The sequence below is a fragment of the Hermetia illucens genome, chromosome 3 (assembly GCF_905115235.1).
Source record: "Hermetia illucens chromosome 3, iHerIll2.2.curated.20191125, whole genome shotgun sequence".
NCBI lineage: Eukaryota > Metazoa > Arthropoda > Insecta > Diptera > Stratiomyidae > Hermetia > Hermetia illucens.
The window spans coordinates 291,577-435,755 of NC_051851.1; positions in this window are offsets into that span (position 1 = coordinate 291,577).

Genomic DNA, 144,179 nt, shown 5'->3' on the forward strand with positions numbered 1-144,179 from the left:
TCTGTATCACTATTTCCATCCTTGGAATGGTTTCTTAATTACAAAGAAAAAATACTGGGGATTCAATGCCGCCGAGAACATTTTCTGATTTGGTGTATAATCAGCATCGAATTTATCTTTTGACTTAAGAAAATAATACTTTAAGAAACATAATATAATTTATTACTCTTCATGCTGCTTTTGTTTCTTAGTTGAAGAATAGAAGTCCATATTTCTTATGTTTACATACGTTTAAAGCTGACCTGAACCCCAATTATTAAAATATTTCTCGAACAGTAACGCCACCGTAATACCACAATGATAAGCTGCCATATATTGTACATTATTTTATATTATATATGCACGTACCCATTAAATATGCGCAAATGCCTCTAAACATTGTATTATGTAAATAAAGTTATTTTGTATTTTCTAGTGGAGTACCCGCAGCGTCGTTGCTCTTATAAGTAAAAAGAAAATCCCATACACATAAGAAGGAAAATTAAAAGGCCTTTATTCGCATAGTTGGTAGAGCAATTTCTTCTGATAATATCGTGCACAATTTAACCCTTAACTTTCAGCCACGGACGAGGTATTCGTGGTAATCCGCAAACGTTCTGAAAAATATCTGCTCTGAGTATTTTAATGAAATGCATGCTGTGAAAAACAACTATGTAGGTATCTGATATGGAGAGAGACATGAAGTATTAGGAGGCGGCAAATCTCATCAAGACTATTCTAAGGTATCATGTCGGAAAACTGTTGCTATGCTGGAAGTGATTTCCAGGTGATAAAAGTGGAACAAAGGCCATAGAAAGCCATGCGTTACGTTAAATAATCAAAGCCCAAAATGAATGTAAGCGAAACAACCCCTCGAAACTGTCTTAGAAAAACGACGGACGGTACTAGGTGAGAATAAAGGGAGCATTTAGGTTCTGAAATATATTATCTAAGTTATATCAAATTTTTCTTCAAAGCAAATGTGCAACAAGTGGATATAATTCAACTTTTCTGAGCCCATATAGCAATTTATTCTTCTTATTGCGAAAGCAATGAAATTAACTTCTCCCCTTTGGAAGCCGAGTCTCAAAAAATCATTGCTTTTCCGAAAAGTAGACATCGGAGTGAGAATCCACCAATACCTAAAATGATTGATTGAAGTAACTACTATGCACTTGCTGTAATAATGTCAAAGCCATGCATATGTACATATTTATATGTATGTAGATCATTGCGAAGGTGAATTTATGCTTTTATATGAATATTGATGATAACATAATATAATATGAGGGTCGTTCAGTAGTATAATCTCCTTTCAGCTTTATACACTTTTGCGAGCAATTTTTTTTAAGCCTTCTAAAAAAGTAAGATTTTGAAAGATTCTCAACATAGGCGGTTTTAGCGCTGATCTCCTCATTTATGTAAATCACCGTCCGCTGAAATATTTTATAAGTTCGGAAATAAAAAAATTCACTCGAAGCCAATTCTGGTTAATACGGGGCATGTTGCAACAATTGGGACTTCAACTCCATGATTTTGGCTAGTGAAACCGTACTATCCTGATAAAAGAGGATGCTTTTCGTTTTGATTATTATTGATACTATTCACTCTTTTTTTGCTCCTCCCTTTTCTTCAGCATTTGTCCCGTTTACAAACGGGGTCGGCTCGTCGTGATCGGTTTCGCCATTTGGCTCTATCAAATCACCGATGTGGATGCAGTCGCGAAGGTTTTAAATTCCCATCCAGCTTATCAAGCCACCGTTGTGTCGGCCGGCCTTTTGGTCATTTACCATCGACTTCAATGTTCAGATCAATCTTGTCAAGTGAATTCTCGATAGTGCGAATTACGTAACCATACCATAGATGACGCCTTTCTCGCAGTTTTTCCACGATCGATGCAATCCCATATCGATCGCGGATATCCTCATTTCGGATGTGATCAAAACATGTCACGCTACTAGTTCAACGCAACATCTTCGTCTCCATTACCGGAAGACGCTGCTTATTGCCTTTTATAGTCGGCCAGTATTCTGAACCATAGAGAGCGACAGGACGGACGACATTGCGGTAAATTTTAGAGTTGAGACGTTCGTTGATACGTCGATCACAAAGAACACCAGTTGTGGAACGCCACTTCATCCAGGTTTGCACTAATGCGTGAAGAAATTTCATAGCGAAGTTCACCATTGGCTGATAGCATTGACCCGAGATATTTAAATCGTTCAGTTCTGGGCAGGTCACTACTGCTGACAGTGATTGTGCTTGCCTCATGGGGATCGGCCGTCAAAAATTCAGATTTATTCAGATTCAATCTGAGACAGTGTTGCATGAGGCGATTATTCCATTTTTGGACAAGTTGCTTGAGATCATTTTCCTATTAGACGCTAGAAAAACAACATCTGCATAAAGCAGTGAATAGTTCCCTGGACGTTGGATGTCCCGTGTAACAGTGTCCAGAACAAGAACAAAGAGGAGTGTGCCTTGTTTGCCAGTAAGCATTGAATTGAAATTGTATATAACCCGTTCCTTGCTTTTTTGAGGCGATAATATTGCTTGTAATATTTTTCATCATCCTCATCAACGGCGCAACAGCCGGTATCTGGTCTAGGCCTGCCTTAATAAGGAACTCCAGACATCCCGGTTTTGCGCCAAGGTCCACCAATCCGGTATCCCTAAAAGCTGTCTGACGTCCTGACCTACGCCATCGCTCCATCCATCTCAGGCAGGGTCTGCCTCGTCTTCTTTTCCTACCATAGATATTGCCCTTATAGGCTTTCCGGGCTGGATCATCCTCATCCATACGGATTAAGTGACCCGCCCACCGTAACTTATTGAACCGGATTTTATCCACATTTATATAATATTCACACATAATTATAATATTTTTCACTTTACTTTTTAAGGTTTTATGTGAACTAACGTTATTAAAATCGATTTAATATCTGTCTGCCCAACTCTTTGTTGATCATACTCGATTTATTTCGAAGCCGCTGAACTTATTGACACAAAATTTGGAGAACATATGGTTTGTGAATGCTTTTACATTTAATGAGTGTTATTATGGTATGATTTGTGTTAAGTTTAAGGAGAGGCTCCCCATACATTTGAAACGGGTGTAATATTTTTTTTCTTAGAATATTGTCATTTGTGGTATCAAATTAAGTGGCTCAATGAGTGCTTTTCAAAATTGGCCTAGCTTTTCATGTTCGCCGGAAGATAAGGAACGGGTCCCTGTTCTCAGGACCAATCTAAATTTAATAAAAAATCCCTTAAATTCATCTTAGGAAAACCTGGTCTGAGTATAAATTATCAAATAAGGCATAATACTGGAACGTTTAAAGGAGATGCTTCTAATATTACAAAAGTTACAGTAGGTCAAAGTTGTGAATTTAATGCTTCCTAAGACATCATGCATAGGATATATATCATCATCATATCAGTCTATCAATTCCACAATAAAGCGAGCCGATCTAAACGAGTGGCCGGGAGAACTTCTTATTTTTACTTTTTCATCCGTTTTTAGTTTTTTCTATGTCATTTCGAATTTCTCAAGACATATTTATGCGTACGAAATTTGCGGGTAGATGAATATATATGTATTCTATATACGTTCTCAGTGTGAGCGATATTCGCTTTTGTAAATGAAGTAAGGTCGAAATGTTTGGATGCGTTTTTAAAAACGAATTTGAGACTTGAATCAAGAAGTTTTCATAAATATACCACATTATATTTTCAACTTTATTTCAAAAAGTTGAGTTTATTTTCCAACATTTACCAAAACAGAACCATTATAATCGATGAGCAAACCAATATCCCACTTCAAAATGATAAATACGTACGTATGAGTTTTTATATACTTTACATAAAAACTTGTTTACTGTTCATTATAATTTTATTAAAAATGAATGGTTCTGAATGAGTTCAAATTACTTACAGAGGAAATAATCAAGATTAAGCTCTTTATTATTTCTTATCAACTACTGTTCATTCCCTGTCTAATTAACATTTCGAACAAATATCAGTTTATAGTTTTGAAGACAAACTACCACCATTGCTGTCACACAAGCTGACTCATCTTAAAATGTAATGCTTTTAGTTTGCGGCTACATTATGGAAATGAAGTCAACCTTCTGATCTATTTCGATTTAGCTGAGAACCCTTTAAAGTCGCATCACTCTTCATGAATGAAGATTGAAAGTGAAAAAGAAAATGGAAGGAAAAGTGAGTCGGAGCGCCAGTAAAATACTGCAGTTTTGAGCTTCTGTTGCTAGGCTCATAAATCATGTATTGGAGCTTCTATCAGAATTTCCATATATACGACTAATACAACAAGTGAATATCATACAAGTTCCACAGCATAACCCCAATATTTTTTGCTAAATAAATAAAATATACGTGACTTTGGATACAAACGTCTCATCGCCATAGTGGAAAGATGGAAAAAGTAAGGACATAACGAACTGTATTTCGGGCAAATATAACCGAATAATATAGAGGAAAAGTGCCTAACTTGAGGTATATTATTTTACATGCCTGCTAGCAATGACCAATCTGTATCTGTATCAATCTGTATCACGGTATTGTTTGTGGTCACAATTGCTCTCAATCAGTTTCTATAAATTTTTGAAATAATAACACAGTTTTCTGTGACAATTTTTAATATAAACTATCTAAAACTTTCCTGGCAGAATTTCTGATAACATTTTTAACTCAAATTATCTTCTATCTTCAAAATGTGTTAAACATTTTCTGTGGATGCTAGAGAAAAACAACTTTATTAAGCAGATTTATTCCTTCATCAGATGACACTCCCCTACAGTGCAATGTTTTGCTACGAGTGATAGCAAGACCTTTATATTTTCGTTATGGTCCTCCAGTGTATCATTGGAAAAAAGAGTAAAGTATTTATATCACGGCGATCACGAATGCCAACTCCATTCCATGCCAATCCCCCAATATTCCTCTGCTGTTTCCTTCTGTCGATAGGTCTAAGGTATAAAGGAGGAAAAATTGATAGCATTTTCATCTTCCCATGCCCTTTCCTAGGATAAATCGGCCCCTTGTCTAAATGGAACCTGGGCAGCTTATTATATTTGTTGTATAGCAAGTTGTGGAAGTATATTAACATTACTCGTTTCCGTTATTCTTGCGAATTTACCTCCCCAGTTTTTCGTAGTAATTAGCAAATCGCCAATTGAAGACTGGGTAGATGATATACCTTAAAGATACATATATGAGATAAGAATTATTTGAAGTTGTAATATGTATACAAAAAGGAGGAAAACATCTATTGGAATTGAATACACATTAGCTACTCTGGCAAATATTCAGCGCATATGCGACCTAAGTGTCTACGTGAAACCTAACAAAATCTGAACTTTCGGGATAATATATATAAAGTTTACCACATGTTTGAATGTAATTTAGTCGGTATAGTAGGAAACAAGGTATTCAACAGATGTTAGCCAAAATTTAAATTTATTTAAAAAAAAAATTATCAAGGAAAGGAATAATGGGAAAGTACAGGTGGATTAAGTTGAACAGTTGAAAATTTGATATTATAGAAAATAGAAAAAAATATGCAAATATCTTACAAGTGTTTATTTTTAACAGACTTTTTATTGATAGATCCTTTTTCTTCCTCGTTTGCTTTTAGCCCATTCATTAGTGGGATTGGGACGTTTATATCGAATTCGCTACTTCTCACGGTCATAATCCGTCTAGCATATGAACCCATCGTTATTTTGGTTGGCCTTTTGGCCGCTTTTCATCGACTTTAGTATTAGGGACAATCTAGCTATTGAGATCTCATCGGCACGAATCACATGACCATATCTCTCTGAATTTTGCCACAACGGTTGCAACTCCATATCATATTATCATCAATTACGGATGTCCTTATTTTGAACGTCATCATGGTTTTTTGGTGTCCGGATGGCTTAGTGGTTAGGGTTCTTTGCTTTCACGGTTTGAATTTCACTGGTGGCAGAAGCAGCTGTATCGTGACTGAATAACTGATGCTGGTCGACTCAGCTGCAAATGAGTACCTGAGTCAAATCAGAGTTATAATACGAGCAAGCGCAATGCTGACCACATTACCTCCTACAGTGTACCGTAGTTCTGTAGTGTATTGTTATGGTTGTGGATGAAGTGCTCTAACGTGGCCAAGGCTCTGGTCCAATTGAATTATCGCACCAACATTTATGTGTTATGCCGCTGATCTAATGAAACATCTTCGTCTCCATAATTGCGAGGCGCCCTCATTAAATTTGGCTAGAACTCAGAGCCATAGAGAGTGTGATGGCGAATAACACGGTGGTAAATTTTGAATTTGAGTCTTATTCAGATAAATCACCTACATAGAGCACTTCGTTACCTGCCACACATCAAATTTCATTCTTCGGATCGCATGAAAACATTTTAATCCATCCCATGACTTTCTCTGGCACTTGGTGTTGCCACAATGCATATGAGGCGAACTTGTGTGAATCGCGATCATTCGCTTTTTTAGATTCAACAGTTGAACGGAAATCTTTCTCAAGTTTATCTAAGTGTAATTTGGCGGTGTTTCTGGCAATTAAATTATTTGTAATAATTAGGACTTGCTTTTTTCTATTCGCTAGTGATGTTCATTGGCCTTGCAAATACCGACATTTCGGGATCCACTTGTTCCCTTCATCAGTGCTAACAAGTCTAATGAAGGAAACAAGTTTCTCAAGTTGTTTTACCAATGCAATGTTTCGCAGTTCTTAATAAGCCCGGTTTGCCTCACGGTCATTTTCATCATATCGCAATTGCGGTGGTTTTCTCTACTCAATAATACAGTCGAAGAATTCACTGAACCACAGTGTTGGGCCCCAGGTCGGCACTTTTCGGACCTCAGCCACGATGTAACCAGATTCCGTTGCTTTTCGCGACTTAATTCGTTCTGTGGTGTTGACAGTCCATAATGCCCGTGGAAGTGAGAGATGGGGAATCTGCTTGAAGTATTTCCGTTTTCTACTGTGTGTGTGTGTGCCAGCTTTCAACAAGTCGATACGAATTCTCTTGTACTGAGTATCTAGTTGATCGTAAATATCTTTGTATTAGGATTCTCGGGTAACAGCGATCACTTTCTTTGCTTCGCGGTTGTCATTCTTATAAATTTACCAATTAACCAATGTTCTGACGAAAAACTTATCATCTCAGCGTTTCTACCCACAGACTTTTATTAAGACATCGTCATTCCAAAGCCAAGTACCTCGCTCCAACCTCACTTTGTCGGTGGTGTTATTAGCTTGATTTCAGCTTGACGCTTTTTGATGCTTCTAATCGTCGGCGGTTGCATGTGCGATTTAATATATCCTCTCTTCTCGCGAAATCGCCACCATTTAATTCAATGCAGGATAACAATCAATATTAAAATGTGATGGTATCGTAGGATACGAATTTACTGTCAATGACGGTGGGAAACTTACTGTTGCTATTATAAAATGTAGAAATGTAGGAATGATGTATTTAAGAGAGCAATGTAATGGGTATCGGCAAAGTTGACGATGCGTCAACTTCATTGCGTTTGCTAAAATCTTTATCCCGGTGGCACCAATTGCCAGGTTCTTGCAAATTTCTCTGTCTTATTATTGAGGATACCAATATTGCATGGATCTATTATATTTGCATACGTTCTAACGCCATCCATGTGTGTTCTCGATAGGTGGATGCCCTAGTATTCTTAAGTGGCATAATTATGTATGCAACGACATTGAATGCAATTTCTTTTGTGGCCTGCTGTGGGACACGTCACCAAAAGAGGCCAGGTAATATTTAACATATAGGGAAAACTCTAATTATATTTATCTCTTTCCCTTGTCTCGGCATTTTATTTTTATGTTACTGAGGATACTACTAAGTATATTGAGTCAAATTCTTCTCCTTTATTTAGGCTTGGGACAATGCCTGATGATGTATTGGTTCCGAGGAAATGGTATAGAAATTTGTTAATTGAATGTCGACACAACTGTTTTTTTTTTAATTTTCTTTTCACAGAATCCTTCCTTTTATTCTGAAGTTCATCTGATTGTATAGTTTCTCTTTTGACATTACTTTCAATAGTTTGTGACCTAATCCCCACTCCTCAGGTGATTAGCGATTGAAAGCTTATACCATACTAATGAGAACACTTGTGGCTCCAAATCCCATTGAGTAATATCAGGTAGCAAATGTACCAAAAGTCCATTACTTAACACTTGGAATCCCTGACGTAGATCAAGTAGTAAAACGTGCTTTGAATTTCAGTAAGCACTAAACTATAATTGATTCCATAAAAGCATTCATTGTATATCTGCTTCCATGTCATGCTGCCTTGGAATTGAGTGATTGGAAAGATGAAAATTACACAAAAAAAAATCAAATCGTATAATTTTTGGAGGCGACCAACATGCTGATAATCTTATATACCCCGTCATTAAGAACAATGACAGAAAACTATAATTCCCATGTTACCCACTTGAGAAAATTGTGCTGCTATAAAGAAACTGAAAGCCAACAGTTTCCTATAGGTTTAAGCCAAAAATCTCTGTGCTTACAAAAGTAAATACACATACACGTATATTCTTGTGTATGTCACGTACATATATATTCTGGGTGCCGATGAACATGATAAACGAACTAACATGTCTGGAAATTGTCTTAAAGTTCCTATTGGACTGTAATCACTTTGAATGCAGCACGGCTTGCACAGAGCCTTGACCTATGAAGAAGTGAATGTGAGAGCTTTACATTTCTTCATGGCACCACCATAAAAGTCAATCGATTTCCACAGGGTCATTTGGAATTTTTTTCAAATAATCTAAGGGAAGGAGAAGTGAAAATGCGACAACTAACAGAATATTGTACTCATCCATGTTTAGGAAGCGGAACCGATTCAATCGACATTTTTCCTCGAATGTTTGAAGTGCAATTAATTCATTATTCAGTAAACATTAACCACAACTCACTGTTCTAGTTTTTGTTGTATAGAGAGTTGTACTGAGACTGAAGACAATTGTGAACTGTGACTACTTGCTTGCAATTGAATGAATTTTCCGAATTCGAAAGAATATGTTTATAAACAATGTAACAGTAATTGTATCATAATATATGTAAGCTTTGAATTTATCTAATTAATTGATTCCGAGGTAAAGGATGGGATGTTGTAACCTGTAATCACAAAATGAGTGCAATAGAATGCATACTTCTCCTCGTTTACTGCATTTCTCTAGAATGATCACTTTATGAGTCCGAGAGTTTATCGCTTCGGAAGAACTACATACGGTTATTTCCGTTTCGGTAAACACCACGATCGAAATCTATATACTGTCGGGCTTTCATATGACGCTCAGCACCAACCCCTTTTCAACTCTTCCCTGAAAAATGACCTGTGTAAGGCAGGCACATTGAGAGAATTTCTATCTCGCTGCTAAATTGGATACCCTACGAACTAAAACCAATAGATTTTCACATAATATTTTCTTTATTATACTTACTCTTAACAACGCCTTTCTAATGAACAAACTTCACTTTTTGCCATTCTCAATCTTTGCTCGTTCTGGTTTCCCGATTTCTTTCAGTTCAATTTTTACTGAAAAAACCAACAGCTCTCCTACTACAGTGAATTTATTAATGCGCACATATCCCTACATATATGCATTTCGGGAGCGTATTACTAGAGCTACTATTTTTTTCAATACTCAAAGTTTTCTTTATGGTATTAAAGTTGCAACCTTTCTACAAATCATCGATTTTTCAATTGAAAAAATACGTTTTTTAAAACAATTTACTATATTAACCATTTTCGAGACACCTTGTATGTCCCCGCTTGCCGTAATGGAAGTTGCCACGGTATCAAGTGACACTTTAAATATTATTTATGGTTTGTATTGATTTCGTCTCTTAGTACATGCAAGACACACATAGTATGTATACTTTTGGCTTTAAGTGGGTTTCTAACTTAAAAGCATTGCGGGGATTATAATTTTAATTTACTTGAGGAGAAAAAAGAAAAACCAAATTCCTTTTAACAAACGACTCAAGAAATATCCGTTCTCTTAGTACTTGTAATACTCAAAACTCTGTTTGTGGCCTTGGTGATGATGTCAAACATTTACATATCCGAATAAACAACCAAACGCAAAACACATACATGCGGATGCATGATAAAGTGTAGTAGGTACCATGTATATATGTACGTGACTATTGAATGCGGAAGATTATTTAAATGATTAATGAAAACCAGATGCGATGTTTGTAGTGTTTAATTACAAGATCCAGAATAATTTTCCCGTGATCTAAATTTGTAATTGAAATCAATAGATGAACAAGCAATGTCGGATTCCAACATAAAATTCGGAAAATTGATAGTTGAGGGTTAGTCTAAAATTGTGAAAGATTTATGGATAGAGTGAGTTTTCCTTCGTGCATGTACTCATATACAGATCATAAGCCAAAATATAATATACAAGTCAATGATTAATAGGCTCTGGCCTATCTGAATTTGCCATTTGCGAAATGACCAGACCATCATGTATGGATATCTAGATTTGAAAGAACTGAGAATCCTGACAATATCTCACTGCAATGCACATCGTACCTTTTCTGACCCTTTGAAACTGGCTTTTCTCTATCTCATCGGCATTTCCATCCCGATAGCATAACTAACGGTGTATCGTGAATACCGAAAATGCCGTTTTCAGCCCTGTTGATGCTCTTCTCCAGCAGCGAGTGCCATAAATTTTCTTTTACTGTTAACTGACCTGTAAATACAAAAAAAGTGTGTACCACGTTTTGGCCTAAGATCCGTAGCTCCTTTGCCCACAGAATGGAAACCGTCCATGTTTTGACTTTCGCCATTTTTTGTGCTACATTTAAAGACACTATTTTATCAGGATGTTGTCAAGATGAAGGAAAATGGCGTTTGTCATACTGAGTGCTAAAGTAAAAGCCGAATGAATTGTATTTGTGTTTCTAAATGTAAGTACAACTAAAAATAGATATTGGCTAGGGAAATTCCAATATTATCGTGATATGCGCTCGGTAGATATTATACTTTTATTGCAGTTCTCTATTAAGGACTCTAATATGACCATTCGAATTGCAATTGATGTTAGTCGTGCATAGATTCTAAATATATACACATATGTACGAGTATGTGATAGTAATCTAGTGAAAAGAAAAACTGTACGCTAAGCGAAGGTGAATATATATATGTATCTTGGATGTAAACGCACACGGAGGAAAGCTGCATGATTTACTAAAATATGATAGTACTTCCTTTCCATTTCCGAGTTAAGGGTAGTAGTGAGATAATCATATTTTACTACAACTCACTACACAAAATTTGCTTAATTTTCTTGGGAACTTTTCAATACAAATATTTGATACTTGAATTGCATTTATTTCATGTTTCCTTTGCTTGTTTTTATGTTACTCTAGAATTGAGTTTACTGTGAATAAAGAATGTTAATTTGGCAAACTAATTTCGTTTAAGCTATTCTCCTCCATCAATGTAGCAGAACGAAATGCTTTGCCGTACTTCCTCTCAAAGGGATTGAAATATAAGGAACATTCACAAAAATTACCCTTTTAACTTGGAACAATGACGAAGCCTTTGCGAGCCAACTTCAATCTTGTCCATGAAGCGAGATGATGTGGTGGGTCCTTTTGCATATTTTCAAGTGTAATTTAATCAAAACCAATTAAGCTCTATTGCTGGATGGCACGATTGGAAGTTTGAGAAAGGCTACAATCTCACTTTTTCTTATTATAGGTGTATCTGTCCAGGTTGGCTGGAAATTGGAATGAATTCTGACCTTATGTTTCTGTTTGCTCCTTGTTACAATGAAAATGGCGATGCGTTCAAAGACTTATTTTGATGGGGCCAGGATCTTTACAAAGAATTTTACGTCTTTATGTTCAGAAGAAAAGAATTTGAATAATTTCGAATGCTAGTCTGGAATTTGATAAAGAAACCAATCGAGATTCTGATGAAATAGTGAGGCTATGACGCGGAAAAAAGGGTTTGCCGAAAAATTTCAAATCAAAGAGTAAAGACATAAATGTTGCTGTTGCTTGGGATATATGATTTTGTTGTTGAATTGTACAAGACAGGGAAAGGGTTGGAGGGCAGCAATGAAGCACACCCTGTTTGTTAGAAGGTAATATGAAAATATGTTCATCACTGTCCTTTGTTAAAGATAGCCGATTTCGGATGTTCGGATATTCTACTCAATGAGTTTTAATGGGTTTCTCTCTCGATTCCTTTGAAAAAGAGTTCGAGTTGATGCTACAATTATGCTATGTAAGAAAATATGTAAAAATTACGAGACTTCTAGCTCATATAACTCCTGGTTGCACCAGATGCGCCATCCATGACGGTCGCGAAATGCTCCAAAAATTAGCCGAAGGAGTTTCCTTTCGAATGTGTTTAGCGAATTTTCGGAGGCTTGGGTTCCCACCCATAGCATTGGTCGTATGATGGTTTTGTATACGCGGAGCTTCGTGTTTCTGTGCGATTTTATTATGGGAAGGATGAAGAAGAAGTCTTATTCGCTACCTATACCCGTCTCTTGACATCGTCAGACTCATTGGTGTCCTTTAATAAGATGTTACCCAGATCTATAAAACTGTCTACGAAATCGATGTTGAGGTCCCTTACGTTAATGCTCGAATGGCATGACGTCCTACTTTTACTTTGAATTATTATTTTCGTTTTGTCCTCATTGATGCGTTGTCTTTGGAAGGAGTGTGAAGAGTATGCAGAAGTTACTTTGCATCGATCAGTTTTCGAGAAATGATATTGATGTCATCTGTGTATGCAATTGTGTCAACTTAATTAGTAGCGTCCCGCAGGTGTTGGTATCCATTACTCGGATAGTGTATTCGAGTGCTAGGTTGAAGAGGATCGGCGCCAGTCTGTCTCCCTGCCTCAAACCTGTACGTGTTTCAAAAGGATCAGTCAATTTGTTCCGGATTCTAACCTGTGAGATAGAGTTGGTTATAGTCATCTTCGTCAATCGTACTTGTTTAGCTGGTATACCAAATGCAGCATTATCTTGTACAGTACTCCACGATCTATACTGTCGTATGCCTGCTTGAAATCGGCAAAGATTTGGAACGGGTGAACGTTATATTCCCAGCACTTTTGTAGGATTAGTTTAAGGGTGAAAGCGGGTCAGTTGTGGAGCGACCCGGCCTAATAACGCCAATGAGTCGTTGTCGACTAGTGAAAATGCCTCAGTAGATTTCACAACGCAATCTATCTCTCTTTTTGTGGATCGGACAGATGATGCGCCAGCCGTCTGGGATCTCTTCATCCTTGCAAATTCGCGGCAGTCGCTGGTGTATCACATTTAGTAGACCCATTCCACTGGATTTTAACAGGTCCGCTGGAATTTCGTCCGCATCCATTGCTTTCTTTGATTTCAGTGGTCACACTGCTAAATTAACTTCTTCTGTTGTAGGAGGAAATGTAGCGGCGCCCGGATCACCAGTACCGTCATCGGTTTCGGCTACTTGTATGGGAGTACCAGGTGTTGGATTCAGAAAATCTTCAAAATAGGACGCCTAACGTTGGTTAATGCTTTTGGCATCGCTGATGATGTTTCCACCTTTGTCCTTGCAGATGCTAGTCCTGAGTTGATAACCGCTCTTTATTGTATTGTCTATATGTTTGTCTGGTGTTTCTATTAGCTAGGTTTCCATTAATGTTCAATAACTGCTCGTCAAAATATTTCCATTTCTTACGCTTGCTCGTCATATTTTTCTTTTTTGGCTCTGGTTGCTCGTTGGATATATTGTCTGTAGGCTTCGTTCTTTGCGTCAAGTGATATTCTGCATTCATCGTCTAACCAGTCAACTTGCGCGCGCAGGGAATTGTATCCCACGACCTTCTCTACGACTCTCCCCAGAACCCGTGTACATCTGTATTGCTGATGTCTGATAGTTTTTCCTTCAGGGCGACTGTATATGTCTGCACCGTAGCATCGCTCAGGAATTTATTAGCCGCGAAGATTTTGGTAGGGCTAATTCCCGATTGGTGCACTGAATAGATTCTGCACCAATATGTTCCCTTGACCAAATGATGATCTGATTCGCAATTTGCTCCTCGATAGAATCATACATTCAATACATTGAACCCCAATCTTTTACCAATGAGGACGTAGTCAATTTGTTTGACAGTATGTACGTCTGGTGATTTCCAATTCTGTTTATGAATCCGCCGGTGCGGGAAGTATGTGGAGCTTACGACAAGATTTTTACTGCTGGTGAAGTCAATTAATCATTGACCGTTATGATTACATTTGTCATGGAGGCGGTGTTCTCCAGTGGTTGCCCGATGGCAGCTTTTGTTTCCGATTTTCACATTAAAATCCTCCAACAGTATTTTAACATCGTTTGTTGGGAGTGAGTTAAACAGTGTCTCCAGGCGTGCATAAAACTGGTCTTTCACTGCATTTTCCATGACTTCAGTCGGGGCATGATGGCCAGAGGTTAAAAAAACTCCTGATGCGAGTCGCACACACCCCTTCTTGGCGTGCGGTTTGAGCTGTTTGCTTACTGTAAATGCAACTCCAAACTCCTTGTGACACGTTGGTTTGCCACTTTTGAATATTGTATGCGAATTCATTATTATTATTATTTCGCTACCAACTCAATTTGCTTCCTAGACTGCAATCATACTCAATTTGTAAATTTCGGCCCATCGAAAAAGGATCTTGACGGCTGGTTTCTTTACATTCCAGAATATGATGGAATAGTCCGTTATACGTTTGCTTGGTCGTCGTCGTTTATGCGTCTAAGCTGAGGTAAATGTTTCAGGTTTCTTGACATGGAGTCGTTGTTTACATGGATGGGTTGTCGGCCCATCGCAAAATCCTATCCAGGAGTGGATAGTTGCTTCAGTGCTTCGAAACGTGCCAGAGTTCACATAACTATGTTATAGATCTGGCTACGTAATTCGTGGCACCTACTCTCCTGAGACGATGTAACTCAGCCTTCAAATCAAGAATTCACGTGATATATACTTTACTTGTACTTTGAATATTGTGCTCACCTACGTCCTTAGTACGAAAAGTTTTGATTCGAAAATTTTCAAACATCAGAGTTAAACTCAGCTTCTTTTTCTTCTTCTTTAGCCACTTCATCCAGGTTACACTGATGTATAAAACAATTTCTTGGCACAGTACATAATGGACCGAGAGCAATAATGAAGCAACTATAGCCGGCGGGGGAAAGCTTCTAATTATAGTGAGGTCTGGATTCCGAAATGTACCATAATTTGAATGCTTTCCCGAAGTCTAGCTGTTCCTGTAATTTTCTTAGCTTACTCCAAAAGTTTTGGGAATTTAAGCCACTCACCCTTTCACACTAGCTCGTGGGCCGTAACGTCTCGGACAGATCAGTTATTTGAATCAAGCAATCGAGTCTGGCAACCTGAAATGTAAAATTCTCTCGTCGTTCGTGTCCAATCAGCGCTCTTAGCTTGTTTCGTTATGCGAGTCCTTTTAGTGCTCGTTTCGGAACTTCACTGTACGAGGTTTGCCCTATATACCCAGAATATTTCAATTGGTGGAACGTAGCATATTTCCATGATCCTGGTTTGTCAAAACCCTTGAACAACTTATGATTGTATCTTTTTCATTCAGTTCAGCTTACAAAAACTGTTTCGCTGGAAACGTCTCACCATAAGGTCAAAGCTCTTACTGTACAAGACTGTGATCTTGCCAGTCCTTATGTATTCCTCGGAGATCTGGATTCTTAGCAAAGAAAACTGCGAACTCTTGGCCGCGTTCGAGAGAAGAACCCTCCGAAGAATTTTTGGCTCCTACATGAGGATGGACGATTCCGTATCCTACATAACGACGAAATCTATGAGTGATACCACGGCCGTCTGATTGTGGATGAAATCCAATCGGAAAGTCCATAAGGACAATATCTATGGTAGAAAAAGAAGACGAGGCAGTCCCTGTCTAAGATGGAGCGATAGCGTAGGTCAGGACGCCAGACAACTTTTAGGGATATCGAATTGGCGGACCTCGGCGCAAAACTAAGGTGCCTGGAGTTCTTTATTAAGGTAGGCCTTGATGATGATGATTTCCTTCTTACAGTGGCTCAAAAACTTTCGTGGGTTTTTTTGTAAAAATGTGCCAGTTAACGTTTTCCTGGCTGTAATAATATTTTGTATTCTTTGGGTAATAATATTTTGTATCCCTTAAAAGTAAAGCCCTTAGATAAGCAAATCGGTCTATTGTGATGTTTTGCATGTTAGGAGAAGTTATCTTTTGTATTTGGATCATACAGTTTATCTTCGACTTATGAGTGTTCAACCCGACACCATTCTGACGACTAACTCAATTTTTTGATTCACTTGCTACAAACTAAGTTTTGATCCAGCTGATGATGATGGGCAGATTTTGGTGGTTGAAGAGTTTGGTGGCGAAAACCATATTCCATATTCGAAAGGGGATTTTTCAGACAATTTTTTCTTTCAGTCGTGTTTTTCTGAAAACGAAGTATTTCACATTAGGTGAAATTCTGGCTCAAAAAATAATAAATCGAAAGTATGATTCTTTACAAAATTACCAAGAATATGAACCGACATTTAGAATGACATCATATTTTTAAGTGTGCCTTTTTTTGCCTACTTAGAGAAACAAAATTTTTTTTGAAAACTTTTTTGAAAACAAATTCTTAAAATTTGTTCAGAAAATGACTAATATAATGTCTTAATTTGATTGAACTCTTCCCACTAAAAAAATCCCAAATGGTACGTGAAAATAAGCCTCTTAATCTGGTTTCCCCCCTTAAATTCAATCATGTATGTAATCTTTTCCTCATTAACGAACTGATTTCCATTGTAATCAACATTGTGCATATGAAAGTCTTTCATTCCAAGCACGAAGTGGCCTCTCAGTCTAGCAGTCATATATCTATTCATTGAAGCACTTACGTATCTTAATACATCTAAGGGCAGTGCGAAGCAGATTCAGTGCTCTTATTGCTCTAACTATTTTGCTCAAGGAAATAGGTATAATTCTTAATGTCTCTCCAAGAAGCTAAGTATAACTGTTAGTATCTGCATCTAAATTGCTGTATATTTCCGCTATTTACTCGCCTAATCAAAAAAAATTTTACGAATTCCTTGCTAAACTACTTACCTAATGTCTTAATTCAAACACACGCTTTCCTTGCAATCACACCCGTTTCTCTCATCTGCTTGATCGACTCAAGAATGTTTCAAAGATGCTTGCTCGAAATTTGCATAAATTCTCTTTAATCCGTACTCATTTTAATTTCTTGTGTAAATTTGACTCCTGTAACTAAAGTTGAAGCATTTCCATTTTAATTGGTTGATCACTTCAATTTTCATGTTCAAACTGGTTGAGCTCTAGAAATGTTCGTAAGGAATTTTGTATTTTAAGTCATTTAAAAAAGGTAACCATATACTGCATTAGACTCTGGGTGGGTAAGAATGGGTTCTAACAAGTATATATATAATGTGTATATAGAGTTGAACACTTCTGATTTTAAGTATAGCAAAAATTCTACTTTACTTACCCAACTGGATAAATGGTTATCAGGGAAAGTATAGGCTAGACATCTTATCGTTAACACATTTTGCTGTCAATTTTGTTTAACCAAACCAGAACGATTGGGTTCGTTCCGGCTTGCCACAAACACTACTGACATCAACTCGTGATTGAATATCGTTTAATTGGAACAAACCAACAAATGTATACTAGGGTTAACTGTGACTGGACAGGACTTTTGCAATGTACATATAATAGTTGCAAAGATAACAGCCTTTTCTCAGCACCTTATGCAGATCTTTCAGTATTAATCAGTAGAAATGGGAAATGAAATCACATATTTGAATCTTCTAATTGTATTTGCTCTTCACTATATAGCATGTTTTCTTTTTTAGAATAGAAAGCTAGATACATATATATCTAGTCGATAATAATCAACTTTCTGCATGGTGTCGACCATTCCCTGCCAAATAAGGGTTTTAGTTGACAGAGATACAATACTTCAGCAGCATTTTCGGAAAGAATCTTCCACGTGAAGTTATAACTGCATACAGATATGATTTACGATTTCTTTACAACACAACAAAGAAATCTACACTTTAAGTTATCAATTAAGGCCTCATGCAAAATATGCCGATTATAATATTTGTTTCAAAGTAAAGAATCCAGCGAAGATGTGCCAACTTTTCCACGGCTTTATTGTTCAAATCATTATTTACGGAAACTACTTGGCCACTTTGTTCCTCTTTAACATGTCATTAGCATACAGAAGTATCGACTAACAAAAACGATGAATGTCGCAATTTATTTCTTTCCCAGTAAGTTCATTTTCCGAATCAGATCGGTACAGTATTTCAAATGCTCTTAATAACTTGTATTTATTGGTATTTGTACAGACCGTCGGGATTCTATTATTAATTGCAACGTCGCCTCGCCACTATTCTTAATTGTTAGTTTGTTTTCCTCATAGAATGGCTTTTTCAGGTTTGATGAAAAACAAAACTTGATTTTAAGATTTTGAGAAAAGCAGTTTCAGTAAAGTTATGCAACTACAAATAAAATATCCAAACCGTTTCCTTTACTATATACTTTTATTTTTTGCAAATATACATATTTCAGGATCTATTTGCCGGCTTCCCCAGTGCTCAGGTTTAAATTGAATTCAAATCGGTTCACGCTCTGTATATTTATCCGTCATCTAATTGTTGTGTTTATCCGGTTATGTCCATTGACACGAAATTCAGTGGAAAAGTTGGAATTATGAATCCACACACATGCAATGAATGATATCATTGTATGTTGACCTTAAGGGGGGTTTCCATACATACAAAAGGGAGGTGTACAATTGTTCCCACCGACTATAGTCATGTAGGCTGTTAAGTATTAGTTTTGGCATTGGTTCTGAGGGAGCGGGGGGAAGCAATGGGGTTAGAAGGAGATCACTTATTTTGAAGGACAATTCACAGAAACTGCACAAACGAAAAATCTGAAAGGGATCATGTTGGTGCTTCTGTTGTCATCTATCTCATCTCTATCATTAACAAAGTTACGGTAGACTCAAATTGTATTACATTGAAATGAATAGTCTGACATACTTACAAACTTAATAGAAATGGAATCACCAAGGACCCGAAAAATAGAAATATAGAAAATTCAAAAGCCTTTCGTATCTCAAGCACCGATCTTCCGGTTGAAGACTTGTTAATTGTAACATCAAATGCCATTCTGATCAGTATAGGTCACCATGGGGAAACAGTATCCAAAACGGTGAGCAACTGTAATCATAGTAGACTGGCTATTCTTGCTTATACGTTTTGGCAACAGTGTCATGTAGCAGAAGTTATGAAGTTTGAAGTCGTCTTATGGTTTGGAGGAGTCTACTCACTGCGTTAATTTTTTCACTTTGATTAAAGTTTTACAAATTTGGGAATAAATTTAACTGTGTATAAAGCAGGACCATATGATACGTATATTTTTTATTTCTTGAAAACTTCCAAAAATATTGTCATCATCATCAAATATCGTCAAGCATTCGTAAGGAACAGCACATACCAATTGGATAAAGAATGTAGAAAAAAATGTTGGCGTGACTAATTTTTTTGTAAAATCCGAATGTTGCAGATTTTTAATCAGCACAGTAATAATCGTTAGCGTGACAATCCAATTGATTCTGGTCCTCAAAGCGATGGTAGCGGAATATTAGGAGGCTCGGATGTATTTATTACCCTGGTTTGACTTAGGTATTCATTTATAGCTGAGTCGACTGGTATACGACATGCAGTCACGATATTCATATAAACCTCTTTGCCACCAGCGATTTTTGAACCGCGATCTTCCACTACGATAGCCTAGTGGTGTAACCAATAGGCCATCTGGGCCGGAATATTGCTATAATATATATGTATGATTGGTTGCTATAAACGCCTACGTAGAACGTAGTGCATTAACCACATCTACGTCGTTATCAATTTTTGGCAAATGTGGTTCAGCTCCCTCCAGGAGTTTCCGAGAAACTTGTACTCTTCCTACACTGTTCTGCTGCATGTAAATCTAGAGCGATCCAATTGTCGACTATCCTGCGTTGCATGACATATCCTGTAATGTAGATATCACCGTTTCTGAGTTGTGGGCTATTTACTGCCATTTCCGACTGCTAATTAATATGCAATCAGATACAAACTCCTCTACAACCAGCAAGTTTTGAACCGCGACATTCCGCTGCGGCAGCCTACCGGTCTAAACAATAAGAAATCCCGACCGGAATCGGTATACTATGTATATATGGTTGGTTGCTATAAACCCCTTTGTAGAACCCAGTACATCAACCACATCTACGTTGTTGTCAATCCCTGGCAAATGTGTTTTAACTCCCTTCAGGAGTTCCGGAGAAACTTGCACTCTTCCTCCACTGTTCTGCTCCATGTAGCTCTAGAGCGATTCGATCCTTCAGTCAGAGCAGCATGAAGGACGTTGCCGCTACCGAGAAAAGAAGTGACGAAAAACCATTGGAAGCAAAATGTAACCCAAACACTTCGATATAATACCTAACATTTTGCGCCGGCATATCTCATTCTGATGATGATTAGTTTACCCGGAATGAGAAGATCATGTAGGCATTCTATATACACACGCGATTGACGCTGTCGAAATTAATGTACAATTGTAGCGTTGTCTAAACTCCACACGCTGTTCCATAATGGTTTGTTATCTTATCGTTTTATGCAAAACCCATACTGAAAAAATCTTTCTTCTTCTCCACATAATTCCGGCGGAAGTTTAAGTTAACATATATTAATATACTTCATATTTTAACATTATTATTCTTAGTTAACATTAGCGTTTTTCTATAATTTTCTTTTTAAATGGTAGCTACTTAAATCACATGTGCTGTGAACAATCGCATATGTGATTGTAACTTAAGTATTCCGTTTGCAGCAAAACAATACCAGTTTTAATTAATTACAATACTCTTTATAAAATATTTCTAATTGTGAAGCATTTTAATCTTCAAATGAAAGTTAACGGCAGTTATTTCTCTCTCTACTTTTAGAATGAAGGTAAATGTGTTTAAATATTAATTAAACTAGTCTCTAGAAAAGACAAAGGGGTAACTTTCTTCCAAAAACACTTTGTTTCAAATGAACAACTAGTATTCCAATTTGTACTACTTCCACATAGAAATTGGCAATTTATGATTCTTCGCAATTAACTTTTGGAAAGCAAAGATGAACGTGCGACTCTATTCTGCCAGTTTTTCACGTTTATTAGCATCATCCTCCCTTAGAAGTTCTTATGTAAAGAATAGCCAACAAGGAATTCAATTTGCCTATCAGTTAAATCCACTCCTCAGCCTGAAATTAGCGGGAATTTCCTAGCAATTTCGCATCGTACAAAGTGGCCAAAAATCAACCATTCTCCTGGATTCCATTAAAATCCAGCCAAACAAGTTTGCTATCACCACTTAGACGATATTCCATATCAAGTCGCCGCCCTCTATTATCGATTATTCTATTTGGCAAACAAGAAAAAATAAGAAAAGGTGAATGGCGACGGCGAAGGTGAGAACTGACGATGGCAGCGACGGTGATGGTGCTCCATAGTTTAGGAGACGTTCCAGGAGTCGAAGAAAGTACTTTCTTGGTCATCCGATGCCCATCCAATCAAACTTGAATGCAATCTCAAGGATCAAAGGTTTAACCCGAACCCATTTTTGGCCTTTCAACCTAATAACATCAAAATTGGAAGTTTTTAGGAAAAAGCAAATTCTAAAGAGAAGTGGAAAGACTAATGACCTGTGGTACAGTGAGCTGAAACAAGTTCGAGGGTTACCAGTTCGTAGAAAATGGCAACTGCATGAATTTTCAATAACAATTGTATTCTGCAGCAATATTTATTAACTTTGGATAACGACTTGAAGTATTTTCTAAGCTATATGTATTTATTTTTGAAGCTGCATATAAATAAAGACATTTTATTCATCATCGATCTCTCATAAGCTCTATTTTTTTGTCAAACTAGTCTTTAACGTTAAGTGCCTTTTTAATTAGCTTCCTTTTAACTTCATATTTTTAATTCAACGAGAAAAATAAACGAGTTTTGTTTGGTTGAAAAACATTGATACCTTTGCTTCTATAGTTTGACTTTGATAAGATGTGAAGTGGAGGAGCAACTCTGAACATATTTTTTGCAATGGGTTCGAAATTGAGTTCAATTAAGGAGCTAAAAGATGTATTTCAGAAAAGATGCTTGTACATACAGATAGTTCAATATAAGAACATTCTGTGGTACGTGAGAGGTTTTAAGATAACTGTACAAAAAAAGAAGTAAACTGGAAAAGAAAACAAAAAGACGAAAAATGTAGAAATGTTATCCCTAGAATCGATCTACTTCCTTTTTCGGTGGTTTTGTTCAACTTTCAGTCATTTCATTTTATACACATCTATTCATCTATCCATCGAAAAGTCCATTTCCATTTTCTTAGTCCTTATCCTAGCAAGAGCATAATATTGACTAGGGTGCAAGGGGGCATTGGGCGTGATATGGCGAAGTTTATGCGCAGGACCGAAAACGTGCCAAGTCATCGAAACGTTTTCTCGAACTATTTTGGAAAGAAAGATAATACTGGAATGGAAATGGGACATCTTCCAAATATAACGCTTCCAGAAGGCGCTAGGAGGCAAAGTACGGAAAAAAGGAACAGAAACCGAATTCCACCTCCAATTTTATAATTCTACATAAATTAGTTTATATACAAACTTTTCTGCTGAGAAGAATAATTTTATCCTTATATTATTGAAAATTCATAATTCTCGAACCGAAGAAGCGAATCAAACTGATCACAACTTATGGTCCACACTCCAATTAGTCAGGTGCGTTTCCAACGTACACTTGCAGGAAATGCAAATTTGCATCTTATTAGAGTGTGTGCATGTTCACGAATCCATTCACGGAGTTTCGTCTCAATTCCGGTAGATGTCAGCGCCGTGCATACGCGTAGCCCAGAAAGTAAGTTTTGCAAGTAGCTGTGTGTGAGAGTTTGGTTGTGTGTTTTAGGCGGGTCTAGAGGAGGGTAGCGGATGAATTTCCCATACACATTGTGTGGTGGGGTTTGCACTGAGAAGCAGAAATGGTACTCGAAAATCAATGGCCAGGGGACAAGAGGCCATCTTTGTCGGCAGCAGCCGCCATTGGCGTGATTTGGATTGTCGGGAATGCTTTCTCCTTTGGAAGACCGCTTATCAGTCGGCCGGCTCTCACGCAAATGGGTTCCCACGTCTGAGAGCACGTTTGCTAGCATTTCTGCTCACTAGCGAACGAAAGTCTCACTAATTGTCTTGAAATATGGGTTTCCGTAGATTTTCTATTACTGCTCGCTAGTACGGACATAGGTTGATACCAACTGAATATATACTCATTTGGTGCTAAATTCGATGGCTTTTCAAAATTTGGCAGCGACTGAAGTTTTCAATTTTGTGGGGGTATTCATTTTGTTCGATTTTTCTTGGCTAGCCGTTGAAATTCCATTCATTTATTGTCTATAAATCAAAAACTTAACAAGGGGCATATGCTTAGTTTGCTAACGTATGCCACGACTGAAACTAAATTTAGTCACTTTTCATATGAGAAAAACAGATTGAAGTCTTGAGTTGAATCCTATTTTGGTCGTTACTTAAGGGTTGTGGTTGTTCGTCGTGAAAAAATCTTAGAAATTTCGGAAAGTATAGTTTAATATGGTGCGAATGGGAAAATTCAGGAGAATATTGACTAGATAACGAGGTGAACGGGTTGCACGGGATGAATAAATTAGAATATGATTATAGAATTAGTTAAGAGCTTGAAATTTTCTTGTTTGAACGCCGTCTTCTCAATGTAAGTAGAACTTGATTTGTACCCATAAACTAATATTGAATTGGATCAACAAGTACGGGAAGTTGAATGAACGTTGAACTGCCGATGCCGACGGGGATGTTGTTCAGTTAAAATGCGACTGGTTACAAGTTTCTCTGCTATTCTTTATCACAAATTCTTCTAATCAACAGACTGGAATTGTTTTGAAAACAAAAATTCCTCTCATTTTGTTTTAAATACAACTGTTAGTTTCTGTCTGTTAAGTGGAATTTTATGTTACTCTGAATCTTCGGAAGATAGTAGTGAGTAAATGATTCCGATTGATATTTGACAAGTACGAAATGCCAAAAAAGCGGATTTACCAGAACCTGGGAAAGGGATGATTTTATAAAAAAATAAGTAAGACAATTGAAATATGATACCAAATCGAGTAAGACATATGTTCCATTCCATGCAAGATAAATTCAAGGGAGCTTTGTGTCCAAAGTAATTTCAATTTTAAAACTAAATAGTACATGCAATTCGTAATGAAAAAATATGAGCTTATAGAGTTGAATAAGTTAAAATTCTGCCGCATATTGGTTTATCATGCTTTAAGTCCTCTAGATAATCCGTTTATATAGAATTAATGTGTGTTTCGGATCGTCTCGTCTTTATTCAGTAAACTCATTGATTATTATTATTATTGTCATGAAATTTTCAATTTTTTTTGTTTTTGAATCTATCATCTGCGCGGCTTCTTATCGATATTAAATTCATTACAATTCAACATTATTAATCGAACCACATATTTTCGATCTACTGGGCTAGGTAATTCTATTACTTAACACTATTAATTGGCTCCACTTCATTTGCAATTCTGATAATACTTACATATGTCTTAATTCAGTATTACTTGTTTTTTTCGATGGAAGGTATTTTGCTCATACCAGCGCGTTTAGACTTTGCGATTATATATGTATTCATGAGATCTTCTATCTCCCATGTTTGTGAACGATATTAAGATCATACTTTGAATATACAGTTATGTTTGTCGCACTTTGGTTCGCAGTAATTTCGGACTTTAAAAGAAAATAATCTTCTGATATAGGAGGACTATAGTCCCATTTTTTATTGATTTAATAACTGCTATTAAATGTTAGTGATGTTGCCTAACGGCTCTATTACACTTTTCATAACGATCAGTTTTGGACGCATTGCTGGCAATTAATAAGAGTATTATTGTTTAGTACAGATTATTTAGTACAAATCATTTCAACTATATATTGCCTTAAACTTCAAAATTGATAATCCCCGTTGGAAAGGCTTATCAATTTCGAAGTTTAAGGCAATATATAGTTGATTCTCTGTCAATATTCCAAGCAGAACATAATGTGTTTATTCAATTACTATATCAATGAGCTAAACTAAATGATCGCTCTTTTCACATACTTAAGATGTGAAACTATGTATGTCATCTCATACAGTTTCTAATATTTCATATGTGTGTTCAGGTCTATAAGCCAGGACAAATCGAGTCAGTTGTCAATGAAATTTTTATTATTTATTAATCTAATTTCAGAAATGCAAACTCTACTCAAAAATTATCCGGTAAACTGTCTAGTTTCCCATATCTAAAAATTTTGAAGAAATAGCACAATCCTGTTGAATTTTACATCGGGATTTGCTGTGTAGAATCTCCTCGAAGTGCTATTAATAGAACGCAATGACCTTTTAACTGAAAATGTTTTAGTAAAGAATATTTTGTATATGATATCGAATGGTCGTATTTGTAAACTAAAATCGAAGAAACTTTGCTAACCATTAAGGTAAACAGTCATGACTAAAATAAAAAACATGTTCTCAAAGATGTAATTGATTTGAAAAGTTCTCCGATTAAAGCCTAAGTGCCCGGATTATATCTGCCTTTTGCCTACATTGTTGAGTGGTTTGGCAGAGGGACGCTTGATTATGCATTCACTTTACGAAAATTTGTGAGCCTTGCTAATTACATGTATCGTTAATATGCTTCTTCTTTCAATACATGAATAAACCCTAAATGAAGATGAACATTTATTTAGCCTGCTCGAATTAATTTGATATTTCAATTTTCTCCTTATTATTATATTGATATGTTTGAATATTTGCGATAAACGATAAGCAAACGTGGATCACTTGAAGATTATGCCACAATGTTGTTGAAATTGATATTTAAGTAAACATTTATATCTTCTTCTTTCTTTTTTATTTTAGTAAAATTGGAAAATGTATTTTACAGAAAATCGCCTTCTGTATTCTGACTGGAATTCCACTTAATGGTGATTTATTTACCTGCTGTCATTTAAATCGCTTGAATTAACGCTCCGTCTACATATGCAGTATGGACTACGTATGCTTTCGAATGTGCGCTTGAGTTGGTTTTCCTTCTCTGGTGCATTTCGTTGCACATGAACATACGTTTATTTATCACAAGACGTAATAGCATGCACTGACCAAATCATTGAAATCGTTTCATCAAGTTCTCCAATACTTGAATTATCATGAATTGCCACTAAAGTCGAAAAATTATGATACAGCCGTTGGTTCTGGCAGCGAATAGTTTTAATCAATAAATACAGATTTACTTTGATTGAAGTTTATAAGAATTGCGTAAATTTGGATTGAGTGGTCTTATATTTGTGAGTTTAGAAGCGTTGCGCTCATGCCTGTCTCAGTGTTTCTGCCCAACTTGAAAACAGTTTGAACGAACAAGATATGATGAGTTTCCCGAAAAAGTTGAAAGTCATTGCGAATTTAATATTGATAATTTCATTTCTTTCAGATCGTGCAGGGTTTTTAAGGATTGGTGGTCGGTTGAGGGTTGATCCTTTAGAATTCCTTGAGCATATGCCTATGTATGGAATGGAATGTGCGTATGTATGGAATGTAGTGGAAATGTTAAAATAACATTGAAATGATTAGCACGTGTTCTAATTTATGTGAATGAAGTTTTTTCGCCCACGCCAAAATTTTCGTATTATCGCATATTTTATGCAAGTTATTGCTCCATTTCTTAAGTTCGTGGCAAACTATTCAGTTGGGAATTATTATTCCATGACTCAGAACAGAGAAGTAGATTCTCTACGAAGCTCAATTGGTTCAATCACTAAGTTTTTCAATTTACTTGGTTGAAATTTTGCTTCCAGTCATGCCACACCCTTCACAGTTTTTCGTATTTGAATTCAAGAACTTGCAATCTTCATATACAAGGATATACTTGGAAGCATGGGAACTTAGCGTCGAATATAGAGTAGTGCTGAAGTGAATGCTTCCATCGAGACGAATCATCTGTGTAGAGAATTCAACATTTGCTGGTCGTTCAAGCATATCTTGCAGGATACACACAATTGTACATTCATAGAACATGTCATTCTCTCTTTTGAAACTTGTTAGCTGTGCAGATATATCCTTGAAAGATATTCAAGTTATGCATCGAGATTTCTGGTTAGTTCCATGAATGTTTTGGAGTTTCGGAAGATAAGACTTGTAACTGAGCGTACAGACTACAAATGAGATTACATATACAGTTCAATGGTGGGTGGCAAAGGTGCAATTTATGTTGAGTTTTCATTAAAGAGGGAAAATATTCTGTTTGCATTGTATTGCTTGAAATTGAAATATTAATATTGGAGACTGAAACGGTAGCAAAAGTATTTATTTCTGGCCACTTAGTCGAATATTTGGACGGTTTTTATAATTAGTACTGGCACCGAAAGATTTCAAGATGGGAAGTAGTAAGTCCGCTTTCTTGAATTGATCAATTTAGTTATGTTTTTAAATGTGCATATGTGGCAGTAAAGTTCATATTTTATTGAATTGTTTTAAAGCTGCTACATTTGATTGCAACATTGATGCGATCATATAGAGATGGGTTGCGAATTTGTCATTCGTTGTGGAATTCGTAGGCAGTGGCAAGGCGTTGAAATTTTGAGGGTAACAACTATTAACTCAATGTATTGTCGTGCATTTCAATTTACATACGTTTGCTGTTTAATGTAATTTAGAGCGATGAATGCCACCTTTGAACAAACAAAAATGTGAATAATCAGGAAGCGTTTACGTATTCATGAGAAACAATGAGATAGCATTGCATGCGCTGGATGTATTTCACTTGTTAAGTACAATTAATATTCTAACCCTGAATATTTAATTTTTGCCTAAAACATTAATTATTTGATGTGGTGTGCGCTTTGTCCTGAGTTCCAAGATTGATTGTGGATTTTGTATATTGAAGTGATCATACTGAAATCTCTTGCGAAATCATACTTGCAATAAAGGTGGTGGTTCGCAAGTAAATCGAACTTTGACATGAACGCGAATGATATCAACAGACCAAATTCTCCTTAATAAATGTGTTCGTCTTTATATATGCCGATGCTCTCCGAGACTTTCGGCATAGAGCTAAGCTATTCGATTCATTCACTTTCAAGCTCAAAGGACATGCACTAGCGTAACAAATAATCTACTATTGCGATAGCGTGATCGAAACAGCTATAATTTCCAGCTACAATATTATCTACAATAATCTGCTCACCACTCCTCTTTGTTCTTGTTATGAACACTGTCAGCGCCCTAAATACTATCTTAGGCAGATGATGTTTTCCTAATTCAGTGTATCGACCAAATTGATAACACTGACTAGGTTGACACTGACCAAAAGCATCATCAACAACGGTCTAAGACATATGCCCCATCATGAATCCTTTTAAATCTTGGCCTGGGGAAAAGTGACCCGTGATGCTGCTGTAAATGCGAGAGGTACCATCCTCTTCAAGTCCATTTAACTGTTGGTCTAGGCTGAAAATATCGATATTATGGGAAGAACAACCCGAGATTTCGAAATTGGTTTCATCCCGATTGAGCAGGCGGCAATTGCGTAGTACTCGTCAAATGAGAACAATAAACATGGGAAAACACAACTTTGAAATTATTGATAACTTCTCCCATCACGATCGATAACAACTACGACGATGAAATCCGCGCACGGTTACTGGCAGCCAACAGGGCCTATTTTATCTTTCAACAAATGTTCCGATCGACACACCTGTTCATGTATTCTTCGGAGACTTGGGTTTTTAGAAAGAAAAATTGCGAACACTCAGCCGCATTCCAGAGAAGACTCCTTTGAAAAATGTTCGGCAGCCTACACGAGATTGGGTAATTCCGCGGCCTATATAACAATGCAATTAATGGGTGATACCATGGCCGTCTGATTGTGGATAAAGTCTGCGTCAATTGATTGCGGTAATCTATATGGATGAGGACGATCTAGCTCGGAAAGCTTATAACGGTAATACTTATGGAGAAAAAGAAGACATGACAGACCCAACCTGAGATGGAGTGATGGCGTTGGCCAGGACGTCAAACAACTTTTAAGGACATTGAGTTGGTGAACATCGTCGTAAAACTGGGATCACTGGAGCTCTTCACTAAGAAAGGCCTAGACCAAATACCAATCGTTGCGTCGTTGATGATAAAAATGAAGTCTCATTGAAAATGAAAAGTTAAAAAGATGAAAGTATTTTTGATATCTAGTGCTAAATGCAAATTCGGTGAAGGGTGTGTTTTGGCGTTATCTGGGGCCTGACTGGATTTAACGTAAATAAATTTCGACCAGAGCATCGTCCACGCCTACGCTTCAATATTGGCGGTCTCTCGATAACTGTTTTAACTCCCCTGGAACGTTCCGAAAAGCTTTCACTCGTTCACAATACTCAAAATACTAATATGTAAGATTTTGCATTGCTATATGTCACTTTGCTAAACTTCTATATCCCCTGGGGTGCCCTTTGCGCATTTCGAATACCACAGGTCGAGCTCTATATTCTTAGCAACGAGAAGGACCCGAACGTAATGGGCAACACGGCTCCATCTGTCAGCACTCCTTAGCATCTCTTCGACAATGTTGTCTGCAGAGAGATCCCCTGTATTTAAATAGAGCTGCTGACGAACCCCATCCCACTTTCCACAAGAACAAAAAAGTGTGGTAGACGTCGTCCACAACTCCATTGCAAAGCACACAATCCGGAGATCGCACCGTTCCAATCTTGTTCTGGTAAGACTGAAAACTTCCATGCCACTTAAAAATTAGGTAAGGAAAAATCAGTCTCAACATGCTTCCGATTCAGCCACGCACCTAAGTTGCCGATGAGCCACACAGTCCATCTACCTCTTGTTCCATTTTGCCACGAGAGCTGCCACTCGTCTAGAGTGCGTTGCCGTTCTTCACGAGCAACCACCTCTCTTGGCTCATCTTCTCTCTCCACACTGCCTTTACCGGATCACGAAAGGTACGTCATAGTATTGGGCTAGCCAATAATTTGGCTCAAACCGACAATGGATTCGTGTTAATTATTGCAAGGCTTATCAAAGTGCAAAAGTTCAATATCGCAAGAGGGAGAGTACTAACCAAGCGACGCAATATAGGTTCTTTAAACTGAGAATATAGAGCCAAAAATATTAAAATTCTCATTCAAGTATAATAGATTTCTGAGAGCCTGCGAGACGGTCGTTGAGATGTGTCCATATCTACGATCAGCAAGAGACGTTACCTATAATTTGATCCCTAGCCGAGGCATCAACTGGGGAACTAACATCCTCTTTTCTTACCTTTTATTACAAGCAGAGAATACTTTTATATCCAACGAACTATCGCAGTATCATATTTGCTGCCTCAGACATCTAGGAATTACATAGCTATTATATTTAAATTACCTGTTTACGTCTCTGTGTTTTAACGTGAGTACCTATCTCGTAGACTTAATATCCCCCCCCCCCTTTCCTTTAACACCCCCATGCAAGCCCTATCTAAATCTCTACTGAACTAATACGGCATCCGTGTTGAAACCTAAGACCACTTTTTAGACCCAAAGGTCTCTGTTCGGTTGAACGTAACCACAACTCTCATGCAACTCCTACTAGGGGGCCTACCGCCATAACCGAGCTGAACGCACATGAAATATTAATTTTCCTGAAACATGTGAATTCAGGGGCTATCCTGGTTCCCATAGTATCAGTATAGCCCTGGTAAGGTTTCGTGATCTACTGCCACTTCAGATGTGCCCCGTTCAGACTCGGGTTGGATCGCCCTAATAGACTTTTGGAGCATTCGCCTACTGCATTACGGCCAGCCAACCGAAGTGAATACAATGTTTCCCAGTGCCACGACTATGGAGGTTCTGCTCGGATACTTGGTTTTGGTTTGGCCGGCAGGGTTGCTGCCCCGTCTTTCTCACTGCCACCTATGAGCACCAGATTACCTATATAGTGACTTTATTCATTTCCATTTTCAAAGGTGCTTGGGGCAGTTTTTAGCGGAATGCTACGATGATATGCAAAAATAACAACAAAAATAACATAACATGATTAGCGAGCCTTGCAGATCCGAAGCTCCCGTGATACAGCCTCTAGCCTGTTAATTTTAACGATGCCTTTGCATGCTCTTGGCGGCAATCAGCTGAATTACGTTTCGTACGAAAAGTCAAACATGAAAACATTTCCACGTGAATTTCAATTTAACAATTAATTCGTGAATTTCAATTCAGCAATTAACTCAAGATTTTGCAATGACCATTTTTAATTATTCACTTATTAACTTCCATGCAAAATTCTAATTCCATTGATTCTGGGTGGTATGTGTACGTTTCAAGTAAATAACACTTTGTTAAAAGCGGGTCTCTGCAATCTAGAGATTCCACATTTTTCGATTCCTTCCGAGATTATATTGGCATCAATTCTCAGCCAACAAATTTAAATCGAGTTCATGGTTAATAAATTTCTGAATATGCTTAATCATTCAGTTTCCCTAGGTAAAGGTTTAATTAGAATAGCTTCATGTATATGATTTGCGTTTGTTTATTTAACGACGGTTTGTATCGTGTTTGCATTTTAACTCACTGCCAGTTCAACATCAAAAGATGTATGTAATAATGTGTAATACTTCTACTGGCAAACGTACCAACTCATTTGAGAAAGACGAAAGTAAGTACATACACGAAATGTAATCATTTTTTGCTATTAGGGAAAAACGCGACGAGAATACCACACAAGAGGTTGAGGCTTTATTACAGTCGAGGAGATTTATTCTGCTTTCTGGACATATGAGTATTAAGATGACATTACCACCCAGACAGGTGATGAGATGATGGGTAACTTACACCTGCACTTATTATTGAGGTATTCATTTAGGTCAATGGCTGAATCAATCCATTGAAGGCCTTTATTGGCAATCAAATATTCTCAACATTTTTTTGGCAAATACGGTGACGTTGGAGCTGACTGATTTTGGCAATATTTCGCAATTTTTACACGCAGCCTAGAATATTAAAAAAATATGTCAAACATAGTTGCCTTGTAGCCACGAATTAATTACCACATGGTCATGTTTACACCAGGTAAATGAAAATGCGTTTACATTAGAAATCATGTTGCGTAGCAATTTTTTTTAAATTCCGTCCTTGCAGTGGATAGGCATAAGGATAGGAAGACAGAATGGTTCGAATTGCACCGTCGTCGAGAAGATGTCATTATCGTTGACCAAGAATCATAAACGAATCGTAAAAGACCTTCATAACTCTCAAGGTTTTTCCTTTTACTTTCCTTCGTTCAACCCTTTTAAGAGAAGGGGTTAACTGAGTTGTATTCTTTTTGCTGTTGTTGTTAAATAATAGCCACCAATATACGATTTGAAAGATTTTTCCAAAACATTAAACCGCTTACTAACTTATTAAAAGAGTGCATGTGGCAATTCATGTATGTATTCCAAATACTGCATTGCTTGAGAAGAGAGTGTAATTAAATTCAAGGCTGAGGGTAGATTATGGAAACTAAAAGACTGAGTTTCTTGTCATACTTCCCGTCATGCAAAAAAACTAATGAGTTCTGCTGATCCAAACCCAGGTACTTTCTTTTCCACTTTTCTTGTCGTCGTCATCATTTTTAGAGGCGAAACTTTTTCACATTTAAAGAGATTGTAACGCTGAAACTATGAAAGCTTGTAGAGATATTTGTTTAGTTTCACTTTTTATCTGAGAAATTTCCAAATATTCAGTTCGTTGTTGTCGTTTTTTAAAATATTGAGGAGACGAGGATATGCTTAAACAGAAAACAAAGTTTGTGTTTTGAATATTAAATCTGTCGGTGTTTGAAACTTTACTTAATACAACATTATTTACCTAGGGAGCAACGTGTAATCTTATCATGTCATTCTGTTCTTAGAAAGTATAATAAGTAAGGGATGCCACAGCATAACAGAGCGCGTGAATTGCTTCTTTTGTTATTTGAAGTTTCAGAAACAGATGTTACTGCAGTCATCGTAAGCACAAACGTGATTGTGGTGACGCAATTAGAGCAAGCTTAAGGGGTTAAGTATGTGAATGAAATATATGTGAGTGCACCATATGTTAAATTAATGAATAAATGAAGGGCGAATAGCTTCTATAATCTTAATTTGAAGTTATATTCGCTTATAATTATTTGGTTAGAAATTCACAGTTCGGAAATAATTTGTTCTTCATACTGCTACAATTATTCCAATTTTTGATGATTTCACCAATCAAGGTCCGAGATAAAATTTCATCACTTAGTACCAAGTGATTATAAAGAACGACCGCATTACTATTTCAGTCCAGAAATACAACTAAATAAAATCATTTTTTTCACGAAGGATTACAACACTTCGTCTATATTTCAAAATCCTAACATAATCTGCAAAACAGATTGAAATCTAATCTAGAAGTTCTTTGGCCACCAAATTGATTCCTTATCGAACTACTTTTGGCCAGGCTTTCATGGTTTCTTATTCTTATTTTCAATATTTTATCCATCACATTGATGCAAACAGGAGAAATGCGTTTTTTCGCCACTCTGAAAAATTTGGTTTGTTGGTGTTAACCTTCAATCATATTCTTCTTGTTTCATTTTCTGATGTCAATAGCGTAGTTGAGGTGATCCACTAAATAATACGCACTCGAGACAAAGTAGTTCGAAGAATTTCTCCGGCTATGACATATATAAGTATGAATGGCTATCATATTATACCTAAATGAGCATATATCACACATAGCCTACAAAAAAGAGTAACAATAAAGAGAGGAAGCATACGAGGTTTTTGTCCAAATATAATGAAATTTCCCATTATTATATTAGATTACGATGGACATCACAGATTACATTCAATATCGCATCATCAGCAACATTGTTGCTGTTGGCAGAATTTGGAATAATTTTTGTTGTTGTCCCTATCCGTCCCTATCCATCGTCGTACCGATAGCGAACGTAAAGAGCTATCTTCCAAAATGCAACATAGTGTGTATACAAATACAACTTCTCCTTAAACTTTTGGTAAACCATGCTTTCACGATATGTTAGCCACAGTTTCCATATAATGCTTTGTTCTTACACCCTGTGAGTTGTGGCTAAAGAATACAATACGCAGACCTCCTTGCTTGCCGCATGAGACGATGAAAAGAGGTAAAAATTTGTGGGCCAGCAACCTGCAATTTTTCCGCTACCGAAACATCGACAACACCTCGCATATCGCAATTATACAGTGCTATGCACAAACCGAGGCTACCAATACAATGGGGAAGCATGATTTCTACGAACAATTACACGCAGTTCAGAAGGTTACATTGCGACCGTGATGGGTAATCTGAATGCCATCTGACGTGGGCTTGAACATGTGATGGGGAGCATGGTCTTGGCGACCATAAAGATTATAGTGGGAGGTTTGCGGATTTCTGTAGCTTCCACTGCCTCGTCATTGGTGGTACATTGTTCGAGCACAAAGCCTGCCATAAGGTCAGTGTGGTTTCAACTGATCAACACCGGACGAACAATCAGATTAATCACTTTGCGATCAGCAGCACATTTAAGAGTTTTCTACTGTATCTGTGTAACAAGAGAGGCACTGACACCAGCCTCGTAACGGATCACCATCTGATGGTCGCTTATGTTCTCTTGCCTGTTGCGTCCACCACTTCTGGCAGTTTTGGAGAAATGTAACCGCCCCAAGTTCAACATCGACTGCTTGTATGATCCAGTTATCGCACGATAGTAAAAAAAACCATCTTGCTGGTCGGCCAGCGGTAGCCCGTCTAAGAATATCGATGATCAGTGGGCCGGCATCAAAAATGCTTTTTTCTCGGGTGCTACGCAGGTTGTTGACAATGCAAAGGGGCTTCATAAAATCTCGTTGATGGCGGAAACGTAGAAGCGGATCTGCATCGCCAGTTACTACAGATTTGATACTTCCACTCGTACGGAAATCTAGACAATTTGACACTTTTCCCAGAGCGAGGAAGAAGGGTATGATCGTTAAGATTGCAAAGAAAGGCACTCGCTTTGAGTGTGACATTTGGAGCGGTATTTACATGCTCTCTGCTGTCTCAAAGATAATAGCTAAAATAATTCTGGAGCACATCAAGGAATATCTCGAAAGCTCTGCAGACAGAAGGCTGCATTCCTCAACTGATCCTCCTGCATTGACCTCATCAGCGTCCTACGGAGTGCGAGGGCAGTACGCAGAATTTCGATCTTCGCTTCACCAGGGAGTGTATCTGACATACTCTAAGTAGGAGGGGTATTCCAGAGAAACTAGTATCTATTATCAGAGCTACATATGATGGCGCAAGATGTCATATGCTGCACAGAAGTAAAATTTCAGAAGATTTTGAGGTTAAAAGGTCCACCAGAGTTGTATCTTGTCACCGATATTATTTCTTCTTGTTATCGGGTACGTTCTACATGCTGCCTTGTCGTTCACGAAGGAATTCAATTAACTAAGACATCTTTCCTCAAATAACTCGACTACGTTGATGACATTTGTTTGCTCTCTTAGCGGGTCATGTACCTTGGCCAAATGGCTTTGAATTTGAAGAGAGCAAAGTAGAATTGGACTGAAGATAAACGTCAACAAAGGTTCTCAGTCTGACGGGTCATCGGACTCTCCTTATCTTCACTAATGGGCAGATCATCAAAGGTGTCGATCAATTTGTATATCTAGGAAACCTGGTTTCTGCCGACGGTGGCACCGAACTAGATGTTCCGAGATCTGCTTTCGCTGCCTTGTCCAAAAGCTGGAAAATCTGTTATCTAAACACCAAGCTCAAGTTGAGATTGTTCTGTGCTAGTGTTCGTTCTGTGTTGGGAGGAGTGCATGGAAAGTGAACCCCGCTGTCACTTGAGGACTCTAAGCCTTCGTCAACACCTATCTGCGTGGTATCATCGGCGTACGCTGGCCTGATACTATTACAACCGAAACCGCTGGCCGTATGCAATGGGATCGGAAAGTGAAAGTGGCAGTGGATAGGTCACACATCAAAGAGGGTGGCAATTGTATTGCTAACTACATCATGCAGTAGAATCCTCTCGCAAGGTAACCGAGAAGTAGGCCACCCAAAAGCACTTGGCGTAGAACAGTAGAGGTGAAGTGTGAAGGTCTCAGGAAGTCCTGGTGGAGCCATTGCACAGTTCAAGTAACCGCGAACGATGGCGTGTATACATGATTAACACGCTATACCCCACCAAAGGGTGAATGGCAACCATATATTTCGTTCTCCTACTTTTGTGTTAAACAAAAGCTTATTAAGATCAGTTCACGGTGATACTACTGACATGAAGACAAAGAGAAGAAAGAGAAAAGGTTGTAACTATAAATACGCCTACATCAAATGTTCTGCGTTGAGCTTTAGGGAAGTCTCCCTACATTCAAGAGGGTTTGTAAATTTTCTTATTACCGAACATAGATATCAAATTAAACGTCTTGATTAGTACTTTCCGAAACTTACTTACGCGGCGCGACACAATCGATTTGCCTGGCGGAGAATATTTTGCAGCGTCATGTGTCATTTCCAGAGGGTGGGGTCAGGGAACTGCAGTAATTTTGTCAGTTTTGGTTTGTATTCATCTGTTAATACGTCAAAATATGCAGTAGTTTGCAGTGATTGCAGGGCTATATAGATATGCCAGCGGCGACAGTTCCGCTAACTGTAGTGTTGCGTCGCATAGCGTGGATGTGGTCAAACCTTAAGACACCATATGCACATACATACATAGAATGTCAGTAACCTTAAGACACCATATGTACATACATACATAGAATATCAGTATCACCATTCAAATGAATAGTATGACTGACTTGATACATAGAGCACCCAGATTTTCTTGGATAAAAAATCCACAAAACCTTTGATAGTTCAAGGGCCAAGCTTATGGTTACCAACTTCCAAAAGGACATAGATAGTTCCAAGCACTTTAATTAGAATAGCCTTGTTTCACCTAGCTTTGCCCGTTTCTCGCTCCAATACTTGAATTTACTCAATGGTTCAGAAACAACTACCTCGCCCGGAAACAATTTCATTCTCCGGCTATTTCGTCAGTGATTTATAATCGGAATTCCGAATGTGCGAAAGTCCTCGATGGTGGTATCGCTGGGTCCGAAATACTCACTTGCTTCAATATGGGCAGGAATCACAGCAGCATTGGCTGGACATTCCGGGGTTAACGGGGTTACGGACCCTCCGTACCGATATCTGCTCAAATAGATTTAGAGATTGGGTGGAAACCATCCTTAAGTTCATCCTAGAATCAGAAATAATATAGGCTATGATATAGACGTGATACTGCCAAGTTTGGCGGAAATCCAAAGTTATAGTAGCTCCAAGTTGTCTCTTTTATATAAATTTACTGCAAGCCAAAACCGAAACCGAAACCAAAACTAACATGCTGAATGTAGCAGCTCGATACTCAAATGTTCTTTAGAAGAAATACACAAAACTTTTCATACCAGCAAGGCTGGGGTTGTTTATAATTCATTTTTTCAAAAATGTGGTTTCCTGTGCTATGTATTTGCTTGGTTCTCAGAGATGTCTCGCTGCGAACAAAGGCTGGCCGCACAAGCGCAGCAAGATCCTAATTCTTATTTTATTCTTTCTTAATTCATATTTTCAGAAATTTTCCAATTGTAGATGAATGAGCAAAAATATTTCGTTCAAATTTTGAGGATATTATATTCCTTTTCGAAACTCTAAATTTGAAATATAATAACGAAATACGAGTAATATATTTTACCACTGTCAATCTGTTGCCGTTTTTCTTAACACGCTGCTTAGCACTGTTTTACTACACAATCTGTATGCTGGGTGTCGCGTCATACCACATAATTGGCAGATTTAAAAAGTACTATATTCGAAAACTTTAGCATACAGACCAATTTAATTAGATTTAGAAGGATTACAATCTTCATTTTGTATTCTGTTATAATAAAATTTGGTCAATCTCGCACGCTGCTGCAGTAGGTCTTAGAGGTGGATTTAGTTCTGTCGACTTTCATTCTTATAAGAAGTGTGGAAGCGACGAACGATGTATGAATAAAATAAATGTTGCCTCTGCAGAGCTGCACAAGGCGAATATTCAAGAAAAGATTGCTTACGTGACATTCACGTCGAATTTCTCTATTAGATACGTTTCGAATCAAAATCCGAAAAACGTTCAAAGTGGTACGACATTTCAATAGCATCAGGGGAGACGTAATGGGGACAAACGAGCATATCAAATTTTCCCTATTGTTTAGAATCGAGCCATACCTCCATGTATTTAAAGGTATTTATTTAGGCTTATACTTTCTTCGTACATTGCTCCACTGAATCAGATATATCATTCTTTCCAGTATATACGAAAAAATATATTATATTTGATGATAAACAAGAGGACGTACTGCCGGTCGACGATATTTTCGTTTTCTGTTTCGTCATATCTCTTGTAGTGGAAGAATAACAAACATTACTTCAGGTTTTCTTGTTATTGGGGACCGCATGTGTTTTTGGGTGTCCATAGATACTAATCAAAATACCCCATTCATATAAATTGATAAAATTTTATTAAATAACATTTGGTTTCCTGCTTTTGTCTCAAAATAGAGGAAAATACATATAAAACTGTAACTTGATTATTGCTGCTGGTATTACGGACTACCATTTTGTTTCTGGGAACGGATTCAGAGTAATAAATGAAAGAAAGACTTGTTGCTTCGTATGAATTGAAATGCACCATTATTACATGGTAGTTGGATAACATTGATATAAAAGGAAAAGTGTCTAGTTACATGAACCAGTGGGGTTAACAATATTACATGCCCACCTACACACAGCTATACTACATAATTAGAGGTTATGGTTTGGTATATCTATTTACATATGTCCAGAAGGATTCTTCTCCCTAATGCCCTACTCAAATAATTACCCCAAATAACAATACTAATCTGTGATGTTGCAAAATGTTTATAGATGAAAATGAATTATTTAAACTCTGCAATGTTAAATAATATTCAAATGAAAGGACAAATTTCAACAATTTGGAAACCGGAAGTTTAATCCTCCATGTGTAAAGGATGAGAGCAACTTTGGGTATATGAGTTTTAAATTTTTGCCTAGCTGAAAATGCGATTGTGCCCTATTTTTCATCTCCCAAATAGTCTATCTGGGTTAATAAGTGCCTTTGCAACTAGAATTAAGCACTATTTAAAAAACATGCAGAAGTTCACAATTAAAATAAAATTAAAAATTAAAAAGTCTTTTAGAGATAGGATGAGGATTGTTTTTTTTTCATTTAGTGGCTTTTCAACTCATTAGAGTCTAATAAAAGTGTTTCAGTAATTATTAATGTGATGTGGAGTAATCTTGTGTCAGGTGTATGTTATCGGTAACTTTGACATTACTGAATGAATCAAAGATCTGGCTAACCTGATATCACAGTCGGATACCTAGATTTTGCATATTTTTTTCAGATTTTTATGTTGGATAGTTTTTGAAACTCTGAATCACTTTGAGCTTTCTGATACCTTATTCCCTATTGATGCCAAATATGAGATTTGTTTTGCAAAATGCTAGTTGAGAAAATTTCATTTGAGACCATATACGGCTATATTCGGAGGAAATAACTACAGTCCCCTTCGTTTGTATAAGAACATTCGTACATTGCAGACAATTCCCTTCAGTGTAAGCTTGATAATCACATAGGCTCATCAAATTCTGTCTGTTTGTTCCTTGGCTGACATACAGTGATTTGTTTCCCATAAAATCTTACAAATCGAGAATACAGGATTAGCTTATGCATTTCTATGCAACTATTTTGAAATTTTAATACGATTATAATATTATCCGGGTTTTGGAAATACTTTTGAACCAAATAATTTGGTGTAAATCTATTTTAATGTTCGGCATTCTGGTAGCTCATGTAATATTTTCCAACAAATAATATATATATGCATATATATTATTTAGATCTGCCATTTTTATCATTATTCGAAAACGTTTCTCTACTTTACCCTAAACTTGAACATACAAACTACTACAAATCCTGAAATTGAATCATCACCTTGCATCCTCCCATAATAACGCAGAAATATGATGCCCTAGTAGTAGTCGCTTACATCTACAATTCAGTAGCAACTTTGAGTATTTACGATAATTACAACCACTTTCTAGTAAATTTCTGTAATTTAAAATTTCGACCGGAACGTAAATTTTCATTAAGCGGCACAGCAATGTAGCAATGTGACCGCTACATTCTGTTGAATGTTTTCATCCATTACAGCTTTAAGAAAATATAAGAAACGCACGCAACTACTTAACTAATTAAGATTTTAAACGAGCAATGTCTAATCTTTGCACAGATATGAATAAATCGTTCTAAGCAGAAATATTCAGACTAATTTGTGGGGTCTATGGGTATTTATAAACAGCTGAAAACACTGGGGAGGATGAAATATCTTTGACTAATCGTTCCGATCTGTTTTATAATTACAAGAAGATTCTGTTAATTTACGCAATGAGTTTGTTATGCAAGTATTTACTTTAATTTGATGAGATTTCCATATATCAAAGTCTTGTGCGGAATAAATGGATACAAAATATCATACTTAATATGCGTTGTTTATTTTCTATAATATTTTGGCGTCCCAATTTATCCGTCAACCTTTTCTTCGTTTGCCTGATTTTCATTTTTAATGTGGTTATGTATACGTACATATATTGCTGCTAATACTGGTGATCCTGACAACTAAAATATATTGGAATTAAATCCATTTTAGGCAGAAAGGCATACAGCAAAAGGATATATTAGATATGGGCATATATGTTGCAAATGTATATGTATGTGGTATTTGTACTTTACTAAAAATTCTGTATAATTTTGTGTATCGTTAAAGAATGTATCATTTACCCAAATGTGGGTTTTCTTGCTATTATTTCCATTGTTTTACTTTGTCCACCTCAAACCTCCATTTGATGTTCGCAAAAGATAACATCCGAGACTGTGTTCCTTCAACGTTAGTATGAGCTCTATCCGTTTTTCGTTGAAAGAGAACCATTGGAGTTGCATTTACCACACAAATGCTAGAAGCGGGATACTAATTCTATTTCCAGTTTGTTTTTCATATCAAGTCCTTGTAGAAATGAATCCCCTGGGTTGTTATGAATCCCCGCTGTCTGCGAAACTAGTATGCATATGTACGTATAATACTTAAGTATTTTCAAGCTGGAGCAGATGTTTGTTCCTGTCGTAGATAGATGTTTGCTTGTCAAATATATATCCAAACGTAAGGTAAACTGGGGGCATTACTCGTCATGCCCTTGCTTCTATTGTTCTCTCATTTCTAATAGACTGATGAGAAGTTGAAAACGTTGCCTTGAACGGCATTCAAACTAATTGTAAGTTATAGTAAGTTTCGAAGAGATTCTCCTTTGATGTCTCTCACTACAGGGATTGGTGCGATACAAAAACGGTGCTTTCCTTAGATATTCACTGCTCCAGTAATAAATAATATATCTGTAATAGTTGATTAAATTTAGAATATTAGGTGAATGTAAATCATGCCAAATCAAACCATTCTCTCCTATATATGTATATATATGCAAATCCACCCTTGATAAACACAACAAAGCAACGGTTTGTTTTGGATTACGTTCATTCCTTCTCTCTCAAACGTTTTCACTGCTGGATTAAAAGCAAACCAGGCGAAAAACTGTTGTTTTTAGACTTTAAAAGATTCCTTTCAGTATTTTTATATTTTTGCTTCCATTAGAGCAACAACAATGTTTACGTGGCAAACACAGTTTTGAATTTAAAAAAAAGAAGGGATGATGTCAAATTAGACGCCTTATTCCAGTGTGCCCTCTTTAGTTAAAATAAAATAATGTAAACCGCAAACCCCTTGCAATGTTGTGGACGAGAGAGGGAGTTTCTTGGCATTTTCCTTCAACAAATATCTTCCAAACGAGCTAATCTGAAGAGATTTCTTCTTTATTTGTTTGCTATACAACAACTACATTGAAAGTACCTATTAATGACAAAAAATAATGGCTTGAGGGGTGGTCATATGACTTATACAAATAAATTATGATTAACCGTATGCAATAGAAGTGTCGGTATAAATTTTCTTCAGAGTAGATAAAATGGTACGAAATTCATAGTTTGAATGGGAGTATTGATTGACATGTTGAATAAATACACAAGATTTCACTTTGTAAATTATGTTATTTTTAAATCAGCGTACGTATATAGGCCACTTATATCTGAGGATAGAAATTTATGCATACTTGAGTAGATGCAATGAAAGATTGATGAGTACACCCTCTTAAGCAAAAACTAAACCCTTAAAGGGTAGTTAATAAATCCACTTCAATGTTATCACAGGAAAGGGTCGATAGAAACTTTGATGAAAATGGCGTTTTTGTGAAGTTTTTTTTTCTTGAAATTCAATGCATTGTAGAAGCTTACGACTGTAAACAGAGGTGTTTTGGGTTCTGCTGCTTTTTCATTCCCTTAATCACTTCAAAAAATTCTAAAAAAAAATTATGTCCCTTTTCAAAACATTAATTTTAGAACATCGCCTATACGAATCTCCAAAAAGCAAAATGTTTTTCAGGTATTTTTTGTGAAATAAACTTCAACTGGTAGTAACCAATATCTATTTATTCAAAATAAATTTTACCATCAGGTATGGAAGGTTTTTCTTCAAAAAGTTATCTCCTTCCATTTCTTGTATCAACATGAGCAAAAAATGGCATTTCATCTGCTTGCCAAAGTATTCGTAGTAATATTTCCTAATAATACTGGGTATGAACATTTCAGTTAATTATATATAATTAGTTCCAAGAAATTCATTATTCATTCGATGCACCAATGCAGACGAAGGAAGGGCGAAGGAATCAACTTCCATTAGTATCTGCATTCACGCTAAGAGTTGAGTTGAGTAACAAGCAGAAGTTCACATTACACAGAAACGATAAATGTAGCAAAGTAGCAACTTCATCCATTATTCTATTCTGTTATCAAGTACCTGAAACGATTCCACATTTAGTTCCCAATCTAATAATTAAAATGAAATCAAATTTCTCCAAGTGGCTCCAAGTGCTAATAATTCTTAACAACGCTTAACTTCGTTTATCAGAGTTTCGATTTTTCAGCCATTTAATGGGGAATTATTCCAATTATTATTAATAATATGTATTTTTATGTGGATAGGCGTATGATTTGTAATTTTTAAACAGGACAGACTGATTGGAGAAAATCTTCTTTTCTTCCAAATTCATTTCGTTTATTGGGTTGAGTTAAGTTTGAGAGTGTGTACTTTATCCTTATTTTGTTAATAATAACCCTATATAGGGTTGCCGAATTTCGTACTTCTAGGGAGGGGATGGGGATTTCTAAGAAAATTTACATCATCGTAGCTGTTATCGGTTGTGATTTTCGACCCAAGATAGGAGGAATTATCAACGGTCTTAAAGTTGTAGTCTCCTATCTTTATTTTTCCCGTTTGATCAGTGCGGTTTGATGTTGTTGGTTGGTTGGTTTTTGGTGCTGACGCTGCCACCATATATTTTGTATTGCCTGCATTGATGTGCAGCCCCAGATCTCGCCTTAATCGCCGCCTGCTCGATCTGGATGAAGGCAGTTTGTACGTCTCCGGGGGTTTTTCCCATGATGTCGATATCGTCAGCATAGGCCAGTAGTTGGATAGACTTAAAGAGGATCGTAGCCCTTGCATTTACCTCAGTATTACGGATCACTTTCTCGAGGGCCAGGTTAAAGAGGATGCATGATAGGGCATCCTCTTGTCGTAGACCGTTGTTGATGTCGAATGGTCTTGAAAGTGATGCTGCTGCTTTTATCTGGCCTCGCACATTGGTCAGGGTCAGCCTATTCAGTCTTATCAATTTCATCGGGATACCGAATTCTCTCAAGGTCGTGTACAGTTTTAGCCTGGCTATGCTATCATAGGCGGCTTTAAAGTTGAAGAAAAGATAGTGCAACTGATGTCCATATTTCAACAGTTTCTCCATCGCTTGCCGCAGAGAGAAATTGTGATCTGTTGCTGATTTGCCTGGAGTGAAGCCTCTTTGGTATGGGCCAATGATGTTCTGGGCGTATGGGGCTATCCGTCCTAGTGAGGCAGCGGAGAATATCTTATGGATGGTACTCAGCAACGTGATACCTCTATAATTACTGCACTGTGTGATATCTCCCTTTTTATGTATGAGACAGATAATGCCTGTTTTTCGGTCATCAGGCATTGATTTGCTGTCCCATACCTTGAGCACAAATTGATGAACCACTTGGTGTAATTAGTCGCCTCCATATTTAACCAATTCGGCTGTAATTCCATCGGCTCCTAACGACTTATGATTTTTAAAGCGATGAATTGCACGGATTGTTTCTTCCTTACTTGGTGGTGGCAGTATTTGTCCGTCGTCTTCAGTTGGCAGGACCTCCAACTCGCCGATGTTCTGGTTGTCCAGTAGTTCATCAAAGTACTCAACCCATCGCTCCAATATGCCCATTCTGTCGGAAATCAGATTTCCCTCTTTGTCTCGGCAGGATGAACATCGAGGTGTGTAAGGCTTAATTCTGCTGACTTGTTGGTAAAACTTCCGCTTCTGGTGCGATTGCTCCTTGTACTTTTCTAGTTCACAGACCTGTTGGTTCTTCCAGCCTTCTCGCTTCTCCGGTCGCCGGAGTTCGCGATAAGTCTCCACGCGTACCCGCGACCTTTGAGAATGTAACATTACTGGGTATGCAGCACTCTTCTCTTCCGTTGCTAGCTTCATCGTCAAACCAGCCGTTCCGACTCTTTTTGCTGCTGGGGCCAAATATGTTTGTGATTGTATTTATAATAACGTTCTTCAGGTGGTTGTGAAAATCATTTGTTGATGCTTCATATCCAGGATCTCTGTTGACTGTGGTTATTGCGGCATCCATTTCCCTCTTATAGGTTTTGCGGAGGGCTGTGTTGTGGATGGCTTCAGTGTTAACTCTCACCTGATTGTCAGAGGGGATTCTGGGTGGTGTTGTTATTTAAGCTCGGAGTACCATGCCAACGAGATAGTGATCTGAGTCTATATTGACCCCCCTATATGTTCTGACATTCATCAAGGCTGAGAGGTGGCGGCGTTCGATCAACACATGGTCAATTTGGTTGAAAGTGGTCCCGTCTGGAGAGGCCCACGTATGCTTGTGGACCGCTTTCCGCGCAAACCAGGTACTTCCAACAACCGTTTCGTCTGACACTGTTAATTGGATACCGCAGTTCGTTATCATTTGTACTTTGATGTAAGCTATGGGAGCTAACGTATCGCCTGAATACGGGCTCCGTCCCTACTTGGCTGTTAAAATCCCCAAGTATGATTTTGATATCATATCTGGGACAGGTTTCGAGGGTTCGTTCTATTGCCTCGTAGAAGGTATCCTTCGCCGACTCTGCAGTCTTCTCTGTAGAGGCGTGAACGTTAATGAGGCTTATATTTCTAAATTTGCCTCGGAAGCGCAAAGTGCATAGCCGTCCGCTTATGTTTTTAAAGCCGATAAAAGCACGTTTAATTTTTTGGCTGTCTAAGAAACCTGCTCCGAGCACATGATTTACTGGATGGCCGCTATAATATATGGTGTAGCGAATCTTCTCCAGGAAACCGGTCCCTGTCCAACGCATCTCTTGTAACGCTGCTACATCAGCCCTATATTGGGACAGTGTATCGCCTCCATTTCTGTACAGGGAGCGCACGTTCCATGAGAAAATGCGCAAATCGCTATTCCTTTGGCGTTGCCGGGTTCGTCGTTGTGTTATCCATCCAGTCCGAGGCTCCTGTTGTAGCTTCGTAACTTCGGTTTTCCGTGTAGGGTTGTTAGCCCTACCCAACCCCCAACCTGGAGGACCAGTTGGTACAATTTGTCCCGTTTGTAGGGGCGGGAGACTCACCTTCATCCTTCTCCGTCTGCAGCTTTTCGTTAAGAAAAAGCCCCCAACGGTCACCACGTGGAGGTGGAAATAGGGTTTGGTAATAGAGCTGATGGTGTTGGTTCAGCAGCCGTTTCCCAGGTTTTATGCTCCATCGTGGATACCAACCCACGTTTCGCCCTGGGACCTATACTACCCTTTGACCACTTAGCTTAAGACTCCAACATATTTAAAACCACAACATTGGGTGAGTTCACTCGGCTCTGACAACCAATCTAAATGATACTGGGTCGAAGTAAGTAGAGAATTGATTCCTTATATTTCTATATTTAGATTTATCTACAGATTGTTGGAATGGTATATTAGAGTTACAAGACAGTAACGTTAGTTGAAATCATTGAATCATATATTGAACATTCTCAACGCAGGATATAAACTAATTTCAACGATCCTAGGCATAATGGACTCCACAATTGATCTATACAGATAGTGCTCAACTTGCCTAGATAGCCTAGATGTAGAATTAAAAACAATTATTTAACTGATTGGTTAATAAACACATTTTAGACTTAACAGTCACGAATGCAGAAAGGCTGATATACAGGCATACCCATCTATACAGGTACATACGATCTTCCCATATCAATATAAAGTGAATTTCTGGAAATGAAGCAGGTCCAGTTTCTGCCATAGTATTCTTTGCGGTTAAAATTTAGAAAGTTTATTTAATTTGAAACTACAGAGCTTTACTTGCGTTTTTCGAAATCATAATTGCGATAACCGGAAGAGTTACTTCAGTCTGCAAAAGACTTTGTTGATGTTCGTAACGCATGGGGTTTTCGTTTTCGGTACACTATAAATGTAAAGTAGTTGTTAATGCTGTTATATATGTATATTGTTCCTTCAAAAAAAGCAAAATAGAATCGCTTCTTACGTGATTATAACCAAAATTTTGCTGTTATCGTAATTTCCGAATTGCATCTCAATTTACTTGGGTAGTTGAACTCATAAGCAAGCAGTATGTATTGAAAAAAATCAATTAAAGTTCAATATATGATTTTAACTTTAAGTCATAAATGGAGCAAAACCTTTCTTTATATTTTGTAAATTTCGACACTATTCCTTTTATTATTAATCCAGTATTCAACTACATTTGAGCACTAAGTTACCTTCGTGAATACTCAAAAATAATTTATACTGATTATAGTCCTAATCACAAAAAAATATGTAATTTGATGATCATGGTGAACTGTAACATTTGTTTGCTGTTTGTTCAAATAATTTTATGTGGTAATGTATGTTTGGACACCTTCGTTCCTGACCTTGCCCTAATCACCCATTTTCCAGCTGAATGCGTTCAGTATAAATAAAGCTATCTGTCTATCGTCAACTTACATTCATAAAACCTCAGTTTTCTTTATGTGGAGAGCCAAATGACTTCCTTTAGCGGTCAATGTCCATAAAGAACATTAAAATCGTAGCTCCCCAATTTCACTTTCTGCTCAAAAATTCGGCAATAAATATTTTATTAGCTATTAAATTCGTCTAGGAGTAAACGATTCAACCCAGAGCCACAGCAGTGGTTACGTTATATTGGGCAAGGCCACTTTTTGCCTCGCACACACATACGTTGCCTATGTTTATGTTTTGCAGCAGAAAAATTACAAATGCCTGTCCCGCGTCCCATTCCCAGTTACGTAATACTTAGTATGTCATCAAAAAGCGTGCCATCATCGCTTTCAATTCTTCTATAAAACTATTACTCGTGTCATACATGTTAAGTTTTCAGGAATATGCGGTGCGGGCGGTTGGCGAAGAACTCCTCGCTTAGAAAGCCGCAAATAGATGTAATATAGAAGATATAGGAGTATACTCTGCTATATGCAACGCATACGGTACTTTACTATGGAGTGTCATATGAAGCTGCGACGACCTTGTCAAATAGACAATAAAACACCCAAGCAATAAAACCAACTCTTTTCATTCATAAACATTGACTTTATGGTCTTTTACAACTAAATGTTGTTTTCCTACCGCTACTGGTGGTGTGGCGCTGCTTAGGCTGGAACGGAGGAGGCTTCCGTGGTTTTCGCGGCTCCCACCAATGGGCCGGATGCTTTAGGATGCTTTTTCGTTGATGCTTTTATATTATTCTTCTACGAATATGAGAGTGTATATGCTTTGGAACTGTGGCTGAAGTGATTTACTTTATTTTTCGCCTCAACGTATTGTGTACATCACTTTAACAAACCTTAAAATAATAAACGCATTGTTATGCCGGAGGTATACTAGAATGTCGTTTAATAGTGGAGAATTTGCACACGGAGTTATTGATTTGATGGTCGATGTGAGGTACTGATCAGTCTAGTCAGCCTGAAGACAAATGACCGAAATTCGTGATATGCATTTGCAGAATCAAATGTATATAGACAATATGGTTGTAAGGAGAAATAAAATCAAATGAAATTTGACAATGCGGTGACGATTTATATGTTCCGCGTACCCCAGATTTAAGCCTTTGTTCAGAGCATGTGTTCTTTGTTTAGTTCTTTAGGCTTAGAATTTGATTAACTTTATTTATGATACATACACATTTTCAGTAGTAGTTGAATAGAATATGTAGAGAATTTTACAAAACTCTTTGACTTTGTACGCATACACATATATATGAAGTGTAACCAAAATGAAAATCAGTCAAATCACAGTTAAAAAAATTAACATTCATTAAATTTAATTCAATCATTCAGAGAATTCGGGATCACTATTGAATTAACAAAGCTGACCCTGGCCAATGTGTCTTTCTCACTTTCGAGATCTTTTGTCATGAACGCCGGTTTAAGACAAGGGATGCTCTATCATGCATCCTTTTTAACCTGGGCTTACAAAATTTCTTGATCCGAGATGCTGATATAAATATAAGAGGCACTATCCTCTTCAAGTTCACTAAACTGCTAACTTATGCTGACAATATCGACAAACGGAAAGGACAACTAAAGATGTGCAAACACAGTCTATTTCACCTTACAAAAACTGGTCCACTCAAAACGCCCAACCATAGGGGCAATGCTCTTACTGTACAAGGTAATGATCTTACAAGTCCTTGCTTGGTAGACTGAAGGATCCCTCACAGCAGAGGGAGCGGGTGCCGGTGTCATTGGTCCAAGGAAAAAGTACTTTGAGGCAATCGGCAGGTACACTAGCATATTCCAGGCGGAAATATACGCCATAAACAACGGCCATCCTTTAATCTGCAAAGGAACTACGGGGGGCAGAACATAGCTATTCTTACCGATAGCCAAGCAGCGATCAAGGCACTTAGGTCCAACCAGGTGAACTCTAAACTGGTGTGGGAATGCCTTGAGAGACTGAATACACTCGGCTCGTCCAACTTTGGGATACTTTGAGTTCCAGGCCATGTTGGGTTGGAAGGCAACGAGGCAGCGGACGAACTAGCCAAGAAGGGAGCAGGGACACCTTTACACAGGCCAGAACCCTTCTGTGGAATCGGAAACGGTTTCATGGCTATGAATATAAGAAATGAAGAGGAACGGTTGAGGGAACTATACTGGGCGGGCCTACCAGGGATGGAGCAGTCCAGGGTGCTTATTTGGGGACACGAACCCATGCGCACAAAGGATTGCTTAAACCTCAACAAAAAGAACCTGCGAATCATAGTGGGAATTCTCACTGGTCATTGTCGGCTGAACTATCACCTAGGGAAGCTAGGGATATCTACCGACACTGCCTGCAGGTTTTGTGAGGAGTATGTCGAAACCTCTATACACGTCCTGGGACAGTGTCCCGCACTTGTGCAAAGTAGGTCGAGGCATCTGGTAGAACATTTAATACCAGATGCAAAGCTGAAAGATCTGGAAGTAGGGAACATAAAGTTCCTGACAGTTATAGGCCTGCTTGAGATACTATGATCAATGGGTACACTATAACCAGTAAAAGGGGCACAATAGTTCTTTAAGGACGCGGTGCGACTTCCCTTAACAGAATAATACAAGTCCTCATATATTCTTTGGAGACTTGGTTTTTATCAAGGAAAATTGCGAACTATTGACCGTGTTCGATGATCCACGCCGAAAAGTCGATAAGGGCAAAATCTATGGTATAACAAACAAGTTCGGAAACCGGAGGCTGAACGCTTCAGGTATGAAAAGTCATGTGTATTTCTTTTATGAAAGTATTAGAGTGAACATTTGTTCCATTAGTAACTTACACGTAATGCATGTATATATTATGTGAGAATATTCACTTTCGCGTGATACTGACATTTAAAGTCTTGAATTTGCACCAAAGCGGCAACTTGGGCTTCTTATATCAATTCGTCTGTCGTCTATCGTCGTAATAGCGGGATTTTCACCAAACTTGGTAGAATCATGCTTTATGATACAGCCTATATTACTGCGAGTTCGTGGTGCTAGGATGAATCCGAGGTGGGTTTCGCAGTCAATTATTAAAAATTATGGCAATATATATTATTATATTAACTTTATTTGGATAGATATCGGTATGGAGGGTATTTTGGAGCTTAAGCACTATATAGTGGCATTCTCCAGATTTTTCGGCTGGATAGTTTTTGAGAATAGCTCCGCGAAAGAAATGATCACTTTTTTCCCCCCGTACTCCCCATTTTCCAATAAATATCAACTATATTTGGAGAAAAGAGAAGACTATATTTGGTGAAAAGGGAATTTACACGACCCTCTTGCATGTATGCATGCATTTGCATTTGTATCTACACTAATGATCAAAAAAAAGTGGCCACCCAAACTTTTTCCGAAAATCCAAACTTGAACCCTAGTTTCTCCCCAATTGATAACAATTTCAAATATCTGTTTTACAAATACTATGGTAGGAAGTGTAAAGGCTATTTATAAATAAAAAACAAATTTTTTATTATTAATAAGAGGTATGTCCTCCTTTATTTTTAATAACATTATCAATTCTGTTTGGCATAGAATTAATTAGTACTTCTAAATACTCCTCGGAGATTCTATTCCAGGCACCCAAAACAGCTTCCCATAGCTCGTTTAAGTTGTTAATTGTCTTGTCGTGAATCTCACGATCAATATGGTACCATATATTTTCGATGGGATTTAAATCAGGGCTTTGAGCAGGCCAATCAAGAGTCCTTATATGTTTTTGAGCCAACCAATCGGATATGAGCCTTGTCTTATGGCATGGTGCATTATCTTGTTGGAAAGTTAATAGGCGAGGTGTTCTGAACCTCGCTAGACTTGGTACCAGTGATGTTTCTAAAATATTTTTATATTCAGCTGAGTTGATTTTTGTATTCACTGGTACCCGGTGCAGTACACCTACTGTTTTTGAGGAAAAACAGCCCCATACCATTATTCCAGGGTTGTCTTTCTGCGTTTCCTGGATGCAATCCTCACTGTATTCCTCGCCTGACCTACGAAGACAGCGTTGCGGCCTGTCCGATCGAAGGCAAAATCTTGATTCGTCCGACCAAATGATTTTAGTCCAGTCGGTGTTTCGATGGTCTTTGGCCCAAGCCAATCTTGCAGCTTTGGGCCTCGGTTTAAGAGCCGGAACTTTTCGACAGCGCCGACTGCGAATGCCAACATCTTTCAAACGGCGTGAAATCGTGTGGCGACTTACTAAGTTTCCGCTGGCTGGCACAAAATTTTTAGATATTTGTGCGATCGACGATTTCCAATTCCTCAGCGCGTGTTGTTCCAACGCTCTCGTGTCTCTGCTATTCATTTTTCGTGGTCTTCCGGAGCCTTTCTTACGTGCTACACTGCCGCTTGCTTGTTTACGTCGCAAAACTTGCTGCACGCCGCTTCTCGAAACTTCGACATTCAATTTTTTTAAAATTCTCACGATTTCGCGTTGTGATTTGCCAGACTCGCTTAGTCCTACGATGCGTCCTTTTTCTTCCTCCGTTAATTGCCTGTAGAAAAAATGTATACACTTTTCTTGAGTTTCTTTTCAAACAAAATGATTTTTTGAAAATAATTCAAATATATGAATTTTTAATCTTCAAACTGATTTCTCCGCTTGCTTCCAGGACTCTACCAGGATTATCCTTGTGAAAATTCCTTGAGGCAAGCCTAATTTTTGATGAGTTTTTTCTTACTATCCTTTTCTACTAAGTTAATGATAATAATTACTTACCGCTGTTTTGGGGACATTTTAATTCGACAAATTATTAAAAATGTATTTCAAGCACTATTGTGTTTGAATGATTTTTCACTATTTCTAAATTTTGTATCCTTGCACTTCGTCTGTTTGTTAGGAACTGATGTCCTTTGATGTTCTGATGTCCCTTTTTATACCTGCTTCATTGCAAAATTACGAAAAACCCCGAAATATTACATGCGGCGGCAATATGTGACACTCTTTCTACACCAGGTAGGTGGCCACTTTTTTTTGATCATTAGTGTATAATTTTTGCACTAAAATCTCTCAGAGTAATTCATGCAATTTATATTTGAAGAATTTGGTGGCTGCTTTACCTCAGAATCCATGAAATAACACCTAAGCCAAAAGTTGAGCCGCCCTTGGCACCAATCGCACTGATTTTTACCTTTCCGTTGGCACAAATTTCCTCCTAAATCATCATATAGCTCGAACGACGACTACGTGAGATTTTTTTGCAGCCGCTGACTTATTCTGACCTTTTTTAAACGTCGATGATAGTTCTGGGGATTTCGAAGTAGTTCAACGATAAATGTTTTCTTATCAGTGATCATTTACTACCAAACGCTTCGTTCGAAATCACTTTTCTTTTTTTGTTATTTAAATGCGTTCCTGGTAAAGTGAATTCTGTCAATTTTGTACCAAAACTTCCAATTTCCCATCTGACCTTGTTATATGTTCTGGTGCTGCTACTGTTATTGGACGCCAATCCGAGGACGATCTTATGTGTTGCCTGTCGGATTTAAACGTTTCAAAATTTTGTTTGTGTTTATTTAGAACGTGCAGTTCAAATAATTTGAATTGTTTTCATTCCTTATTTATGCAAATCGATAATGACGACTTGTCCGTTAACGTTTTCATAACTATCACGTAACTTAAAATAAAATAGTATATATTCTTCTATAGTGAAATCAGCGAAAAGTACAAAAAACTTGTTTATTTTAACTGCCGGTTGACTTTAGAGTTGTTCATGTCACTTAATATGTAAAGGAATGCGTGCACTACTGGATTCATAACTGGAGTCAGACTCACGCATTTGATCATGTATCACTATAGTATTTAGTATACATTTACCTTTGATAATAACTGTCACACACATAACTGTGGACCAAATTCCAACTATTACGAGGTATATAAATCTAGGTCTAGTTTTATTTAAAATTGTCAAAGAAATTCCTTATTTCCAAAACAATTTAGTTGACATAATTATACGATTGATTGACTTGAAGCTCAATAAATTTTAATAAAGCCATACTTTAGTGCGACTCCATTTACGAAGAAGTCAGTTTAGAGGTTTTCCGGGCAGATGAGGTGTTTTCAGTCAGTTGGGCCGCTAAGAATTCACAATCACTTTTGCTGCTCACTCAAGTTTTCACAGTATTCAGAAATGTTTGTTCAGGGAAGATTAGGTCGATGAAGTCGACCGGATCTTCTTTTTCTAACTTCGATTGAAAGACATACCGTTAATCATAAAAAGTGATGGTCTCAAAGAATCACATTTTTCGAATGTAAAATTCTATCATTTGTCTACGGCTTAAACTTTTCCTAATTTCCCAATTTGGAAATGCAAAAATGACGAAAGTTGCGAATGTTAAGAGGGTATTCCCACGTTCCTGTAATCTTAGTAATTGTTGGTTGCAGAAAATCGATATTGAAGTAGAGGTTACAAAACTTTCTCTAATTTGCTTTCTACGTATATCTCCTTCGTTTATCTATACAAACTAATTGCTTCTGTGCAATGATGTAATTCTTGACGGCCAAGAAAATCAGGCATGTGCATCAAATTGATGCTTACGGAATTTTCAGTCGGGAGGACCGAATAAATACTCCTTTTTAAATAAACAGAAAACACGGATTTCTGAAAAGTTTGCGGAACAAGAAATCTTAACGTGATTTGAATTGATTTTAAGAATAACTTTGCCTTGACCCGAAGCTATACGAAAAATGGTAATTCACATTTGCGAGTGAGTGTACCTCCTGAAGCGAGCAGGCATGAAAATCTTGTCGATATTTTAAGGTCATTGTCACGCAGCGACAGTGTAGCCGACCAATTAATTTAAGAAACGCTTTAAATGTGCTGTCTTTGGAGTATATTTTTCCACTCAATGTGGCTAGGGCGCTTGCCAACGCTGCACAAATAAGTCTCGAGGCAGCAGAAAATCCCAGACAAGAAATCAGAAGAGTTGAGACGTCTTTGGTCTGCTCTGTCGCCATGGTAGCCGAATTCCTGCTGAAGTGAATCTTTCTAGTTTTTTGTTTCTACACTGAATTGATTTTCCATAAATCGTCTACAATATAGACTCAATTGTGTTATAGCAGCTTTTCCCCTGTAATGGATGAAACCAGTTTTGTATTTGGTATATTTCCTAAAGCGGTGGAAGAACCAGGTCGAAATCATGGCGCATGCTGAATGCTTTCCAGATTCATGTTTCCCTTCCACTAACACGCCCATTTTCGAATGGCGTCGCAGTGGTGAATGGCGCTCATGACTGTAGGCTGAGTTGGTTGCTAGAGCGGCGAATCGAAGCACCAAGCACAGCAGCCAATGAGTTGTGACTTGCTGTGAAGTTTAGTGTGTGTGCTGCAGTGGAATAGTGTGTGTGACTCGAGAAGAAGAAGAAGAGGAGATTTGCGGTCGGTGCGCGTGTGTTGGTGTAAGGGAAATTTCAAAGGGAGTAGGGTCGGTGCGATGGTGTATGTGAGGTTGCAATCGGCGCTATCTGTTGGTCGAAACTTGAACTGTGCGTTGTGAAGAAAGCGTATAGATGGCGCTAGGTGTATGAAATTGGAATTATTTAGGAAAGTTATCCGGGACACTATCGAAAAAAATCAGGTTTCTATTTCTAATCATATAAGATGTACCTTATAACTGGCTTCCTTGTTTCATAATTTTATTTATTGTTCTTGATATTGCTCCTAATTTCGATTGCATGGAACTCATGGAAGTCTCTTCATTTTCAGTTCATAGAAAATTTCGAAAGATAAAGACGAAAATATGGTTTAGGAATGTGGTATCTATTTATTAGTCCTAATCAACAATAATCGTAAAAATTTGAGTTAAGAATACAAAATATTATCTGCTATTTATTAGCTTCAACATTTGATACCTCTATATTGTGAAAGATAATGTGTAAAAAGAAGTTAGAAATAGTAATAATTACACATTATTTTACACTGAAGAACAACTACTTAATGGTAATTCAAGATTTGTTTTAACAATTAAACTTTTATTTCCAAAAGAAATCAGTTTCACTATTTTTGGAATTTTCGCTTTAGAGGTATTTCAAATCTTTGCAAATTGTTTATAAATGAACATTCCTTACGTTTCCAATTATTAAACATTAGTTGCACTTCCAAAATCTCAGTTCGATTTGTATTCTGAGCAAGCAAATTTTGATAACAGAGACAGAAACATAAATAAAACCTTCATGAAATCATTACTATTATGCTCCTTGAATGTACCCATTCTTCTTGAATGTCCTCAAATTTCTTTGGTATACAACTGTTAATTTTCTAATTCAATTATAATAAAAGGAGTGTGGTTCTTTTGCCTTTAATAGATGCATTCAGCGCTTCGAATTTATTTGCATAAGTAGGCCGGTGTATGTTATCTGTTTTAGTATATCCTGCATTAAAGCCCGTTTAGTGAGAAATCTCACTACATATCATTCGTTAGTCCTAAAGTCCGTGATTACCACCTTTCTCTGTTTTAGAATATTTTTTCATTGAAAATAGTCTGACAATTCGGAAGCGCTCCTTTTTTCGGTATATTTTCTCATATAGTTTTTTCCAACAATAAATCTTACCCTAATTCATATTGCGACAAAAAACCTAATTGTAACCATGCTCTCAATAATAAAAAGATATTTTTCCAGTTGACCCATTCAATTTGCATACGTATATTTATATAATTGCCAATTGATTTTTGTTTCTTGACGAAGAATAGTTATAATAGATTTTCGGCATTCATTACCATGTCTTCAAAAGTGCATGTTGATCTTGATAACTAGGAATCATCGCTTGTAATTCTTTAAACAACTAGCTGCTTACGCCGAGCAACGGTTTGTTTTCTGTTTCTTGTCATATCCTCACCAATTTTCAAAATGTCATTATAAATTTTCTTTTGGATTTTTAGTAACCGCTCGAAATATCGTCTACAAACCTGACTTCTATTTTGAACATATAACTGGTTGGAATCGAAGTGTTTTTTTTTAATCAAAGGACATTCTTTGGTTATTGCCAAAAAGCGTGTTTTTTGTTTTGTATCTTTCATGATCTACCTGAGAGCGTGAATATATTTTCACTTTAAAAGGCAGCGAAATGAGCAATTCCAGGAAGGAGTTTGTCAAAACACTACTATAACTGTATTCAATTATTTACATAACTAAAGTGATGACTTACCAATTCGCGTATGCATTGCCATGGATCTTCCACGGCTTAACTTAAGGGAGGGCTTCTTTAAACCGTCAAAATAATCGTTTCTTCTTCATGTCAATGGATTCCTAATAAATTGTAGAATATACACACAAAATTACAAAAATTACAAAATTTCCTGCTCAATATTTTTTCTCGATACAAAAACACTCGTCTGGTCAGGTAGTTACGGTGGGACCGAATGCATAGACTATAGCATGCTCACCTCCTTTTTCGTTTCGAGCCAGAATTCTTTACTTGAAAAGATAACGGACGTTTAGCGCAGTAGGCAAAGTCCGACTATTATATGGATTAGGTATATCTGATTAGCGGATAACTACTGAAGGTATTCGAAAAATGGTAGTTCTTTTACCTTAAATTTGAATCCCGTTTTTTAGACTTTTCACTTTTACGGTGACTCTAAATTGGCGGGCGTAGTCAAATAAACATTAATAAACCCTTTTGGAATGAACTTCCATACTAAATTATTTTCTATTTAAACTAAAAAAATGTAGATCAATCATTTATTTACAACTTTTTTTCTCAAGTTGAAATACATTTTCTTCTGAAAGAGCATATTTTCCTTTTCAAGCCTGTTAAAATTTTTGGGTTTCTTCCGGTTGTTTTTAGTTCATCCAGAAAAAAATGTAACAATGAAAGCCCTATTCGGCTTTTGCGTTTCACGAGAAAATTGGTGAGCTACATCTTTCACGACATTTGGAAACTCCAGTGAGGCGGCGTTCTAAAAATGTCCATGCCAACCAAAGGCTATGAGATATGTGGAAATAAATCTGTTTTATCTTTCATATATTTGAAATACAAAAGATTTTGCTGAGCTCAATTTATTTTTCGCCACGAAAACATCTGGAAAAAACGCCTTTTTAAGACCTCTTAAAAGCAGACTGACCCCTTAATTCGCTGATTTTAAGTAAATTTTACATTATGTCTTGATCGATTATTACGGTTTCCCCAATGTACTGTTATTATCATAAGTTGCCTCCATTGCATTTGACGGCCAGCGGAATTCATATTATAAAAATACTTTTATTATTATATTTTTGATTTCTCCGCACAGAAATTTTTCTTTAGAACTTTATAAATAAATAAATATGGTGCCACTTCCTATATTTATAGCATTCAGGTTGTATTTCATTATTATTATCTTTGGATAGTAAATATCGTAAAATAAAGTCCTATTCCCTTGCTTATATTATATTTGAAAAAGTTTCACGTATTTTTCAGTACGCCATAACATTTTTAGCTAAAAGGTAAATATGTGCTGAAAATGTTCATTCATTTGCACATCGGCCACGGAGACATTTTTAATCGATCGTTTTAACCGCATATACATTTTTATCAAGTTAGTAATTACTTTTGCTTGATGATTGAGGGAGCTCTAAGTCCGTATCCAGTTGATGTCGGCCCGAACCAATTGGGAAGAAACTTTCTTCAACATTTGTGGTCCATGGGCCACTATTTTTTCAGCTAAATACCCAAAAATTCAAAAAATTAAAACAGGGCCTATCTTTAAACAAAAATAATTGTCGCCTTGGTCTAGTTTGGATCTGAATATATAAGGCGGATTTCACTGTATAATTTGTAATATAATTCACCGTCATGTCATGTTTGCCACCTGTAGGGAAGGGAGGGAGTAAGTTGCTCCCGAAATATATATATACGTAATAAAATAAAATTGTAGTTTGGAGTAAGCTGCTGGTCTATCAATTTTAGACTTAACTACAAATAGAAGACTATATCTAACCTATTTGTTTTTCCTACGCAAGTGCTGGTATGCATTTCGACACCTAACTACACACATGCGTGTACAGTAGATTTCAATAAATGACAAATATAAAATGATATTTTTCGGAGAAAGTTAAGCAATGACTCAAATTTCATCCGCACTAAAGTAAAGAATTTAAATGACGCGTTTATGCATCACCTGTTGCCGTTTTTACGCAAATTTACTGCATGTCAAGCTATGGAAACAAGATGCAGTCATCATGGTTGATAATAATCGTTGGGGCGATAATCCAATTGGATCTGGGCCTTGGAGTGTGCTAGAGCATTTCATTTAAGGCCGTAACGGTATACTATATGTCTACGGTACACTGCAGGAAGCAGTAAGGTCAGCAATGCGCTCGCCTGTGATTATTACTCTGATTTGTTTCAGGTCCAGCAGGAAGTAATAGTGTCAGCATTAGGTTCGCCCATGATTATCACTCTAACTTGATTCAGATACAAAGCTGAGTCGACTGGTATCCGATATCCAGTCACAATACACCTACCGGGGAGATTCGAACAGCAACCTTCTACTATGACAGCCAGCGCTCTAACCACTGAGCCATCCGGACATCATAATAGTCAGCATGCGAGTAAAGTACTAAGGTAGCACATATGGAGAAGCTACTTTTCTCAATTCCTTTTTGGCCACCGGTTTATATGAACTTCTCCACACTTGCCAATAATATTGAACTCTTAATGTGAAACGTGTGGAAAGTGCAGTACTTTCCAGAGTAAATTAATTGCAGTGGAACCGTCAAGCACTCAAGGTTCCTCACAAAAATATACACAATACCTTTCATACCTTTAATGCCCAGCTTCCGGTTTCCCAACATGTTCATAGCTGAGCTTGGTTGTCTGACTTTGACCTTAGTTATAAACCTTGTATTATATCTTGGTCGTTAGACAAGGTTTTCTTGCGTATTCTACTAATAGTGTAATCTGCCTACACAAAGTTTGAATTTCGGCCAAATACATTTTATAACGTTTAGTCTTATTCTTATTAATAATATTGATATGTATATTATTAATTTCTCACATTCCTTAATATCACGGTTTTCCTACAATCAGATCTTTTTATTATGGCTGTAACCAAAAAGCACTTTCTAAGTAGGACAATCATAAAACATGCCTTTTGAGCAGAAGAAGCCGTACATCCATTTTAGTTAACTAAATTATTTATTTATTGCAATGAAAATTCATTAAAATCCAAATTTTCATTCATATAATAAAGGACAGTTCAGGTTATAGCTAAAATTGCTCTAAGTAAGAAACTGGTCTTGACAAAGGTAAATTTTGGAATTCTCTTTGTAACTACGAAGTAGATCATCTGATTATGAAGGGTATTTTTCTATAGAAGCAATACGAAAAGACCATGAACAAGATCAGTGTGAACTCAGGCAATGAAAATTTCACAAATATTCAATACCACATAATATCCGCATCAAATTATTGCGACTTCCCAGCTGAGGTATTAACATCACTAACAAATCCTTCTCAAGTTTTTATTTTTATCAATTTGTTGTCATAGCTCTTACGAATAAAAAGTGAAATTTATTTACTTAAAAACGGATATAATATGTCTAATTGATGAGGTTGAGAACCTGCCCCTTACCAACCTCCAAGCAATAAACGATATGGAAGAAACAAAATTTGTTGATGTTCATGACGTGTTGCAGAACGATTCTGATTACAACTGAACATTATACCATTTTTACTCAATCATGCACAATAGCTAGCAGTTTAATCCCCTATTTTCGAGACAGGAAAAACCAATCCAATTTTGGTGGATTAAATTTGCTTTTGTCATCCAACATGAAGAGTATAAGAGCGTTTGACTCTTATCTCCGCCTCTTATAAAATAGATATACCATCAAATGTGTCGATCTCTTTGTAAAAAAATTACGTAAAATTTTCACGTATTGTAGTCAAGTTTTAGACATTAATCTGCAGCCAAGTTTGAATAATGTATTGAACTGTTTTTGAATTTTTATATGGAATAGATTTGAATAAAAGCAAGTCTGGTAGAATGCTGAATCGTTGGGTGGTAGAAATAAATGTCGAAGAATATTGGGTATATTAGGAGAACTGAGATCGCAAATAAAATTCGAATATAAATCAGAAGAGAAACTATACGTTCTCTTCCTTTTTTCAAAGTAAAAACAGGTTCGTTTAAACAATGAGATATTGCTGGATTTATTTGTATCTTAACCCTGCTTGCGGGTGTAGAAATTCCACTCTATCACACTATGACAGTTTCTGTAGAACTACACTTTTACTTTAGTGGATGTTGTTTTTCTCCTTAGATTTGTTGACGTCTACTAGGTGCGTAATGACTATTTTTCATAGCAGCGAAGGATTAGGTAGAAGATAACTAACGATAAACAATATGCTCTTTGGACCTCGTTAAGACTTTGCTTCTGGTTCCCTGGAAATTATGTTGCTGCGTTCGCTTATATGTTATAAAATTTATAAAAATTCTGTTGATAATGGTAGGTAGGTAGGTATCAGTGGCCGCTCCGAGGAGCCCAATTAGCGCTTTGGTGCGCCGTTTTGATGCCACAAACTCCTAAGACCGTGACTGTTGTTATAGGAACAGGGAAGCGGAGTCCAGCTGGCTCGAATCTTCAGAGCCAGCCCGTAGCATTCACGAAGGAAAGCAGCTCTCCGACCCTGTAACTAGAAATCTCACTGAGGTCCCCAAAGAATGGTTTACCCAGTGTCCGCAGCCTGACTCGAGCTAGAGCCGGGCAATCGCAGAGAAAGTGCATGAGGGTTTCCCTTCCTTCTCCGCAGCTTCGGCAATGCGAGTTGTAGGGTAAGCCGAGCCTAGCGGCATGGTCCCCTATGGGCCAGTGCCCCGTGCAGACCGCCGTAATCTTGAATGCATTTGCACGCGTCTGGCACAGGAGCTCTCGTGATCGGGCTATGTTATAAGCGGGCCAAATTCTCCTTGATTTGGCACAGCTTGTAAGCCTTCGCCATCTCAGGCCCGCGGCTGCTAGGTAGTGCGAGTAGACTCGGACCCCGACAGCCGCCAGCGGAACACCGACTGTGTTCCCCGAGGGACTGCCAAGAGCAGAGCCTTGCCTGGCCAATCCGTCAGCCCGCTCATTCCCTTCTATGTTCCTATGCCCGGGAACCCAGAGGAGAGTGATCTTGAGCGTGCCGCCCAGATGGTTGAGCGTGTCTCTGCACTGCCCCACCAACCGGGAAGATGTCGTCGTTGAGTACAAGGCCTTGATGGCCGCTTGGCTGTCGGTCAGAATGGCTATGTTACGCTTGGGGCTCGAATCACGCTCCAGCCATCGACAGACTTCTAATATCGCCAGTACTTCCGCCTGGAATACACTGGCGAAACCTGGGAGACTATACGACTTGGATACACCGTGTGTATTCGAGATGTGATGATGTTGATAATAGTGACTTAAAATAGTGTATTTTATACGCAGCAAATACAGATCTACTTCATGGAGTATTGTATTTTTTCCACTTCTACAATGAGTTTTCTTTCAGTCTTCGATTACTTCAAGTAACCCCATTGAAATGTTTTTTTGCGAAGAATTTAATTTTCTGCAGTAACATTATCTTAACTTAATCTACTTAACTTATGTACAAGCATTCATAATGTATCGATTGCAAGTTAAATAGGTAGTTGTAATATCTAACTAGCATGTTTCCTATCTTTGTTGGTAGAGTTCCATTGGAAAATGTATGAAATGAAAAAAATTGTTTGAAATCTAATAACATAGAGCCTTATGAACAAGACGATTTTTATTCCGTATATCCCTATCTGCTATATCAACTAAACCGCTTCCCATCAGGGAGGTGGAGAGCAAATCAGACCAACCCTTTTAATGAGCACCAAAGAAAACAAAGCTCCAAACCACATGAACCCGGAAAAGTATCGAAGCTACGAATGCACTTGATAGAGGCACTAAGTAATTTTAGTTTCTCGACTGCAAGTTCAACGAGTAAGAAGTCATTTCCTTATGATAATAAAAGCTTGGCTTTAGAATGTTGACAACATAAAGCTGGTTAAAGCCTTCTGCAATCGCTCTCTTCATCTTGCCCATTTTCTTGCTGCTTCCTTTCTATTATAATTATCCAAGAAATATCAACTAACAAATTATTTCACCTCAGCCTTTTCTGGCGCGAAGAGGTCTCAGGTATTCGTTATCCAAAAATTATCGTGTTGTTGTGCTGAACATGAGACTGATTCATTCTCTTATTCATTCGAGGCTTTTCTCAAGCTAGAATTGATTTTACCCGAAAAATTTTCCTGCAGTCAGAAAACTAAGAAAATAAGAGCCTTATTAAAGTAAACTGAAATAAAGGGCAAAATATAATTTAATATTTATATAACTAAATAAATTTCAGAATTTCATGTGGTATTAAGGCCCATGAAATCTTTTATTTATAGCCCATGAAATCTTTTCTTTATTAACTATATAATATAATAAACGAGATTATATTATATAGTTAATAGTTCCCGTGAAATGTAACCATGATCGTTACAGGCATATTTTTATGTTTTTGAATATTTGTAATCCCATTTTATTATGCATTTTATGAAATCTAGTTATACAATAGCTAGACCGCACATTTTCCAGTTGTCTATGGGTAAAATGATGATCCTTTTATAGAGAAATTATAAAAATGTTCCCAAAAATAGTGTTTCAATGCATAATACGTTAATTAGAATACATAAGGATGCTTGTTCTCTTAAATCACAACAAGTATCAATCAATAATTCCTTTGACAAATTATTCTCATCCAATTCAATTCAAATAATCATAAAAGGCATTATATGTAAAGGTTAATGTAACATGTTGCTAGGGTGGAGTCAGATTAGTATCAAGGTGAATACATTTGAACCCACGATTCGAACTATGCCATTTGGGTGTAGGCTTGTTATTTTCTACTCAATAATTATATAGAATATATTTCAATGGGCTGAAAGGTTTCAATGCACTTTGATTCTCCTTTTATACATAATAAAGTTTCGGATATTGATCACTACACAAAAGTCACTAAGAAGAACACGACCTAAAAATGAAGCGGAAGTAGGTTATCATAAGGTAAATGTATGCGGTTTAATTATCATTAAATTGGACGAATTAAATATTGTGAAATATTTATCGCAGTTTATTCCCTCTTCTAAGTAAGGCTTCTGAAATACTAGATTTCTATTGCAAAACGTTGCTTTTTATCTAATGTCTCATTTATGAAGTTCATATTGAAGAGGGCACCTAACTATGTACGTGGTAGATCGTAACGCGTAATTCGTCAAAATAAAAATGAATTTTAGCAAAAAAGTGACCATTTATTTTCATATATTTTCCATACGCATACAAATATTACTTGCGTTACCATGGACTGACCACTCGTTCATTGCGTTCAATATTCTACCATTCATGTTTATATTGAATATTGCTAAAGGTAAATTGCATAGACGAGCGTACTTCATGACTATGAAATAAGTAGTCCTTCTCGATACAAGCAATCTATGTAAAAACTACTTTCCACGCAAAATTTAATAAAATCCAATATGCATAAACACGCACCTAGTCTGTATGTATAGGTCATTTCACCTGCATAGCGGACTGGTTTCAGACGGTATTCTCATTTCATCTACACGCTCACATATCAACCTGTATCTATATGTAAATTGAATGTAGATACGCCCAAAAAATATCATATTGGATGTGGCATCATATGCCAAAGCTTAATCCATTTCCTAGTTACGAAATGGCATATTGAAGCTTGCCTACAGGCGCAGGAAAATAGAGTCCATTTGAATTTCAGCATGTTGTTGTTTTTATTCAGCAGCGAGCGAGCATGTAAGACGTTTACTGAAACTATATATTTAATGATATTACACGTGAGGTTCAGATATGAAAGAGGACGTTACCTTATCATCCTGGAACGCAATTTATTTTCTATCATATGAGATTCTGGAATGTTGCTGCTTGATACAGCCTGCTTGCTGGACAAGTTTTGAGGTAAGCTCCATTGGAGCCACATACATTCTATGTTGGTAGAGGATCAGATAAGTGGGCCGGGGGGACGTAATACTGATACATGTTGGTGATGTGAAAGACCCAACGTTGCGTGTATATAAAAACGTTTTATTTGAAGACGAAAAAATTAAATCGATTCTCATGCCAAAACGTGCTTTGAATTCTTTTCCATGTAAGAAAATTTGAACTGTTGGCATTTGGATAGAGTGGCAACATGCGTTAATTTTTAAGACAGCCCTTTGGCTTAGCGAGAAGCATGTATACGACATGCTATAAGTATAAACTGCGGATATGTTACTTATTACTGGAAAATAAATTAATGCATCATAGAGTGCATTTAAGATTCGCAAGGTGGACTGGTTCATTCAATGATATCGAACAAATGAGCACTTGTTAAACAATTATCTAATCCAAATATCGTGTATTGCCTGGCAAAATTTTCGAAGAGATGATTTGACTTCAGTATACTGTGCAGCCAACCTCACTCCACTCGGGATGAAACTTTGCATTTCGGTTGGTATACTAGTCTAGAAATGGCTCTATGGCCAGTGGGGCGTGGGGTACTCTTAAATCTTATGAGCTTTTCAAGTGACTATAAAGAAAATATTTATTATAAACCTAAATATAATCATGGGAGTAAATACTTTATGTGATGCTACAGTGATCTGATTAAACTTTTGAAAAGCAACCGATTGAAGGATGACCATGATTTCAGTTCAAGCAAACTCTGCGCATATCTTATTATCACCTCTATAAGAATGCGAACGAAAGTTGTGTGAGTTGAAAATGGGATTTATTTCAAGGTTACGTGTGGGATTTCTTTATTGTAAGTTCTCTGTTGGACACTTTTATTTTCTTTAACATCCGTTCTGACGTGAAAAATAGCCGTCAATTCGATATTTCCAATCAGAAGGGTTCGACGGGCTGCAATACTTATGATACATTATGGGAAGTATAAAAAATTTTCAAAAAACTCGACCGTGTTCCTACAGTCATAAAATCAGAAACAATCCCACATTCATCTTAATATTACACATGCTTCATAAAAAAACTACAAAAACCATTAAGGGGGTAACTCTAACCAACTCTAGAGCTAAGATGTAATTTTCCTATCTAGGCAAAACTGTCTAGGCCTCCTTTCTAGGTTAGAGAATGCCTTTTTTTGTTTGTATATAGAGGTGGAATTTTTTTAGAGAGACGCATTCACTCCAGCTACGCTGCACAAACGAAAGAGTTAGAGAGTTAGGCTCACTAAAACTACCTCCGGTCTCTCCAGTCCCAGTCCCGCGGAACTGCCATTTAGGTATTGCTTCGCGAGGTGGATTTGCCAACTCACGATTTTCGTCCTTATTCCCTCATTTACCAACTCTTTCCGTATTTTTATTGCGGAGGAAACCGCAAGCCAGTTTTACTTTGACCTCAGCATCTACGCAACTAAATTCTCCGGGCTCACGTTCCTTCCCAGTACCTGGTTCAGGCTCCTTTCCTCCATCGTGAACGTTTGGCAGTGATACATGTTCTGCATTCTCCGGTGTGTCACTGCGGCGAATCATCTAGCCCAAAAACGGTGTAGATACTGCCTGTAGCAGCTATCGTGTCCCGTGAGAAACTCGGTAATATGGTAGTTAGTTTCTCAGCGACGCCCTAATATTAAGAATGCGCCCATGCGTCCACCGGTCCTTTGAAGACTTGTCCTATCTGCATTACCAGAGATCATGCGACTTTGACCTTGCAGCATTCCTGCGTTCTGTGTACCTCTCCATACATCTTGCATGGTATAACATACCCACTTTATTCGCCAGAATATCGGCTGTAATTGTGGCCGCTTCCATCAATACTGCCTCATCTGATGTGGTTCTAAAAGCAATACAAACCCTCAAATTCATCAGCCGGTAAACCAAATTCACTTGTTTTCGCCTTTGAAAGTTTGTGAGCGCCTCCGCCCATATAAGTGACGCGTAGAGCAGTATGAATCACACCACTTTGGCTGAAAACAGTCTCCTACAGTGTTTCGTTGCGCTAGCTGCCATTTGACATGAATACTCAAGCTGCTCCTTAAAGCTTCGGTTACTGTCAATTACACCCTCAGGTACTTTATAGCCGGCTTAGAGACGACCATATATTCATCTAATTTTACCTTCACGGTATTTTTTCTACGCTTGGTTATTAGAACCCTTCCGTTTGTTTCATCAGCCAGGGTTAATCTGGCTTTTTCTGGCCAGGTCGTCGTAGACCTCCACATCTCCTGGGTGTTTTTCCTACAACAACTACAGCAAAGTCATCGGCAAAGCCCGACAATCGTAGGCTGATCTGGATCGGAAAGCATGAGCACTCCATTATACATGATATTCCACAGCAAGGAATCCAGTATCGAGCCCTTTATCGCCGCAGTGACGATGTACTCCTTGGGACCCTCATCCGTTCTGTACCAGAGAATTCTCTCTGAGAGGGAACTCCCGACTAGACTCGCCAAATATCCAGGAACCCCTATGTCAGCCGATGCGCTTTCAATTTGGCTCCAGTTGGCCGTATTGAATGCAGTGTTGACATGCAGTGCCACCACGGCATAGTAACCACTAGAATTCAATGCGTCTTTTGCTAGGCTCATGTTTATTACATAATCCGTGCGCATCGAAGCCTGTAATGGCGCTATGACAGGTCATTGCGGCTTCCGAAGATGGGTCTGTTATATATGAATCTCTCTAGATTATCTTCCCATTGTATTCAACAGGCAGATCGGACGATACGATGCTGGATTTCCAGGTGATTTATTGAATTTGGGAGTAACACCAACTTTTGCTTTTTCCACTGAGTAGGCACGTTTCGAAGGTGTTGGCGAAAAAATGGGGTCTAGCCTTCACTTTCAGCTTCAAATTTCTGTCGGGGATGCCATCCAACCCTTGCACCTTATTGTTGCCGATCATACCATATACTCCCCGTAGCTCCCCCTTGGTAACTACAGGTATCACATACTGATTGGCTTGGACCACTGCTTGTCTTCTGTTATTTCCGTCGTGAGGAAACAGAGTGGTAACAATTTCTTTCTGTAAGCGCGGATAGGTTACCAGGGGTGATCTTTGCAGTCTCTTCATTACCACGCTGTAGGCCTCTCCCCAATAGCTTATATCGGCATGTTCGCACAACTGTTTTAAGCAGTTCCTTTTACTTTTGCGAATCGTTTCCTTTAAGCAGGTTTTTCTCTGAGCCTCTGGAAAAGATTTCGTGCCGGGAAATATGCGACTCACACTACCCCACCCACCAGTAGTTGAGCTGCCTACTGCAAAACAGTCGCCTTTTAGACATAGCCCGAGATTATTACCTTGATTTGACTCAGGTACTCATTCACAGCTGAGTCGGTCGGTATCCGAAGTCAAATCACGATACAAACCCCATTGCCACCAGTGAGATTTAAACCGCGACCTTCCGTACGACAGCCTTATGCTCTAACAACTCAGCTATCCGGACACTTCATGACTCTCTTATGGTCGTACCAATCAAGGATATATCAGGTTCAAGCGCCGCAGAGAACTAATTTGTCAAGTAAATCTTCTGACTAAATGCAATGCTTTTGAGGAGGTAAACCCATCCTGGGCTACGCTAGGACCACATTACTATTTGGGCTTTCTACGATAATATTCTAACTGAGATGAATTTTCATAGAGATCAAAGTCTGAGATTTTCCGTGACACCGCTAAAGAAGTCGAGCGATTTGTCAATCGGTTAATGAATATTATTACTTTTATAGACGATTAGATTAGATATATAGAGTGGTGAGGGTATCCTAGATTTTGAAGACACCGATCATCTTGTACTTGTCAACATATGGTTTATTAAACGGTTGCCTTATCTTCCTACATTTTATAATGCGGACAGTAAGACGCAAGTCGTCTATATTCTCATTAGATACCACCATTTTCTTACCGTCCTTGACAACAAAGTTATACCCTATGGGCCTGTTGCACATGGACATCGAGCAATGATTGCTGTCTTGGGCGTTAAACTCATAGGAGAAGATCATTAGACCACAGGAAATTAAATAGCGGCGATTTGTCAAGAAAGGAATAGAAATGATTTCATTCAACTGACATGGAATCGTGTCCATGATTCACAAAACGGTCTATGCAACTCTCGAACTCACCAAGCCCGGTAAATAACTCAACCAAATATTAAAGAAATTAGCTCAACCACCTCTGCCGCTAGCACTGCAGATGTTTGTAACAATTTCAGTTAATCCCAAAAGTTGAAGAAATCATAAAGGGAATGAAACCGGGGAGACCAATAAGACCTGACAACATTGCAGTTGAACTTTAGAAAGTGAAGAGCTGGAACCTAATACTTTGGCAGAGTGAGTTTTCAATTGATTTATTAAGTTGCAATATAGAAATGAAAGCTAGACCGACAGAATGTTCAAATTACCGTCCAATGTGATTTTCAGACCGTGAAGATTTCTGATCTCAAGCAACTCATCCAAAAGTGGAATGATCGCCGTATGCTGCATGAGGGAAATAGAAGTGAAATCATTTCTGCCCTTGATTCATTCAAATAGGGTAAAGCCGCTGGGCTGGGCCCTGGTTTCTGTTGTTACTTCCAAAAATCCTGGTACTGCGAAACCCTCCACAAAGATTCGAAGAGGAGGATGACCGTTAAGATTCCGTCTTGAGAGCGACAATTAGGGGGATATTTTTCTATTTGCTGCCATCGTAAAGATAACAGCTAAAACAATCCTAAAACGTACCAAAGAACACCTCCAAAGATTAATCGACCAAGACCTGACTGGTTTCTGTTCTAGATCTTCCTACACTTACCGTCTTACCCTTCGAATCATTTTAGGACAATATGTGGAGTTTCGATTCATGCTTCATCTGCTCTACATAGATTTCGGGGAGGCACAGAGCACTCAAGGAGCATTCCAGAAAAACTAATAGTTAAAATCAGAGAGACGTATGAAGGCGAATAATATCATGTGCTGCATCGAGATAAAATCTCTAAGGGATTTGAAGTTCAAAACGGAGTCCTCCAGGATTGCACCTTGCCACCGATACTATTTCTCCCTGTTATTGGTAACGTTCTCCACGCTGGAATTTTTGCTCTTGCCGACGGGCCTCCGAACTTTATGTCGCTCGACATTAAGAGCGCTGCATCCGTTTTGCGATTTCGTCCGAAAATTTGTAAATAAAATTATCTCGATGCCAACTTCAAGTTGAGACTGGGTCGTCCTAAGGTTATTTCTGCGCTGGTACATGGAAGCAGCATATTACCTGCGTCATGTGATCGGGGATATCTGACCCGATACTCATGGACGTGTTGATCAGAAGGCGGAAGGGTGGCTAATGAGTGGGTCGCTCCTGAAACTTATAGGCAGGGGAGGAGTACTGGAGGCTTGGTATGTAAGCGTCGTTGACGCTCTATGTCCTATTTAGGAGTCAGAAGCAACTACATATAGGAATCCATTACTAAATTAAAAACGCCATTTGTTTAACGTCTGGGGAAAGGTTCCACCTTCGTATCGTTCGTTTGGGGCCCAGCTAATCCTTTCCTAAGTTCGAGATTTACGTAATTTGTCTCTTTTTTATTCTTACGTGTATTTCTATGGTTGGGATAATATTTGTTTTAACTAAAAAACCTTTTACTATTTTGAAAGCAAAATATGCTGCTACTAAAATATTGCAAGTGGTACTCCCTACTCTTCACTAGCAGGAAATCTAAATATAATCTAAAACTCAGCGTTGGATTGAACGTTCGGTAATTAAGTTAAGGCAGAATTTCCATATAACGATGTAATCAACATTTTAGTCTTGTTGTTGTGTGGAAGGTAAAATTACAAACCCCTACAAGCACCCAAAAAATCATATCATAATTATCTCAGGCAAGTACATTTCTAAAGAGGGTAATTAAAAATAGCCAATCCTACAAGACTCCTCATCTGCAATATCTAATCACCCTACATAAAAAGTACCCAACGAAATCGCTTTCACCCGCTCTTTGTTTATCCAGAAAAAGTGAAATCGCTGTCAGCATTAAGTTCCGGGCAATAAGGATCACGTTTAAAGTGAAAGTTCTGTTGTAACAATTGCTCGCAACCCCTTTGGGTAAACAAAGGCGAGCAAAAGAAGAAAAAAACAGCTGTCACATAAAGTCGAAAAAATTTAACTCTTTACTTCAGGTGATTTGACCGTTTTTACCCTGAAATCATAAAACAAATTAGGACCCTAGCAAATAGGAAACAAAGGCAAAGGGTTGAAAGAAAGAATTCCCTTCGTTCGAGTGTATGGAGCGATTTGTCCCTTACTTTTGCACTTTCTTCGTCGTATTTACTCATTGATTAGAAAACGCATTTCTGTTTGCTTCTTGTGTATATAATTGAAACAAAATAGAGAAGTGGGAAAGTGAAAAGAGTTGCGACTATAAAAAGTTTCTAAGGGCAAATAATAAAATCTCTCAAACGTCACATCTACTATATGCAAGGTAAACGCGGTCATAACCTCTGGGCAGAATCCTATGTAGTTTGTTTTTTACCTGCAACGTTCTTCCCATAATTTTGGAATGTCCATGAAGAACTTATCTATTGCAAACCGCAAAAATATTCATTACTTGATGTTTGTCACAAATGTTTCCAGTATAAAAAAGTTCAAAGTAATTGTCAATATCTGCTTGTAAGGTGCTGTTGATTTGATGCTTTGCTGTATCGAGAGATGTGTTGACTTTTTATATATCGTTTGAGTTTCCGTCTCCCTGGGGATATCTTGGGATTGGAATGGAGTTAAGTATCTTATGATTTTTTTTTTTTGCCCTTGCATTACACCTTAGTCAGACCATCATGATGCGATATCAAATTCATTTTCTCCCTTTCCTCACTTTTTGCATTTCTCCATCTTTTCGCAATTGCAATGTTTTGCATTAGTGCCCTATCATAGCAGCCGTTCGAGCCTTCGGCTTTAGGGATTGTACCGAACACTTGGAAAGTGATAATGATAACTCTTTAACATTTTTCTCAAGTTATTGGAAATTGTAAATGTAGCTAAACAAAACGATTCTCCTATTGCTGCACAATCGTGAAACGCTCTTTTCAAGGTTTTGTGTAAAACAAATCCTTATTAAGTTCGGTTTATTGTGTGTCTGTCTTTTCTTTTTGAGGAGGTGAAAATTTTTAAAAGATACTGGCCTGGACACAACAGCGTGTGGGATTTATACCCACTAAAACCACCCCCGACTGCCTCCCTGCCTCGCAGGACCACCATAAGGTATTTCATCACGGGGTGGAGTCAGCTCACTCTAGCTTAGTCACCTTTCTTCCCTCCTCTGCCTTTCCTAATTTGTAGTGGATAGATGTGATCATGGAGTTGACTGCATCTCAATTCTCTTGGATGTGCTACCATTTCGGCATTAGATTTTCTGGTACCAGCACCTCTCCTAGAGTCTCCTTTAGATTCCTCCTTTCTTCCACAAATCTCGGACAGTGGAATAATACATGCTCTGGGTCCTCTGGGACTCCATCGTAATTTGGACAGTCGGGAGAGGTCTCCAATTTAAACTTGTGCAGGTATTAGCGATATCCTCCGTGCCCCGTGATAAACCGGGTGAGATTATAATTAATCTCACCGTGTCGTTTCTCCAATCACTCCTTGATGTCAGGAATGGGCCTGTGAGTCCACCGACCTTTTTCGAGGGATGACGAATGCTGCAGCATCTGAGACAGTGCTGAAGGCAGAGCATACCCTTAGGGCTGTCCTCCTGTAGACTGCACTCAGTTTGTTAGCGTTCGCTGACATCCGCAACGCCTCCCCCCAAACTGGGGAACATGATTGAGGTTACCACCCTGGCTATCAGCAACCTAAAGGTATACCGTGGCGTTCCCACGTTCGGCATCACCCTTGCCATGACCATATTTGCAGTGGATGATTTGTCGCAAACATACTGCACGTGTTGCCTATAACTGAGCTTCCTGCCTAGCACCACCCCCAAGTATTTGATGGTTGGCTTGGAAGTGATGATATGATTTCCGATTCTAATCTAAGCGTATTTCTCTTCGAGATGCTTTGCGACAACTACCAGCGCTATGTCGTCGGCGTAACCACCATCATGGCTTCCCTCGGAAGGGGAAGGTTAAGAAAATCGTTGTACATGGTGTTCCACAGTAGTAGGCCCAATATGGAACCCTGCAAGTCACCCCTCTGTCTGTTTGTCTGCTTGTCCGTCTGTCTGTTACATACATTTCTCCGAAATGGTTTTGGGGGGGGGGATGTGGGAACTGTTAACACTCACGCATACAGTGAGTTACATCATTTTGCGTTGAATTCTAAGAAGGTTCCCATACATACAAAAGGGGTGTCCATTTTTCAACCAAATATCATAACCATGTGGGGTTTCAAATTAAAGGTCTTGGTTAGTACTTTCCGAAGCCGGTCTTAAATCTGGAAAGGTGGAGAGGGGGGCGGGGGTTCGAGAGTGACCATTTCTTTCACGGACCCATTCTCAGAAATTACCCAACGAAAAAATCTGAAAAAATCAAGAAGCTGCCCCTATTTAGTGCTTAGGCTCCAGAACACCCTCCATGCCAATATGTGCTCATTACTCACTGGTCACTGCACTATTACTAATAAAATTATAATAGGTCAAAGTTGTCACTTTTGTGCAATTTCAAGACTTTCAATGTCAGTATCATGCGAAAGTAGACATTCGAACCTAATATATGCATTACGTGCTAGGTACTACTGGGACAAATGTCCACTCAAATGTTTTTATAAGGAAATACACAAAACCTTTCATACCTGAAGGGCCCGGCTTCTGGTTCCCCGACTTGTTTTGCTAACATAAATACAATTTAAAAATTATATTATAAATTAATTAGATTATATGTTTTCCGCTAATAATTTTAATCCTTACAACTCTTGGAGCCGATTCTCCTCGTGAGAAATGACTCATGGCTGATTAGATGGTAAAAATTTAGAAAACAAAATAACTTACCCTGTTGTCATTGCGGCATCAAACCTATGTTTCTCTATCATTTGAATGTTTGCGTTTAGTAATGTCAATCGCTACCAAAAGCACGCACATAAATAATGTGCAAAATGAGGTTTGAAACTGTTAAATGATTGTTATTTTCATGACCGTCATTTGACGATATAAGTTTTCCGCGGTCGATCAGGTTTTACCTCTATGTATGTAAGTTATAATATACGAGTGGATAGTGCTATTTGAACGAAATTTTTATATGGTAGTGTTTTACCTCAACGAAACTTCAACAATCATTCGAAGTTGGCTTTATTTCTTAATGCTATTCTAGATATTTTAGAAAATTAGTTCGAGCGCTTGAACTTGAACTGGTGGGTCAGCAGGAACAAAATACAAAATCGATAAGGTTATTGTGTTTAAACAATACTATACATAAAACATCTACACTTGGAACAACAACTTCCTTATTGGCGAACAGTAGATACATACTCTGTACACAAATGCATGTACAAAACTCTCTGAGGAATTTGAGTCAATTCAAGTTTACTCAATATAAAACCCCAACTTACTATTGTTGAGAATTCCTTCATGTTTCCTTCAATATAATTATCCTCCAGGGAATCCAACTAATTTTTGTAAGTTAGACTTGATCAAATAAATGGACTTCACTTTCGATTTGTAAAGACACAGACTAAATTTATGACATTATTAAATAAAAGCTGGCAGATGTTGTCTTCGTGAAATCATAATGTTCTCTCAATCTACAAAGGGAGTAAATCCAGTAGTTATTGATCCGAGGAGAAATCGTTTGCAAAAAAAGGTAACGAAATATATTACAGATACTTTTTTGTATAGTATATACATAGTGCATTTGCTGCAATGCCAGTAAATGGACGTAAGGGTTGTTATGTGTTTTCTCTATTTAATTACCTCTTGAAATATTGACCGAGCTATTTTATAGTTTCGACCAGCCGACATGCCTCATATTGTTGATATTTAGTTATATGATATATGATATACTCCCACGTTTGATATATTTTCCATTTTAATGGTTAAACATATATGTCATTTACCAGTTGCAAAAACAGAGCAGACAATACCATCATTTGTTACTCTTGGCTTTCCACCTGAATTCATAGGTTGTATTTGCAGCTTCCTAAAGTTAGAGAGTTCCCTTAATAGACCAAAGAAGACAGAAATTATTCTAACGATACATATTGTTTTTTAAAATAGAAGTTCCAAGCATATATAATAAAAAAGTTCAATCATTCGAAAATGTATATCAACGACAGTTTATTGTGCTGCTTATCACTTTCAATTTTTTGTATGCAAGCCGTAGCAGCGATAAAGCTAAAATTGTCTAGCTAACTGGCAGACTCTAAAAGATTTATAACCAAATCGAGGACGTGTGAACATTAATTCATCAATATCTTTCCATACAAAACTCAACTCTATTAACTCCATTGATATAAATTTCAAATGTTTTTTGTAGCTCAGCACAAAAAGTTAGTAACGTCTCTCATGATTAATGTGTCGGGGTAAAATACACTGAATGAATCTTTTATTCTAAAGATTTCTTGAGGGAAATAACTAAATAACTGAACCAAAAGGGCACTTGCTGAATGTAAATTCATTGCTCTTTTACTTTTTATCAGTTCTTGAGATATGGTTTAAACATTTAGGGACTTTGGTTAATACCTTTGCTGCATATAGCGAAGTAACCATGGTATGTATTTTAATATTTTATGTATAGTACAGAGGCATATGGTAATCTTATGTGGATAGGTATGTGGGACATCAAACCCTTATCTTTTCAGTAATCGGTTGTGTTTATACAAAAGAATGCTTGTGTGAAGAGTGATTTATAATAGAGGCCCTAGCAAATAACTGAATACTTCTATGTGTACATATATTCATGCGACAAACCAAAAGCTTTCAGTGAAATTATTCAATGTAATGCATTTGACCACCCCTAAGTCTCCGAAGTGGTTGATTGATGATGAGTTACTAGCACATTGAATACTTTGTGTTACGCGATTTTCGTTATATCATCCCAAATTATCCTCATGTTTCACCGAGCATTATAAAATATTATTTCACATCATTGACACCCCCATATTCGAATACGTACATACATAAGGCAATAAAACATCATAAAACGTGTATAAAAGCGTAATAAATCAATCAGCATTTATGTTCGATGCTATTTTAAAAGATCAACAAATAAAAGTATAAATAAATGACAAATCATTGTATTGTATTTTGATTGCTTTGGAAGATTTGTGAACTGTATGTTTACGATTTGCATTTAATACTTTCATAAGTCTATCTATTTCGTTTAATTTGTTATAAAATGCATTGAACCAATGACATAGAGCTTTAATTAGGTTACAAACATTTAAACTGCTTAACGCTATAAGATGAATTGAGCGTTAACATAATTATTTTGCAAGGGCTTTCTGGAAGTACAATAACTTTTTGTAATTCTATCTGCCTGCCGTGAAAAGTGTACAGTTGAACTTATCCGAACGGAATTCGGTAGGAGTATGGGAACTACGTAGTATTCTGACTTTCCAGTGAGCTTCCAAGACCAGGAAATATAAAATTGTCAAAAATTTTCTACGGAAAATCTGAATCTCAAAGTACAGAGTAGATAACAGAAGAGAAACATGTTTTACGAAGAAATTCTAAGCCTCGAATATGGCGTCGTATCTATTTGCTTGAATGACGCTGCTAACGTTTTAACTTCTGTTAATTCTTCAAGTCAATTCTATAGGAAACGTCAGCAGTTATGATAATGAAAATTATTGGGCCACATTTTTATAATGACAGTGCTGTAAAGTAATAAACCTACTTGGTAAACCTAGAGCGCAAAGTATTTAAAAAGACCTAGGCAACGTTATATTCTCAGTTTTTAAGATTTTGCTTGTAAAACAAAATATGTAGTTTCGAGAAAAACGCGGTTAAAGTTTTCATTTTCTGGGCATGTCAATATGATCCATGCTCTTCTTCTTGCTGAAACGTGCTAAATATTTTGAATTCCGGTATAAAATTGCTGCAGTATACTTGTTCTCTCGTTTTGCCTCTAAAATATATACAAAAGAAAAAATTGATTTCTGGAAACCGGTACATAAGAAAACCCCCTTAAAAAAGTAGTGGTTGAAGAGAAGATTCGCTGACTTTCTAAATTTCAAGAGATAAAAATTAAAGCAATGGCATTTATTGCAAACATAAAATAAAAAGTACGAACGAATGATTTATGAATATTTATAGCAAATCATTGGTGTTACTGGAAACTCAGCACAATTAATTCTTAATGAAAATAATGGAATTTAATTTTCTTTTAAATTCCTATTTAATTAATAGAAGAATGTGTTAGTTTTATGATCAGAAATATATAATTTTAACTGGTTCTTTTCTACAAAAAAATGTTTACGAAAGATCTAAGAACTAGCGACTTATAACAGGAACAAGGATGCTAGTTGGTTACTATAAATCATAGAACCTAAGGTAAATCTTGAAATTTTAATACGTATCATTGGCAAATCAGCCACGAAATTTGTTAATTTGAATCTAGGTATTTATTTTTCATTCAACTATGATGCTTGTGGTTGAATGCCTTATGAGCAAAAATTGATTTTTAATTGCTTATAATGTTGTAGTTAGTAAGAAATATAGAATTGTATGACTTTGCTCTAAGCTCTAGATTTGAGAAAAAGTAATCTCCCAAGTATTGGTTTGTCTTCTCATTGCGCCTGTCTATTATGGAACGCCGGATGTGGTTGCTTCTGGTGAGAGTTAAGGAAGCAAGTCCCCTGAGCTTCATTCATGGACTTTATTCTACATATGTAATGTCTTCATGGTCCATCGTCCTTTGGGAGTAATGTTTTCATCGAGGAAATTAGGATGAACCTTGTTTTGAGTATCATCATTATTTGAAGGCAGAAAAGTTTGTATCGTGACTGGATGTCGGAAACCAGTCAACTTAGATATAATGAGTACCTCAGTCAAATCAGGGCAATTATTACCGGCAAGGGCAATGCTGACCACATTGCCTCCTACAGTGTACTGTACTGTTACGGCCTTAAATGAAGTGCTCTAACGCGCCAACGATTATTATTTTTTAGGAATTTTAAGACTGCAGTCTCCTGTTACTATCTTTTTCCAGATTTTTCATATGTTATTAATTTTATATATAGTTTCCCAGATAAATATGATTACTTTTGATCTAGGATCCCCTCACTATCCCAACTGAGTAGATATCATGACTTGAGCCAAAAGTATATAACTATGTTGCTTCTCAAGAGTTTCCTTAATAATAAAAAATATAGTGCATAATATTTCATCAAGCAAGAAGTCAATGATCTTAGGCTAACCAACACATACTGAAGATTTAGGTACTTTCGATTCTAAGTGAATTTTTTGAATGTGAATGCCAGAACTACTTTGTTTCTAAATCTTCAACCAATTTATAAAAGTTTGAAATAAATCCCCAGGAGGTAGTCTCTACTTTAATTCAAAGTTTTCCTTCTAGAGGTCTTACGTGGAAAATGACCCCCAAATGCCAATTCTTAAATATTTTTACGCAAACCTTCGGTATACGTACATATTTTACAAATAATGAATTATTTTACCACTTCTTCGGAATTATTTGTTTTGCCTCGGGCGTATAATAGAATTTTTAAGTAAGCCACGAAAAATTCTGTCTTGGAAAAATTATATAAGCTTGCATATACATATAGTTCAAGACGTTTTCGTGGACGACTTCCACTTTAGCCTCACTTTCTCCGTGTCGTTTATAAATATTAAAGTGTTTGTTTCACCGTGTGCTCCGCAAAAAGAAAATTGCTCTCATTTTTTATTGAGGGATTACTGCTGTTATTTATGAGGTCACAAGAAGAAAATTTTGTTCGGCAACTTAAATGCGAAAGGAATAGGACGACCACCGTAGAGAGCACTTTTCGGTCTTTTGCTGTACGTATGTATGTATGTACTGTGTATTTTTTCGGCTTTCCGTTTTCTGTGAACGGATTCATTACTAAGTGATCTCACCCTATTGCGATGTCTGCCGACTGCACGGGGCGCTACGCTATTTTTACCCCCAATAAAGTACGTTGTATGAAGGTCGTGTTTTCTTCCGCATATGAAGGAATTCCGCAATACGACTGCAAGGAGTAAATGTGGCATTTGGTTCGATACAGTGTCCGAATCACTACCGGTTCGTCTCCTACCCCTTTCATGTCACCGACCGCACTTCCTTTCTAATTTCATTCCCAAACGAGAGCGAGTGCATGAATAAGAATATCGTAGGTAATACTCCATACTCATTTTGGCATCCGAATCCGTATGAAACCAGTCTTGAGATGAGATTCCAACATGGCCGAATCACAAGTTACCATGACAACAGACGTGTTTTATGCACTCGGTGCCCCTCCTTCCCGGTGAAAGAACACAAAACATGATATGGCTTCAATCTAACTATGAAAACGCGGGGGAAAATTGACTTGCGCTGCGCCGTTTCATTCTTCGGCGTGTTGTTCAGAAGCCCTCTTGAATGCCTTCGTTCGACATTTTCTCCTGTTTGAAAACACTCTCTTTTCTTTGCATGGTCCCTTTCACTTTTAGCTAAAATACCAGCCGGTTTCTGACTGTAGGACTTTCTGTTCTGCTTTCTTTCTCTAGAGAATAAATGTAATCTAACGAAGAAATTAAACAGTACCATCTTGACTTGCAACCATTCACATATAGAATTGATATCTATTTTGGATTCGGACCTTATTGATTTCCTGAAAAGCCCTAGTGCAAGAAACTTCGGATAATATAAATTTAATGATATGTATATATGTATTCATATGTATTTATAAAAGACTACCTGGCCTGAAAAGTAGTGAAAATTTGTTATTAGCTTAATCGGAATTGAATTAGAGATGAAAATTCAAAGGAATATTTTCAAACCCCCCATATTGCACTCCATAAAACCGATATTTCCAGTAGCAAGGAATCCATTTCCAATATATAATTTTTGCCATTCGTTGGTGCATTTTTATTTCTGAAATATTTTTCAGAAATATTTATGTGGGTGAATATTTTACTGCTAGATACGTACATATGTATACGGTGCTTTGTCATCAATAAACACAGAATTAAAATTGGTTGGATATAAAACTGTGATGTAAGTCATGTTTTGTAACGAAGTTTAATTGAAGAATGTACATCCATTCAACTCTCAGAAGAACAAGATTGAAGAAGATGGGAAGCCGTCTCTGTTCTTATCGATTTATAGATTTTCATGGATAGCACACAACAAAAAGACCGACTTTCTATCATCGAAAATTTTCCACCACACCCAAACCAGCTGTTTTTTGCAATCTCGACTTCATTTCGATGTAAATTTGGAAATTCAATTTAAATGAGTTTGAGCATTCTGCTTTGAGAACGGGGACTTGTAGCTACAATCAAAAGAAGTAATTGGCATTGAACGTAAGACGACTGTCTCCAACTGAAGGTTATCGTCACGAGAAGCACGTTGATTATGTTTGCGTCTGTGCAAAGACATGAAGACATTTATAGTTGGCAATTAAGGCATATTTTATTGAAATTTATGTAAATCGTCTCAGTCGCCTTGCGGTCAGATTTCCCTATAATTTCGAAATCTTTATTGCATCGACCAGTGACTACTATGATATTAGAGTAAGTGGAAGCAGAAAGAAAAAATATATTCTACGGTCTTACCAGTGATTATTGTAGCGTGCTGGGCATATGCTGCGGACACGTATTTTCCATGAAAATAGTGGCGTAGAATAAATGACTGAAAAGGCTTTAAACTTAAACTTCAAGCTAAAGAGGGAAATCTTCGTTTTCAGCCCTTCTAAGGATAAAGTCTCCAGATTTTCATATGCCCATAAACTTTTGATTCTTTGTCAATTGAGCATAACTCATTTTAGTTGACTAACTGGCAGTAATAACCACGATTTACTAATGTCGTTTTCAGATTTTCTTTCTACATGCGGAAGATATTCTCTGGACAGTTGAAAAGGAAAATGGAAGGGTCACTGTGAAAAACTGGAAGAAATTGTACGATCCAGTTATTTAGTTGAACAACTGGCCAAAGCATACACAGGAGCACTGAGTCCCATTTAACAATGTTTTTTACCCTAGTGCAAAGGAAATTGTCGGTCACTTCCTAAAAGGGAGTCAAAAAACCTGTCTAAGTTTGAAAACGTGGAGATATATCAATAAATATAGAAACCTGATGTCCTAGACAAAAATTGCTAAAGTTATGATAGTGTAACAACGCTCGTGAAGTACAGAATATTGTGCAACGTGACAGAGAATTTATAATTTTACTGATCCAAGCTTCGTTACTAAAGGAATTCTTGGAGATGTTGGATGCTGACCTCACAATATGTGTAATATTCAAATAATGATTTGCATAGGCAGAGGAAATGACATAGTTTTTAATCATTTTTTTAAAGATGAATTATACGTGAGAAATTTGAGAACCAAAATACCGACTTCTATTATCGTAGTTGAAAAGAACGACCTAATGTAGGCCTTATTTAGTCAAGAATTGCCAGTAAAAAAACTCCTTTAGTAATCGAGTTTTCCCTTATAAATTATTTCGACTGCTTAATAATTCACCTTTTGAAAAAAGAAACGAAAAATTACTATAGTCTCAATGGAATAGAATTCACGTGGTAGCTAGATTTAATGTCACTATTAATTACAATGGCATTGATCATTGATTCCGTAGCCTACATAACGACGAAATTTATGCTATCCGGCTCAATAGGTTATGGTGGGCAGGTCACTTAATCCGTATGGATGATCCCACCCGAGAAGTCTATAAGGGCTGGCTTTGGTTGAAAAAGAAGACGAAGCAGACCCTGCCTAAGATGGAGCGATGGGGTAGCCTAGGACGCCAGGCAGCTTTTAGGGATATCGAATTGGTGGACTTCGGCGCAAAACCGGGATCTTTGGAGTTAAGGAGAGGAGTAAGGCAGGTCTAGACCGGATACGCCGGATGTTGCGCCGTTGATGATGATGATTGATCATTGCACTGCTAATGTTCAAAATTATGCGCGGTATCCTCTTTTTGGCAAAAATTGTTAACTTGTAGTTTAGACAATAAAAATAGCTATTGTTAGTGAAATGTTATCGACGTTTGGGGTAAAGAAAATTTTTCTTCGTGCTTGGTTTCTCCTAGTGCGGAGATGATAAAAGGGTGCAGTAGACAACGATGTTTACAGTAAAAATCAATGGCGCGGCAGAATGTATCAGGTCTGAGTCTATTGCATTCGAAAATTCCGGATGCCCCGATCCTTGACATGAATCGTCCAGTTCGTTGATTTCGGTAAATTCTTGGCGCCTTCATATACGCCATCGCTCCACCGCAGGTAGGACTCACTTCGTTGCCTCTTATCATAAATATTGCCCTTCGCACTGTCCGGCCAGAGTCTTTTTTGTCCATTCAACAAAGCAATACCTTACACGCTCCCAACAGTCGAAATCAGAAAACGAATTTTGAATTAGGAATTGTGGAATGTGAAGCCTTGCAGACTAAATCGAGTGAAGAGTCTATCTCCCAACTTCGAATCCGTAAATTCCCTTCAAAAAATATCCCAACTAACGATCGCACCTGGCACCATTTGTATATTCTTGAGGTGCTACTGCTCTATGATATTACGCTGTCACTTTATTTCGCTTTCAAATTGCGAAATCGAAATTAAACACAGTGCTGGTAATGCAAAGATGGCAAGAAAGGCTGCTGTCAATGTAGAAAACATCGATGCGGCATGATCTCAGCCAGCTTGGTGGAGAAGAAGAAAATCCATAATTCGGGGAAAAATGATATTTAGTTGCTCTACCGCAACCGCTAGATTGATTGTTCACGTGGTCGACATGAGAGCTTTTTGAACCAGGGTTATAACAGAGAATACATAGATATTCTTTCCCTTTAATTGGCAGAGCGTTGAAGGAGGGTAGCGTTGGTTTTGCTGATGGTGGCATTCAACTCGATGTAATTCGATTGCTTACAGCCGCATTCACTGTTTTGCCTAAAATCTGGAAATACAGATATATCAGCAACAACATCTAGTTGAACATTGTCCTTGTGCTGCTACATGGAAGGACCACCTGAAAAATGACCGCCATTCTTACTCGAACAATCACAACGATCCAATTGGATCAGGTTCTCGAAGTGTGTTAGAACACTTCATTCAAGACCATAACGGTACACTATAGTGCACTGTAGGAGGCAATGTGGTCAGGATTACGCTCACCTGAGATTATTACCCCGCCTTGACTCAGGTACTCCTCCACAGCCGAGTCGACTGGTATCCGACATCCAGTCGCGACAATAAATCCGTCTGCCACCAGTGAGATTTGAATCGCGATCTTCCGCTACAACAGCCCAGCGCTTTGACCACTTGAGCCATCCGGACAAAACGGATAATGGCTTCCTTATATTTCGGGTTGTAAGATGTTCAGCCTTATGTGCGTTCGAGCCATTTATCTCTCGTTTCTGTTTTTCGTTTTTTCGATCTACCTGTTTCGGTTTTATTTTAAGTGGCACTACACACTATCACTGTCCTATCAACCCAGCGTCAGTCAAAAAGATGGCAGGTTGATTGTATAAACTTAATTACTAATAAAATGACGCGAATTTTCTAAATTTTCGAATAATATTTGCCGGTTTAGCGATTAACGTGGAGTTCATGACACTCTTCAGGAACTCCCAATACGAATATAATACAATCGTAAGAAATTCGAAGCGAAACTCCTTTTGAATATACTGTGAGGAACTGATAGGCAAAAGGGAGACCACAAAAGCCTGACTATTCAAACCCAAAGAACTTCTGACAAATTAGCTTGACATTAACGCGCTAAAATATCTGAATAGACTAGTTGAGCATCATATTCGCGAGAAGGTGCTAAAGTCACAATCGCTAAATGAAACCCAACATGCTTACCAACGTGGAAAGTGATGTGGGTCTGATCTTCATTTCTTGGTTTCCAAAGTAGAGGACACAACTCGGAAAAGCGAGTAGACAATGAGGATGTTCGTACAAATTTAAAGTACTTTTGGCTGGACGCCTTTCCAGAAACTTTGTCTTGACATCAGAGAGCACGGTGTCAATGATCATTTAGTTAAGTTAAGATTTATGCTATGCTAACGCAAAGGTTGTAGTGCTGAATTGGATGATGATCGCGATCTTGCGAGAAAAGTAACGAAAGGCCCCAAAGAGGTGTGCTATCGCCAAATCTGTGAAGTATGTTGTTCGATCACTGCTATTTGAACCAGAAAAACTGCCAATATCCATCTCTGTTTATGCGGATGATGTATCTGTGGTAGCTACTGGACCTTGATTGCCAGTTGGTGCCTCAGGCAGAGGTTTTTGGTAAATCCAAATAACCCAAAAATGGTATTGTTAGCAAAAAACAGGACTTAGGTCTCATGTGATAATGTTACTATCATTGTATCAATGTTCGTCTATGCATCTGTAGTGCGGTGGCTTAAGGTAAGGCAAAACATCAGTAACCGCAAAATTCTAAAGTCGTTATATATCTGTTTGGTAGAAGTAAACAAGTTATCGGCAAACGCACAGGAAGCTATAACGAACGAGAGAATGTTTGACGGGATATACTGAGGTCTTCCATATCGATGATCCAAAAACAAAACGGGTACATTCAAAATGGTAAAGCTGCTCTGGGAACCAGTCACTATGGCGTAGAGGGAAATGAAATCTCAGATGCCTTAGCAAAACAGGGCTTAATTTCTATCATTGAACTGATGAAAATTCGCACGTAAGATTCATTCGACAGTTTTGACACTTACCTTCTAGCCTACCTAGCTGTACCTCAGCTAGCCATTCGGCTAGCAAGGTTTGTTTTCTATGTTGTAATTCTTGTTTTTTTTTTACATTTCACTTTCAAAGGGGCTGTGCTTCAGTTTTATTATCGCTACACTTAAGTTTACAGCAATGTGATTACATAAAGGAGAACAAAACGTCCTTGGCAAACCGGGACTCAAAACCAGGGGAACGAAATCGTGAAGTTGACGTTCGACCAACTCACTCATCACATTGGCGCTAATTTTTTCATGGCTGTGTAAAATCTGTAAAACTGATAATCATATAAAAACAGTCTTTATATCAACTGCACCAGCGAGAAAATCTGGCTTTTTGAGGGTCAATTTTTGTTGCTTCATCTCCAGGGCATCCGAAAGCTTCTGTATGGATTTCCCCTTGAGAGGTGGGGCGTTCTATTAGCATGCGGTCAATTTGGAGAAGCGTGCCCGTCTGGGGAGACTCAGGTTTGTTTGTGTATATTTTTTCTCGCAAACCAGATGTAATTGGTACATTTATGCAATTTATAGGTACCGACATATTGTATTTGAAATTTCCAAGTATTACTTTTCTGCTACATATACAGGCGTTAAGAAATTGTCTCACTGCCACGTAGAAAATGTACTCCCGCAGTTCTGCAGTCTTCTCTGTAGGGCATGAACGTTTATGAGGCTGATGTTTTGAAATTTTCCTTGCTAGTGGGCATTGTATAACTTTCAAAGTCAGTAATAGCAGGTTTCACTTTTTGGGTGACTGGCGCGGAGAAAGGTACTTCTAGGGTCCGTCGTCGATATCATACCAAAGCCTCCTTCCTACTAAATAGCTATCGAGAACAAAAGCGAGGTAGGTGAGAACATTAATCGCCGCCAGGGTTTTTTCGTATTAAGTTCCAACTGACCGAATTGAATGAATTTCTCACTTCTAGGATTACCACCACGCATTATTTGCTGGAAATGCCCTTTCCGTGAAACTCGTTCTCGGCCAACGCAATAACCAATTTGGCATATATGGTTGGTCTGGCTTTACGGAACCTGCACTTTCAATTTGAAAGGCCTCCTTGGCTCTCATTAACAAGGAACAACCTACTGTATGCTACCCGAAGATTTTCCCATAGTGCCGATTAGACATATGGGCCTATAGGAGGATGACTCGCCTGGAGGGTTACCAACCTTAACCAGCAGTACCAGATTCTGCGCTTTCGTGCAGTAGGAAATATCCCCTTGAACATGCACGCTTCTAACAACTCAGCGAACATGTCCGGTCTGGATTTTATGGCTTTGTTCAGTATGCTGTCCGGGCCTGTAGCTTTGTTGTCGCCTATTCTGCTACAGATCTTCAACAGCTCGTCTGCCGCTACTTGTAGTCACATTCAGAGCGCCCTGAAATATTGGGGAATAACCCCTGGATGATTTTAAACAAGATAGTAGGACACATGCTCCGTGGGGATGACAGGCTTCTAAGCCGACCAATCACAATTTTATAGGCGCTCGCCCGTGGGTCCACATGCTTCTCAGCAGAGCTGCTTAAAAAATTCTCTCTTGTTCAGATTGATGGCAAGTTTGAGGAGTTTGCGGTATTCCTTGTAAAGACGGTCCTTTTGTCCCTGATCGAATCCACCTATCGCCGCTGTTCGTCTGGCTCGCTGGGCAATTTGATGATGAAGGTTGTCCAATTCACCATTCTAGCAATAGCTGGGTTTTCTTTCGGAGAATAAAATGTCACATGCCTTGGCAATGCATTGTGCCACATGGAGAGATTTCTCCGTGGGATCGCCTGCCTTAGTAGATTGGTCCAGCCATACTTGCAAGAAGTTTTTCTCATCCAGTGTTTTTGCAGATCAGCCTGATGCCCTTCTCGGTTTCAGTATGCTGTTTGTCTGGGTCGTAGTTCCCTGCTTAGTTCAAAGATGATTGCCTAGGGATCGCTGTATCAGCTTTTTTGGGCAAAACTATATCCAATTGGTCAAAAGCGTCTAATAGATGCGGTTTCTTGCGCTACTTTACTTGCTTTCCCACTCGAGGGCCCAGGTGTTGAAGCCACCGGTTACCTCGGTCACCTTTGGACTACGTCCCCTTGCGTTGAAAACATGTTGACATGCCTTCAAATTCAATGTGGGACTGGGTGGGGCGTAGAAGTTGTACACATACACACTGTACACACCCTATTGCACTCTTTGGCAATATGGCCTTTCTCTTATCGCTTTCTGCATCGATAGAATTGATCAATGCCACTGATGCGTCCCTAAGCGAAGTGCCCAAAAAAAGGCACTTGAAGCAATTCTTTAATGAAATTTGTTCTCGCAGACGGTAGACAACCGATCCGATTCGAACTTTTTCCAAATTATAATTTTTGCCACTGGTAGTCGCATTGTGTCCGTTGGAATATTACCATAGGCTCTCAACATCACGATGGATTCATCTGGCAGTTCTGCCTGTCCGATACCGATTGCCACCAAAATTTGTGGCAAGGTGGAAACTGCCCACACATGCAGTGTTACTTTTCGAAGCCAGTCTTAGTTTTGATATTTGTTGAAAGGCGGGGGGTGCGAGGCTGGAAAGTGATCATTTCTTTAACGAATCCATTCGTAGAAGCTACTGAAGCGTTATATCTGGAAAAAATTATGAAACTGTCTCTATACAGTGTCGAGGACTCAAATTCTCTCCATATCACTATCTGCCAAATTAAGTGAATATTAGTATATTACTACGTTTTTGGGAAATTGACTATAGTACGAAGCATGATATCCTCAAATTCCATCAAAGCCGTACAATTACTAATAAAGTTGGAGTAGCTCAAAATTCCCTTTTCCGATTTTCGACTTGTTTTATTTCCAGATCCTCCTTTTTCAATCGGGGAGTAATTTAGCGTTATTGCAAAATAATTCGATTTATTTATTTTAAAATTTATTCCACCCGCCTTCTATTTAACATAATAGCGTATATCATGCGCGAATAGTTGAGGCTTCCATCGTTACAACTTTAAAAACAAGCCAAGCAATCCTGACCAGGTCATTGTCATTCTTATAGACACTGGATTTCTAATAAGCGATATTGCTTTCTTGAAAATTGATACCACAGTTATAAGTACATATATATATATATAATCATTAAGTGCAAAATTTTTAAAGTGGCGTTGGTGAAGATTTCGCTGAAAATCAAAATGTGTTCATTGAGGATTGTGAAGAAGAGTGCCTTGTGAAATAACAAGCAGGGAAATATACCCTCTTGGCCGAATTTTTAATTGTTGCCCATTAGAAAATATCCGTGTGTTATCACATCATACCACATAAAGAATTAACGTCAGTTTCAATTCTCCAGCTTTATTGAGGTTATAGTGATTACAATTCGTGTTCTATTATGTTAATTGTTTTTACATTCTTTGGTTCCGCTAGAACGAAAAAGGTATCTTTCTTCGGTTGTCCTATCTACAATTCTACTGACTAAGCTGCTGTTGAACTTAATTAAATGTAAATGATGTGCCTTCCCGTGTAGAGCCAAATAGTAGTATTAATAGTATTTTGAGCAAACCATTTCTCGCTCAAGATTAACCAAATCATCGAAATTTGAACGACTTTTTAATGATTGAAAAGAAATAAAAAATCTATTTCCTATAGCTCAAGCGCGAAAGTGATTTACAATCTATTTTAATATTATTTCTCATTTTTTATTTGCAGGCTAATTTGGATATTCCACGTTGAAGGTAAATATAAAGACAGTTATTTAACTGTTTCACATTTTTATATTTAGCTAGTAAGGTCGCTGACTGTGCGAGAAAAAATTTACATTTCCATAGAGAAGTGACAGATACATATTCCGTATAGTTAGATATATCACTTTCATAACTAGACACTATTTCGATTAATGATGATGTAATTGAGATCTAATCGTACACTCCAATAAGATTTCCGGTTATTTATTCTTATACGACTTCAGAATCGTGACCAGGGTCATATATGTATATTGGAGTGCGACATACTATGATCAAAGATAGATGGCGTGCATCTAATCTATTTTTGGGCAATTATATTTTAAGGAGAGTGCAGTTGTTTTATATTAAAAACATTTTTTTTTTTAATTTCTTTGAATATTGTTTTAAGTAATATCTGCTTTTCTTTGGATCTAATGTCATTGATCCCATTTTCGAAAATTACGGAACAATGTTGAATGATCATAATGGAGAGGGATCCGCAGAAAAAAGAGTTGTACACTTCGCATTAGAAAGCAGAAAGGGTTTACATTTTGCACCTTCAGAGGGAATACTTTCAATTCGTGCTTACATTTATTTAAATTATACTGCTATAATCGATTGATACTTTCTGAAAAAAGGGGGAAGAAAACATATTTTTTTTACTTTCGGTTAATTTTTCGTAGAGTGATAATACAACTTGTAATTTCTTAAATTGTCAATATGTAAATGTATGAAATTCATACAATTCAGAATAATGGCTTTTAAAGTGCTCCTGTAGTATCGTGTCAATGATGGTGGAACGTGTTTTTCAAATTGGACCGTGTAGCTAATTCCAATATGGATTCAATTCATTTTCTAACTAACTTCAGACTAAAACCTACCAACGCAGTTATCTCAACGTCAAAGTAAAGTTGAGGCTTCTTCATGCTAATGTTCTTTCTGCATTATGGGAGGAGAACATGGAAGTGACCAAAAGGTCCAAGCCTTCGTGAATTGTCTGCGATTGTCCATTAGAGTGCACTGGCATGATACTATTCCGAACAAGGAACTTGGTATGGACGAGTTGACCGGAAGGCGGAAGTGGTAATGGAGATGTCACACATTAGGAAGTGCAATTGCATTGCTGACTATGCCATGCTGTGGAGCCCACTCGCCCAAGATGCTCGACGGGTGCGTTGCCCCAAGAGCATTTGACCGTAGAGGAGGCTCTCGAGAAGTCTTATGGAGAATTTCTGTATACTTACTGTCTTGATCAAAGCCTGCTTTCCCAATGCTATATTCCACATGCAGCCTGAGATCTTTTCATTCTACACTTGTTTTAACCAAATTTCATCCACACATCACGTTTAAACATTCGCTGACGCACAACATACCTGTAATAGTAGTATTCACCTTGTCATCTGTGTACATCAGATGTGCTGGCTCGTACTTAGCACGAAAGTCATATTTAATTGCAAAGATATGCAGGGAACCCAATGAATGAAAAATGCTGATCCGTATGGAGGTGAGTTTCGAAGTGTTGTTAATCTCAGATCAGCACCGCGACAAGGTGGTTTGCCACCTTTGTAAGAATTGTCCCCAACAACTTTTTCCGGGTCTCATTTATATGGTAGAGATGGATGATATCGGCTATTTACTACTGAACCGACTATTAGGTTTTCTGGACACCGACACCTTTCTATGGCTGTTGCCAAAAGTTGTATAAGTTTTGGATTTATACGATGCAAATTTAAGACTTGATTAACACGTCATGGGGGAGGTTGGTAAAGGTCTTGGCATAATCGATATAGGAACTAAACAAATATCTTTAGTTTCCAATTGCCCGACTTCCAACTATCGCAAAGATAGTTAGTTGTTCTTTGCAAACATTCGATCCAACTTGGCAGCTCTTCTACTCCTTGGGCAAAATCTAATTAGTCTTGAGGTTGGGATTGATCCTTCCAATAACACCGGTCGTTATGAATTTGTAGAGTTTAAATAGGCGAGTTATCAGCCTTGTCTGCGTGAGGCTCCGTATCGTACTCTATTTAGGAAGATTTAATCTGTGCCGTAATGTGGGTGAACATTCTTCCCAGCTACCATCGCAAATGTGGTAAAGTGATCGCTGTAGCCATGGTGCTGATTAGACATCGAACGGCCTTATTATGAAGAACCCGCGCCAATTAATAAATCACACTCCTGCTTATTATCCCTATTGGATCTTCGGTTTCTTCCTTTCTTCATTTTATTGTGGGGTATTTTATATCTGTGCACCAGGTATTACGACAATTTCCTCATGGAGTAACATGTAAACTATCGGCTCTCCTTCACAACATAATTTTTTTTTTAAATATAATTTTGTGTTATTTTTTCTTTTTAAATTTTTTTTTTTTTGTTACTTTTTCTGTCGGTCGAATAATTTGTATTTATATAGAACAATTTAACAATAAAAATTACAAGGAAGATATTAATAAAAATTATAAAATTTATTTAAATTAATAACATTTAAAATTTGAATTTTATATATATTTTACCGGCTCAGATCAGAACATTGAAAAGCCTCGATAACAAATGTCGGAATCGATAACTATGGCGATTCTTAGTATGACAGCAACCCCATGCATACATCACCTCATTATGTCAGTTTCTTCAACTTGACACAACTGCCTTTTAAAAAAGGACTTATACTTAGATAAAAATGAATTGACCAACCATAGGTGAGTATTTTCCTAATTGAACCAGGTAGAAATTAATCCTGCTAAGATGCCAAGAAAGAGAAGGCTTCTGCTGTGATATACCTGGTGTGCGTTTTCCGGGGCAATATTAATAGGGGTGTTAAATTTTAAGTGCTCTCCAAGATGTAAACTCAGTTATCTGATACATTTGATGTAGTAAATTCCATAATGGGTTCAATGTAAAAATATCCCCATATCCTTCTGAAGTCCCTATCAACACACTTGTACACCAAGGACTGGAATTGTTTCGTTCCTTTACACGTTGATTTTTGTTTGCTAGTTGTTCATGATGCACATTATTGGACATATTTCGAAGTTCAGTTTGTAACTCAAATGCTTTTTTAATCTAGGACGAGAGCAACCAGTAGGTCATTACTCAAACAAAACGAGTTTTCTGGCACACTCAGTGTCAGTGTAGTTGCATTCCGGCTAAAATATGGAATTTCCTATGCGTGAAAATTAGTGAAAATTTCCATCTGTGATGATTGAAGATTTTCCATACAACATAACATACTACATATCACCGTCAGAAGGTGGTGAAAATCAGAGCATTCAGCACTCTCCGTGTATACGAAGCATGCATCCATGAATTTCTGACTGTTGCTTGCCAGTATATGTACATATATCTAACATGACTTTGGTGAACTTAAAGGGGTCATCCCGTATAAAAGCAATAAGTCGTGAAAATTTCACCGAATTTTCTTTGAACAGATTTTGAGTTATGATGGTGCCTGATTTTCAACATGCAATTCCGAGAAAAACCGATTTGGAAAATAAAATGTGATTATTAACATTATGACCATTAACCTACTATACCTGGTCCACAAATCTTCAGTTTCTTCAAAGAAGTTATGTAAAACCGATTATTGCTCCTTGGCTTCAATTATCGCTCTATTAATGAAGTCATCCGGGCGTAGTTTGTGGTCGTGAATTCGCGCTTCATTATGGCGATCGACCTGAATCTGACATATGACACCTACCCATTTAACACTGTAATTTCCGAAAGACGCAGCACTGAAAAAGGGAGTAAGTAGCTAATCATGACCTTGGTGATTCACATGTGTTGCCGAAGTTTAGAATCGGAAACCAAACTGACCACTTGGCAATAATTTATTCTTACTAATGTGATCGTGCATCTATTGGCATCTATATCTGGGTTAATGAGGTGTTGTATTTCACTATTATTGACTTTAATTTTCATGACACATTAATCATTCCTTCTAGAATAACTTGCCTTTTTCCCAAAATTAATTTTATTTAATTAGTTCTACGGAAGTATCAATTTTGACACTGTTAAATAAATAAAGTGAAAAGTTTAACAAGTAACAACCGGAAGCTGGACAGTTCAGGTACGGAAGATTTCATGTTTTTGATATGTGAGAAATTTCAATATACGTTTACGAATTGGTCTATATGTCAAAACTCCAAACATTCCTTCATATATTTCCTAACCCCATAATATACAGATGCTATATACATGCTGACTCTATAATCATCCTAAATAAATATACATGTATGTACACATCTAAATTGATAGTACGGATCTGAATATTTCCGATTAACTTCATACACAAAAGCCAATATCATGTGCATATGAAACCATACATATTATTCGAATTGTTCACTATGCGTCAGCTTCCCATACATATACATATGTCTGGAGAAACTGACCAATATACGAATAACTATGGTAAGAAAACCTGAAAAAAGTGAAAATGAGTTGCTCCTATAGGACTTCCATATATATATATATGGGCTTTCCTATCTCAGCCCGTTCACTTTATTGTCGCGTTAATATGTATCGCAATAATATAGAACATCCTACGAATGATATATAATATTTCGGATAGTCACATAAATTGGAAGCTTTGGGCTATTATAGTTTTGTTGATAATCGTATAATTTCCTTGAAACTTTCGATATATATCCTTCACGCTCGCACCATATTTCGTTCTTTCAGCATAAATTTAAGAGGTTTTTTTGATAAATTTCTCTACTTCGCATGATCATATTCTGAAAAAAAAATTACATATTCTGGAAAAAAATTACACTCTCCTGTCACATAAAAAAATCATGCCACTCACATGGTCGAATCACACACTACATGTTCTCACAAGATTTCGTACATAAATCTCAAGTGGCTTCCCATCCAAGTCTCATTCATTTTCAAAGACGTTCGACTTTAATGATTGGGCGGATCCTGTCTTTTATAGATTCTAGAGGGGTCTTACAACAGTTTATAGCTAACAAGTATACTACCTGCACTTGGCGCAACTATCCAATTGGCCTTGAAATGTATTGGAACACTTCTTTCAAGATCGTAATCGATACTATAGGATTACAGCGCCCTATAGGAGGCAATGTGGTCAGCATTGCGCTCGCCCGAGATTATTACCCTGATTTGACTCAGGTACTTATGCACAGCTGAGTCGACTGGTATCCGCCGTCAAATCACGATAAAAATCCCACTGCCACTAGTGAGATTTGAACCGCAACCTTCTGTATGACAGCCTTGTGCTGTAACCACCCAGCTATGTGATACTAATATTCCATATTGTTTAGGGTCCTGGAAATCTACGCAGAAACATAAACAATATATCTTCATTAATGATGGTATGATCTGCGCCAAACTTTCCAATATAATGTACTATATCATTTGTATTGCCGGGATAAATTTAAAGGGAGTTTTCCAGTGAATTCTTCTAATGTTTTTAGCATACAATTTGTTTTTGTCAATGCAGATAATAATGAATAGAGCAATATTATGTTGAATTTGACTTTGGACCAGTCTTGGATTTCATGCAAAAAGTGGGATAATTTTTTCACTGCATCTCTTACGAGTTTTCGGAAGAAACCGATAGCTTTGTTCTTTAACTTTCCTCCATTGTTTTAAAGAGCGATCGTATTACATCAATTGTGAATAGTCTTTCGTATCTTTTAGAAAGTTTTACTCTTTAGGCTGTCTATCACGATATTCTCGAAATCCAATAAACCTTTAAAAATGAACGAAACAAGTCGGCAAATGAAAGCTAAGCGCTTCAGGTATGAAAGGTTTTGTGTATTTCTTATACAAGAATTTTTAAGTAGGCTTTTGTCCCATTTGTACCTAGTTCGTAATGTTTATGCATTTCGTTTGTTAAACCACTAACTTTAGTATGATACTAACATTCAAAGTCGTAGGATGAACGGAAATGGCACAAAAGTGACAATTTTGACCTATTATAATTCTGTTTTCAGAAAACTTGGTGGTATCGTGCCCTCTATTATGTCTGCAAAATTGTATTATTCTAGTATAAAGTTGAGGTGGGTTCCCAGTCAATTTTTAGAAAATGATAAATATAGTAATATACTATTATTAATTTTACTTAGACAAGCATCGGTATGGGGAGTATTTTGAGGAGTAGATACCATGTGCACAAACCATCATATTTCTCTTCAGATATTTTGATTGGGTAGTTTCTAAGAACGAGTCCTTGAAGTAAATGATCCTTTTTGGACCCCCGCACGCCTTCCGTTTGCAACCAATGTCGAAACTAGTATCGGTCTCGGAAAGTTCTAATCGTTACCTTTCATTTAATACCCCATGTGACTACATTCTATGAAAAAAAATGTATCCCCTTAAACTCAACGTGTAACTATGTTACTCATTGCCTGTGAGATTCACAGGTCCCACCTTTCTACCAAATTTCGAATCAACAGGAGTAACTGTTTCCGAGATATAAGGTGTGACAAACAGACAGATAGTAAACCGATTTTAATAAAGTTTTGTTTTAAACAGAGCCTTAAAAAAGCAGCACATCTTCGCTGAAAACTATTTTTATATCTATGGACTTCAATATAATACATGCATATATTATGTGAAAATATCCACTTTCATGTGATATTGACATTCAAAGTCTTGAATTTGCACAGAAGCGACCACTTTGACCTATTTTAACTTTGTTAGTAATAGTGCGTTTTTCGCCAAATTTGGCAGGATCATGTTCTATTCTGTAGCCTATATTGCTATTGACTCTAGGGTGAACTTAAGGAGGGTTTTCCTATCAATTACTAAGGATTATAGTAATGTACCATTATTAACCTTTTTGGAACTGGTATCGTTACGGAGAGTATTTCGGAACCTAGGCACTATATAATGGCAGCCTTCTGTTTTTTCAGATTTCTCAGTTGGGTCGGTTCTGAGAATGGGTTCGTTAAAGAAATGATCACTTTCAACTCCTCGCACTCCCCACCTTTCTAACAAATGTCAAAACTAAGACCGGTTTCAAAAAATACTAACCTAGACCTTTAATTTGATGGACAAAAATTTTACACCCTCCTTTTGCATGTATGGGGACCCCCCTTAAATTCAACGTAAAAGGATGTAACTCACTATATGCGTGGGCGTTCACAGTTCCCAACTTTCTACCAAATTTGGTGTTCAATCGCTACAACCGTCTCTGAGAAAAATGCGCGTGACGGACAGACAGGCAGTGAACCAATTTTAATAAGCTTTTGTGTTTACGCAAAACCTTAAAAATGATGTCACTTCTAAAAAATACTATTCAGAGGCTTTCATTTGGTCATGTAGCGTGCATTTTCCGGAAAGCAAAATTGTACATTCTGCTACATACCCTGTTTACATATATACATGGGGATCGCCCCCCCCCCCCCTTCTTCCATTTTCACCTAATCGATAATTATGCCACTCACTCACTTGTGAGTAAATAGGGTATGCTAGATGGACATTCAACCGAATTTAATGATTTAATGAGGTTTTGTGTTGACAAAAAAGTGAAGTTGGTAACCACCAGCTGAGTGTCCTAATTGTCAATATTTATAATCAGCCCGAATCCATTAATGAGATATTGATATTTTAGGATGCCTTAGGTGGCCGTGAATTTGTATGAGAGAGGCCCATTGGATCTACTATAACATTGTTAATAGTGGTAGGATTTCCACCAAACTGTCTACTATCGTTGTTGCGATTCTAGGATGAAATTAAGCGAGGTTCTCACTGAATTTACGGAATGGAAAATTCTACTAATATTAACCTCATTTGGGCAGATATCGGTACCTAATTTTAACCTTGATTTTTTCAGATTTTTCAGTTGAGAAGTCTCTCAGAATATGGTGTTGACCTAAATGTGCACTATTGAACCAGCCGTTACCCTCCCATACCCTAAAATTACGATCGAAGCCATAACTTGCGCCAATAATAGACATCTCTAATTTGATATCTTGCATGGTTATATTTGGAGGAAAAAACTTACATACCCCGTTGCATATACCGGCGCCCCCATAAACTCAAAGTCAAACGACTCCATTCGCTATATGTAGGGGGATCACTGTATTTAATCCCAATAGGTATAACCACTTCCACTTAAAATGTGTGTGTGTGACAGGCAAACGGTAAATGCTTTTAACAAGGATCCTCGAATACAAAGCAACTATCCATAATGCTCGATAACATATTGTTTTTTTGATGTTGCATGATTTAATGTTCTTACCTTTGATGTCATTTCAATAAACTGGAAGCATCACCCATCTAAATATTTTCCAAAGTTTTGTTAGAGTATGTAGTGTACTAGCTTCTTAAATGACCCATCTCTGTATTTACACAATTCATTGAGATCCTTGCTATTGAAAATTTAACATAATAGAGCCCTTATTCATATGCATCCCTTCTGTGATTATTCGGCCAAATCTAATTACATTTTCATTAATGTTTTTTATTTGCATCCAATGCTGCCGTTCAGCGTCCCAATTTTATTTCCAAAGTTTCGTAAACAAAATCGAAGCTATAGTATTGAGCATTGATAGAAGATTGTAAAATAAGATGCGACATGGCTATGAGTGAGCGATCCTAAGACCTTTCCCGAGCAAATCATCAATGGCTTTATCTGGAATTCATTCGCTGCTTATGATTTGTTAATTTGCCCCAAAATTAATCGTTAGCTTATGATGTTTTCTGGTTACATTAATGGCAAATATTTCCAGAAATTGAATATTTTCTTGAAGAATGTATGAGTTACTAATCAAAACTCATTTGTTTACTGCTCAATCACGCCATTCAACTTGTGGTTTGCCTAACTTATTTGCGGTAAAATGAATGGCATAGCAACGCACTTTATTCAGGTTCATTTTGTGTGCTTCCTTTGTTCTCATTTTCATTTGTCGTTATATCGAACAAATTATTTCATTACTCTCCAACTTCATGAAAACGAAGTCGACATATTGGTATGTGTAGGTAATCATCACAAGCTGGCGCTAAAATTATTGCAACATGTGTTTAAAATTACGATATCTTTCAATATGTACATGCAAACGTCCTCCCCAAAAGCTTTCAAGAAACACCCTCACAGGAATTTCTGATTCCCTCACAGACACCATTTCAACCTTGTTGAATATGGAACTATGCATAGTAATAAAAAAAACTTTTAAATTGGTAATATAATGGACCTATTCTAAAAGTATAATATTGACAAAACTTAGATGAGCTTGTCTCTGTTTGGGGTTTCATTTAAAATTTAAGAAGAAGACGTTCATGTAAAGAGCTCTTGGAAAGTTGGTCGTCGCCGCCTTCTTATCGAATTTCGAAGTTAATGAAGCCCTTTATTAATGGAAAATCCCGAAAACTTACTTTAGTCTGAGTGACTGAATGGTAAACAACGAAGTATGTATACATAGGTACATAGGAAAGAAAGAGTCATTGTTCGGAATTCTTCGTCCAATTTCCCAAATGTACGATTAGAGCTTTCTTAAAATTGCACCTCGTGGAACGGTAGGTAAGGAAACCAACAAGAATAAGAAATGAGATTTGTTTTGTTTTGCGGAATTCATAGCTCTCATATTTACAGGTCTCCTTTGTTTTGTACAGCTTTTCAAAATTTGATTTTAGGCCGTTTCAAAAATAAACATTTTGGGCTTGATACTATGTACATATATATATGAATTTAAAAGTAATGAAGTCGAACCACTCGCAACTTTAAAATCACCTTGCACGAAGCTTTAAGTTTCTGTGGGTGGTTTGAAAGTGCGAGCTAGGATATTTTGCTTTAGAAGAATAAACAGAAAAAGTGAATATTAAATGTGAAAAAAAAACGAAGGTAAGTATAGATAATAGGTCTCCCACGACGAGCGTACCGCCTCGTGTTACGTATACTGAAGGTATACCGGATAGATAACACTCAGGATACATTCAGTATACGTACACGAAGTCGTACAATGGCAGCGTTAAAATGACGGTGTATTGTTGTTAATAGAAAGAACATGCCTTGCATCTGGAATATTAAGCATTAGACTCTGCTATCATCCGCAGCACTGTGCATGAAATGTTGTGGTCTTGCTCCCAGTTCGATAGCGAGCTACTACATTTACGACATTCCCCATGCCCCCGTTCTTATGAAAGCATGTTACAGAAGCGTACGGAACCACTGGGGCAGGGTCGCAGTCAGGTAAGTAGCAATGATATTCTGTCGATAGTATCTGCAAAAGATATTATATATACTAAATAGATATTAGGTTTTTTTCAGTAAAGTTGAGCACAGTGTATACAAACCCATGCTCCATAGCAAAGCAATGAGAAACAGGGTAGGAGGAAGGTTACAGGTAGCGACCGTATAATATTCTACGTGTTCATATAAAATCTCTTGAGGAATAGGAGAGATTGTTATCAAGCGGTCACATGTGACCGATATTGGGGAAAGGATATTTCTTGCATTCACAGCATACAGGGATATAATGTAATTACAGTAATTATTGAGAAAGATGCTATGTTCTAAATGGAGATAACTCAGTGATGATATTAGCTTGCATATCGACTGAACCTTGCAATTTGACGCTGGACTCTCAATGAAAAGAATATCGCCACGAAACATCATGTGTTTTATACCCTATGAAGCTATAAAATTCTCATCGAATCACTATTCGGTATACAGTTTATATACGTATGTTTTTTCCCAAAATACTTTATCGATTTTCAATTTAGCCATGAATTTATACACATTTTTGTAGGCATTCCTCTATGAATATCTCGACTTGGCTGGTGCTGATTCGAGCGTCTTGTGCCTGTTGGCAGCCCTTGGCTATATCGTAGTGAGCACCATCGACTAGTTTACCAACTACGTCACTTATGCGCCCTAAGGCAATAAAATAGACTCGAAAGATGAGAGCCACACAGAAAGATAAAGAAAGTGCATGGGGGACAATCATACGTGAAATTCATAAAGAATGAAATTTTTCTTGTTCGGCGTTGTAATAACCGAATTTCTTCCCTCAATAGCTATTATATGAAATTGTTGAGTTCAATTGTCCCATAGGTACGCTGTTAGTGAAGAATACATAAATATAACAATATGGAAGGGTGTGTGCTGCCCTCACCGCCTGCCCAAACGTTATACGAATTAAAGAGCGTATGCATGTAATATGCAGGAAAATTGGCAGATCCGATGTACAAATCATCACAGCTGGTAAGGGGCTATAAACACCGAGTATCAAATTACAAAGGGACCCGAACCTAACAGGGAAAATTTCTGTATATAACTATGAAGTTGCTAAACCAAAGCATCAAATGTGGAAAATGATTTAGTTATTTTAAACATTTTTCTCATCTTGCTTCTTCACCAAAAATTGATAAACATAGATTTGTGACACCTTCACTTCTCGTAATCTTCATCCGAATCAACATCTCTCAATATTTCACTGTGCATGCTTATAATTTATACCGAAAAACACAACTTCATAAATACACATAGCGCCATCAGCACCCAACGATTGGCGATTGTAGACAGAGCAGTGAGTTATGCGGAGCAGCCTTCTGCTGTACTTGACCATGACATCTCGCCTTGAATTTAAAGCACCCATCACTCAAAGAGAACCACCATGCTGCGAAAGAAATGGGAAATCGAGAGAAATGAAATCATCTTAGTGGTCGTGGTTACGCACCTGGCATACAGCAACGTTATGAACGAAGTCTCGTTTTGTTTATAGTCTGGTATTACTTACACTTGCTAGATTGATTTGAGTGAATGACTCCTGAATGGACCGTTACGTTTTGCGAGATTTATTTGCATTTTCGTTTTTTGTAAAAGAAAACAACTTGTATTAAACTTTATTTCGGAACTTTTTGAAATGTACTGTGAGAAATATGAGCCCGAGATATAAAGTAACTACTTTGATGCTTATCGAGAAAGTAAGAGATGTTTTCCTACCAACGTTTAGCGACGCTTTGATACCATTCGGAGGCACTGTGACGCTTGTTGTATATTCCAATTCCAGTCCCGAACCCTGTGATACCGCTAGCGGGTAAATTTTTCTATGGAAGACGAGCGCATGTACGGCAAGGAAAAGCGCACGCACAAACACAAATATTCCCATCAACAATAGAGAATAGAAACATGTATAACACCCCTGTGGCAGTTTTACGTTGAGCATTTTGCCTCGTTGCCCATAAAATATTTGGGGTTCCCACCGTGTTCATATTCCATGCATTGTGTTGACACTACATTTTATATAGAAAAGCAGATGGCTTCTATATGACATCTGAATGAAAACGATGGGCGCTATGGTTGTAGTTGTGCGAGCATAATACGGCCTGTGGATTTCCTTTCCAAAAAGGAGAAAACTCAATCCAAATACTTTGGGAATTTCGGCCGATTCATAAGGATATTTGTGGACAGAGTAAAAAGGACTTCTGGGGTAAAAATTGTTTGAAGGCGACAAGGAGTTCATTTCCACTATACTTGCTCAAGTAGCTCCCACTGGCAGTGCTCAACCCGTGTGGCTGTGCTTGTATTCAAACTGGGGAAGGCACGTGTTGGCTTTTTGTAATACAGGATACACGAATTCAAGTTTGTGTGCTCCACCGAAACGACACCCGGTAAAATTTAGGGAAATTTTCGGGAATTCCGCATAAAGCTACCAGAGGGCTTTAAGGACAATCAACTAAATATGGAAGTTAGACACTATATCTATCCACACCCAAGTCCTTGTTTAGATTATGCCAACCAGCTTGAAGAAACTGGTGACAATTCACTTCTGAAAATTGCAACTGAATTTCTATCCATTGCAAACAACACGTGTTAAACGCTTTTCAGCCAATGCCTCCCATGTTCCCCATAATGTCACCGAGCTACTTGTTTTTTTCATGGAGCACACACTCCACATCCCGCACAAAACCCTACGAATAATTGTCTTTAATGTTAACACTTCATAAGTACCATTAAAGTTTTAGTGGCAATCAAATTTGAGTATTAATTTACATGTCATTGAGATTTACGGAACAATGGTAACACCAAAACCACAGAAAAAAGGAAAAATCACGAACAACTTTCGTTGGAAGCTTTCGATTTACACTTTTGCAAACACGTCAAACTAGTTTCCACAAATAATTTACTTCTTATCGAAAATATTGATTCAGCGAGAAAAATTAAAAAGGCTGGGATGCACAGTATTGCAACGGAGTGGTCCGGACCTGTGTCACCCGAAAAGCAACGGATAATCGCCTCCCAACGTCATTGCAACGCGAGACGACTAAGCAACCAACCTGAAATTTCACTACCTCCTCCTTCCTCGCCTCATAAAGATTTTCTTCACAAAAACTTGTTAAACTATTCTCATCATAAATGCAAAAAGTTCTGGGCGTTGAGTGTCCCTGGCCAGACTCAATAGGCGTGGCTAATTAACCGGACCGGCAGCAGTGAAAATTCAATGGGAGAGAGACAGACAACACTGAGCTTCTCATTCAAACATGGCATCGCATCAGCATTGAGCGCGGGAGCCATTTTGAGAGAATGGAATGAATAGAGTGTTCGTGTTCATAATGGCAGTCAGTGCCCATCCCACTGATAAGTTTCCCTCTACCAATTAAGCCGGCACTTGCTGAGCGTCGCATCCAACTTGTAATTACTCTTCTGTTCATGGAACCTGTTCTGCAAATGCACTTCGATGCAATAGTTCTGTTCCATACAACTTCGATAGGAACTGTTTTCGTCCTTCAGCAAGGGAAGAGCTTCACTCTGACGATTCAACTCCGACACCTGGATCCATCCTTTATTCGTGGATTTTCGGTTTCCAATTTATAATTCCAAACATGTTCAACTCATAATTTGGTATTTTGCAAATTGTTCCATGATTTCGTTTTTATTCTATTGCGGAAAGTTATGAACCATGTGCGCCGTTGAATGGCTTATTTGAATCTTTGTTTCGTTTCAAAATGTAAAGTTGGATAATTTTGAATGTGGGCAGCTGACGACAATTCCTACGGCAATTCCTTAGAAGTAAATATATTCGCTTCTTTGAAAATGTGGTTACTTGCATCCATTGGGGAAACTTTTTCCGGAAACGGAACTGGAAAATTCGTTTCTTCCCGGGTTCAGATTGGAATTTGTGCGTTCTTTTGTGAAACCTTCAATATTGTGTAAACTATCAAATTAGAGCAATTATATGATGTTGAGTGATTTGGAGTTGAAACCGAATTGAAACTGGAACTCACTAGGGAGAGAAATCAGATTGAAACACAATAGACTGCCCTTTTCGCTGGCAGTTTATCAGCATTAATTCATTAAAATGCACGTTTCAATGCTAGGAAATAGTTTTATGATATTATGCAAAATCAACAAGCGTGCCCAAGGTACCACCATTAAAGCGCCACTTGCAACTGATGTTTGGAAGGTCAGAAACAATTATAGATCTCATGTTAGTCATTCCAGTTTCATCAAGTTGACCTTGAGTTACTGAGGCCTTTCTTTAAAAAAGGGGATTCGGGAGGTAAATATTTGATCCCAAAAATAAGGAATGGAGTTTTTTTCCAGAAAAGTTATGGTTAATAATAATATAATTTATTGCCTATAATTCAAATAATACATGTCAACTTAAAAGTATTTAAGACTTCAGTTACTTCTAACTATACAACTTACAATTTTAATTTAGCATATTCGCATGATTTTGATTTTGCTTCTATATATACATATCGATTAACTCGAGGAGAAAGGCAGATAAAAGCCTCTTAAACTTATAACTAAAATTAAAACTTATTCTGCCTTAACCTACTTAAGAATTAGTAACTAATCCTAAAGGAAATTGATTAATTTAAAGATTTTATTAGGGGGTTCATAACAAGAGATAGACAATTCGTCATAACATTTTTTCTTTAATTTATCCAACTTTATATGCAATAAATCAGCCTTGACTAAAGAGTGCAATGCTTTTGTGCTATAGAATTTGGAATGATTTAATATCATTTTTAGGACTTTATTTTGAACAATTTGTAGTTTAGATATGTGCAACTTTGCATAAGATGAAAGAATTAGAGCTCCATGCAATAATACTGGCGGGAACATCATTTTAAATATTAGCAGCTTATTTTCTTTGCTTAAATAAGAACTATAGAGCTTTAATTAAATTGTCAATTTTGTTTCCAGTTTGGGTGATGTGAGTTTGTTGATTTTTAGTTTCCACTTCTTATAATATTCTGATATGATCATCATTGAATTTTCTATTGATCTTTTAATTCTGGATACGTAGAACTAGTTGCATAAATCGCAGTATCATCAGCAAATATTGTAAAATTGACATTTTCGGGCCAGGAAAAGTCGTGAGTATATATGAAGTATAGAAGAGGATTTAACACTGATCTTTGTGGGACACCTGCCTCAATAATCTGGGTCTCGGAAAGATGATGATTAATTCACACCCTAAATGATCTTACAGTAAAAAACTTTTTATAATGTCAATAATATACGAAGGACAATTAATCTTTATAAGTTTATAGATCAGACCCCGTCGAAAGCCTTTTCTATGTCTAGAGATATTAACGCCAGAGATTGTTTAGCATCGAATGAAGATTTTACACAGTTTTAACCCTCACCAATTGGTAAATTGTCGAATATTTTTGTCGAAATCCGAACTGCTCATTTGGTATCATTTTTTTACTCTCCACGTATCCCGAAAGACGCTGTTCAATGATCTTTTCGAATAATCTGGATAAATAGCTGACGTCTATAGCTGTTTGTCAAATTTGAAGGTTTTTACGGCTTTAAAATTGGAATGACTTTCGCAGACTTCCGTGCGATTGAGAAATATCTAAATCTAATACATGCATTGGAGATATGCTCTAGGAAGACAATCGCTTTTTTCGGTAGTATTCTAAGGTTTATGTTGGTGATGTTATCAAAGCCCGCGGAAAGTTTTAGTTTTGGCGTTTTGGGGGCACTGCGCTGAACAGCTCTAAACAGAAAATGCTCGATATTGGTAATTGTCAATTACATCACTTGGCCGAATGCTCAACTGAGAAATGCCTTGAAGATCAATATCAGTGTTCAAACTGAATTGATACCTTGCCCAATCAACCACTTTAAAGTTGAAGAAAAAATGTTTTATGGTTGAGATGAGAGAAGTATAAGATTTATAGATTACTGGTAGATGGTCTGAATTGAGTTGATTTTGCACTTCGAAAGGGGAACACGTATTTGGAATGCCACAAATTGTCACAATTAGATTCAATGATGATGCTTTTTTGTTGAATGGAACACAAGTTGGGTCATCTGCAAATAGAAAAGAGTTTATGGTTTATAAGTGTTCATTTTTACAAGTACCGAATATTAAAGTCATATAACGCCTGCCTTAATATAAACTAAAGCAATGAGTGTGATATTCAAAACTGCTTGTTTGTTATTAAAGTTACTTCTAGAGTGGCAGGTATATTTATGATTTATTGCATTTAAAGTTAGTAATCACATCAATTCTTTGATATTGAAAATAATATAACGGAAAATACTTTTATTCTTTCATTTGAGCTCATTTTGGACCTAGCTAAAAGATAAAATATATACCATTTATTTCTGAAGATGTATTTCTACAGCAAAAGACTCTCCCGATAGTACTTTTTAATAGATGTCAACTCTTAATACTACTAAGTAACACATAATCCCAAGCCATTACTGGAAGCTATATTTATTAAAAATCAAACTTGTTTGTGAAGATACCTTTCCTAGGACCAAAAGGCCGTATCTTTCCAGCCTCCCGAATTTGCGGTGAGAAAAAATTCTCTTCTCTTTATTATTATGTTAGGGTGACTCCTCAATCTTGCTAGGCATTTACTAGTGCAAAACTCAATTTCTTCGATATTAAGGATGAAAATAAGCGGGGAGTATGTAGTTGATTTTATTAATACGTCCCGTGTGCCATTTATTGAATGATTGCACCACATCTTCTTTCTTATCGATTATTACTTATTTCTAATATAACCTGGTCAAATTGCTCTATTGTATTGTGTAACTTCCTAAATCCAAATTGATGATCTGCCCGTTCAATTTGTTAATAGACTCTTCAGTAGAAATCCCTCCAGTACACTCGATGTGATGAAGGAAGGCTATACGGTTTGGATTGTATTCTTCTTAGGTTTTAGAACCATTGTCACAGTTTCATTTTTCCATCAGGTTCAGGAATATCTGATTTTCAGGATAGCGTTGAAAATATATAATAGCAGTTTGAAAATTTTTACTGACAACTGTTTCGATCTAAAAGAGGTAACGATCACCTATTAATTTCTTTGAAGGATACTTGGAGGTATATCAGCTCATGGTGGACATCTGGGAAGGTAAAGTGATGTTTTGAGCTCAATTGATCTGCATGATTCTTCTAGGCGAGCTGCGAGTGCTCTGACTTTGTTCTCATTACTTTCGGCCCAATTCCCGGTTCTAGTTCTTAACGGAGACTCCCTATTTTTTTGTACTGATCTCCTTAGTTGCTTTCTACAACTATAGCCGGCTTGAGGTACTTTGTATAACTTCGTTGAAACGCGGAAGTATTGAGATTTATTCCTTAATCGAAGCGAAATACTATTTCCTTGTATATGGATTTGTTCGCCAACCTATTGTGGAGAATTATATTCTGGCTTATTGTGCAGGGTCATGATTGCGGGTGAATGGTCTGAGTATAATTCGGAGACAGTTTGTGCATTGGCATGGTATTCCTTTTGAAACTCCAAGAGAATGGGTTCTGGTGCTTTCTGGTTTAGTAGGCTGATATGTGGTCAACTTTACTATTTAAGATCGCTTCATAGAGTATTTTACTTTTAGGAGAGACTAACCTTGGTACCTACACGATATGTCTCGCTTTGGAATTTTCCGCGGCAATGAATGCTAAGGTTTTAAAGAATAAAGTAAACTGTTCCCGTGCTGTGTTATATCTTTGGCCCATCATTCACGTTCAGTTCGGTCTGTCAGTTATGCCTGAAGAGCCCGCATTTGCCCGGCGGCCGCAATATGAATAGAATGCATTTGTGCGTCATTTTTGACTGTTCAGTGGCCGATGATCGAAGAAAAAATGATTCGGCCATGCTCACACAATATATACTAAATTCTCGTGGATGGTGCATTTAGTTCAACTGATGGGCGGGTGCACTGCGGACTTTTTCGGCGTAACTGACACTCCGAACTATAAATGACTTTGCTGAACCATCTCCTGCTTTTCCTCTAGGATATTTAGCATCTAAAGAACGTATAATTTTTGTCGTGAAGTGAATTTTAGATATTAGAAATAGATCAGTGCCGGGCAACCTGAGGAAGACTCTGAACCATTTTTATTGAGTTTTTTTTTTATTTGAAAGAATCTGCAGCATCATATTTTATTTTGTGTTATGTTCCGGTTAGTTTCTGGATTATGATCCTAATAGTAGCGATAGTAATTTGTTGTTATTCCCATAATTAGACAGACAGTACGTCCTTTAAAATGTGCTGTATGCTTTTGTCCACAGTTGTCATTATCTGAGGCCATTAATTAAACTTAACTTTAAAGGCTGCGAAATTCAGTCTCGATTCGTAACGATACTAACTCATTTTATCGTATATCCCAACTTAGCCTGTTCCCCTTGTATTTCCTTCGGGTTAACTGCGATTTCAATACCCCAGAGTATGCTTTTAAACGGGTATGCCTAGCATTGTCTCCTTTCCGTCGCGAAATCATTGCGCTTCTTTGTTAAAGTTTTGTATATCTAGCTAATTGATTTCTGACTTTTTAATAGGTTGTTCCCAACAATAACTAATAGTTTGTTCACCAAGCTTTTGCTATTTTTTTCACGAATATAATTCGAAGAAAGGAAGGAAGAAGGAAGAGCTAATAGTGTTAGGTCACCCTTTTGTGCACATATTAATGAATTATTTTAAATATCGTGATTTTTTTTGTATTTTTTGTTACTTAAAGCTCCATTCCTATTCTCTTTGAGATATTTAAAGTGGCTAGATTTTGAGAACGAATCTGGTTACGTTTTATGGCGAAAATCGTTCAATATCTTAATATTTCATACAAACATACTATGAAAAACAAGTTCACGCTAATTCTGGAGAAAAAAAAAATAATTTCAACCAGCCGCTCTCTAATTCTGAAAAAAATTGGTCGTGGCAGGTAAACAATGAGCTAATTTGTTGTAGAAAATGTTAGTTAATTTTAGAACTTAATGAGGAGGATATAAGTTGATTTCCAAAATATTTTCCAATACTACATTATTAATTTTTTACTAAAATGATTTTTTCTGAAGACCGTATACGTGATTTTGAAGAGATAACTTTTAACTACGAAATTTTAAATTCCGTTATTTTTTAATGATATTAAAAGCAGCATTCAGTCTTAAATAATATGTATTAATGAAGACAATTATCTGATAATTACCTTGATTAAACTATCTACTCATTCGTCTCACATCCTTAAGTGACCTTGAGTGACCTTCAGTGACTTGAAGTCACAGCGTCAACTGCATACGTGATGTTTCTAAGTTTACCCTCATCCTTGTGATGGTATATTTATGCGTATTCGAGAAAATCATGTGTAACAGATAAATAGTGCAGTGCATCGATTTTTCCGTTTTACGTAAATCCGTAAAAAGAACATTTGGAACGATTAAAAATGTAATGCAATAATGTTGCATAAACCTTTTTAAATGATAATAATAATCGTTGGCGCAACAATCCAATTGAATCAGGGCCTTGAAGTATGTTAGAGCACTTCATTCAAGACCGTAATGGTACACTACAGGATTACAGTAGTTTGTAGGAGGCAATGTGGTCAGCATTGCGCTCGCCCGAGATTATTACCTTGATTTGACTCAGGTTCTCATTCACAGTATCCGATGTAAAATCACGATATAAATTCCACTGCCACCAGTGAGATTTGAACCGCGACCTTCCACTCGGCTATCCTCCTCTTTAAAGCGTATTTTTAATTGAAAACTATCTTCCAAAACTTTTCGGTGTGCTCTAAAGTATGTAATACATGCTTCGTCAAATTTTAGAAATCGGTTTGAAAACGTCCCTGGAATCATTTCAGATTCATTAACAGGAAAAATAACAATCAGAATTATTAAGTTGAAAAGCTATAACCTTTTTAAAAGAGGGAACAACAGAACCTTTCATATCTCAAGTCCAAGTTTTACTCTCTAGTAAGTTTTTATTTTATTTGTTCTATCTACCTATCTGTAAAGCATTTTCACACATTAAATATTGTAGATTTAATTCTAACCAAGTTTATAACGACTGAGTACTTTAACAAAATGTCATAGGAATAAGTACTCTCAAGTTTTGACCATCGTTTCCACGAAGGTCAGGTTAACATCTACTTGTCTCTATGTTGCACTATCAACCGTAGCTTACTCGAAACTTCCGATTTGATTTCTAACAAACTTCTTAGTCAGCAGTGGAGAAAAGATTTATAATCTACCACATATTACGGCTTTGTACGACATTTTGGCTGTAGTCCCAGCCTCTTACAAAAACTCCGTGAACCTATTTCTTCCTATTACCTTTTATTTTAATTTCTGTTGACTGCATCTTTTGAGTAAATAAAACCCGTTTTGTCTCATAAAAGACACAATTAGAGTTTCTAAAATATTTAAGAATTTGAATAAATAATTTTTAGCTGTATTTTATGAATCATAGATATGGCTATAAATAGTTTGGCTAATTTGAAGTGTATTGGGGAACGTTCAGAATCTGGCATACATATATTTTCTTGTATATGCTCTCAGAGTGAATACCGACGGCATGTAAAATACTTTTAAACAATTATTCAAAAAGTATCCTTTCTATACGAAAAGCGGCATGTTGAAACTATTACTATTAAACTATTATTAAGCTTTATGATTTGATATCTCCTTGCAATAATTAAATATATTGTAAATACATATATTTTAAATTTTGGATTACAGTAAATTTACACGCAAGGGACAACTTTGAGCTACTGTAACTTTCTCAGTAATATGATTATGATAATACGATTTTGATCAAACTTGGGTATATCATGCTTCTTAGTCAATATTACTGCTGCGTTTCTAACTCTAGGATAAACTTAAAGGAGGAGGGGGGGGGGATGGTTTACCAATCAAAACATATTATTATTAACTTAATTTGAGGAGATATTGATATTGAAAGTATTTTGAGGTGTGGACACTGCATAGAGACAGCCCGAATATTTTCTTCAGATTTTTCAGTCGGGTAGTTTCTGAGAATAGGTCCGTTAAAGAAATCATAATTTTCAACCCCTCGCATTCCCCGCCTTTCCAACAAATGCCAAAATTAAGACTGGCTATTGGGTACTAATCGAAGCCTTTCCTTTGATTGCCAAGATTACTATATTCCGCGTAAAAAAAATGTACACCCTCGCCACATTTTTACATGTATGAGGGCCCCCTTAAATTCAACATAGAAAGATGTAACTGCATGTGTAGGCGTTCACGGTTTCCACCTTCTCACAAAATTGCGTGTCAATCAGTATAACCGTTTCTTAGAAAAGTGCGTGTGATAGACAAACAGACAGACATTGAGCTGCTTTTAATAAGGTTACAAAACAAAGTTTTAGTAATAATATATAATAAATTCATAAAAGAGAAGTGCCAATTCCAAAATTGAGTTCTTAAGGAGCAGTACTTGAATTCTGATTAGAAACTTAATTCTACATACATATGCCTCTGAAAATCTATTACCCATCTTTCAAAATTACTCTCAGACATATTTTCAGATAATATATTATCAAAAACAGTTAGTAGCGTCCACAATACAGAACAGTAAATTTCCTTTTCTGATCTATCAAGATAGATAAGGAAGTATCAAACCATTTACGGACTGGATTCGATTTTAACGCTGCTGGGGCATACTCCTTGTTTTGCTAATATTCATGTGCTGGTTAGGTTAATGGCCAATTATTTACAACAAGTAGGAAGGACAAACTTGCTTAACATTTATTGAATTTATCCATGGCAGTACAGGCATAACAATAGAGGCTACATTTTTACCAACATTGTTTTCAAGAAACTTTTTTGCGGTGTAGGACAAAGAAATTCTCATTATTGATTATTTTTATAGAATACTTGAAATGGATTTGTCATCACAAAGGATGACGTAATGTTGAATTTTGCTAAAACGGTGGATACATTTCCTTGTATTTTTTCTTCCTAATAACAAATCGACTATTAATTACCATTTCACAGTTCAGTCACTACTTGGCCGGATTTAACTATCTACTACGTAATAAACACAACTCTGACAAGTTCTATACAAAGCATACAGTATTTCCTTCAACACTTTTGATGCGCAAACCAACACTCTTAGGATAGTTATCCTTCAATTATGATAAATGATAACAATAATCATATCTAAACACTGAGAGCTATATGTACTATTCGAAAGTGGATGCATTTCTCATCATGTCAGCAGAAAAATTTAGTAAATTTTTCAGATGTGAGTTGCTCAGTTCCCTGCTGACAACTTTTAACTTATGTATATGCATTCACGAATGCTATTTATTTCCACCTGATTGAAATAAATGAAAATTGGATTGAGTATCAAATTTAACATATTATATATCGCAGTTTTGAAAGTGTTAATTACAACTCAGTATGCAACTTACAAATATTGAAATAAAGTTACTTTGGAAGTGCAATTTGAAGTGCACTTCTATCAAAAGTTCGCCCGTTAAACTACAATTTGAATTGTGTCTTGCTTTCAATATTTGTTAACCCAGAATATATTCTTAAAAGTTTAGAAAAACCAAGCCATCCTATACTTGATGGCTTCTAAATGGAACCACATGGAAAATGTAAGGGATTGAGCTCTTCTAATGGAAAAGTTTTCCCTCCTGTTATTTAGCAAAAGAAAAAGAATTTTTTAAAGTTACAATCACGCACCCCATTGCTAGAATAAATGAAATACCTTTCAGGCTGTTATATGTGCTTATTTATGTGCACAAAAAGATATTGGAAAGTGTATTTTTGTTAAGAATATTACAAATGGAATATTAGTTATTAGATTTCGGATGGAGTTTTAGTTATATTTGTAAATATTTGAGTAAAAATAATAAGAAATCAAAACGACGTTTTTGATATTTGCAACTACCACAGTAACCATTAGTTGGTAATTGTGAAGGTCAACTGCTTTTTGTATACGATTTAATTATCCAAAAGTAGTAGTAGTGCAGTATTTAAAACTTATAGTTGATAGTTTGTAAAGAGCGTCTAATTTCTACACCTGATGACTATAATTTCGCCCTCTTTTTCCCACCCACAATCTTAATATACGGGATATTAATAGCACTCTTATGAAAAACAAATATACATAACCCTGATAACTTTTGTAGATTTTAATTTTATGGATAAAATTAATCTAACGATCCTAATGCTATAAACTCACCATTTATACATTATTATTCACTTATGAATCTTCTTAATATACTTCGCCTACATTGAAGCTGTTATATTAATGATAACGGCGACATTTTACGCACCAGGTCTTTGGTATGCTTACTTCAGACATAATAGCTTAAAAGATATAATTTCCAGTCTAAATTTAATATATTCGATGAGATAAAACGAGAAATTCCATCCTGCTTTTTTTCTATTTGCAGTAGAATCTAAAATCTAGTTTTCTACTGACCAAACATTTTATTTCAATAATCTACTATAAATTCAAATTGAAATAATAAATTTGAACGGAACAATATATGGTGTCACTTTCAAAGAATTGGTTAGTTTGAGAACATATTTGCCAGTTTTAGATAGGAAATAAACTTTGGATGAGAAATATTTCAAGAGTCATTGAACAAGCTAAAGCTTTCAGTTCTTTGGTCTGTTTCAAGTCTTGTTTGATTTCAACTAAGTAAAATAATAACGAATTCTTAACATGAAATAATTGACTCTGTTCTAGCCTGATTTTAAATTTAGTCACTGCTAAAGTATCTACGTATTAGTACACATCTCATATGCCATCTATAAAGTACTATGAAAATTAATTAACCAGACAAGCTGAACGGGAGGTGGAACTAGTTGCAGCTCCATTTTAAAATCAAGGATGAAATTTATTTCTACCTGATAATAGAGTGAGTGATGATTACGAATGATTAATGTATGTGCTGATCACACCCATAGTTCAAAGAGAACCAAAAATTAAAACATTTAGATGAGTTACTCCATTTTTACACTTTTGAAAGTGCTGCCGAGTTACATGAATAACACGAAACCTATCATGCCTTTAATATACATAAGATGTTAACGTAACCCACAGTGCGTAATAATTGCAACGAGCTACAACGTAAATATATATATATATATATATAAATATATATATATATAAATATCTCCTTGTTAAACACCCCAATATTGCATCTACTACTATCCAATCAAGCTCGATTTGACCTGAGTATATAAATACCTGCAGAAACACCGGATATAACTTGGTGTACATTATTGAAGTGATTTGATTGTTTAGTGGTCCATCAAATTTAACTTACATATATCGAAATACAATGGTTCATAATTCACTTTAGTGTGTCATAAACTTTTTATTTTACTAGCTATAAAAACGGCACTTAAACCATCATAAAAACAATTATGCAATATTATTTTGTTCGTCTTGAATATCTGTGTTCTGGATAGTGGTGAATACATATATTTGAGTATGTATGCAGCACAACTAATAGTTGCGGATGTTGCGTTTATAAACAAACAAAAACCGAGAGGCGTTTGGGATTTCGATTTAGATTACTTGCTGGGTCGACTATAAAAGTACCATGCATCCAATATGTGGTCAAATTTCAATGGATTTGCAATCATTTGAGATTTTGCGAACCCTCGAACGGGAACGGTTTCATATGTGGTGTAGATGTTTTGTAATTGCGGTTTGATTTGCTTTGAAGTTGGTTTGATTTCCAATTTAGTTTATATCAACGTATCAAGTACATTTCCTTGTTGACTTTATTCATATGTCTTACTAGGCAACTGAATATTGGTAAACAAATTTGAAGTATATAAACAAAAAAACGCTTTTGTACTTATCCCCTGGTTATATTTCCATAAGTTCATAGATTCACACATAACATAACATACATATATAGTTTCCTTTCTCTCTTCAATTGTATTTATCTTGCAAGAGTACTCCTTATAAAAGACATCCTTCTATGCATTCGGAATTTGCGTTGTCTCAATTTTCCGTTTGAAAAATACATTACGTGTTTAGTGGAAAGCGCCAGGTGCTGGAAAATCCAGGTTCGGTACATCCATTTACATTGGTTAACCAGATTTACTCTCATTATATAAGATAATTCTAAGTAGAGCATCTTTATAATTGCCAAAGCAGTTGCAAATTGATGAATGAAATCATCTTCTCAAGCAGCAGCATTGTCTGTAATTGCCCATAATTGCAACTGTTTGCCTTGGACGCCCATTTTGCTATCAAATAGTTCACTACCGCGCGAATGCTTATTGTGTTCGCGTGTCACGCCACTTAATCGCCACTATTCAATTATTTTTGCAAACAAAAGCGGAAAAATCATGTGATTATCCCAAGTAAGGAGTTGTTCTGCACGAAAAGAGATAAATATAATTGAGGGTTATTTAATAACCAAGAAAATGTTCTTTCTTGTTTTAGGCAATATTTTAAGGTAATTTTAAGGTTAATTTATTGTATACGAATAATATAACATTTCTTATTTTGTTATCTGTCTGCGACGAAGTCTTCTCTCTGCGTACCACTTGGACCTGAATTTCATTTACTGTTGCTGCTGTGTTGTATTCTTGTTAAAGAATTGAACTCAGAACCGAGACGCAAGGTGAGGACGAGAGTAGTAAAAGAAGATGAGAATTTCTCGGTAAACTGGAATTTCTTCTTTATATATTCAGCTCAGTAAAGTTTGCAATTTATTCCTCCTGATATGCCACCCTAAATGAAATTAGATCGCAACATCTGCGAAATTTTCTTAAATAAGGGAACAGGATACATTCGAAAGTTTGTATGTACATGCTTTGTAAGGAGAACTTTTACAATGACTAATGCAAATAATTGGAAAAAAACTTTCTCAAATTTTCTACGAGTGGTTGTTGTATTTATTTTTTGTTATTTCTGGTTTAACCTACATTGGAAGTTAACTTCTTAGTCCTTTGCTATCTTAATATATTTTCAAGCAGGGGCAAGTTACAAACTGAGTCAGTATTTAAACTAAAATAGGAGAAGAAAACATCTTTAATTGTGTTAATTTTTAGGTTCAACTGTTGAAAATATGTTACGAAATTGAAAGAGCATATTTCAAAACATTATATTGTTCAACTTCAACTTTTTCCAATTGGTTTTAGGAAGGATAAATTTATGTTAGACGACCTCACATCTAATCTATACACTTTCGAATGGACATTGGCGTGAGCCAGATTATGAAATCTAGATACGAATCAACATAAGGAAACCATTATGACTGATTTGCTATTTAGGTAACATATTTAGTTATACTTATGGATAATTGCTAATACTATAATCATTGAAATAACACAAAATCTAATAAAACTTGTTGTTTCTTTTTCGTTGGTGTGGATATTGATTCTTGCAAATACCGATATTTCAATTAATTATTCGTTGGAAACACCGCATAATTTCACTCAGACAAAATCTATTTTTGCCAGACTAATTTTCTGTTATAGCTCACTTTTGCAAATACCTCTTTTTTAAATTGCATAGAGCCTACATTAATTGAAATGAATCTTGGGAGCCTAGGACGAGATTAGCGTGGTTTTCATAATAATAATAATCGTTGGCGCAATAATCCATGTTGGATCAGGGCTTTGAAGTGTGTTAGAGCACTTCATTCAAGACCGTAACGGTACACTAAGAGGCAATGTGGTCAGCATTGCGCTCGCCCGAGATTATTACCCTGATTTGACTCAGGTACTCATTCACAGCTGAGTCGACTGGTATCCGACGTCAAATCACGATACAAATTCCACTGCCACCAGTGAGATTTGAACCGCGACCTTCCGTACGACAGCCTTGCGCTCTAACCACTCAGCTATCCGGACACGGAGGTTTTCATGCTTTTGGTTTAAGAAAAAGAGAAGCAAATGCCCTTCCCTATGCAAACCGCCGTAATCCTGTACGCATTTGTGCGCGTCTAGTCCAAAAGTTCACGCGATTAGGTTTTGTTGTGGGAGGGCCAGATGCTTTTGACTTAGTGCTGGTGGTGTCAGCAGCTGTCAAGTAGGCCAGTAGATTCCGCACGTTAGGGTCACCAGCGGGGTGCCCTTCGGGAGACTTTCAAGTACGAAGCCCCGCCTGGCCAGGCTATTGGTCTGCTCGTGCGTCCCTATATTCTTATGATTGGCAATCTATACGAAAGTGACTTTGCTGTGTGGACTGCTCAGTACGTCCCTGCACTGCCCCACGAACCTGTACTATATCGCCATAGAGTACAAAACATTAATGCAGCTTGGCAGTCGGTTAGGATGACTATCTTACTCTTGCGGGTTAAATTACGCCCAAACCATCGATAGCCCCCAGTATCACCAGTACCTCCTCGTAGAATATACTGGCATATCCTGGAAGACCGTAAGACTCAGCTACACTGTGCTTATTCGAGAATACTCCTGCATAGACCATCTTTGATTTAGAATACAGTGTCATAACTTCCCAAATCATCCCCGGTTATCCACTCTGCCCTGATAGGCAAATGCATAGCAGTATTTCTCTTGAAGCTCGGCTTGGGTGTAGCGTTGTCCATTGAGAATATGAGAAGCGGAGCTGACAGCATAGTTCCGATAGCATCTTGACATACGTTTCTTTGAATCGAATGGAGCTTGGTTTTTCTTTCTAAGCGCCAAGCACCACACAATAGTATGTAAATATGGGGCGAACCACGACTGTGTACATCCAAAGAACCCTTCTCGGCCAGAAACCCCGTTTCCTTATGAAGGTCTTTTTGTAGGTGTAGAAGGCTAGGCAGGCCTTCTAACTTCTGTGTTCTGTGTTGTTAATTGAACCTAAGATGCAGAATCACATCTAGATACTTTGCATTGTAGTAAAATGCCCATTTTTGTCCATTTTGCCGTGGGAGGTGGAATTCGGGTACCCTTATCTGGTTCTTAGAAATGAATACTAACCATTGCATAAGACGTCCCTCACATCCTACTCCGGGTAGAACCTTCTTAATGACTTTAGTACTCCAAGAAGGAGGTTTAGGTATGTTTCTTATAATGTAACGACCGCTCAAACATGCTAATTACTTCATGGAAAGCAGTCTCGGTAGACTTTTCCTAGAAGTAGGTGTGCTGAAATACTTAAGTGGATGTCCAGGACGTATTTTAGGATTTTTAACACGAAAACAGAGAGGCTGGTTGGCTGAAAGTCCTCACAGACTCATGGCAGCACCTTCTCGCTTTTGGCATGAAAATCAGGTGCACATATCTGCGAAAAATACAGCACAGCGGTACATGTCTGAAAGAAATGCAGCTTCGATAAATCTCTACAAGCCCCCAGATTTCTATGCACAATTCAATAATCTCAAATAACTGAGACTACATAGCGTCCAAGCGCTGTTCAGATTGGCAGTCGCTCTCGCTTTCGAGGAAGTGTGTCCGGACCAGCAGTCCAAGAGTCTCATCAGAAGATGATCTCAAGAAAAGAAACTCTCGCCAATCTCTACTGCTTTAACTGTTTAGGCATTAATTGAACAGGGACCACCTCCTGGCAGCCCTGATGCCTGACTTATATTTCTTCATTCAGTTCTTGTATGGCTGTCAGCATTTATGCCTGTAGCAGATGTTGGAGGCCTCCTTGGTCGGTTTACTGAGCTTGTCATTTTACAATGTTTTTTAACTGTATTTTGCAAGGATCCAAACGACCTTTGACGTAAGTTAGTCTGTTGCACCAATCTACCATTCGGCGCGCTAAAAATGTTGTCTTGGAAATTTGATCTAACTGTTTCGATGTCTGATAGGATAGGGAACTTCTACAGCGAGATTCAGACAGAACCGAGGCCGAAAATGAAGGAAAGTTAAACAAGATCTATCACGAATTATTTTTGTTTAAAAAAGTAATTGTAGATATAAATATCTACCAGGAGATTTCACCGTGCTACTATTATGGATTTTTTGGTCGCCACAATTATGTAAAATAGAAAAAATAAAACAAAGAAAAAAAAAATAGATGAAATGAATGTGCTTTAGATTTTGCGGAAATTCAATGTTAGTCGTTAAGATTTTCTTTTGAATTTTTCACCACATTGCGAAATTATCTTTGCTATCAATGCCCTCAATGGGAGTAAAGCCACCATTCTTGACGGTTACGCCGTGGAAAGGGTAGAGCCATTCCATAGACATAGACAAAGCGACATATAACGGTGCCAAATGCCACGTGTAGTTGAAGGCAGACTTCCCCGGGGGTTGCATTTTGCGTTGATATTTTTCTTTCGTTATAGGTGATGTTGTCTTAGCTAGTGTACATGGAGGGCTTCAATCAACTGTCGTATCGTCGTTTTTTCAAAGACTCCATCTACGTACAGTATCATTGGAGTATTCCTGCCTGGGACAACAATAAATGAAGAACTTGGACGGCGCATGGGATAAAAGAAGGCCCAGTGCCTTTAGTTACGAGAAATATCCTTCCAAAGCCAGTCTCAACTAAACCTGATATAAAATCTATTAGCTTAAAACGGAGATCATTAATAAAATCAACAGGTCTAATTCCAGTTTATATAGTGAATAATTAATGCTTGCAACTCATTTGGCTTTATTGCCTACATAATCTAATTAACAGGTACGTGTAATTAAATGTGCAAATGGGGTAACACATATATTTCAAATAGCTCTGTCGTATTTACAGTAGAGTTGTTCAAATGCATCTAAACATTTCTCCCCGATTGAACATTTTGATAAATCAGTAAAAATTGTAATTGAAACTGCTCACTGATTGAACAGTCTTGATAAATATGTATATTTAAATTGCAATATCTGTTTTAGTATTTCATCACCATCCAAGAATATTTGAAACATACATTTAAATTCAAAGTTTAACTTATAAACATAATTAAGGGTATACATGGGTAAGGACCGTTCTCTAACTCTCTAGCAGAATTGTGATGTCATTGCATTGTGATGTATTTACGGCAAATGACTAGACGATTTTCTGCTATTTCAAGTTTTGGATAAAATCCTGAATAAGTCCCATAATAAATAAATAAAAGTGATTAATTGTTTATCAAATTTATTAGAAAATATATAGTGTAATTTGTTGCTTCGATATTATTGTAAAATCTGTATTTTCAGTTGTTAAACCATCGATAAGTTACCCTGAAAATTTTCGATTGCTATGGTAGAAACAAAGTATGTACATACATCTGAGGCGCAACTGTATGACCTGCATGCACAGAGAAAAAATTCGAAGCTACAAATTTACACACGCGATTCTAACAGCGAAATCAATTCTAGAAATTCCTTCTCCATCTGCCTTTCATATGAGTTCGATTAAACTTTTCCCTTCCGGTGCGAAGAAATGCGCACAGGACTTTCAGATAAGAAGTATGACTAACATTTTCAGGATGAGCGTAAACCGCTGTTTACAACTGCCCCTTTATTGTCGAGCCACGAGAAACGGGAAAAGAATAAGAAATTGGAATCGCAATTGGAGGATTCACGCTGCGAAAATGTCTACTATACAGGCCTACGTAAAGGGTTACTCTCAGAAAGAAAAAGATTTCTACAAACACGTTTTATGATTCGAGGGAAACCCTTGTCAAACGCTTTATGACCTCTAGACCCTTATCTTTTTATATTTTTTATGAAGTTGAAAGAGGGGTTTTACATTTTTCTTGATAAAGTCGTGTATTTTCTCATTTATACAACCATTCTCGTGCGACTCGAGGTCAGTGTATCCTTTCTTCTCAACTCCAATCCATTCCATTTCTGCATTTTACACTGAGATTACTTTTCGTGTCTTTGGCGGAATGTGAAATTAATTTCTGACCTTGCCTTGTAATTTTACGTAAAAGGGTTTCGTAGTCTGCGCGTAGGTTTGTTATATTACGTCAAAGTTATCTCCTACACTGCTTTGCTCAGTTACCTTACAGGTTGCACAATTGCAATGGAGTCCTTGTGAAACTCAGGAGAATTTAGGCAGGTAAATTTTGTTCTTTATGGTCTGCTAAGTCTTTTACAATAGAGCATTATGTTTTAATGATGGTTGGCTAGGTTGCTATTAATTTCATAACACCGTGCAGGTGATTTTTCTTACAGAAAATGTAATGGGTTGTAGTCAAGGTTCATCGTATCTGATTTTATACGCTTATAACAGTATCCCTAGAAATTTTTCAAATTTGGGTATTTTCTGACTATTTTATAGAATTTTATAGAATTATTATGGTCTTCTATCTCACATAAAAATGAAAATAGGTGCACTGTCTGTTTTTCCAGAAATCCTAATAGAAAATTTAGCGCAATTGAACTTTGTGGGAGAGAAAAACAGATACATATTTTGAAATCAGTCACGTTTTTTTACATTGAAAATCGAAAACAAACATGTTCTTGTGTTTCAAATCACTATTGGATTTTAAAAATGAACATTGAAAATGATGTAGTTTAAAGATTTGAGGATGATGATGTCATTTATCCCTCTGGAGCATAGTACGACCACCCCACCTAAGTGTCATTCTTAACGATTCCTGGCGATATACTCCAGCTCCTTTCCAGACTTTTCGGGAAGTGTGCCAGGCTCGGCACCAGATGATTCCACTGTGTGGTATAGGTAGCACTTTCCGAAGGTTCAATTTCCGACCCAATTCTTGAATTTATATGGTGGAAGAAAATCATTGCGATAGTGCACCGATTCGAATCAATAACCTGCGCGGGATGCGTTTCTGCGTATCTACGTTTGCATGTTTTGATGTCGTGTGTGCGATGGTATGTGGCTACGTAGTTGATAGCACATGACTGCGAGCACATCATCGATCAATATCACGCCACTGTTTATGACCTAGAATTGCAAATCGACTCTCTTGTGTAGTCTTCTTACCCATCCACAAATAGATAGAAATAGGGATAGAAATTTGTGGGCGAGTAACCTGCAAATTTTGAAACTTTACTGCTACATTAACGTTAATAACGCCTTGGATAGCGGCTGATTTTACAGCAACAACCTTTGGCTATCGAAAACCGACTACGATTGGTTTCTGTACTGTGTACACGCTCCTCGATAACGGTAGCGAGGGTTCTCAGGATGCTCGCTTTCTCCAACTTAAGCGGGAATCCCAGCGACGGAAAGCCAAGTCGTAGCGGACGCGAATCTGGTGCCGGGCTGTTTCTGACGGTTACCGCAAGGCGCGCTCTCTTGACCTGAGACCCAGTTTCTAACAGACTTCTAGCTGCAAGATTTCGGTCCAGGTTAAGGAACGTCGCAATTCTACAATGCTACGCACCAACAGAGGCTTCTAATTTAGTGGAAATGAATGCTTTCTACGAGCAATTAAACGCAGTTCAGGGGAAGGTTCCTAAATGTTACATTGTGATCATGATGGGTTATCTGAATGCTAAGGTGGGATCTGACAACACTTTGCTCGGACATGTGATGGGAAAACACGGCATTGGCGACCGCAACGATAATGGCGTCATTGGTGGCACATTATTTGAGCAGAGTCTACAATAAGGTCAGCTTCAACTGACCGACGCGAGCAATCAGATCGACCATTTCGCGATCAGCAGTAGATTTAGGAGTTGTTTGTTGGATGTGCGGAACAAGAGACATCGGCCTCGAAAGGGATCACCATTTGATGGTTGCTTACGTTCGCTTGCGTGTTGCGTCCGCCATCTCTCGCTGGGTTGGGAAGCTGCGGCCACTTGTATAATCCAGCTGCTGATCGAATGAATGGCAGATATACCGAGTAACCCACCTAAGAATATCGGTGAGCATTGGACCACAGTCACAAGTGTGTCGTCGACCATGCCCCGAAGGGGTGCCAGGGATCTGGTTGACTGTGGAATCGTGGAAGAGGACCGATGAACGGAAGGTTTTGAATCTCTCTCTACTGACCGTACGAGTGGTGACGGACTAGACGCGCTCGAACTCCGATATCGAGCGAAATCCCATGAAGTTCAGCGTAGTATACGGTCAGGGAAGCGGAAGATACCGCAGATCGCAATGATTTCAGTATACCGTATCACGAAATAGTTTCTATGTGATCGCAAATCTTTCGATGGTACCTTCGAAAAATATCTACGGCCGACATCTCGTCCATGATGATGAACAACTAAAGAGGTGGAAAGAACACTTGACCATGGTTCTTAACCTTATCACATCCGGTTTCCCCGCAAAGTTATTTATCACTGCACCTGCAATTATTGCTGATCTGCTGTTCCCACTCGGAAATCTTGCGAATCCAAAAACTTTCCCAGAGTGTAGAAGAAGAGGATGATCGTCAAAATCCCAAAGAAGGGGACCCGTTTTGAGTGTGACAATTGGAGGTGTAACTGTGTGCTTGTTGCCGTTATAAAGATAGCGGATAATATAATATAATCTTGGAACACTTCAAAGAACATCTCGAAAGCTTGATCAACAGAGCGCAGTTTGGTTTCTGCTCCGGATCCTCCTGCATTGACCACATAAACACCCTACGTATCATTCTGGAATAGTGCACAGAGTTTAGATCTTCGCTGCATTTGCTCTTCATCGGCTTCGAAACAACTTTCAATAGTTTGAACAGGGGGTGCAAAATGTCAGTACAATATCGAATTGAATATCGTGTATATTCAACATATGCACTCGCATATAGACTACGAGCTATGTATAAATGTGTACCACAAAAACAAAGAATCGTCAAGACCCGTATGTAAACAGAGGCATCAATTAGACCAGGTTTCTAGCAATATGTTTCAGCCCCCAAATCTTTCCGAGAAACTTACATTACACCAAGTTGATCCACTTAACGACCATCCTTTGGTAGTGGGTTCCAGGTGCATGGCATAGCCCGCAATGGAATATTTTCCTTTTCTTTATGTGTGACCTATTCACTGCCACTTATGCTTTCTGACCAATATGTCTACGGGCATCTGATTCTTACGCGGACGAAGTTTTTCATTTTACATTGCCTTAGGGCTTTGAAGTATTAGTGGGGATTACTTTCCATATGATGCATCTAAATAACAACACAGAGGGAGACCCGACATTTTCTAATTTTTGACAAAACAACGAAGGCTATTGTTGGTCAAAACGACATCAAGTTTAGTTACACTGTCCGCAGAACCAACGTTACCTAGATATGTATGTATATTTAACGATAACCTGTCATAATGAGGTTGGATTTGTCTCTTTTAATTTTCATTTTGGTTCGGTGAGACAGCGAGCAAATGGTATTCGTGCAAGTCGAGGTGTTTGATTGAAGGCAACGTTGAATTATTCAAATGAAGTGAAAAGGTTAAATTTGTAGACTTTGAAACTGTGGAGAGAGAGTTAGAGCTTAAAATGTACACACTAAAAAATGTATCACGCCTCGTTTTCAGAATCTATTCAATCAAAACATTCAAGAAAGGAATCACGATTGTGTATCAATATAAACCTATTTGATGCCACTGTCTATGTCGATTGTTCCTGCGAAGGTTTTCTTGGTTTGCGTGATGGATAAAAGCACCCACCCCTCCCTCGTTCAAGTAAGTTGACTTTGGGTCGTTCGACGTAAAGGGCTCATTGTTTTCTCATTTTTTTGACTGTAAATACCGGCTCGTTGTAAACATCATACAACTCGTTGTTGCATTGGTTTTGTCATTCTGTCGCTTCCTTATTCGGAGTCACATGTTATAAAATTTTACGTTCGAATACATCCACTGCACTTACAAAACCACGCAGAGAGGCCAAATAGTACACTTTATTTTCCGTTATATTTTATGCTTTCTGCGATCGTCTTTATCATGATAAAATTCAATCCCGTCTGATTGTCAAATGGACGGTTGATATTTAAATCGGAAGGTGGAAAGCATTGTCCTAAATGTGCATAACTACAAAGGAATAAAAAAATTTAGTAAAGCACAAGAAATCTGTGTCGAATTTTTATTTTTAATTATTGGATATTTAAAAGCTCTATTTAGGTTTTATTACATTTAATCAAACCATATTAGTGGCAGAAGGATTTATATGGTAGGCTGGATGTCGGATATCAATCATCTCAGCTATGAATAATTTCCTGAGTTAAATCAAGATCATAACCATAAGCAGGTGCGACAACTAAATTTCCTCATTGCGCGCCGTCAGAGTTTTTGATTTTGTATTTTAATTTTTTTGAAGGTCTATGTTGAAAACTAGACCGGAGCACCATTGACCGTTATTTTGAAGAACACACTTGGCCATTACTGCTGTGTGTTTTCTCAAAGTTAACGAAGAATCAGCGCACCTGTTTCATAAAGAATTTTTTATTTATGGCATACTGTTCTAGTTACTTTAAAATTACCGTATTATTCCTCTATGATGATGTCATGAGCCTCCGTTTGATTATTCTTGAGGGCACTTTATAGGACAAACATAGCAGTCACATGCCTGTATCACTTGCATACCTTCATTTTTAAGGCTTTCTGTGCTCGCTACCCTCATTGCGTCTACCGCACTCTTTACCCCCATGACACCGGTTGCCGCCTGCCTTTTCGCCGACAGTGGCCAACCTGCAGTGACGACATTCTCGTCGGCAAGTGCACTAAAGGTCTCTGTGTCTAATGGTTGCAAGAAGGCGCCATCGGATCCAAACGTCTATGTTATGTAAGCGGTAACGGAATGAATTGAGCGATTGGCAGTCATGAGCTTCAACTAAGAGTAACCTTCATCAACCAGTCATCAAATCGCTCGACTTGCTCAAGGGCGTTATTTGAGTTCGCAGGGATGACAATATCAACACTATATTGTTGCCATGAGCTAACTAAGCGGAGGTGTTTATAACAATTTTTAGCACATTTAGGTTCTATGTCGCTACACCGCAGAGTTTTCTCTGGGGGGGGGGGGGGGGGGGGGGGGGGGGCTCTTAGCTCTTAGACACATCTGTGTGAATCGCACTAATTTGCTTACGCACTGGCGCTATCCTTGCGTCAGGAATCCTTCTTAATTCCTCGAAAGGACTGGAGCCCAACGTCCGGGATCGATTGAAAAGGAAGCCAAAGTTTTTTTTTCGAAAAATTTACCTTTTAGTTGTACATCCTCCGAAGTGAACGGTATATTAAATTTCTCACTAAGTTTCTTGCGCTGTGTTCCGTCATGCAGGCTATCTGCCCCTTTTATTCCCTGAATTAAAATTTCTCTTTACCTTCTACTTCCAAGATACTTCCTCTTCTTTTTCTTCTTCAGTCTTTGTCCCTTTCAGAAGTGAAGTCGGTTCGTCGTGATCGCACGCCATTTTGTTCTGACAAAGGCCTGATTCAGCGTATCAAGCCACCATTGCTTCGGCTTTTGGTCGTTTCACATCGACTTGGATGTCAGATCAATCTTGAATTCTCGTTTGGGCAAATTACGTGACCATACCATCAAAAACGCCTCTCTCGCATTTTTTCCACCACTGATCCAGCGTAACACCTTCATCTCTATTACCGCAAGACCTTGTTCATTGTCTTTCTGTACTATAGAATTCAGATTCAATCGCGCCCGAATTATGTTTCGTTTACTACAATAATCTGAAGTTGGTGACATTTTGTTTGAGGGTTTTGCCGACAATGACGGCAATTCCAATTTCAATCTTCACTGAAAGATTCTGACTGCACTTGTTACATACAGTAGGCTGCAGGGCAATTTTTTGTTAGTTGGATCACCTAGATATTGATGCCATACCCTGAAGTTTCCCGCAGACACTTTCATAGTGAACTTGCTCTGAATATCAAACGTTAAAATATCCAAAAGCATAATCCTTGATTCGTTGCTTGCCATCTCCGTTGAGTGATACATTTACCCGATTGTGCTTTTCTCTACTACTGCCCTGAGATATCTGCTATCCTTTCATCTCTACGCAGACTCACTTTATTTAATATTAGAATTATGTTTGAATAAAAGTAGCAATAAAAGCAGAATGAACCCAAAGGCTTCAGTCATTCTGTATACATATTTTATATTCTGTCTGTTAAGGGTAGAGCTGAGCTAATCCAATATTTGAGTAGTATTCTGCTAACATAGAAGCTAAACCCTTAAGCGATGCAATAAATAATAGAGTTGCCGAAAATTCTCACAGAGAAATCAACTTTATATAAATACTATGTACTTTCATTTAGTTATGGGAAGCAGATAGCATAGATTAAAGAATAACTAGGTGGGTGACTGGAATTTATACTATTTACCGAAAATCCCTAGATTTCATTCTCATAAAAGCACTAGAGTTTCAAAACATTTTCGCACCACTTAAATACAACTGCCTACTAAGATGTACAATATATACCTAAATACATGTGTACATATATGCATCATGACCGATATTTTCTAATAACATAGAAATGGTTCCTGCTTTCCCTCTGGATACCCATGCTAATATTTATTTGTTCAAGTGGCACCGACAAATCTTCAGCGCAGCACGTTTGCTCGCTGTTTTGAATACATTTTACAAACAATTATACAGCACAAACGCAAATTTTTACGACCCTCATTGGAATGTTGCTCTCGTTCCTGTTGGTGTATTTTAACGATTAGTAAACGACCAGTTAGCAATTAGAATTTTTAACTTAGTTTTCAAGTTGATTTCAACCGCGAAATTACTTTCCGGATTCAATTGCAATTAGTTATGGGATGATTTTGTATGTGGTGTCCGTTTTTGTTTCCAACGCTTGGTCTAATTTGCATTTAGAAACAAAGTATGATTCCATTATGGTTGAGAACACTCTGTTCAAATTTCATTCCATCCAATACGGACAGTTAAGTTGTTACATCTTTTGCGAATGAAAAGACCACACGCATCTGAAATTTTATTCAAATTTAAAGATGCATACAATACAAAATGTTTGTTGAAAGTATAGAAAGAAGATAAAGAATTAGGCAATTTGGCGGATTTTCATTTTTTTTTAAAATCATATACATATTTGATAATGACAATGGCACATTCATTGACATTAAATCCAAATATTCAGAGCTCTATACCTTTCTGCAAGGTAAGGAAATGGCCCTTATTGTTTATAATAAAAATAATCGTTGGCACAACAATATAATTACTTTAGCCCGTGATTATTACCCCAATTTGGCTCAGGTACTACTACCGAGAACTTAGTGCTTTACCCACTATGCCATTGAGACACTTCATATATTGGAATCCTTTAATGAAAACTATGTCAAAAGATAACGAAAGTTTCTAACAGTATCACCATTTCACTAAATCCAGATTTTGAATATGCATACTTATGCATTTCTTTACAAAAATATATTTCAATTCCTAAACGTGAAAGTTAGATCGCTCAAGACATCTATCACCCCTCAATTCATTCACAATAGGAATATAATTTCTTTTTTAAATTCTAGTCTTTTCTAAGTTTTATTATCCAAGTATACTCACATACATTCGTTTAGTATAGTGTCATATTTAATTCGGTTTATTGGATCATGGACATTAATGTGGTTGTTGCATTCCATTGTCAGATAATAACTGTGTATAGTCTATTCGAGACCAGAATATTACGGCGTGTAATTGGATCCCAAGTTTTCAAAATAATATACAAATATATGTGTATATAGGTCAATCCTCAGTTTTGATCCTTGTATACCATTCACTCAATGGAAATATTAAGTAGCAATTGACGATTGTTTAGAACGTTTTCCTCAACTCTAGCTCTCTCACCACTATTTCAACATGTCTATTTCATGTTTCGGACTTTTCATGTACAATTTGCAATTAAACAAAATGCCTTGTTTTCACCTTCATTAATTTTCCAACATTTTTATTACTGGCTATCATCCGATTTAGTTAAACATTTTATTACCAGTTATTCAAGGAAAGTAAGTGGAACTCTGTACTGAAGGAGACCCCCTCCCATTGTGATATCTTATGAGGATATAAGAAGGGCCTATAAATTGAATAATCGAACCAAGTTTGTGTCTCAATCATTTCAGACAGCATTATATCGGCGCCTATTTGTCTTGATAGTGCAAGAATACAGAAGGATTTTGGTTTGCTCAGCTAACTTCAGCTGATAATTTTATCATTACGGTGTGGAAAACTGGTATTTCAAGCATTACAATTTATACTTGAAAATGTATCCATACGCTTGGTAAATACAATATTATAGCTTTTAGATAAGATACACTTAAAATAGTTTACCTTATTGAAATTGAATCAATGAGGCTTCCAATTCCAAATTTCTGTTTACATATTATGTGATGTTCGCTCCAAATGACTTTGACGCGGGATAGGTCGAAATTCGCATTATGTCATTAACGTCCATATCTAACTTATAAATTCCAGCAGATTGTATAGTGGTTTGATTTCACGTTCAAACCCGGTTCATCAGGTCATGAAAGCGAAACTGTTTTCTTTCTGAAGTTCTGAATTTGGTCGGGATAATGAATTGCGTATATAATGCCAGAACCATACGTTTGCCAAACCTCAATAAACTCTAACACAATTGCAAACTTGTTGATGGCTATGTTTGATACGCCAAATATTTGTGGAGGTTTGGAATTTGCGGCAAATGCCAACCGTGTGGAGCCGGCATAGGACAAACGGAGTTTTAATAGGATCATCCCGTGTGAAGGCCGTTTATTCGCATATTTTAGAAATGTTTCATGAAGAACTGGATAAAGGTACAAACACGGGTTTTTCACCATATATTTATTAATATCTCGTGCATGCGGACGATAGCATCGTTCGTTATTGAAATACAGAGCAACTTATACACCCATCTCCAAAAAAGGTGCTTTTCTGCTGCCACGCTAGATGGCGCTTTTATCATGTTGTAAACGGCATTTTAATCTGCGGACTTAACCACAGTCTGCAAACTAGGATTATCAAAAAATTTTGACAGCTAAATTTTTGGGGTCTTGTTAATTTTTTTTTTTGTGAATTTTTGGTGGTTTTTCAAGGCTTATTTAATGAATATAAAAACTATCGAAAGAATTGCAGTTATCCTAGTTTGCGGACCGTAGAAATATGTTCTAAATAAGTCGTAAAACTTTGAAAGAATTTCGTTGGATAGATTTTGGGCTATGGTGGCAGCAGATTTGCAGCATGCAGTTTCGAGAAAAACACATTTAAAAAGTAGAATGCGTTTTTCAACCATAAAATCTTAACTGACCATTAATCTGCTATACCTAGTCCATAAATCTTAGACTTCTTGAAGAAACACATGTAAAACCCTTGGTTTAAATTCTTATGATTCAAAGTCATTCAAACGTCATTTGGATCGATAAATACGCGCTTTATTACGGCGATCGACGTAAACCTGACATGTGACATTTTACCTGTTTAACACTGTAATCTCCGAACGACTCCGAATATCAGAAATCACTTTACCTATATATTCTACACTATATCTAGATACAATTGATGCCAAAAAAATCGATTCTTCCTATCCAACACACGGGATGACCCCCTTAAATAACATATGGGTTTGAAATCCCCCCTCATTCGGTAGCGGAATCGACTCGGCTGAATCGAGTTCGACCGTTGAGCATTTTTTTGGCCAGTTTTTATTCAGTGAAGCCATTGCGATATCGTAGCCTTTTGTATCGTTTTCCGTCAATTTGTATATTTAGGTCAACTTTTACCTGTGAGTTGGCACAATCTAGGATGACATGAATATACGTAGCCTATCAAAGAACCGAAAATTCAGAAAAAAATATTTGTGGTCCGTCCGCATGGTACCTCTCCTTTACGATATCTGCTCAAATAAAGTTAATAATTATGTGATTATATTTTGAAAATTTACTGCGAACCCCGATAAGTTCATCCTATATTCGTGAAATTGCATAAATAGATTGATAATAATATACAAAGTTCTCTCTTTCGAATCAAATTATTAATCTCGGGTAAATTCAACCTGTGTCCGGATAGCTGAGTGGTTAGAGCGCAAGGCTGTCGTAGCGGAAGGTCGCGGTTCAAATCTCACTGGTGGCAGTGGAATTTGTATCGTGATTTGACGTCGGATACCAGTCGACTCAGCTGTGAATGAGTACCTGAGTCAAATCAGGGTAATAATCTCGGGCGAGCGCAATGCTGACCACATTGCCTCCTAGTGTACCGTTTCGGTCTTGAATGAAGTGCTCTAACACACTTCAAGGCCCTGATCCAACATGGATTGTTGCGCCAACGATTATTATTATTATTATTATTATAAATTCAACCTACATATATATCTACGAGCGGTATATTAATGGCAACATCGTATACCCAAATGATCTTACATAAAAAATTAACAAAACTTTTCCTTCCTGAAGTGCTAAGCTTCCGATTTCTGATTTTGTGAAGGAAACTGGCAGCTCGGGGGACCCTCCCTTTTGTCCCCTTTCGTTAGCCTTGGTGGGAGTGCTCTAAATTGAAGAAACCAGTACAATAAAGATGATGTTCCCCAAGAGCACCGCGGCACCCTGTAGTCAAGTGTAAGTTATTTGTCAACTCACTGCGATCTTGCTATTCTCAACAATGTGGTAACGGTAACATGTGAAAAACTATTATGTCACAATTTTATTTGATGTTCATGATAATGTTTCCTTTGAAACTGAGTTTCACCAATGAAATGTAATTAGTTCCATTGGAGCAGTATAAAATGGGATATTTTTAATGCAATGCATATGATAGTAAATAAAAGTATCCTGACATGATTTTTTTTTAATTGTAACTTTTTGAAAAATGTATTTTTGAATTCTACACCGATTTGCAAATCAACAACAATTTGTATGGTATATTCACACAATAGAGTCCTGTTAACATTGTAAAACATCTGTTTAGTCGAAGTACATGAATCATGTCTTCTTAGTTTCCTTAGGCTTCTGGAAAAAACAAAGTCGACAAGAAAACAAACTCAACAGGAAGGGCATGTAATTTACCCCAAAAAACGTTTTCATCTAGTTTAATGGAAGACCTTAAAATGGGGGGCAACAAAACTTTCCGGCCAATTAAGCTCGGCTGAAAGGAATTCCGTATTACAAGTGGAAAATTCCGAGCGAATAGAGACTAGGGATATATTTTTTTAGTATGTATATTACGAGTGAATTCCTTTTTCTGACCTTCTCGAACGTTTCGTGCGAAGACACATACTTTCTGTGATATAGGTATATATTTACATTTGTAGATGAATGCTTTGGTTAACTCTTCATTTGGATGTAGAGTAAGCATTGAATTTTACACAAGTATAAAAGAATCATCACCTTAAGGGGATTATTTATTTTAGTATATGATTTTTCACGGAGATTCTTTCGAGTCCGGCTTTAAGATTGCTTGCATTTGGGAATCTAATATAAGGCTTTCGTTTACCATTAAATAGGAAACAGACCTCCATCTGCAATATTTTCATTCTACAAACAGGTTAAAAAGGACATCTAATCACACTTTAATGGAAGATTTTCATAAGAATCAGGAAAATAAATATCTACTTATTTAACATTCTGCATGGGATATGATATTCGCTTTGACACTTAATTTTCTCCTTGAATATGATTTGAATATTTTCGAATCGTCCATTGACTGAATATTAATAGCTTTGAAAGACTCATCTTAGTGGAAATTTTTGTTTTGCCATCTGTAATTTCCACTGCAGGTTGTTCTCCCGAATGCCCCATCAATTCTTCTCAGGACGTTTTAAAAGATATTTGAGGCTTGATAATTGCAGTATCATTTTATCATTTTTTTTTTGAGTTGCCTCTCTTTTCCTCTTTTGAATACGAGACTTAGATCCGACGTTTGTTCAAATCCAAGTCTATGACTAAATGTTCTTGTTATGCATAAAAGATATCAGCCTACTGTTTGGTGTTGCCTAAGTACTACAAATACATAGATTCCAAGTTAGCTATCTGCTAACTAAGAACCGATATATTTATGATATTCCTACATAACAATGAAGGACAATATAATTGGTACTTGTGAACCACAGAAGGAAAAGTAATCGATGCGATGGATATGTCAGCTCTTTGATGCCGGCTTAAATGTTCCTAGATACAGTTTTCGTGAAATAGGAGCGACATTACTTGTAATACTCTCATGATATTTTCCATTTCTTTGACTAGAAAGCCTCAATATTACAAACTTCACATTTACATAGTTCGACTTTGAAATCCAAGTATGATATAATTTAAAAATACGCAATAATTCGATAGTTACACTTTTTTACAGAATAATTCGCCACGAAGCATGTTTCGGCCAATTTCACTTAGCTTGCTAAATGATATATTATTTTAATTTGATACTATTATCCCCATTTTAGATATATTCCACCATGAAGTGAATACCCTCACCATTACATTTTACAACAATGGATTTTTATCGACTAATTTGAGTCGGGTCGGGTCACATTACGAAAGGTGGATGCACGGAATTTATTATTTTTCATTAACCGCTGAATGAATTAAAGATTTTGTTTTGGTTTCATGGATGAAAGTACTCCTTAAGGGTTTTTATTTAACACGATTCATACAATTACTCTCTGCTTGAACGTTGCACAAAAACGAGAAATCCATGCCTGAAAGGGCCTGCTGTTGCCATTTAATAATACACTGTTCTGCAAGGCGTGTATTTAATACAAAAAAGCGGTTTTTGGAGAAGAGCCGAGGGAAATGCTTAAAGTAGTTGGGTGTACTCGTAAAGTTGTCTGGCAAGTTAAAAATGAATTTGAAGTCACCATCTTCGAATCGCACCAACAAGCCAGCTCAAACTTGTCCATGTAGGCAACATCTACGAAAAATGCATGGTAGACCACAAGACATTACGACTTTTCTCTGGTCAAACTGGTACGGAATAATTTTTTTCCTACATGAAAAGATGCCCTCTTATTTTATCCATTTCGATTTAAATAAATACGCGTAGCGAATTTTGTCTCTCTTCTCAAAACCAAAATTATGCCCAATAAATTGCGGATTAAAAAAGCATGAATGGAACTTGATAGTCGAGTTGTTAGAAAGGGTTCCATCTCACACTGCAGCCTATGACGATGAGGAGATAAAGAACATAACATTTGTGGGCTGCAAGTTATTACATGGAGTTCAAACGAAAATATGGACACTATGAAAATACATGTAGAAAGTTTTAAAAAGTTGTCTTTGCTTTGGGATTACTCCTACATTCTCTGTTAGAGAATAAAATTATATCACACGACAGCCAAGTTCTAAATTTGTTTTTATCTATTTACATATCAATGGAATTTAAATCAGTTTCTAGTCGTATATATTGAAGGAATTTTAGAGTATATAAACGCACTACTTGAATTTACAATTAAGGCAGCTCTGGCACTTTGGAAGCATTTCTTGCATTATTTAAGAAACGCTTTAGAAATATTGACAATTTTGATTATCCGTATTATTGAACAATAATAAAGTTGTCAAGGCCACCTTTCCAACTTCATATCCCAATGAAGCCACTGAATTTCGGTGCACTTTTCTGCCTGCTTGATCGAGTTTGCGGCAAATCCAACTATATAGATTGTGAGTGTTGTTTGTTGGTACCGTTATTTGCAGTCTCTTTCTGGGACATGACAAATAAGATATACTATATCGTTTAATAATTTCTTACTAGAACTTTCCGAAAAATTCACATTTTTATCAATGTTAAAAGAGGGTTGATAGTACATTTTTTTACAGGTGGCCAACAGATGACTAACTTAAACTGGATTGTCAGAAATTTCACTCTTTAGCTACATATTATCCATCATAGGTTAGTCACAGTTTATTTAGAGTATAAAAGGATATACTTGTTTCTAAAGTACCAGTTAACCCTTGTTTCAAACAGCGATTAGAACTTAAAATTGGCTGTAAAATATCAGCTAAATAAACTAGGCTATCCAAAGGCAGCTGTACTCATCCATTCCGCGTTTCCTCTTATTATGTTATGCATACAGTGGTTTATACAAAGTTGACCAGCAGAATCTAACACATTTTAAATTATTATTTCGCGTTGAATATTCGACCCAAGCTGAGCTAGAGTACAAGGTTTATAACAGTCGCACAGATAAGTCAAGCAAATAAGGTGGATAATAAAAGCAAGTGTTGTTCTTCAAAATAACTCCAGTGAAATTACCGCCACGTGGTATGCGGCATTACCTCGCTGAAAGATTATTTAGCTTAAATTCATCCTCTACTACAATTCTGGTATCAGACATGTTTCCAACATCACCGTGTAACGCTCTGTATATACGATGCCTTGGAAAAAGTTCGAACCAAGAAGACTACATACAACATTAGCAAATTGAGTTCCTAGGCGGCATCTAGTATCATTGCATATATGCGGGTTGGGTAGGAGGTAACTAACTGGCGCGTGTGTCGATGACCCCTAGATGGTTTTCTTGCAAAAGTTTCCCCATTCCATGAATGACATATATATTTACAGCATTAAAAAGATGCGCAAGTGATTGAAAAACGTCGGAGGTGCGCAATGCTTTTCTTCCACTATACAAATTTCAGCAAAGCGCTGGGAGAAGGGTCTCCTGTATGGTACGAACCGATGTGCCACTGTACCTACTGACTCCTGCGATTTTCATCGGGGTGATAATACCAGTTTCCGGAAATTCCTATAACCTCGACTTTCTTCATCGTCGATCGTCCCGGAATTCTGAGGAAAACTTCTGGCACACGTTCTTTATTCTGTGTTGCTATGGTACTGTCGGCAGCGCATCTGTAAATATTTTTTCCGAAGCAGAGGCAATTTTTCACAAATTCTCCCTTCTCTCTCATTCCTATACATGCGAAAGGTGGATGAAATTTTTTGTTCACCAAATATAGTCTCCGTCAATACTTTCCGAGGCCAGTCTTCGTTTTGACATTTGTTGGAAAGGTGGGTATTGTGGGGTCGAAACTGATAATTTCTTTGACGGAACCATTCTCAGAAACCACCCAAACCCAAAATCTGAAAAATGATCAAGAGGCTACCACTATATGGTTCCTAGACTCCGAAATACCGTTCTTACTGAAGTTTATAGTAGAAAACTACTATAATTTTTTAGTAATTGACTGCAAAAACCTCAATTAAGTTCATCCTAGAATCATGAAATTTTGCAGCAATGGAGGCTATAATAAAGAGCATGATCCTACCTAAATTGGCAGTAATCGCACTATTACTTACAAATTTATAATAGGTCAAAGTTGTCGCTTCTGTGTAAGGCTTTGAATTTCAGTATCACGCGAAAGTGGATATTCTCACATACTATATGCATATATTACGTGCTAGGTACTAAGGGGAGAAATGTCCACCCAAAAGTTTTTATAAAAGAAATAGACAAAGCCTTTCATATTTTCCCGACTTTTAAAAATTGGCTTCTCAAAATTAGTGCTGTCCGTCATCAAGTAGATGGTGGAGTCAGGCACACTCAACTCTCCAAACAAAAGCCGACTAAATTAAACCTTGAAGTGTATTTCAAAACTTGGTTTCGATAGAACCCATCCCTTTCATTCCCGGTGAATTTAAAATGTGTCAAATTTCTCTTGCCATATTATCAAGGTTTTAGAACATCACACTCGTAATCATATAAGGAGACTTCCACAAATAACTGCCCCTGGATCTACGTACATTTCGTAGCACGCGTGGAATGCTAATTTTCCAGTGGTGTAAAAACAATTACTTTTGTGAAACTTTCATGAATGAATGATGAAGTTATGAGGGAAACATCGTTGATATAGTGAAGTTATCCATGCCAATAAAAACTCGCTAGCTTAGATTTGTGTGAACATCAAAGTCGATTGCAAACGATCACAGGATGTCCAAAATATTAAACTTTGATTTAAGATATCGCCAACTCCAACCGTTTAATTTTATGACTGAGAGAAGTGGTGAACCTTATCCGGGCGAGCCGACCCCCGCTTTCGAAGGGACCAAAAGCTAAAACAGCAAGAGGAACATAGCAAATATGTTAATATTAGTTTTGACACCCTCCCTTAGTTAACACGCATCAAATTATGAGAAAAGAATGATTGCCCTCCAATGTCGAATGCTCAAAGAGCAAGGAATCCGATGGATTTCGACAATTTTTGTTAGACACTGAATATCGCAAAAGAGATCAACAAAGAACTCTTAATGTATGTATTACCAATACCACTCTCAACCTAGAAAAATACTGCGAACACTCGGAAGAAAAAAGAAATCGCTGGCGTATGCCTATTGAAAATGTTAAATTTAAACGAATTAAAGAACGAATAAAGGACTATCCGAATCTGACAACGAAACTTTCGTAAATATCTTGATTATGATGATAGCATTTATGTGTGATCTGGATTTTTATATGAGGCAGTTTTTATGTGCATCCTTGCATTAATTACTATAATATAATTTATATATTAACCACTCTTCTCTTAACCATGCCAACGCGGATTACTTTGAACGCTCAGTCTTCCTTGTTTTCAGATAAAATGTACATCTGATTTGTTGTTTGTCCCTAGGAGTTATTTTTCGAAGAAAAAAAAATCATGAAACAATTCCTCTATTATGGAAGTGTTTTTATTCCAGACAGAGCTTGACACCGCTTGTCATATAAATATGCCTTAAATAATCACAACTTAATCGCACCTGAATCACGTGGTGCAGAGCCGTTAGAAACAAGAGATAACACTGAAATTTGGTGGAACCAAGGCTTAGGTTTCTCTACCAAGCGATAGAAGATTTAATAATAATGCCGGGTATTCTATTGTTCAATCTAAAATGCATATAATGCAAATACAGTGGCAAAATTAAAGTAAACTGGAACAATGCGCCGTCAATCAATACATAAATTAAGGAGGTCATCCCGTGTGAAGGCTGTTTTTTTTGCCTTTCTTTGAAAAATTATTTTGGAGGACTGGATAAAGATAGAAACGTGATTTTTTCACCATATGTTTATTGAGATCTCTAGTATATGTGATAAATTTTTCAGCTTGATATCGTAGCTAGTTTTTGGAATTCATGTCAATTTATGCACCCATCTCCAAAAAAAGGTGTTTTCCTGCTGCCACGCTGGAGGGCGCTGTGTTCATCTGAAGAAAAAAAACTAAACGGCATTTTAATGTGGACAATATTCTACGGTCCGCAAACTAGGATAATTAGAAAATATTAAAAGGTAAATTTTTGGTGGGCTTTTAAACTTAATTTTTTGGATTTTGGTGTTTTTTTACGACTTTTTTTATGAATTAAAAAAAAACTACCAGTCCGATTGCAATTATCCTAGTTTGCGGACCGTAGAAATATGTATTAAAGAAGTCGTGAAAATTTCAAAGAATTTGATTGGATAGATTTTGAGCTATGATGGCAGCCGATTTTCAAGATGCAGTTTTGAGAAAAACGCATTTGAAAATTTAAATGCCATTATCAACAGTAAAATTTTCACTCACCATTAATCTGCTATACTTGGTCCATAGAGAGCACCCTCCGTTTCTTCAAAAAAGTCTTGTAAGGCCGATTGTTGCTCTCTGGTTTCAATTCTGGCTCTTTTAGAGAGGTCAGTCGATCGTCGTTCGGACCGCCAAATTCGCGCTCCATTTAGGCGGTCGGCATAACCCTGACATATGTGACCAACTTGACATCCCATTGTCACTAGGATTTTGAAAATGCCATTGAATCCTTCATTGAAAATAATTACAGCCAGAAAAGTGACTATTTCTACATCCTTGGCCCCAGAATGAGGGTGTTTAGGAGCGAAAGTCCAAATCAATACATTTAACGACTCATTGTTATTCTAGGTCTCTGCTCCTAAACATCTGTACAAGAGATCATCTCGTGACAAATCTTCGTAGATTGGTTTGATGACTGTTTGAGCTTCTTGAGTCAAAGGTGCCTTCTCGTGGTGGAAACTATCCAGTTCTCCTTTAGTTTTGTGCCATTTGCACCAACTGTCCTCGCCTGCTGGACAATTTTGATGCTGAGGATTTTCATCTGTAGAACATTTATGGAAGAAAGTTGCCCAAATTTCTTGCTTCATTCCTTCTATCGAATTTGCGTGTCGACAAATAGCTAGCCCAAAAAATGTAGTGAGGTCGTTAATAACCTTATTAGTAAGTTTTCCAGCCCCTTTTCCACCAATGCCTTTGTGATACTTCTTTGCATTTCTAAGCCGCGTTCCCATTCTTTTCTCGACATGTCCTGCGCATTCCTTTTTTACTACTACGTATATTTTATTATTTGCAGAAACTTGCAGAAATACCGGAACAAACTCCAGCAAAATCCAATATACAATATACAAAACTTGTCGCAATTGGAACATCCATGTTCATGCTTGCTAAAAGTTTCTGTGCTGATGTTGATGCGAAGTCCTTTTCTTTCTCTGATAAGTATCGACTCCCATGAAATACTCGTTTTTTAGTGCGAGCATGACGTTGAACGTTAAAGCGGTCTCACTTCGTACGATCCATTTAAAAAAATCACTGAACACACAACCAGCACAATACTTACAACAAAATATAACTGAGTATAGCTTGAAAGCCTTTTAGTGCTCACTCTAGACTGGATTATCCTTTTTATTCCGAACAGCAAATAAGTTTAGACAATTGATTGGTTTTCCATCTTTTTATATTTATACCCGTGTTCGAATTTATTATTCTCAGGTGAAAAACTAACGTGTAAAAAAAGATTCGACGCTCTTTCTCATCGAGTACTCTAGCCGCTGCTGCAAACTCCTTACCTGTTTAACACTATAATTTCTGAACTACTCGGAATATCGGAAAATCCCTTTGCCCACATATTCTCCACTATATATAGATACAATTCATGCAAAAAAAAATCGATTTCGCCAACCCGACACACGGGATGACCCCTTTAAAAAGGCAAGTAACATAAAAAGAATTAAGATTGTTCTAATTACGAGCAAATCATTCCAGAAAAGTTAATCTTTTCTTTAAATTAAGTGATTCATCTTTACCACACGCTCCCGGAATTCGCTGCTTATTTGTTACCTTTTCCTAATTCAATTTCAATTAAATTTCAAATTTTTATCCCGCCAACAGGTAATCGTAATCAATGTACTCTTCACTGTCCGGAAAATAGTCGAACTGCCTTATCCGCAAACCATGGTTCTAATATTTCTCAAAAGATGGCGCTCGTTGTCGGCTAACTCCAATCCTGTTGGGTGATGTTTTGTTAAGGGAATTATTTGGGTTGCGAATTTATTCCGACTGAAATGTTGGGTTGCAAGACAGTTCCTAATTTGAGACGCAAATAGCCCCTTTACTTAAAATCTGGCCACACCGCTATCCTGTACATTGGCTGCTGCAATTTGTTCACACTCGTCATTGTGTTTCTGGTTCAAATTGTACCCGTCCACTTATAGGAATCCAATTTTCCAAGCAGCAACTCACATAGGAAGTAAAAATAGCGGTTCAGCTGGTGAGATGAGACTGGGCGGATGGGAGTGATGGTTTGAAGGAAGAGGGCCCTGAAATTCCAATATAATAAAAGAATTGTATTAAGAAGGCTCTCTCATCGCTCGTAAAATTTTTACGACTTTTTAATGGGCGTTCTTGCCGCGACTTTAGTCAATATCCCACAATGGAGTTTTTGCTTGGTCTTCCACGTCTTCCCTGAGAAGTACAGGGTGAACTGAAGTGAAGTCTTTGCTTTTGGCAGTGTTGGCATAGTTTATATACTCAGCTAAAATATAATGAGACGAACTGGAAAGTAGTTACTATCCGAAGCCGGTTTGTTCACATTTCGAGAATATTTGTTTCACTTATTGACTAATCAGCTCATCCCTTCTATGTCAATAGAAATTCACACGGTGGACTTTAGTTTACATACAAATTTTCAAACATGTAAAACCTGTAATTTTGCTATAAAGACTACAACACAATGCAGAGATAATTAGATTAATACATATAAGGGAACCGATGATTCGAGATACTCTCGACTTCACTCACAGCCCAGTATGGCCGAGAAAAGCGGCAAACTCGATCTAGACGTCCTGGTCCCGTTACCGAAGATCTAAGGAAACCATGATAATCCAAACTACAATAAAACATGGGGTTTTGAAGAAACGGTTTTTTTAGAAGAAAAAGTTTTCCAATCAAAAATTCGATAACAATGATGAAAATATCTAAAATATAATATTTTTTTTAATGATAAAATTAGGATTTGCTTATCTATATAGTTCTTATCTGTTACAGTAATAAAACGCATTTTGGGCATTAATACTTGTAAAATGTTCTATATGGAACCATTTATTTCATCGGCCCACACTGTCACAAACCTATGCCAATACATTCTACGAGGCAATAGAACAATCTCTCGAAACATCCCCCCTAGGACATAAAAATTATACAGCAGCAGCAAAGTGGGGAAGAAGTCCGGATTCAGGCGATACGCCGGTGCTAATAATAATAACCGTTGGCGCGACAATCCAGCGCCTTGAGGTATGTTAGAGTAAGACCGTAACGGTACACTACAGGATTACAGTACCCGGTAGGAGGCAATGTGGTCATTATTGCGCTCGCCTGTGATTATTACTCTGATTGTGACTCAGGTACAGCTGAGTCAACTGGTATCCGAAATTCAGTCATAATTCCAAACCCACTGCCACCAGTGAAATTTGAACCATGAGTCTAGCGCTCTAGCCACTGACACATCCGGACACTAGTAAGCTGCGTAAATGTACCAAAAACAATGGATTATGGGCCATCCAATGAGCACTGTCATACGAAATGATCTTTGAAAATATCTAGTTTGGGTGGGAAGGAATCTATAAACAGGTTCTCTCCAGATGGATGCGCTTTCAACCAAATTTACCACGAACTAATCGAATGCCAGCACCTTTGAATGAGGGTCAGAACATAATCGCAGGCCTAACAAAATGCGAGAAAGTGTATGATTTCCCCCGCAATGGGAGTTTTCCAAGGGGCGTGAAATCGGTCAGCTAAGTGAAGGGATGATAGAAACGTCCGGAGGAATATGACTCCTTTCCAAGACTTCCCGCACAATTTTCACCCCGGGCCCGAAGTTTCTCTTTGCTACCCTCCATATAAGGCGTAACACATGTGCTACAAACCCGGATTATCATCTCTTTCGCAATTGTGCTTCGAGGTCCAATAACAATATCACTTGAAAAATCGCTCTGACAATCAAGTCAGAGTTAACACAAAAGCGATAAGCAAATGAGAGTAAACACACAACGGAAGCGATTCAGAACAATAATTACAGCTTTATGATAATTTGGAAATGGAATATCGACAATTGAACCTCACTACCACCTGAAAAATGTTATGATTGGTAAGGCCACAAACACATTTGATACCAGTAGCAAAATAAAATCGTCGTAACGGATTTGGTAATGGTTGTAGGTAAGCAATGGAGTGAAAGAATGCTACCTACTGGTGTGCGCAACATTCTCAAAGAACATGGGCACCCTCAGAAATTTATCGCCGAGCGGAAAGACGACTTGATAAACAAACCATGGAAAGCTGGGAAAACTAATAAATCTGTGAATTTCAAAAGTGTAGGGAGCAAAGGCACCAAGCTCAGTAGTTGTAGCAATATGAAGCTTTATACCCCTCCATGCTGGTCCTGCGAAAACGAAGAGGGAAATCTGATTTCCGACCATATGACGAACCGCTCCACAACCAGAATATCGGCGGTTTGGAGATCCCGCCAACTGAAGAAGACGGGCAAGTGCTGCCAATGTTGTCAATGCAATTCTTCGGGTTGAGAACCATAGAAAAGAGCAGGTGGATAAATTTATAAGAGCGAATCAATGCTTAGTTCTTGACAGCAAGGCATTATCTGCCCCATAAATAAAAAAAAGAATATTGCTCAGTGCGTTAAAATACTATCACTGCGAGTTATTTTCCTGTATCATGATACGCCCGGATAACTTATATGCCTAGATCAACGCCGGTTCTCGCCGAACTCCTGGCAAATCGGCAAAATATCAGATTTTCCCTTTATGTCAGTCAATGGAAAAACTGTTAGAATATGGCAGTTACATCATCTCTTCATCGATCTTAAGGCTGTTTGTGACAGTATAGCAGTATGAAACTTTTTATGGCCACGAAAAAATTCGGTTTCCCGCCACAAAATGTAAAACTGGTTAGGATAATCGTAAATAATGTGTGAAGCTGGATACAAACAACAGGATCACTGTGAAGACAGTTCACCATCGCTAACGATCTGGGCCAAGACGGGTTGAAAATCACAACAAATAATGATGACACCGGGTACGACGGCGCGTTCCATCTTAGGATCAAAGCCCCAATTTTGCAAGGCAGTGATCTTGCCATGTTTGGCGTTTTCAGGGTTTTTAACAGCGTTCGAGAGAAAAATCTTATACAATGAAGAAATTTATGATCGATAGCGCGACCATTTGGTTGTGCCTAAAATAAGACTCAATAAGCTGCGGTAGGCGGGAATATCACTAATGCGTTTATTAGCCTCATGTTCAGTGTTTCCTGTTCACTCCTTAGTGGATTTTACATATGTTCCCTAGAAGCGTCGGAACAAGGCGTAAATTTTATTCGGTTTTTAAAAATCTTTCTTCCTTGGTGTGGTAGTCTAATTAGAACCTAGGCCCGTAAGTTACAGCACTTCATTCTAGACCATAACGATATGGTCAGCATCGTGTGTGGAGTATGGTCACTGTCCCGCTCTCATGGGATGCTATGGCATCGTGATAAAAACCAGTACAGAAAGAATGAAAACTCCGGGAAATATATATAATAACAGCAAATAAGGCGAACTGCCACAACGCGATTGTTGTTGGGGTAGAAAACCACCCTCTCCTAACGCTCAAGTCTATTAACGGTCACAGGAAAAATATTTAGAATGCTGATTAGAGCGGTACTCCTATGTGAAAGCAAAACTCTTATGAAAATTCACTTGATATATTGGAGCGTTCCATTCTTCCTCCATTGTTCTGTGCCATGTAGTTCGAGGACAATCGACTCATCGGCTGAGAAAGTTATTCGACGTCTGGGCTGTTGATGTGGAGTCAGCTTGGTGAGGCCTGTCGTTGGCGCATCCTCTTTCGTTTGATGCTCATGCTGTATTGGTGAATCCTTTCAGTCTGGGGACCTCAAAAATGTGCTTCGTCTTTCTCACCACGCTTTCCTAGGAAACAGGAAGAACTAGCATCCAGTAGATCATATCGTTGAAACAGGCTACATCTCGAAGGTGAACCCAATACAGGGATGCAGTCTATTGAGAAAATCGTGCGTATTTTTGACTTCGTTTTCCCTAATGATAGGGTAGATGTTATCCACTAAAATTTTACAAAACTTTGCCATCAGACCGGCCGAAGCTAACATCTCTTCCAGGTTGTCGATGAAAATCTCATTAATGAACGGGGAAGGAGAATTCTCTATCGAGCTCCTTTTAACTGTTTATAATCCTATGATGCTCTGAGGTGGCGGTGAGGAAGACATGGCACCAACCCTGTCGACCAAATCAAAACCAACCACCATAGTGGTGGCACCGGGAAACGATATATTCACTTTGGTTTGTTGGCCGTGATGCAATAGGCGAATGCTCCAAAGGCGTATCAGGGCGATCAGCCCCGAGTTTGCAAGGGGACTCATCTGAAATTGGTGATCAAACCTTACCGGAACCGGGATAGCCCCTGAATTTATATGTTTCAGGATAATTCCTGTTTCATGTGGGTTCAGCTCGCCTGTTGCGGTTGGCTTCCAAGTGGGAATTTCAGGGGGGTTGTGGTTACGTTCAAACGAACAGAGACTTTCGGGGATCAAATGTAGTGTTGCGATTCAACACCGGTGCCGTACTCCAAAGTTCAGTAGAGATTTAGGTAGGTCTTGCACCCATCAATATGAATAAACTGAGTCATGCACTCAGTATAGACTGGTGCCGTTGTGCTTGTCTCAGGGGGGCTCCGATTGTGGTTACAAAATTGTGTCTTAAGAAGACCGTGGGATTAAGTCTACGAGACAAATACTTACGTTAAACCACAGAGACATAACTGTTTATGATACTCACTCCTAAAAGTAAAGTAGTCTTCCTCATCACATCAGGAACGGATTCCATATCCCTACTTTACCAATTTTTTTATTTTCTGGAAATTTTATTTCGTCGATTAGTTTCCGCCTTCTGAACGCATCGGGATTCAATCAAATCCAAAAGGCGACACAAGGCGGTTTATCAATTTATGTTCAAAAGTTGGGGCATCGGATTAAAGCATTATCTGCTCAATACATGAAAAGGGAGATATCAGTTAGTACCATTAATAAGATATGTACCGCTATCTTGCTAGACGTGACAGTACCATACACCCAGAATATCATCGGCCCATACCAAAGAGGCTTCAAATACATCAGCAACAAATCAGATTTTCTCTGTGGAATAAGCGATGGAAAAACTATTGAAATATGGCTATCAGTTGCATCATTTCTTCATAGATCTCAAGGCGCCTTTCATAGCACAGCCAGGATAAAACTGTACACGATAGAATTGACCAAATTGATACAACTGACTAGGTTGGTTCTGACCAATGTCCGAGGCCAGATAAAAGCAGCAGGATCACTCTCAAGAATTTTCACAATCAGCAACGGTCTAAGACAAAGGGATGCCCCATCATGCATGCTTTTAGCGTTGAAAAAGTGATCCGTGCGAGTGGCACCATTCTTTCCAAGTTAGTTCAAATACTGTCCTGTGCTGACGAAATCGGCATTAGAAATAGAACATCCCGAGATATGCCAGCCACCAAATATATGATGGCAACGTCAGCATAAAAAACGGAAGAAGCAACATTATCTGACTTTGGTCAAACAAGAACAATGAAGATAGAAGACTACAACTTTGAAACCATTGATAACTTTTCGTATCTAACGTCGAAAATCGCAACTGATAACAGCTACGATGATGAAAGCCGCACACGGTTGTTGGCAGCCAACACAGCATATTTCCATAGCGTATATAACGACGACGTTAATGAGCGATCTCTTTGTGGATAAAATCCTACTCAACAGGTTGTGCTAGGCGGGTCACTTAATCAGTATAGTTTAGGGTGATCTAACCGCGAAAGTCTGTAAGGGAAAAAGGAGACGTGGCAGACCCTGCCTCAGATAAAGCAATGGAGTAGGCCAGGACGCCAGACAGCTCTTAAGGAGATCGAATTGGTGCACCTCGTTGCAAAAACTCTAGCTCTCTACTGCCGCAGGCCTAAACCGGAT